The following is a 125,111-nucleotide window of genomic DNA, read 5'->3' on the forward strand; positions in this document are numbered from 1 at the left end:
GCATGGTCCCTGCTCGCAGGACAGAAGCCATCCCTGTTACAGGCACGCTACTGTCTTTTATCCCGCTTTAGACAGCGAGGTGGCCTCCATCCTGAATCATCTTCATTGGGCCAAGGAGCCTAGGGGATGAGGTGTTACAGCGCTCACACATCAGGGAGTCACTGGCCTCCCCTCCACAGCGACTTGGAGTCACAGAGTGACAGTCTGGTGTCTCTGAGAGGCACTGTCGGGGGTCCTGCCCTGCGCACACGGCCTGTTTCATTCTATATTGAGACACATTTGCAGGGCCCTCCAGCTCACTCCTGGGGCCCCTGTTTTCTCCGCTTTCAGCCCTGAAGGATTGGCTCAGCCTAGAAGTGGGACCCACACATGCTGAGACTCTGAGGACCTCTGCTGAACACACACCTGGGCCATACTCATCAGACCCTGGCTGCCAGGAATTTGGGGGCAAGTAGAGGATCACCAAGAAAGAACCTTGGGCCCCCACTACGGAGCCCCTAAAAAGAGGAGGGCAGAGTGTGCCGAGGGCCATCTGGCTGGCTGGTGGTGGGTCAGAGCTGGGGGAAATGCCGGCCTGGCTGGGTGGGGATGATGGTGAAGGCTGCAGCCTGGTTGAGGAGACCAGTCCCTGTTTAATCTGAAAGCAGCTAGCAGAAAGGAGGCTGGTACCTGACAATGGGAAGCCTTTCTGTGGCAAACTCACTGCAGGGCTGGAGAGATGGCTCAGCAGTTAAGGCACTTGCCTCCAGGGCCTAATGATCCAGGTTCAGTTCCTCAGGACCTATGTAAGCCGGATGTACAAAGTGGTGCATGCATCTGAAGTTCATTTGCAGTGGCTAGAGGCCCTGGTGCACCCATACTCACTCTCTCTCTGTGTATGTGTGTGTGTCTGCTTGCAAATAAATTACAAATAAATTATAAATACATAAAACTCACCAGAGGACAATAGGGCAGTGGGGAGGCCCAGGACACCCTGGCTTATCTCCAGTCATCCTGAAGGACCCACCTGCTTAGCCTCCCTGTACAGCTGGCATTGCCCTTGCAGGTGGGGCAAGGGGAAACACGCAATTCCTCCAGTTTCTCAAAGGCCACTGCTAACCTCTTCAAAACCTCCATGCGCTTCAGAAAACGACACAGCCGCCTCTCTGGCTAGCTCAGGTTGGTGGTGAACGGAGCTGAGTGGAAGCTCAACTCCTTCTACCTGTACCCCGTCTTGTTCAGGGCCCAGCCTCCCTACACTTCCAAGACAAGCCTTTCAGTTTCCTGCACAGAAAGCAAGCCAACAGGGGAGAAGAACAGGGTGTTTCCTTGGACTCCAACTCTTCCTTTCAAGGGCTCCTTTAAATGACAAGGAAGAAAAGGTCAGGGTGGGTGGGGTGGGTAGGGAAGGGGTTGGGGAGGCTGCAGTTGCGGGGGACAGAGGGCAGGTCTGGAATCATGTCAAGTCCTTCTGTGCAAACACTGTGTTTACCTGGCAGCGCCACAGCCCGCTCTGCCACTAAGTCTCCACCCTGGCCTGTGCCCACAGCCTGCTGCTCAGGTGGCCCCACCCGGGGAAAGCCCCACCAGCCCCCCAGCCCTCCCCCCACATCCACGTCCCCAGCACCTCTGCATGTGCCACGTTAAGGTAGTCCCTGCCAGCTCCTTAGGCCCAGTGCCCGGTAGCAGCTTTCCCAAGAAGCAGTGGAACTTGCTTCCAAGCAGCCTCCTGTTTGTACAGCCTTGGTTACAGGTGGGAAGGAAGGTAGGGAGGAGGCAGGTGCTGGGATCGGGGCACCTGTGGCATGAGGGGCTGATGGGGGGGGGGAACAGCAGGGTGATGGCCAAGTCGGGGTGCAATAAGCCCTTGACACATCTACTGAGTGAGTTCCATGGCCCTGGCACCTCCCCTCCCTGGGAAAGAGGCACCCTCTGCTGTATTCTCACAGTTTTGCTGATGGGGAACTTGAGGTGCAGAGAGCCCCTGGTCCAGGACACCCTCATCAGCGGAGAACCCTGCTCCCCTCTGACCCACACTCCAGCCCCTCTCGCCCTTCTCCACGATGCCAAGGAGCTCTCCACTGAGCCCAGTTGCCGGTGCCCAGCAACTCGCTTTGCCAGTGTGGGCTGAGGCTGTGACCCTGGCTTCCCTTCCAGGACAGAGCTGGGCTGGGAGAAGAGGTCACTGCACAGGGAATGTAGGCTCTGGGCTCTGCTCTCTCATCTCACTGCCCCTCCCACCCACAGCCTGAGGACATGGACTCATGCCTCCTCTCAGAGAGGCAGAGGGCCAGGTTCAGGGAGGTTGCCCAGCCTCACCCAAGCTCCCACCTGGCCACATGTGAGCTCCGCTTCTTGGACCACAGTTCTCTGAGACCCCTGCTCTGGCTGATCCTCTCTTCCCAGAGGTTCTGCCTACCTCCTGCTTGAGACCCCTTCATTCTCCAAAGTCCACCTCCTGGTTGTTCACCCTACCTCATTGTCAAGTTCAGCACTCTTTCATTGGACACTCCTGTGCTCAAGAACTTGGCATGGGGTTGGAGGGATGGCTTAGTGTTTAAGGCGTTTGCTGGCAAAGCCAAAGGATGTAGGTTTGATTCCCCAGGACACATGTAAGCCTGGGTACACAAGGTGGCACGTGTGTCTGGAGTTCGTTTGCAGAAGCTAGAGGCCCTGACATGCCCATTCTCTCCCTCTCAAATACATAAATAATTTTTTAAAAATCTAGCATGAGGGCTGGGGAAATGGCTTAACAGTTAAGGCGTTTACCTGTGAAACCTAAGGACCCCAGTTCAATTCCCCAGGGCCCACGTAAGCCAGATGCACAAGGGGGCGCATGTGTCTGGAGTTCATTTACAGCACCTGGAGGCCCTGGTGTACCCATCCCCTCTTTCTCTCTCTCTCTGTTAAATAAATAAATAAAACATTTTTTTTAAATCTAGCATGGCACCCACTGCCCGCCTTCCCCCATCTTGATGGGCAGAGGTCATCATTGAACCCACCTCCTACACAGCCCACACAGAACTGGAGGAGATAATATGTCATGTGATCATTTTATAGGAGGCGGGAAGAAAGCTTAGCGTGGGGGAGGGAACCCGGTGCTGATTGGTGGTGTGTTTGGATCAAATCACAGGTTGGCATAGTGGCCACATACACATCCAAGCTTTAGTGGGGCTGGCTGGCATTTCTTGCCTGGTCCCTTGCAATGGGCACAAGCATGGTCATTTTCCTTCTGTGTTGCTGTCCTCTTGCCCAAGATGTTTCTACTTTCTCATCTCCAAGCTCTCCTTCCCCAGCGAGCCTCCCCACCAGCTCTACCTCACTTCTCACTGCTGCTGGGCAATTCAGCCCATGATTCAATGGCTTCCATCTTCAGGTGAGGGGCCGGGCGTGGTGACGCACGCCTTTAACCCCAGCTCTGGGGAGGCAGAGGTGGGAGGATCGCTCTGAGTTTGAGGCCAGCTGAGAATTCCAGGTCAGCCTGGACTAGAGTGAAACCCTACCTTGAAAACCCAAATACATGTGTGTGTGTGTGTGTGTGTGTATATATGTGTGTGTATGTATGTGTATGTGCATATATGTATATGTGTATATATGTATTTATATATGTATGTGTATATATGTATATGTATTATGCATATATATGTATCTATCTCCAGGTGATATGTATGGGGAGCTGAGAACATAGGAAAGGTGAGGCTCACGTAGCAGAACCGGACCCTGGCATTTAGGTCCCTATTCCCCATAGGCAGAGGGGTCAGGGACGCGAGGGGCTCTGCCAGGCCCGGATGCCTTGCACAGCAGGTCGCCCATGCGCAGCTCTCAGCTGCCCAGGTCTGTGGTCTCCAGAGCGATGCCTTCAGCCCCCAAACCTCGAGCTGGTGTCAAGGATTAAGGCTCAGCAAGTCTGGCTTCCTCCTGCCCCACAGCCCCGGCAGCCTGTCTGGACAAAGGAAGCTTGGCGACAGCTGGTGGAGGGGCAGGGCCGCACCGAGGGTCGGTGGGCGGGAATGCACAGCTCCGAGCCCCCCCCCCCTGCTCTGCCTCTGTCTCTCTCTCGGTGCTTCTTGATCCCCAGGAAAGCAGAGAAGAGGAGGGGACGGGGACCAGCGGTGAAGGCTGAGCTCAGCTGTTCCCTGCCCACCCCCCTTAGGCCATCCCTGTCCCTGTGTCCCAGCTCCCACACCGCACCTGGCACCTCAGCTCGGGAGAAGTGGTTGCCTGGGAGGCCCTTAGAAAAGGCCCAGCAGTCCTAGGGTGGGAGCCTCTGTGTTCCACAATCCACCTGATCCTGGTTTTCAAACCCCACTTCTTGGTTACTGTGCAGTGGCATAAAAGTGGCCCAGAGTCCAGAGCCCAGCTTCAGGCCCTGGGAGAAGAGTGCCATGGAGCCACTCTGTACCCCTGCTCAGTGCCACCCGCCGCCACAGCTCATTGCTGGAGGGGGAGCTGCAGGTCTGGCCCTGGCTGTTGCCCGCTTCCCTGTTCTGTCCACTCGGGGCCCCTTTAATGGGATGGAAGGGTGTGGTGATGAGCCTCTCACCTAGCCAAGAGCCACAGAGTGGGCAGGACCCCATAACCTGCCCCTGGTACCCCCGAAGGTCAGCACCTTGCCTAGGCACAACCTGCGGGCAGCAGCTGTAGCCTCCTCGGCAGCTCTCTAGCCTTCCCTGGCCTGCCGCTCCCCTGCCCATTTCTGCCCCTCTGGGCCTGCCTATCCCAGAAGCCTCAACCTTCAAAACAGGGTTTTTTTGTTTTTTTAGGTAGGGTTTCACTCTAGCTCAGGCTAACCTGCAATTTACTCTGTAGTCTCAGGGTGGCCTCGAACTCACGGCAATCCTCCTACCTCTGCCTCCTGAGTGCTGGGACTAAAGGCGTGTGCCACCACGCCTGGCAAGACAGCTCTTCAAATGAACTGGATTCAAGGCAGGCCTGTTGCTTACTGCTGCCTTGTCCTGCCCAGAGTTCTGGCCACCAACTCATATACCCAGGAGGCAGAAGCAAGACAACCAGGAGTTCAAGGCTATCCTTAGCTACATAGAGAGTTTGAGGCCAGCCTGGGCTATATGAGACCACCACACAGAATTGCTTGGAAAGGGTCCCAGCCTGGGTGATGCAGGATGCACAGCTCTGAGCCTCTCTCAGGCACCCCAAAGTGGCTGCCCCCAACCTCTGGGGCCCTAGGTGTCCAAGGGCAGGACGGAAGGAAACAGTAAAAGAAGAGACAGGCTCCTAGACCCCTGGCCACCCCTGAGCCCAGGCTCCACATCTGCCCAGACCTCCGCTCTGCCTTGCTCTCTGGTGTTCCCCTGTAGCATCAACCAGCAGCCTAGCAGCTGGGTTGGAGGGCCGCAGGGAGAAAAGGGGCGGAGCTCTGCAGGGGCAGGATGGTGAGCAAGCGGAGCTGGGGACCAGGAAGCAGAGCTGTGGGGTCACCAAGAAAGCCTGGTCCCATCTGCTCCTCTCACTTCTCCCCTGGGCAGCCGGAGGTCAGATGGGATACTGGGGCCAGCTGAGTGTCCCCTCTGCAGCTTGCTTCATGGTGCCTGGCATCCACCTCCCTTTACTGACACAGATCCCAATTCTTTCTGGGACAAGGCAAAGGCCAAACCAAATAAACTGTTCTGCTGGGCCCTCCCAGGCATCGGAGGGAGCCAGTGTTGTTTCCACCTGACAGGCAAGGGCACTGTGACCTGCTCTAGCATATGTCCATATGTGGGACTCGAATTCAAGATCCATCTTTCTTTTGTTTTGTTTTTCGATTGTTTTCAAGGTTGGATCCAGGCTGACCTGGAATTCACTATGTAGTCTGAGGGTGGCCTCAAACTCAACGGCAATCCTCCTACCTCTGCCTCCCAAGTGCTGGGATTAAAGGGGTGCGCCACCACGCCTGGCTTCAAGGTCCATCCTCACCTCTCTTCAGAAGTGGCACCTGTAGATTCCCAGGACCACTGCTCTGCACCTGCGCAGGTCACCTCCTCCCCTGGCCCCTGCACACCCCAGCCCCACCACAGCTGCAGTAGCAGAGCCTGGGTGGCACAAAGACTCACAGTCTCGGGCGTGCGGGGACCCACCTTGGTCCAAACATCTTGGAACTTGAGTTTGTGCCTAAGGCCCGGGAGGAGCTCAGGCCCTTCAGTTCTCTCCTCACGTGAGGTCTGGATTAGCCTGGCCCTCTTGGACAGTTGTCTCTTCTGTTTCCCACAAATCAAGTAGGCTCCAGAACCTTTGGAGGGTTTTATTTATTTATTATTATTACTACCACTATTTTTGTTGTTTTTTCGTGGTAGGGTCTCACTCTAGCCCAGACTGACCTGGAATTCACTATGTAATCTCAGGGTGGCCTCGAGCTCACAGTGATCCTCCTATTTCTGCCTCCCTAGTGCTGGGATTAAAGTGTGCGCCACCACGTCCAGCTTATTTATTTATTTTTATTTATTTATTTATTTATTTGAGAGAGACAGACACAGGGAGAAAGACAGATAGAGGGAGAGAGACAGAATGGGCACGCCAGGGCTTCCAGCCTCTGCAAACGAACTCCAGACGCGTGCGCCCCCTTGTGCATCTGGCTAACGTGGGACCTGGGGAACCGAGCCTCGAACCGGGGTCCTTAGGCTTCACAGGCAAGCGCTTAACTGCTAAGCCATCTCTCTCCAGCCCTATTTATTTATTTTTTTGACGTAGGGTTTCACTCTAGCCCAGGCTGACCCGGAATTCACTATATGGTCTCAGGGTGGCCTCCTGAGATCTCACTGTGATCCCCCTACCTCTGCCTTAATTTGTTTGCTTTTGGAGATAGGGTCTTTTGTAGTTGAGGCCGGCCAGGCTCTTCTTATCCTCTCCCGCCTACCATGTGCTAGAAGTATGCCACACCTGAGCCCCAGAACTTCCTGAGCCACGAAGCAGCTCATGAGCCACCACTGCCCCACAACCTGACTTTGCGATTTGGAAGGAAGATGGTAGAGGGGTAGGATTGGAGACCCAGATGTGGAGGCACACGCTGGTCATCCCAGCACCTGGAAGGCTCTGAGACAAGAGGATCAGGAGTTCAAGTCCAGTCTCAGCTATATAGCAAGTTTGAGGCCACCCTAGGTTGCATGAAACCTTGTTGCAAAAATAAATAAATAAAACGGGCTGGGCGTGGAGGTGCATGCTTTTAATCCCAGCACTTGGGAGGCAGAGGTAGGAGGATTGCCAAGAGTTTGAGGCCACCCTGAGACTACATGGTGGATTCCAGGTCAACCTGAGCTAGAGTGAAACCTTACCTTGAAAACCAAAAACAAACAAACCAAAAAAAAAAAAAAAAGCCTCCCCAAACAAAACAAAACAAAAAACAATAAGAAATAAATAAAAATAAACTAAAGAGAGGGGATGCAGTGATTGCTCAGTGGTTAAGAGGAATTAAGCATGATGGCCTTTTGGAATGGAGACTGCACACCCTTTTATTTTTGTTTTTTCTTTCTTTTTTTTTTAAATTTATTTTATTTGAGACAGAGTGAGAGAGGGGGGGAAGGGAGAGAGAGAATGGGGGCTCCAAGGGCCTCCAGCCACTGCAAACGAACTCCAGACGCATGTACCACCTTGTGTATCAGGCTAATGTGGGACTTGGAGAATCAAACCTGGGTCCTTAGGCTTCGCAGGCAAGTGCCTTAACCGTTAAGCCATCTCTCCAACCCATTATTTTTGGTTTTTCAAGGTAGGGTCTCAGTCTAGTCCAGTCTGACCTGAAATTCATTATGTAGTCTCAGGTTGGCCTTGAACTCATGGCGATCCTCCTACCTGTGCCTCCTGAGTGCCGGAATTAAAGGCATGTGCCACCACACTGGGCGGAGACTGCCATCTTTAATCCCCCAGAAACCATGTAAAAAGATGGGTGTGGCCAAACACATCTGCAACCCCAGTCTGCGGGGACAGGGACTGGAGAATTGCTGGGGCTGGCTGACTGACAGCAGTTCCAGGTTGAGGGAGAAATCTCATTTCAAGGATAAATGTGGATGAGCACTAAGAGGGTACTGGATGTTTTCCTTTAGCTTCTGCATGCGTGCAGATGAGGCACACATCTGCACACACACACACACACACACACACACACACACACACACACGGCTACAGAGACGGCTCAGCAGTTGTTAAAGGCACTTACTTGCAAAGCCTGATGGTCCAGGTTTGATTCCCCAGTACTCACATAAAGCCAGACACAAAAAGTGGTGCATGTATCTGGAGTTCGTTTGCAGTGGCAGGAGGCCCAGGCACACCTATTTTCTCCTCTCTCTCTCCTTGTGAACATAAACAATTTAAAAAATATATATATATATTAAAAATACTTAGTAGCAGAGGCCAGTAAGTTAAAAAGGAGACGTAAAGGGAAGAGAAAGGAAGGGAGGAGGGTACTTAATAGGTTGATATTGTATATATGTAAGTACAATTTATTTATTTATTTATTTATTAGACAAAGAAAGAAGGAGAGAGAGAGGGAGAATGGGCACATCAGGGCCTCCAGCCACTGCAAATGAACTAGACACATGTGCCATCTTGTTCATCTGGCTAACATGGATCCTGGGGAATCGAACCTGGGTCCTTTGGCTTGGCAGGCAAATGCCTTAAATACTAAGCCATCTCTCCAATCCGAATATAAATAAAAAAACATTTTAAGTGGGCACAAAACAGACTTTGTTAGGAGCTCTTGATTTCACATGCCCATTCTCTATTTCTATCTGAAATAATAAACAAATACTTTTTAAGAAAATGAGCCGGGTGTGGTGGCACACACCTTTAATCCCAGCACTTGGGAGGCAGAGCTAGGAGGATCACCATGAGTTCGAGGCTCCCCTGAGATTACATAGTAAATTCCAGGTCAGCCTGAGCTAGAGTGAAATCCTACCTCGAAAAACCAAAAAAAAAAAAAAAAAAAGGAAAGGAAAGAAAGAAGGAAAGAAAATGAAAGAGAAAGTCAGTCCAAACTTTTGCCATCAGAGGTAGAAGAGGGTGTGTCTGGGCATTCCTGATTGTCTCTGGACTTTGTGTCCAGAGGTTCTAAATGACTCCTTTCTGACCCAGCAGGTCACTGCGTGCCGGTCCCCACCCACTCCCCACCTCTGGGAATCTACTTCCCGTGTATCAGGCACAGCTCCACTTAGCTTTCAGGATTTTCCAGAAACTGCAATTCAGGCTTCGCTGGGCCCTTGCTGAACTGTGTGTGTGACCATTTCACTTCTCCATGAAGTCCCTTAGGGAGGAAGACCCTGAGACCCATGTGTGTCCCCTCTCTCTGCCAGCCTCAGGCCCCCGTCTCGGAGCCCACCAACCTGCTCCCCACTCCCCAACATTGTCTCTCCCTCACCCACAGCCTTGCTACCCATAGGGTAAGGTTTGAGGCTTCTGAGGTCTGGTGTCTTGTTCCCCCTTCTCCGCCCCCATCCAGGCCACCTCATGCACATGTCAGGACAGTACAGGGTGACAGCCAATTAATATCCAGAATAAACTGCCCTGGGAGACTAGAAAGGGGTCCCAGGGATCGATCTTCTAGCCAGGAAGTACCTGAGGAGCCACATCCTCTTTTGGCCTGGGGAGGGACTGTGCTCATGGGGGACGGGCTGGGAGAGGGGGCTGGACCCCGCTGCTGACCTGCGGTCTAGGAGAGGTCTGGGCCTGACCCCAGCCCTGCCACCGTTCTCTGAGCCTGAACCCTAGCAGGGGTAGCCACTGCTTCCTCCTCTCTCCAATTCCAGCACTGGGGAGGAGGGGTGTTTCCAATCTGGGGGGTGTCCCTTTCCACTGCCCATTGGTCCCATTGGCTCCTTCAGAGTGACAGAGTGGCAGGCCTCCCACGGGCAGAGCAGAGAGCCGGGGAAGGATCCTTTGCATTAAATGTCAGGAAGGGCCCAGGGCGATGGGCTGCGGAGGTTTGCTTTGAAAAGAGCTGCTGCACCTGCCCAGCCACTCTGCTGCCCTGAGGAGGGTGTGAGGGAGGGAGGGTCCATGCTGGGGCTGAACCCTGCCTCCTGCTCTCCAGCCGCGGGTCTGGGGCCAGGGACTCCTCTCCTTTGGGTCTCCTTTGTGCTGTCTGTCAGATGGGCTGAAGGTGGCCTGGCTCTGGGGGATTGAGAAGAAGGGATCTTGTGGAGTATGATGGCTGAACATGCTTGAAGCTGGCACCTGGGACAGAGGAGGGATGAACTGAAAATGAGGGAGGAGAAAAGATAACGCAGAGGAAAACCACGAACCAACAAACAGAGGTGGGAGGATCTCCATGAGTTTGAGACCAGCCTGGGCTACAGAGTGAGCTCCAGGTCAGGTCAGTTTAGGTGAGACCATGTTTCAAAAAGAAACCTCCAAAACAATAGCCTTTAATCCCAGCACTCAGGAGGCTGAGGAGGGAGGATTGCCATGAATTCAAGGCCAGTCTGGGCCTACAGGGTGAATTCCCATTAAGCCTGAGCTAGAGTGAGACCCTGCCTTTAAAAACCAAAGAAAAACAACAACAAAAACCCAAAACAAAAAACAAACAGCCGCATGCCTTTAGTCCCAGCATTTAGGAGGCAGAGGTAGGAGGATCGCTATGAGTTCGAAAGGCCACCCTGAGACTACATAGTGAATTCCAGGTCAGCCTGGGCTACAGTGAGGCCCTAGCTGGAAAGAAACCAAAACAACAACAATAACAAAAACCCAAAGGTTCAATTCCCCAGGACCCACATAAAGCCAGATGCACAAGGTGGTGCATGCGTATGGAGTTCATCTGCAGTGGCTAGAGGCCCTGGTGTGCCCATGCTCTCTGTCTAATAAATAAATAAAAACAAAGAGAACAAAGGAACAATATGCTGGTGACACTAGCTGAGGGACTGGGCTGCCCCCCCTGCCCCACCCCTGGCTCTAGCTCCATCAGGGACAGTGGCTGGACTTATCCCCCCTCTGGTCTCCAGAGGGAACGAGGGCCGGTAAGTCCTCCCCCCAAACCCCAGCCTGGGAGAACCTGCCAAACTGCCTCTGAGCAACTCCACAGCCTTCCAAGTCCCGCTCCAGCGTGTCGTCCTGGGGAAGCGCCTCACCTAACCCTCATGACACAGAGCAGCGGCCCTGCGGTCCCTAGCGCATCCCTTCTTGCCCTCAGAGTAGAGGGCCTTGGTCCCCTGGTCAGCTCCAGCTGAACTCTCCAGGTGACACTGGCCACACCAAGCCACTCAGCACAAAGCTGCCCTGTACTGACCTATATTCTCCCACCACTGCTTCCGGCCAGGCCCACTACCTGAGCAGCAGCTGAGGACCCACTGGGTGCAGCCTTACTCCCTTGGGTGGGTGGCAGAGAAACCAGGAAAAGCTACCGATTCCCCTCCCAGTCCGCCGAGCTCCCAAGTTGCGTGGCCGCTCTGGCCTCCGCCTGGGCCCCAGGGCCACTCCAAGGCCTGTTTGCTTTGTTGCTCGGCCAGCAGCTGGTGTGGGGGCCGTGGCTTTATTAGGGGTGTCGTGAAGCTGTTTACTGGGGAGGTGGGGGCAGGAACTAAGGCTGAGTTCCAGCTCTGGCCAGGAGGACAGGGACAGGTGTTGGACTTGCTCGGTGACGGTTGAGAGCGTGAACTGAGGAGGATGGGGGACCCCTGAAGTGGGCCTGCACACGTGCATGGGTATTCACACCCATACAGTCATGCCTCAGCCAGCCTCGGGGGGCCCAGCTGAGGCCGTCAGCTTTCTATCCTGTCATCGCCGCTGCTCACTTCCCTCTTACTGTGGGGATCTGGGAAATCTTAGAAAGGAAATCTTCAGGTTGAGGCAGGAGGATTGCTACTAGCTCAAGGCCAGTCTGGGCTACATTGTGACTGCCTAGGCTACAGAGAAAGGGAAGGAGAAAGAGAGAGAGAGAGAGAGAGAGAGAGAGAGAGATGAATGAAAGAATCCTTTTGAAGCCAGGCATGGTGGCGCACGCCTTCAATCCCAGCACTCTGAGACAGAGGGGGAAGGATCACCATGAATTCGAGGCCACCCTGAGACTACATAGTGAGTTCCAGGTCTGCCTGGGTGAGAGTGATAAGACCCTGCCTCAACCCCCCCCCAAAAAAAAAAGCCATTCTTTTGAGACCCTGTACAGGTGTGTAACACACACACACACACACACACACACACACCATGCTGTTGCCTCCCCAGGAACTGTGTCCAGGTGACTTGCTCCGCAGCAACCTCTAGACCTCCTGGTCTCTGTGCCGCTCTGCCCAGCCCATCTCCTGAGCTCGGGGTGGTGTCTCCGGAACCCTGACTCTAAGCCTGCAGATCTATAAGCCCCTGCCTCACCCACCATAGCCAGGAAGACCCCTGTCCCGGGCACGGCAGCCAAGCTGGCAGCAGCAGGAAGGCCGCTCGAGCCTCGCTGGCGGGGGACCACGCACACGCACACGCACACGCACACGCACAGCTGCCCGCCCTCGGCCGTGAGCTGGGCCCTAAGTCGAGACCACAGACGCAGGCCCGAGCCGCCCCGGGCTGAGGGAGGTCTCCCGGGACCTGGACTGGCCCAGCAAGGCCGGTGGAGGGAAGGGGGCTCTGAAGGAGGGCGGGCCACAGGGACCCTGCCGTTTGGAATATGAGCTCTGAACTCACTACACAGGTCCTGCCGGGCACCAGCCCTCCCCCATGGCGATCAAGAAACAGCCCCCGTGGTGAGGCGCCCCGTCTCCTACCACACTCACCTGTTAGCTGCCGGGTGTCCAACAGTTCTTCCACGACAGCACACACTTCGGGGGGCTGGGGGGAGACGTTGACAGCTTGGGCCACAGCAGTGTCTCAGCCAGACATCGGTGGGGCCAGCGGGACGAGAGACCAGCAGAACTGGGGACAGTGATGGCCCTTGGGTGGGCCACCGGGGAGCCTGTCTACTTTTTGTGGCTATAGAAAGGCCCCTGCCCAAGGCCCAAGGCCACCTGCTGGTATCATGAAAAGGCCCAGTGTGGGGCACTCCCAAGGGACAGAGACAGGCTGGAAGGTGCTGAGTGTGGGGGGCAGAGTGGACAGCAGCTGGAGTGCAGGAATGTGCTGGAAGGAAGTCGGTGGCCGGGAGATGGAGAGTTGGCTGAGCCTGGTTTCCCATTATAAGTAATCCTTCCTTATTTACCTGAACAAATACACTCTCTGCTTACCTCAGACCACAGGCAGACTCCTGGTTAACCCCTTCAGGCCTCACCTCCTGCGAGGGATCTGAGGCCTCCCTGGTGACCTTGCCCACACGCTCCCTTGCTCTGAAGACGGCACGCAGCCATTGTGTTTGCTGGGCATGCATACCCCAGGAGCAAAGGACGAATCAAGTGGGACCAAGGTTTGTCCCAGGCTCTGAGAGTGACCAGGGCAGGGCTGTGGACAATGGGCAAGAGCCATGAACATCCAGAGCCAGTCGCCCCTGCAGAGAGCCACCAGGACACCAGGTAGGACAGTTCCAGTGAGGGCAGTGAAGGCTTTCTGGAGGAGGTGACTTCTCCTTTCCCAGACAAAAAGTAGAGGGAGGCCGGGCGTGGTCGCGCACACCTTTAATCTCAGCAACTCAGGAGGCAGAGGTAGGAGGATCGCCATGAGTTGGAGGCTAGCCTGAGACCATATAGTGAATTCCAGGTCAGCCTGGGCTGGAGCCAGACTCTACCTTGAAAAATCAAAAATAAAATAAAAAGAAAGAAAGTGAGGGAGCTTCAGTGAACCCAGGCAAAGGTCTAGGGCCTGTGGGCCACCTGCTGATTGGAGTCCCTTCTTTGTGCCCTGCAGGTCTCAAGAGGACCTGCCACCAGGGACTTGAAGAACCCAGGGGTCACTTCTCCAGGCACACAGCAGGGTCAGCCAGCAGAAACTTGGTCTCCCTCAGCCCCTGAAGGGTGGCAGAAGCAGGCTACACAGGATGAGGGTCTCCAGCTCAGGCGCCCGCTGGCCTAGGCCAGTCTCAACCTACAGGCTCAGTGTCCCCCTCAGGGCTCGGGGGGCTGAGCAGAGGGGGCACCTCATGTCTTGCTCATCTTGGAATGCATCCTCCATTCTGTCAGGTGTGTATTTAAGTATTTTCATTTATTTATTTATTTGAGAGAGAGGCAGATAGACAATGGGCACACCAGGGCCTCCAGCCACTGTAAATGAACTCCAGGCACATGCACCACCTTGTGTATCTGGCTTATGTGGGTCCTGGGGAATCAAACCTAGGTCCTTTGGCTTTGAGGCATCCCTTCAGCCCTATTTCATTTATTTCAGATATATATATATATATATAAAGAGAGCAAGCCGCAAATGAGTTCCAGATGCATGTGCCACCTTGTGCATCCAGTTTACATGGATCCTGTGGAATCAAACCTGGGTCCTTTGGCTTTGTAGGCAAGCATCTTAACCACTAAGTCATCTCTCCAGCCCCACTTTTTTTGTTGTTTGTTTGTTTGTTTTGAGGTAGGGTTTCAGTCTAGCTCAGGCTGACCTGGAATTCACTATGTAGTCTCAGGGTGGCCTTGAACTCACGGCCATCCTCCTATCTCTGCCATTCCAGTGCTGGGATTAAAGGCATATACCACCATGCCAGCATTTTCTGGTTTTTTTTTTTAAGTTTATTTTATTTATTTGAGAGAGATTGAGAGGCAGATAGAGAACATGGGCATGCCAGGGCCTTCAGCCACTGCAAACAACTCCAGATTCATGTACAACCTTGTGCATCTGGTTTATGTGGGTCCTGGGGAATTGAACCTGAGTCCTATGACTTTGCAGGCAAATGCCTTAAACACTAAGCCATCTCTTCAGCTCCAAAAAAGTCATCCCTTCAGCCCTAAATCTGTGTTTTTTAAAAAATAGTTTATTTGAGCCGGGTGTGGTGGTGCACACCTTTAATCCCAGTACTGGGGAGGTACAGGTAGGACTGCCATGAGTTTGAGGCCACCCTGAGACTACAGAGTGAATTCCAGTCAGCTTGAGCTAGGGTGAGACCCTACCTCAAAAAAACAAAACAAAACAAAACAAAACATATATATATATATATTTATATATATATATATATAAATATATATATATATATATAAATACATATATATATATTATACATATATATATATATTACATATATATATATATTTGTAAGCAGAGAGAGAAAGAGAAAGGGGGGGAGCATGCGCAAATGGGTGCTCCAGGACACCTTGCCACTGCCAATCAATTCCAAACACATGCACCACTATGTGCATCTGGCTTTATGTGGGTACTGGAGACTTGAATCCTGGCTGTCAGGCTCTACAAGCGAGTGCCTTCAACCACTGAGCCACCTCTCCAGCCCAAATCAGTGATTTTTTTTTGAAAAATATTTTGGCTGGAGATTGTTCAGTGGTTAAGGAACTTGCCTGCAAAGCCTGACAACCTGGGTTTGATTCCCCAATACCCATGTAAAGCCAATTGCACAAAGTGGCATGTGCATCTAGAGTTTGTTTGCAGTGGCTGGAAGCCTTGGAGTGCCCATTCTAACCTGTCTGCTCTCTATCTGCTTGCAAATAAATAAATAAACACACACACACACACACACACACACACACATATGTTTGTTTTTTCAAGGTAGGGTCTCACTTTAGCTCGGGCTGACCTGGAACTCACTATTTAGTCTCAGGGTGGCCTTGAAGTCATGGCAGTCCTCCTACCTCTGCTTCCCCAGTGCTGGGATTAAAGGCATGCACCACTACTTCTGGCTTCTAAAAAAATATTCAGCCGACGGGCTGGAGAGATGGCTTAACGGTTAAGCGCTTGCCTGTGAAGCCTAAGGACCCCGGTTCGAGGCTCGGTTCCCCAGGTCCCACGTTAGCCAGATGCACAAGGGGGCGCACGCGTCTGGAGTTCGTTTGCAGAGGCTGGAAGCCCTGGCGCGCCCATTCTCTCTCTCTCCCTCTATCTGTCTTTCTCTCTGTGTCTGTCGCTCTCAAATAAATAAATAAATAATTAAAAAAATAAAATAAAATCAAAAAAAAAAAAAATATTCAGCCGAGCATAGTTGCTCATGCCTTCAATCCCAGCACTGGGGAGCAAAGGTAGGAGGACTGGTCACCATGAGTTCAAAGTTAGCCTTAGACTACATAGCGAATTCTAGGCCAGCCTGGACTAGAGTGAGACTATACCTCAAAAAACAACAAAAACAAGTTATTTACTTACAAGTTATTTACTTATTTTTGTTTTATTCAAGGTAGGGTTCATTCTAATCCAAGCTAACCTGGAATTCACTATGTAGTCTCAGGGTGGCCTTGAACTCACAGAGGTCCTCCTACCTCTGCCTCCTGAGTGCTGGGACTAACGGCGTGTGCCACCATGCCTGGCAATAAATAAAAATATTTTTAAAAAATATTTATTTATTGGATTTAGAGATAGCTTAGTGGTTAAGGCACTTGCCTGCAAAGCCAAAGGACCCAGGTTTGATTCTCCAGGACCCACATAAGCACAAAGTGACTCATGTGTCTGGAGTTTTGTTTGCAGTGGCTGAAGGCCCTGGTGCACCCATTCTCGTTCTTTCTCTATCAAATAAATAAATTAAAATTTAAAAATTGTTTAAAAATATTTATTCAAAAAACCAAAATAAAAATATTTATTTATTTGACAGAGAAAGAAAGAGAGAGAATGGGCACCCCAGGGGCACCTGCTGTTGCCAACGAACTCCAGACACATGTGCCACTTTGTGCATTTGGCTGTATGTGAGTATTGTGGAGTTGAATCAGGGCTGTCAGACTTTGCACGTGCCTTTAACCACTGAGCCATCCCTGTAGCCACTTCTCAGTGGGAGGGCCAGAAGCCTGGGCACTGCCAATGTCATATCTAGGGTCACAGCTGGGAGGCAGATTCAAACTTAAACCCATGCTCAGGATCAAGGCCCTGGCCCCTGGTGAGGCCGTAGGACCATGAGGCTTCCATGCCCTGGGCTGGCCCTGTCTAGTCCGCTTGGGCTAGTGACCAGCAGGCGGATGTGCCTGAGCCTTCTTACTCATCCAGACCCCACCGTCTGCTGCTGGGGACGCCTGCCCCTTCCACCTCTCCACACTTGGATCCCACGTGGGTCTGACACATGTCTGTCCTGAAACTTCCCTCCAGCCAGGCGAGGCAGAACACTCTGTCTCCACCCCAGGGTTTGTGAGCCTTGAAGGTGTAAGTCAGGGACTGCCACTCCCCAGGAAGGGCACAGACAGTCCAGGGGAGTCACCTGGAGGTGGACCCCCTTACTGACATTGCCTGGGAACATAGAAATTTCCTGTGTGCTCACATGGATTTGATTCTCCCTCTTTTTTTGTTTATTCTTAGTTTTGTTTGTTTTTTGGTGGGGGAAACAATTAAAAATACTTTTGGAGATGGAGGCTCACTCTGCAGCGCTCACTGGCCTGGTTCACACCGCATAGCCTAGGCTAGCCTTGAACTCACAGCAATTTTCCTGTCTGTCTCCCAAATATTGGCTTTCCTTCCACTTTTTATTTTTTGTTTTTTCAAAGTAGGGTCTCACTCTAGCTCAGGCTGACCTGAAATTCACTATGTAGTCTCAGGGTGGCCTCGAACTCACAGAAATCCTCCTACCTCTGCCTCCTGAGTTCTGGGATTAAAGATGTGCGCCACCATGCCCGGCGCCCGCTCCCTCCCCTATCTATCTATCTATCTATCTATCTATCTATCTATCTATCTGATCTATCTATTTTTTTTTTTTGCATGAGGGGGGGAGAAAGAGAGAGAGGGAAATTGAGTGTAAGCATGCCGGGTACTTTTGTTGCTGTAAATGAACTCCAGAAGCATGCACCACTTTGTGACTCTGGCTTTACATAGGTACTAGGGAATCAAACCAGGATCGGCAGGCTTTGCAAGCAAGTGCTTTTAACCACTGGGTCTTCCACCCCAGGCTTCCTAACACTTTAAAAAATTATTTTATTTTTATTTATTCATTTGAGAGAGAGAGATATACAGAAATAGGCAGGTAGACAGAGAGAATGGGAGCGCCAGGGCCTCCAGCCACTGCAAACGAACTCCAGATGTATGCGCCCCCTTGTGCATCTGGCTAACGTGGGACCTGGGGAATCGAGCCTCAAACCAGGGCCCTTAGGCTTCGCAGGCAAGTGCTTAACCGCTAAGCCATCTGTCCAGCCCCTAACACTTTTTTTTAAAGATTTTATTTTTATTTACTTAGTAGAGACAGACAGAGGGAGAGAGAGTGAGAATGGGCATGCCAGGGCCTCTGGCCACTACAAAAAAATTCCATATGCATGTGCTACCATGTACATCTGGCTTACATGGGACCTGGAAAATCAAACCTGGGTTCTTAGGCTTCACAGGCATGCACCTTAACTGCTAAGCCATCTCTCCAGCCCACACATTTTTTGTTTGTTTGTTTGTTTTTGTTTTGAGGTAGGGTCTTGCTCTAGCCCAAGCTGGCCTCCAACTCATGGCAATCCTCCCACCTTACCTCCTGAGTGCTGGGATTTAAAGGCGAGTGCCACCATGCCCACCCAGCTTGTTTTATTTATTTTTTAAATTTAAATTTATTTGAAGAGAGAGAAAGAAGCAGATAGAGAATGGGCATGCCAGGGCCTCTAGCCACTGTAAACTCCAGATTCATGTGCTACCTTATGCATCTGGTTTATGTGGGTCCTGGGAAATTGAACCTGGGTCCTTTGGCTTTGCAGGCAAGTACCTTAACAACTAAGCCATCTCTCCAGCCCTTGTTTCATTTATTTATTTATTTTGGTTTTCCAAGGTAGGGTTTCACTCTAGCTCAGGCTCTCCTGGATTTCACTATGTAGTCACAAGGTGGCCTCGAACTCACAACAGTCCTCCTACCTCTGCCTCCTGAGTGCTGGGATTAAAGGTGTGTGCCACCACGCCCAGCACTTGTTTTATTTATTAATTTTTTTTTTCGAAGTAGGGTCTCACTCTGGTCCAGGCTGACCTGGAATTAACTCTGTAGTCTCAGGGTGGCCTTGAACTCATGGTGATCCTCCTACCTCTGCCTCCCGAGTGCTGGGATTAAAGGCGTGCGCCACCACGCCTGGCTTTGTTTTATTTTTTTAAAGCAAAGATACATTTATATTTGCAAGCAGAGGGGAGAGAGAGAGAGAGAGAGAGAGAGAGAGAGAGAGAGAGAGAGAGAGAGAATGGGCATGCCAGGACTTCTAGCTGCTGCAAACAAACTCTAGACACATGTGCCACCAGCTTCATGTGGGTACTGGGGAATCAAACCCGGTCCTTGTTCATTTTTATTTTATTTGAGAGTGACAGAGAAAGAGAGAAAGAGGCAGATAGAGAGACAGAGAGAATAGGCATGCCAGGGCCTCCAGCCACTGCAAACGAACTCCAGATGTGTGCGCCCCCTTGTGTATCTGGCTAATGTGGGTTCTGGGGAATCGAGCCTCGAACCGGGGTCCTTAGGCTTCACAGGCAAGCACTTAACCACTAAGCCATCTCTCCAGCCCTCCCCACTCTTATAGAAGTAGGGTCTCCCTCTAGCTGAAGCTGAACTGGAATTTACTATGTCATCTCAGTCTGGTCTTGAACTCACAGTGATTGGTTCTGGGAAGGCATGCACCACCAAGCCTGGCAGGGTCTCACTCTGTAGCCAGCCTGGTCTTTAATCTTGTGGGCAATCTTCCTACCTCTGACTCCGAGTGTTGGAAACAAGGTTGTGCTCCATCATGCCTGACTCTTCCCATAGCTTTCCTTCCTCCTATAAGTGACAAGGCCCCCAACAAAAGGGACTTTAGAGCCACAGCATTTCAGGACACAGCTGACAATTTCTAGGGTGAGGGGTGACTGGGGCCCTCTCCCCTCTCTGGTGCCCAGCCCATCCTTCCTGTGTGTGGAAAAGGAGGGCTGGACTTGAGGCTCGGGGCTGGGTTTTGAGGCCACCATGCTCGAGGGGTGTAGTGGAAGTGACTCTCAGCACTGTGGGTCCCTTACCCCTCTGTGGGTGGAGACAACGTTTTCCCTGCTGACCTCGAGTGACCCACCTCACGAGAGGCAGCCTGTCTGTCTGTGCCCCTGTCTATCGGTTGGCAGGTCAGATCGTAGCTCCTAGTTTGCTTTCTGCCCCACCTCCTGCACTTTCACCCTCCCTGGGGTTCATCTTTTCAGGAGCTTTAGTCTGGGGTGACAGCTGAGATGAAGGAGAAACGCCTCAGCAGTTGAGGTGCTTGCTGGCAAAGCCAAAGGACCCAGGTTAGATTCCCAAGTACCCATGTAAAACCAGATGCACAAGGTGGCACATGTGTCTGGAGTTCATATGCAGTGGCCAGAGGCTCTGGTGCACCTATTCTCTCTCTCTCTCTGACTCTCTCCCCACCCTCTGCCAAATAAATAAAATAAAAAATTTTAAAAGGGCTGGAGAGATGGCTTAGTGGTTAATCCACATGACCTCGAAGCCTAAGGATCCAGGTTTGATTCTCCAGGTCCCATGGAAGCCAGATGCACAAGGTGGCGCATGCGTCTGGAGTTCATTTGCAGTGGCTGGAGGCCCTGGTGTGCTCTTTCTCTCCCTCTCTCTCTCTCTCTCTCTCTCTCTCTCTCTCTCTCTCTGTCTTAAATAAATAAATAAAGGCAGGACAGCTGAGGAGAGAGCTCTCCCTGTTGAGCCATGGGGCACCTGGGGTTGTTCAACTTAATGGCACCATAGGGAACATACAGCAGAAACCTGGGTGCAGAGTGATGGTGCTCACTGGAGGGTGTCTTGGGAGTCTGTATGCGAGCAAGAGAAGGTGTGGGTGAGAAGACCTTGCTGATACCCTTCTGCAGCCTCTCCCACCCACCCACCCATCCAATGCCACTGCTGGGCCACACCTGCGATGCCATCTGAGTCGGCCTCCTTTAGCCCTGGGCCCCAGCCAGGCTCCTACCTGACAAGAAGCCTGCAGGCGTGTCAAAGGACAGACAAGACCCTGCAAGCACACAGATACATTCCCACTTGTCCTCGCTCCGAAGCAGGGTGTCCTGAGGCACGGTTACGCCTGGCCTGGTCTCAGCGCACGTGAATTTGTTCACCCCATACAGACATGGTAGAGTTCTCTGCGGCCATGTCACTGGAGCAGAGGGGGCTCCAGGATGGTTGTCCCAGAGGAGGGTGACCCGCAGAGTTATGTATGCGCCGGAAGGCAGATCAGGGAACCGCGGGTGCCGGGCTGCAGTGGGTGGCGAGAGTAGCTTGAGGGTGGGCATCGGGCACAGACCTGGAGGCGTGCTGCGCAGGTGTCTCTGAGCACTGGGGTGTGGAAGGTGGGTTGGGGGGTACACTGTGTAGCCTTGAAGACAAGGCCTCCCCTGCTCCTTGCGGTCTCAGCCAACCTTGCCACAGGTGGCTTGCTGGGATCAGGCACTATGCCAGTGTTTCCAAACACTTAGAGTAGCATATTTAATTGTCTTAGAAGCCCTCTGAGGTGACACCACTTTCACTTGCTTCCTACTTCAACCTCAGTGAGGAAACTGAGGCACGGATGTTTTGTGGCTTGCGCTGCTGGCTTGGAGCCCAGGTGGCTGTTGGCTATCACCCGCCACCTTGCTTGGGGTGTGGCATCAGCACCCTTTCCGCCCTACCCCTGCACCAGGTGGACCCCAGACCTCCGGGGGGGGGGGTGGAGGGCCTACGTCACGCCCACACCCAGTGAGCTGGTGACTGGCTGCCGCCTTTATTGGACTGACGCAGAGCCAGCCAGCCAGCCAGGCCTTACAAAACCACAGGACCGATAAGAACACAATCAGGCCTGTTTTGCTCCATTGGAGGGGCTGGGCCCCACGAGGCCACTGCAAGGTTGTGTGTGGGGGGGTGGGGGGACCTCTGGCAGCTCTGATGCTGCTATCATGGGCCCTGCCCCCGCCCCCTGCAGCCCCTTTGAAATTTACTCACCTTATCGGAGCCTCCGCTTCCCAAGCTGCTTGACGGCGGCTCGGTCTCTGTGTGACAAGCCTCCGCGAGGGCCTAGGGACTAGCTGGTGGGGTACAGAGAGAGAGGGGGAGAGACTCCTGGGGAAGGGACACCCGGCTCGGGGTACAGAGAGAGAGGGGGAGAGAGACTCCTGGGGAAGGGACACCCGGCTCTCCTGCCCATATCGCGACCCGGGGACCTGGCCTCTCACTGGCGGGTAGGTACCTCCCTGCCTGAACAGCCACCTTCCCCCTAAATCTCTAGCGCTCGGCTCACCCTCCTCTGGGCAGCATGCCCTCCCAGGTGCCAGGTGGGGAGGATAGTTTCCTTCCTTCTTCAACCACACAGGCCGGCTACCTGCCTGCCCCCTCACCCAGCCACACCTTCAGCAAATGTTTATTGAACACCTACTACACGCCAAGTCCCCCAGGGCACGGGGCACGGTGGTGATGTAGGGCCCACCAGCCCGGCTCTCCTGCAGAGACGGGTGAAAGCCACACAGGGAAGCAGGACTGACTGTCAACAGGTGGCTGGTGCTGTCATGGGACAGAAATAAATAGGGAGGAAAGACAGGGAGCAGGAAGGACAATCTTCCTTCTGTAAGATGGAGTCAGGGGTTGGTTTTGCAGGTGACATTTTGTCTTTTTTTCTTTCTTTCTTTTTAAGGTAGGGTTTCACACACCTTCAATCCCAGCACTCAGAAGGCAGAAGAGGATCATAGTGAGTTCAAGGCCACCCTGAGACTACAGTGTGAATTCTAGGTCAGCCTGGACTTACAGCAAGACCCAACCTTGAAAAACTAAATCAAAACAAGCAAACATGTGTGGGCTGGAGAGATGGCTCAGCGATTAGAGGCACGTCCTTGCAAAGCCTAACAGCCTGGGGTTTGATTCCCCAGTGCCCACAGAAAGCTAGGTTGACAAAGTGCTGCATATGTCTGGAGTTGATTTGCAGTGGCAGGAGGCTAACAGGACTCAAGTGTTCCACAGGGCCTGGAGGGCAGGTAGGTTGTCCCTGCCAGCAAAGGCACCCGGAAGAGGCGCCTAATCCTAGGAATGGCCAGTTCCCATGTAAAGTGGGCAAGGGTCCGTGTGGTGCTTGATCTAAGTGTCTCCCATAAGCTCACGTATTCTGAATATTGGGTCCTCAGATGATGGCAATTTGGGAATTGGATTCTTGCTGGAGGAGGTGTGGTGTTGGGGGCAGGCTTATGGGTGTTGTAGCCAGCGTCCCCTTGCCGGTGTTTGGTACACGACACTACTGCTGCTGTTGTCCACCTAATGCTGGCCACGAGATGACATCCGGCCTCTGCTCATGGCATCCTTTCCCTGCCATCATGGAGCTTCTCCTCAAGTCTGTAAGCCAAAATGAACCCTTTCCTCCCATAAGCAGCTGTTGTCAGGTGCTTTGTCCCAGCAACGAAGAGATAGTCGCCACAGCCAGGGTCCACACAGGATGCCACGTGGGCCATGACCTATACAGAGTGCTGGCCACTCCTGTATTTCTTTTCTTTTTCCTTGGTTTTCTGAGGTAGAGGGTCTTGCTCCAGTCCAGGGTGACCTGGCTATGTATTCTCAGGGTGGCCTTGAACTCACAGCCATCCTCCTACTTCCACCTGCCAAGTGCTGGGGCTAAAGGCATGCGCCACCGCCACCCGGCTTGTTTCTCTCTCTCTCTCTCTCTCTTTTTAATTTTTTTGTATATTTTTATTTATTTGAGTGATGGACAGTCTGGAGTTTGCTGTGGCTAGAAGCTGTGGCATGCCCATTCTCTTTCTCTCTCTCTCCCTCTGACAGTAATAAATAAAAATAAAATCTAGCAGGGCATGGTGACACACACCTTTAATCCCAGCCCTTGGGAGGCAAAGGTAGGAGGATTACTGTGAGTTCGAGGCCACCCTAGGACTAATGTACTGAATTCCAGGTCAGCCTGAGGTAGCCATACCTGGAAAAACCAAAATAAATAAATAAAAATAAATATTTTAAAAATTAATTAAATAAAATCAGCCTGGGCTAGAGTGAGACCCTATCTCAAACAAAGCAAAACAAACAAACAAAAAATGCCGGGCGTGGTGGCGCACGCCTTTAATCCTAGCACTTGGGAGGCAGAGGTAGGAGGATCACCGTGAGTTCGAGACCACCCTGAGACTACACAGTGAATTCCAGGTCAGCTTGAGCTAGAGTGATACCCTACCTTGAAAAATTAAAAACAAACCAACAACAACAAAAAAAAAAACAGCCTGAGTCATGAGGCAGTGGGACAGGAAGGGGGCCGAGGGTCCTGTCCCTCCACTCACAGTCCTCCGTTCCTCAGGGACCATGAGGAAGCTCAAGGGGTTCCCGGGACAAAGAAGGCCCTGGGCTGTCCTTCCCTAGCACTGCGCTCCTTCATTTCATAGCCACGTGTTTGACTCTCCCTAGAGCCCTCAGAAGCTCTCTTGAGCATTGACTTTTTTTTTTTTTTTTTTAAGGGAAAGAGGGGTCTCACTCTAGCTCAGGCTGACCTGGAATCCTCCTGGTCATCCTCCTGCCTCGGCTGCCGCAGTGCTGGCGTTCTAGGCGTGAGCCACCATGCCTGGCTTGACACGGACTCACAGGGCCATGTTGCAACACGGACTAGATGCTGGGATCCAAATGTGAGCAAACAGGCCCTGCCTTTGCAGGGCTCGGTCTTCCTGCTTCCCATGTGCCCTCTGGCCTGTCTGGGAAACTGGACACAGGCATGATCTCCACAGGGCCTTCCCAATCCTGCTGCTCCAGAGCCTGCTGCAGTCAGGTTTGCATTGCGGGCAGAAATCACCCAAGAGCAGCTTTTTTTTTTTTTTTTTTTTTTGGTGGGGGGAAAGAGTTTATTTTGGCTTACACACTCAAGGGGAAGTTCCATAATGGCAGGGGAAAAAGATGGCATGAGCAGAGGGTGAACATCACCCTCTGGCCAACATCAGGTGGACAACAGGAACAGGAGAGTGTGCCAAACACTGGCAAGGGGATGCTGGCTATAACACCCATAATCCTGCCCCCAGCAATACACTTCCTTCAGGAGGTGTTAATTCTCAAATCTCCATCAGCTGGGAACCTGGCATTCAGAGCACCTGAGTTTATGGGGGACACCCGAATCAAACCAGCACAGAGCCCATCATCACACACAGCTCTTTTGGCCGGTCTACCTCGGGCCAGAGCCCATGGAGAGCTGTGTCTTGCCTGGCAAGCATCCGTGAGGGAGTCAAGGATGAGCGGGTGGGACAGCAGACAAATGGGTAAGCGGAAGGGTGGATGAAAACGTGGATGAACAGGTGGATAGATATCAGGTGGATAGATGGAGTACATGGTGGATAGTAGCGTGGACGGCTGGGTGAATGTGTAGATAGATGGACAGATGGGTGGATGTGGACCGATCTAGACAAGGAGTCACAGGGTCAGGGACCTTGGGAAAGCTGTTCTGTCTCACCCTTTTCTTTTTAAAATATATTTACTTATTTATTTAGAGAGAGGCAGATAGAGAGAACGGGCAAACCAGGGCCTCCAGCTGCTGCAAACTCTAGACACATATGCCACCTTGTGCATCTGGCTTAAGTGGATACTGGGGAACTGAACCTGGGTCCTGTGGCTTTGAAGGCAAGCTCCTTAACTGCTAAACCATCTCTCCAGGCCTGGCTCACCCTTTTCACTACCTCTGTCTCCTATGCCCTTTTCTGGACCAGCAGCCTGAGGTGGCCACTGAGGGCATCCCACCCCACTGGTGACCCTCACACTCTTTTGCCCCTGATGCAGCTCCTGCGCATGTCCGAGAAGCCAGGATCCTGCTCCCAGTCTGTGACGCCACTGGCAGCCGCTGAAGGAAGTGGGATCCACCCAGAATCTCCTGCGTCGCTCACGTACCTTCCAGGTGTCACGGCCTAGCATGGGAGGAGACCCACAACTGCCAGCCTCCTTCCTGCTTGCCCACTTCCTGCTTGCCCACCTGGCCCTTGAAAGGTCACAGGAGAAAAGACCAGCGCCTGGAACTGGTTACCAGGCTATGCAGATGAGCAGGACTCCAGGACTAAGAGAGACAGTGGGGGCTGTGCCTGGCCACCTCTCTCCTGTGAACATGTATGGATCCAGTGGTGGACAGACTACTCACCAGGTCTCTGGTGTGGTGGTGACAGTGCCCACCACTTGGGTAGAGGCAGGGCCAACATTTTTACTCACATGTGTGTGGTGGAGATGGATCTGAGGTGGGGGGGTCCCGATTCACCCACAGAGTTTTTTTTTTTTCCTCAATCTTTATTAACATTTAGCATGATTATAAACAATATCCCATGGTAATACCCTCCTGCCTCCCACTTTCCCCTTTGAAACTCCATTCTCCATCATATCCCCTCCCTCTCTCAATCAGTCTCTCTTTTATTTTGATGTCATGATCTTTTCCTCCTGTTATGATGGTCTTGTGTAGGTAGTGTCAGGCGCTGTGAGGTCATGGATATCCAGGCCATTTTGTGTCTGGAGGAGCACTTTGTAAGGAGCCCTACCCTTCCTTTGGCTCTTACATTCTTTTTGCCACCTCTTCCACAATGGACCCTGAGCCTTGGAGGGTGTGATCGAGACGTTACTCAGTACTCCAGTCACTTCTTTATAGCACTATGATACCTTCTAAGTCATCCCAAGGTCACTGACATCTGAAAAGATTCTCTACCCAAAGTGAGAGTAGCGTTAATATAAGGGTATGAATATTAAGAGAAGTGCTTACTGGGCAGTTTGATAAGCATAGTATATACATTTTTCCAGACATCAGCAGATGTTATACTCCTAGGGCTCATGACTACCCCTATTTTAAGTTTTCAGTATCAGGGATATATTCCCCCCCATGGAGCGGGCCTCCAGTCCAATTGGAGGGCAGTTGGTTTCCACCATGACAGACCCCGGTTCGAGGCTCAGTTCCCCAGGTCCCACGTTAGCCAGATGCACAAGGGGGCGCACGCGTCTGGAGTTCGTTTGCAGAGGCTGGAAGCCCTGGCGTGCCCATTCTCTCTCTCTGCCTCTATCTGTCTTTCTCTCTGTGTCTGTCTCTCTCAAACAAATAAATTTAAAAAAAAAGAAGAAAAATTTATTTTTATTTTATTTTTTTTTAAAATTTTTATTTATTTATTTGAGAGTGACAGGCAGAGAGAGAAAGGCAGATAGAGAGAGAATGGGTGTGTCAGGACTTCCAGCCACTGCAAACGAACTCCAGATGCGTGCGGCCCCTTGTGCATCTGGCTAACATGGGTCCTGGGGAATACAGCCTTGAACCCCAGGGTCCTTCAGCTTCACAGGCAAGAGCTTAACTGCTAAGCCATCCCTTCAGTCTGAGAAAGGTCATTCTTGATTACACAGATAGTTCAAAGACAGCCTGGGATACGCAAGACTATCTAAAATAACATTAAAAAAAAAAAAAAGGCTGGAGGGATGGCTTAGCAGTTAAGGCATTTGCCTGCAAAGCCAAAGGACCCAGATTCGATTCCCCAGAACCCACATTAGCCAGATGCAAAAGAGGGTGCACACGTCTGGAGATTGTTTGCAGTGGCTGGAGGCCCTGGTGTGCCCATTCTCTCTCTCCCCCCCTTTTTCTCTGCCAAATAAATAATCATTCTCAGCGAACTTATCCAATCACAGAAAAAAAAAATCGACACATAGTCTCACTCATCTGCAACACCTAAACTGAATCTGCCCAAGATGCCTTACATACCCAGCAAGCACCTCATGGACTAGACAATAAGATGGATGGGAGGGCGGGGAGGGAATCAAAGGGTGGAAAACAGTAATCCAGACCCAAACGGCAATGGTACCATAAAATTCTACTTCCTAAAAGACAGACCAAATGGCTGAACCTTCACTAGACCCTTACAGGAAACACCTGAACCACAAGACACTGGAGAGGGTAGGATCAAGACTGACCTAAATCTCCTACATCTTCCCTCTCTCCCTCTCCCCCTCTCCCCTCTATCTCTCTCCTCTCTAACTCTTGTATATTAGTTATCTTTTTCCTCAATTTCTTAGTGGACACTGACCTGTAACCCCCACTTCCAGCTTGGGCCTACCATCCACAATGAGCTTCTGATCAGAGAAACCTACAAGGTTTCCCAAAACAATGACAGACTTCTGTCAGAGTACTTGATGACCCACCAAAGGCCAGTGATAAGACCCTATTGCTGAAGACTCCATACACAGCTGACGCGTAAAATGGAATGACATGGCTGGAAGCCAGGAGAGAGTCAGTCCCCAGACAGTCAGCGTGTCTAGTGCCAGAAGGCGCTACATAGGCGACTGGGGGAAATGACCAAGATCTGTCCAAGCAACACATTGCTTAACCTAATTAGCAACAAATAACCGGATGTGATGCCCACACAAGTGCAATAGTGGTACACAGCCATGGTGAGAAATCAATTGCTCTTGATGTGGCTAACTGATCCACTCAGTGGTACTAGACCCTTAGCTGGAGCTGGGAAACAAGTCAGAACCATACCCAAACACAAGCCCACTCTACAATATCAAGCTACCATCAATCACGGGGTATAAGAGGGCCTACACCTATCAAACTGTCTATCAAAAAAGTAAGTGTTATCTCAATTTTCCGGGTGCTAACTTACTCTCCGTTGGAGAATCTGCTTCTCTTTTCCAGATAGATGCAGATCCTAAGAAGAGAGCTGCCCCAACATACCTCAAAAGGGGCCCAACTGAAACTAAGGACAACTGGCGAAATAAGCAAGGGTGATGTTTTCCTGTGAACCGGATACCAGCACAAAGGGGAAGGAGATCAACACAGAGAAAAATCAACTCCTACCAAATCAGAGAGCCAAAGCCTCAGAGGCCCCCAACACCTCAGCACTGAAGCAGACAAAAAATGAACCCAACATGGCTCAGGGAAATCTTGCGGAAGAGGGGGCGGAAAGAATGTCAGAGTTACATGTTGGGTCATGATTTGCAGAGACATTTATCATACCAATAACTGGGGGCTAACTCCACAATGCACGACCCATTTTCATTAACAAGGAGGGTCTAATGGGAGGGGGTAGATCACAGATGAGCCTAAATAATGGTACCAAACTGCCTGTATTCACTGAAATGAAAACTAATAAATTAAATTTAAAAAAATAATAAAATAAAATATTAAAAAAATAAATAAAATATTGCTGGGCGTGGTGGCGCACACCTTTAATCCCAGCACTCAGAGGAGGATGACTGTGAGTTCAAGGCCCCCCTGAGACTACACAGTGAATTCCAGGTCAGCCTGGGCTAGAGTGAGACCAACCCCACCTTGAACAACAAAAAAGCTGACAGGCTGGGTTAGACAGTGTCATCTGGTCAGTGCTGGTACTTCTGGAACAAGCCCAAGGATTCTGTCCTCTGCCCCATCCCGGTGACGCTGTCACGTTGACTGCACGTCTTCTCACACACATGCTCTTGTTCTGTCCCCACACTGCCTGTGAGAGCCTGTATTCCAGGCCGGTCTGGAATTTACCCCGTAGCTGAAACGGAGACCCAGAGCTGACAAACGGTGGCCGTGACCCCGCAGAGGGCAGATGAGCAGCAGAATGGGAAACTCAGGTCACCATATTCTGGCCTGTCCTCCTGGCTGGCCGTCACCTGGCCAGGGGAGATGCACTAGCTGGACTGTCCTCCAGCCCCTCCCGGTAGGCTCGGAGGAGGAAGCCTTCACTGCCCCTGGTGCCCACGTGCCCCTTGGGGAGACGGGGGGGGGGTGTTGGCTAGCCCACAGCTGGCAGGTATCCAGAGAGCTTCCCAGCACCGTCTCCCATTGCCTACCTCTTTCCTTCCCCCAGAGTGGTGTCCCGAGTCCTAGCCGGCTTTTCCTCAGTCGGGACCATCCTCACTGGGTGGCCATTATGTGGCACTGCCTCACTTTACAGGTAAGGAAACTCAGGCTTAGCAGCATCTTGAAGAGGCTTAGGCTTAGGGTGAGGCCCTAAGCTGGCATCTTGAGTTCCTAACCCCACCCATGAACAGGGAGGCAGGGGACAGGGGCATCGAGCATGTATGTAGCTACCCTCTCAGTGCTGGGACACTGCCAAAAATCTGTTTGGGAGCTAGGCCTTGTGGTGCACGCCTTTAATCCCAGCAGAGGTAGGAGGATGGCCATGAGTCTGAGGCTAGCCTGAGACTATATAGTGAATTCCGGGTCAGGCTGGGCCAGAGGGAGACCCTACCTTGATAAAGACAAAAGCAACCAGTTTGAAGGAGGAAGGGCTTATTTCATCTTACAATTCTGCACTATAGCCCGTCATGGCGGAGAAGGCAAGGAGCGGGAGCTTAAAGCAGAGCTGGTCACGTTCAGCCTACAGTGAGGAGGCAGAGTGAGGAACGCTGGTGCTCAGCGGGCTCTCTTCTTTTTATACAGTGCAGAACCCAAGCCCATGGAATGGTGCCACCCACAGTCAAGAAGGATCTTCCCACCTCGATTAATCTCTTCAAGATAATCTCTCACACCACCATGCCCGGAGGCTAACCTAATCTACATAATCCCTCACAGATGGTTCTCAGTCATGACACCATTACAGGTAAAAGCAGGGCAGGGTGTCTGTGCCGAGGGCAGTGGATCCCTGGGAGATGGAACCTTCCCAGAGGAGACACACCCCAGTGTGTGGGGGAGGCGGGGCAGTCACCTTACATCACCAGCCTCCCTCACTGCTCACTCTCCTGCAGGACCCTCATGGAGGCGTCCAGCTGAGGGGGTTCCTCAGGGGAGCCCTCTCAGAGGGTGCGTCTTTCCTCACTCACATCTTAGAGAGGATGCGGAGGACAGGCCAGAGGGGCCTGGTAGCTGTGACCTCCCCAAGGGGGCTTTCAGCCATTTCACAGTGGGCAAAGCTGAAGGGAGAGCTGAACTGGCCCAGGGTCCCCTACTGATGGGAGCAGGTGATCAGCTTTCTGCTTCGGAGGACTAGGGACCTGAGAGGAGGGGAAGGGAATGAGAAAGGGATGGATGTCAGGACTCAGGAGTGTCCCCTGCCTTAGCCTGCAGTGGGTGGGCCCTCCTGGGAGGGTTATTTACTCCTGAGGCCCAGGTCCCAAGATGGCTTTATGGTGCCATCTGGAAGATGTGGCATGGGCGGGCCTGACTGGCATGAAGCCAGGGTGGAGAAGGGGACCCTGTGACACAGCAAGGAGCTGTCCCCCAGCTGTTGCCTGCCCCTCACCAAGGGAAGGTGGGGCCTCAGGTGACGTGAATCCAGAAGGCTAACAGTTACTCTGGGGGCCAGTGACTGATCCCAGGCTACACTTGACCAGGTGTAAGTGACACTGGAGTCCATGTCCTTTCTGCACTGCCATACTGGAGCCAGGCCCAGGGCAAGGCTGGGGCAGAGGACCTGGCCCAGTCACCTCAAAACCCAAACAAACCCTCAACCTCCCTGGGACTCAGTTTCCAGTACTGTAAAGTGAGAATGATCTTTCTGTGTTGTGTTGACGGGAGGAAAGTTTTGAGGATAAAAGGATGGTAGTGTGGGGGTGAGTTTTATCCTGGGGTGCTATGGTGATTCCCCACGGTGACCAATCACACTGCCACAGAACAAAATCCTTCCCTGATGCCCAAGTCTTCAGCTGCTGAAGGACTCCTTGGGCTGCCACTAGGAATTTGTGGTTTTTTTAATTAATTAATTAATTTTTTAATTAATTAATTTGACAGTAACAGACAGAGCGAGAAAGAGGCAGGTAGAGAGAGAGAGAGAGAGAGAATGGGTGCGCCAGGGACTCCAGCCTCTGCAAACTCCTTGTGCATCTGGCTAACGTGGGTCTTGGAGAATTGAGCCTCGAACCGGGTTCCTTAGGCTTCACAGGCAAGCGCTTAACCACTAAGCCATCTCTCCAGCCCAGGAATTTGTGTTTATATTATTATTATTTTGTTGTTTTTTGAGGTAGAGTCTCACTAGTCCAGGCTGACCTGGAATTCACTATGTAGTCTCAGGGTGGCTTCGAACTCACAGCGGCCCTCCTACCTCTGCCAAGTGCTGAGATTAAAGGTGTGTGCCACCATGCCTGGCTTGGAACTTGAACTAAAAAAATATATATATATATATATGTGTGTGTGTGTGTGTGTGTGTGTGTGTGTGTGTGTGTGTGTGTGTGTATATACACCTACACACACACACACACATATATATATGTAGTTTATGAATTTGAGAGAGACAGGTGGAGAGTGAGAGAAAATGGGCACATCAGGGGTTTCAGTCACTGCAAAGAAACTACAGATGTGCCACCTTGTGCATCTGGCTTATGTAGGTCCTGGAGAATTGAACCTAGTCCTTTGGATTTATAGGCAAATGCCTTAACCACTAAGCCATCTCTCCAGGCTTACTTTATTTAAAAAGATTGTTTTTAGCTGGGCATGGTGGTGCTCACCCTTAATCTCAGCACTCGGGAGGCTGAAGCACGCAGATCTCAGGCCAGCCTGAGACTACATAGTAAATTCCAGGTTAGCCAGGGCTAGAGCAAGACCCTACCTCAAAAAAACAAACAAAAATTGTTTATTTATTTCCAAGCAGAGAGACAGAGACACACAGAGAGTATGGTATGGGTGCACCAAGGCCTCTAGCCACTGAAAATGAACTCCAGATGCATGCAGCACTTTGTACATTTGGCTTTACGTGGGTCCTTGGGAATCAAACCAGGGTTGTTAGACTTTGCAGGCAAGTGACTTAACCACTGAGGTATCTCTCCAGCCTATTTATTTATTTATTTGAGGTAGGGTCTCGCTCTAGCCCAGGCTGACCAGGCATTCACTGTGCAGTCTCAGGGTGGCCTGAGACTCATGGTGACCCTCCTACCTCTGCCTTCCAAGTGGGATTGAAGACGTGCACCACTACACCCAGCCACAAGTGAGTTCTTAAAAGCCAAGATACAGGTCTGGAGAGATGGCTTAATAGTTAGGGCGCATGCCTGCAAAGCCAAAGGACCCAAATTTGATTCCCCAGTACCCACATAAAAGCCGATCACAAGGTGGCATGTGCCTAGAGTTCATTAGCAGTGGCTAGAGGCCCTGGTGTGCCCATTCTCTCTCAAAAAAAAAATTGTGTGTTTGTGTGTGTGTGTATAAAGACCAGAGCACAGGGCATATGGGGGGAGGAATGTGCTAGCTGCCTCCCCCAATTCTGCTTTCTATTTCTTTCTTACAGGGGAACCAAGATCTTCTTGGATACAGTATGCAGCCTTTAAAAAAATTTGTTTTGAAGCCGGGCGTGGTGGCACATGCCTTTAATCCCAGCACTCGGGAGGCAGAGGTAGGAGGATCACTGAGAGTTCAAGGCCACCCTGAGACTCCATGGCAAATTCCAGGTCAGCCTGAGCCAGAGTGAGACCCTACCTCGAAAAAGAAAAAAAAAAAAAATTTTGTTTTGAGAGAGAGAATGGGTGCATCAGGGCTTCTTGCCACTCTGCAAACAAACTCCAGATGCATGCACCACTTAGTGCATCTGGCTTTGCAAAGGTGCTGGGGAGTTGAACCCAGACCATCAGGCTTTGCAAGCAAGTGCCTTTAACCACTGAGCCACTTCTCCAGCCCCTATGCAGCCTTTTCTTTCAAAATTAACAACTTCCATGATTATAAAAAATATACCATGATAATACCCTCCCCCCCACTTTCCCCACTTGAAACTTCACCCTCCATCATATCCCCTCCTCCTCTCAATCAATCTCTCTTTTATTTTGATGTCATGATCTTTCCTCCTCTTAGGATGGTCTTGTGTAGGTAGTGTCAGGCACTGTGAGGTCATGGATATCCGGGCCATTTGTGTCTGGGGCTATGCAGCCTTCTTTACAGACTGAAAGGAAAAGGTTGTGGCCAGCATAACGAAGGGGACTTGACTTATATAGGTGGACTTAAGCTTTGTGGTGTGGCCAGGGATGTAGCTGGGTTGCATGCAGGGAGGTCTGGGTTTGATCTCCAACACTGCATAGACCAGGTGGGTGGGCACACATCTTTACACCCAGCAGGAGAATCAGAAGTTCAAGGTTATCCTCAGCTACATAGCAAATTCAAGGCCGTGAGATAGTCTCATTCCCCCTGGTGCATCTTGCTTATGTGAGTCCTGGGGAGTAGAACCTGGGTTCTTTGGCTTTGAAGGCAAGCACCTTAACTGCTGAGCCATCTGTCCAGCCCAGGTTTTTAAAAATACTTCTTTTTTTTTTTTTTTCTCGATGTGGGGCCTCACTCTAGCTCAGATTGACCTGGAATTCACTCTGCATTCTCAGGGTGGCCTCAAACTCATGGCGATCCTCCTACCTCTGCCTCCCAAGTGCTGGGATTAAAGGCGTGCACCACCATGCCCGGCTAAAACTTTTATTTATTTGCAGGCAGAGAGACAGAATGGAAACATCAGGACCTCCTGTCACTACAAATAAACCCCAGATGTGTGCATTACTTTGTGCATCTGGCTTTATGTGGGTACCGGGGAACTGAACCCAGGCCATCAGGCTTTGCAAGGAAACACCTTTAACTGCTGAGGTATCTCTCCAGAACCCCTGCTTCCTTTTTTTTTTTTTTAAAGAATATTTTTTGTTCATTTTTGTTTATTCATTTGAGAGTTAACAGGCAGAGAGAGAAAGAAGCAGATAGAGAATGGGCGCGCCAGGGCCTCCAGCCACTGAAACGAACTCCAGACGCGTGCGCCCCCTTGTGCATCTGGCTAACGTGGGTCCTGGGGAATCGAGCCTCGAACTGGGGTCCTTAGGCTTCATAGGCAAGTGCTTAATGGCTAAGCCATCTCTCCAGCCCTCCCTGCTTTTTTTTTTTTTTTTTTTGAGAGAGGGAAGGAGAGAGAGAGAGAGAGAATAAGGGTGCACCCGGACCACGAGCCACTGCAAACGAATCCCAGACGTGTGCACTGCCAGGTCCTGACCTGTGTGGCGGCGTCAGCAGAGGAAAGAGCACTGCAAAGCTGAGCAAGCAGCTTCCTGCATCTTGCCACATGTAAGTTAAACATAAATCACAAAGAAAATGAGCACTTGCTTCAGAAGGCTGTTCTCTAGGAGTGAACAGAATTCAAATATGCCTGGCTTAGGAGACCCAACGATTATGAAGCGGACATGGTTGTGTGCATGGGTGTGGGATTTTTATTTATTTTTGAGGTAGGTAGGGTCTTGCTCCAGCCCAGGCTGACCTGGAATTCACTCTTTAGTCCCAAGCTGCCAAACTCATAGCGATCCTCCTACCTCTGCTTCCCAAGGGCTGGGATTAAAGGTGTGTGCCACCACTCCTGGCTATTTATTTTTGAGGTAGCTAAGGATGGCCTTGAACTTTTGATCTTTTTGCCTCTAGCTCTTGAAAGCCTGCATTGCAGACATGTGCCAGCCACCACACCTAGTCCTTACTGCATTTGGATCGTTAATACAGGTGTGTGCTGTTATGAGATTCTTACCAGCCTTGCTGTTTGTGTGAAAACCAAGGGGTTAAGTGTGCCCTCTACTCCTGAAAGAACATGATACAGGACCACACAGGTGTGATCATGAGTGATCATCTAAGTACGTGATCACTCAAAACCTGAACCTTGAGCCAAGGCCTTGGGACTGGGCAGGTCTCACTGAGTTACACAAGGCCTTGCCAACCCGCTGCCCCTTATCCAGGGGCCCTTCCCACAGCAGCAATTTCTCAAAGATGCAAATCCCCTCCTCTCCATGTAAGCCAGTCCTGACAGCCAAGGCTGCCTCTCCTCGGGATCCCACCACTGCCACCGATGACCCACCCTCAAATCCCCACAGCAGGCCTGCAGCTGGCATGTAGATCTGAGTCAGCTGGAATTGGTTCCCGTTTCCCAATCAACCACCAGTGCTCTCTTCTCTGGGTAGTGAGGCTGGCGGTTTGGCTCTTCTGGCTGGCTCAGGTGTCATGGAGGGAGTCTGGGCTGGAGCCCACAGTGACTGGCACTTTGGGGAAGGTAGAAACCTCTTGTGTTGCCAGGCATGATGGTGCACACCTTTAATCCCAGCACTCGGAAGGCATTGGTAGGAGGACTGCTGTGAGTTCGAGGCCAGCCTGGGACTAGAGTGAGACCCTACCTAGAAAAACAAAAACAACAAACTCTTGTGTTCAGGAGCATTCTGGTGGTGGGCCCCTCGCACAGCTGTGGAGGCCAGGCTCCGCAGACTCTCCCGTATGGCATATCGTGGGCTCCACTCACAGGAAGGCCCCTTAGCCTACAGGAGTCCCAGCAGGCGCTCTCCTTCCCGTCTGCTAGGTCCTGTCTCCCTACCAGGGACATGTGTCTCCGCCCCTGGTTGACCCACTTCCCTCCCAACCACTCAACTTCGCAATAACTGCATTAAAACCACCAGGTCTTGGCAGGTGCCCCAGCCCCAAGCCTTCAGCAGTGGGAGAAAGCTGGTGAGGAGAGTGACATGGGGAGCCCGGGGGTAGTGCCCACCTGGCCCTGGCCCCTAGCCCTGGGCCTGGCTCTGATTTGGTTCCTTGTGGGCACCTGGTTGCAGGCGTGTTACCACTGCACTCCACCCTCGGAAGTGGTAAGCCACCCTGGCCAAACCTGCTCCCGAGACAGAGGTTTCTGGACTGTCACCCTCAACCACAGGTACATTTGGGTCCCCCAGCTCTCTTCAGGAGGCAACGTCTGCCTCAAGAAATCAGGCCATGGGGCTGGAGAGATGACTTAGCCGTTAAGATGCTTGCCTGTGAAGTCTAAGGACCTAGGTTCGATTTCCAGAACCCACATAAACCAGACGCACAAGGTGGCGGGCGTGTGCATCGGGAGTTCGGCTGCAGTGGCTGGAGGCCCTGGCGTGCCCATTCTCTATCTGGCGCACATGCTCTCTAAAACAAATCAGACCAAGCCCACAGAGGAAGGTTCCCTCCCATGTCTCCTACACATTACTTCAGGCAGCACACACACATGCTGGGGCTACTGAATGAGCTGCTGGGTACCGGCCACTCTCCTGAAGGCGTTCAGACCTCAGAGGCCCTTTCCAGGGTGCTCGTGCCCACACCCCCTATCATTCAACAAGAAATACTAAGAAGAGCCGGTGTAGGGTGCAGTGTACGCCTTTAACCCCAGCACTTGAGAGGCAGAGGCAGAGGAGGATTGCCCTGAGTTTGAGGCCATCCTGAGCTAGAGTGAGACCCTACCTCGAAAAACCAAAAACAGAAACAGAAATACCAGGAAGACAAGGTTTTGCTGGAAATAAACAATGTGCCCTGAGGAGGGCTCTGAGCAAGGTTTTGGAACTCTACCTTCCAAATGACCCATATGCCAATTTCCTCTCCTGAGGGACCCAGGCCTCATGACAGCAAATGGCCTGTCACAGGCCAGGTACATGGCGCCAGTCATCTTATTTTTTTCTGAATCTCACTCTATCCCAGGCTGACCTGGAACTCACTCTGTAGTCCCAGATCAAACTCAAAGAGATCCTCTTACCTCTGCCTCCCCAGTGTATTTTTATTGATTTGAGAGAGGGAGGAAGAAAATGGGTGTGCCAAGGCTTCTTCCCACCATAAACGAACTCCAAATGCATGCACCACATTGTGCATCTGGTTTTATATGGGTACTGGGGAATCGAACCCCACTGGCAGGCTTTGCAAGCAAGTACCTTTAATCACTGAGCCATGTCTTTGGCCCAATGCTAATCATTTCTAGGATAAATTTATTCTTAGGACACCTCTGGAGTAGGAACTGTCCTTTCACAGGTCAGACATGGAGGCTTTGAGCTTCGCCACCTCACCCCTCACTCTGTAGCCACTCAGCTGACAAGCAGCAAGAGCCTAGATGCCCAATCACGTTGCTTGCTTGCTGAGAGCAGAGACAGTACCTGCTTTGTGAGGGGCACGGTTGCAGGCGGGGCCTCTCTAGAGCAGCATCCACCTTTCCAGAGGTGGGTCATGTGGTGCCCCCTGCTGGCTTCAAGCACATTCTGCACTAGCAGAGATGGATGTCCTCCCAGAACCCTAGGGACTGAGCCCCAACCCTGGCTCTCCTCTGATACGGTGGGAGTGGGATTGCTGGCTGTCACCCACACCAATCAGTAACAGCCCAAAGGGTCAGGGATCTTGATTAACCACCAGGACTTCGAGCTGCAGGTGAGAGGAGGGGGGAAAACAAAAATTAGCCCCATGGGCTTTTTAGGACACAGGTCAGACACAGTGCCCTCATCTGCTGGACTGCCACACACTGTCCTTGAAGGACAAGACCCCTGGAATTAAGCTACAACCTCTTGAGACTTTGGCCCCATTCCTCTACCTTTGCTGCAGGCTCCTAGGCGATGGCACCAGAGGCTGGGCAGCATCAACTCTCCTCCCCTAACCTGCGGAGAGGCAGGGAGAGCAAGTGGGAGAGCTGGGGCACAATGTCTGGAGACGAAGGAGGAGCTGTCGGGACAGGAAAGGAGCTAGCTGCGACCATCGGCTTCGAGTTTTGCAGGGAGCTGGGGCAGAGGCTGGGCTGTGAGGGAGCTTGGGACAGTCAAGGGCCACTGTTGACTCCTGTAATAACCTCAGGCCCGTTCTGAGACACTAAACTCAACTCCCATCAACCTGCTGGCCTAGCATCTCCCCAGGAGGCCTGGTAGGCATCCAACACAGTAGGTTCAAAGTGCATTCATTCCTAATCCATCTCAGGCCTGCTCACTTAGAGTAGTATCTCATCCAGCTAGCAGAGTTTTAAAATTCACTGGGGGAGGGAGGAACAGAAGGAGAAAGAATGGGAGCACCAGGGCCTCTACAGCCACCGCAAATGTGTATGCCCCTCATACAACTGGCTTACCTGGGTCTTGGACTTTGTGGCAAGTACCTTAACTACTAAACCATTTCTCCAGCTCCATCTAGTAGATTCACAGGCTCCCAGCCTCAGGGGTTCCTCTTTCTTCTCACTGGATACACACTTTTCTTGGGGGGGGGGGGTTTCAAGGTAGGGGCTCACTCTAGCCCAGGCTGACCTGGAATTCACTATGTAGTCTCAGGGTGGCCTCGAACTCACAGCCATCCTCCTACCTCTGCCTCCTAAATGCTGGGATTAAAAGTGTGTGCCACCATGACCGGTGATTGACTGAGACAAACCTAACAGACTGGCCTTTTATATTTAATTTATTTATTGGTTTTCCGAGGTATGGTCTCACTGTAGCTCGGGCTGACCTGGAATTCACTATGTAGTCTCAGGGTGGCATTGAACTCATGGAGATCCTCCTATCTCTGCCTCCCAAGTGCTGGGATTAAAGGCATGCACTACCAAGCCCTGCCCTTTTAAATTTTTTTTTTTTTTTAGAGCCACAGAAGGAGGCAGATAGATAAAGAATGGGCATGCCAGGGCCTCTGGCAACTGCAAAGGACCTCCAGACGTGTGCGCCCCTTGTGCATCTGGCTAATGTGGGTCCTGGGGAATCAAGGCTCGAACAGGGGTCCTTAGGCTTGACAGGCAAGCGCTTAACCGCTAAGCCATCTCTCCAGCCCCCCTTTTAAATTTTAAATGAGATATTGAAAGAAAGAGAATTGGTGCACCAGGGCCTCCAGCCACTGCAGTTGAACTCCAGACATATGTGTGTGTGTGTGTGTGTGTGTGTATGCGCCCCCTTATGTGCATGTGTGATCTTGTGTGCTTGTGTAACCGTGTGTGGCTTACATGAGACCTGGAGAATCAAACATGACTCTCAGGAAAGCACCTTAACCGTTAAGCAATCTCACCCAAAATCTCTCTTTTATTGGAGAGAGCTAGAAAGAGGTAGAGACAGAACGGGTGGTCCAGGGCCTCTAGCCATTGCAAACGAATTCCAGATCCATGTGCCACTTTGTACACCTGTCTTATGTGGGTCCCGGGGAATTGAACCTGGATCCTTAGACTTTGCAGTCAAGCAACTTAACCACTCAGCCATCTCTCCAGCCCTGTTTTGTTTTGAGACAGGGTATCGTCTAGCCCAGGCTCTCCTGATTCTTGACCCCACCTCCCGAGTACCAGGATTACAGGTGAGAGCTGTCACTGCTGGCTTTGACTCGCCTCTCTCGCCTCCACCACCGCTACCCACATACTCAACATGGACGGTACCTACTGTCTGCGGTGGGCCGGCAACATCCACCCACTCGTTCCTACAGGAGCTTGAGAGAAACACAATCTTGCCCCTCCAACACTTGTTAAACCAGACCCTGCAGCTTCTTTGTTTTGGTTTGGCTTTTCGAGGTAGGGTTTCATACTAGCTCAGGCTGACCTGGAATTCACTATGTAGTCTCAGGCGGTCTCAAGCTCACAGCGATCCTCCTGACTCTGCCTCCCGAGTGCTGGGATTAAAGGCGTGTGCCACCACACCTGGCTCAGACCCAACATCTTTTTAAATTTTTTGAGAGAGAAAGAGTGCACCAGAGCCTTCAGCCTCTGCAAACTCCAGACGCATCTGACTTATGTGGGTCCTTGGGAATTGAACCTGAGCCCTTTTGCTTTGCAGGCAAGTGCCTTAACTACTAACCCATCTCTCCAACCCTCAGAACCTTCATCTTAGTGTATCCACACTCATTAAGAATTGCACCAGCTCTGGGCTGGAGAGATGGGTTAGCATTTAAGCACTTGCCTGTGAAGCCTAAGGATCCCGGTTCGAGGCTCAATTCCCCAGGACCCAGATGCACAAGGGGGCGCACGTGTCTGGAGTCCCTTTGCAGTGGCTGGAGGCCCTGACACGCCCAGTCTCTTGCTCCCTTTCTCTATTGCTCTCAAATTAAAAAAAAAAAAAAGAAGAATTGAGCTAGCTCACAGCATCTGAGACTAAGCACTACAGAGGCAGGAAAACTATTTGGTCCTACTTTCTTTCTTTTTTTTTTTTTAATTTTTATTAACATTTTCCATGATTATAAAATATATCCCATGGTAATTCCCTCCCTCCCCACCCCCACACTTTCCCATTTGAAATTCCATTCTCCATCATATTACCTCCCCATTACAATCATTGTAATTACATATATACAATATCAACCTATTCTACTTTCTTTTTTTGAGATAGGGCTTCACTCTAGCCAAGGCAGACCGAGAACTTGCTGTAGCCCCAGGCTGGTGGTCCTCCATCAGCCTCCTGCTGGGATTAAAGGTGTATGCCACCACGTGCCTACCTTGGGCTCATGTGGTCCTGGATTCCATATTTTATTTGAGAAAGGGGGAAGGGGGCAGACAGAGAGAATGGGCACACCAGGGCCTCTAGCCACTACAAATGAACTCCAGATGCATGTAGCACCTTGTGCAGCTGGCTTATATGGGTCCTGAAGAATCGAACCTGGGTTCTTTGGCTTTGCAGGAAAGCGCTTTAATCACTAAGCCATCTCTCCAGCCCAGTCTAGATTTCTAAACCAGTATATCTCATCTTGGACACACGTCAGTGGGCCAGAAAGCACCCTTGACAGCCCACCCCCAGGCCCACACACTGTCCTTTCATGAGGCAGCTTGGTCCCCCCTTCCTATTTCTGGTCTCAGGGCGGCCCTGAGTGCTCTGTACTCTCTTGGTCAGGGCTGGACTCTAGTGGAGTGTGGAAAACCGGTCACAGGAGCCAGGTGAGGGAGGGGCCTTCTCAGGAACAGGGTGGGAGGCCCAGGTATAACCCGAGCTGGGCAGGGAGGTGGCTGGAGAACACCTGTTTGTTCTCTCAGGAGGGCTGGGTCCCCACCACTGCAACTACCCCCCATCCTCGACTCAGCTGAGTGCCCCTCCCTGTCACCCAGCCCTCGTGGGAATGGTCCGGGCCAGCAGCTACCACTGCACTTGCTCCTCTCCCCCAGGGCCCACTGACTTGACAGGTCACAGCCCCAAAGACAAACAGATTTTGCCAAGCAAATAACTGTAGAAGTAGGGGTGTTGGGGAAGACTTGGGGGTGGGTCCGAGTTGCTGGAAACCCCAGGTGGGACAGGGTGGAGTCCCTCCCCTGCAGAGAACAAACAGCTGTGGTACCTGGAAGGAAGTAGGGTGCAGGCTCCTTCCCTGTCAGAGGGGAGGGCGCTGGCCGGGGTCTCTCTGGGTGCTTCCTTCATGAGTCTTGCTTTCCTTTCACCAAGTCTGTGGCCAGAGGTTCCCTGAGCTGACTGTGGGGATGTGGCCAGGCACACCCCTCCCTGCACCCTGGACACTGCCTGCTCCCAACTGTCAGGACACACTGCTGTGGTGATGTGACTGGCTCTTCAGTTAGCACCTGGAAGGCTGCGGGCCCAGCCCACCACGTCCAGAGCTAAGGGATTCTCTTCCAAGTGCTGGGATTACAAGCACAGTCAAGAGTTGAGTCCTGAGCAAGGAAGAGCCCTACAGAGAGGAAGGCTGGAAGCATACACCAATTTGCCTCCACAGAAATCACTGACGCCATCAAGACCGACCCCCATGTAACTCTCCTGCAAGGTCACAGGCCGTCTCTCATGGGCACATTCGGAGCACCATTTGCCAATGGCCTGCAGTGTGGTCTTGACTTGAACTCTCGGGTTTCTATGGCAGCCCACAACAATCATGTCCATGAGGAGTACGCTGCAAGCACCCAGGGACCTATATCCAACCACTGTGGGAAGCTCTTCAGAGTGAAGTGAGGTGCAAGGTGACGAAAAGCCCTCCCCAGGCCCTCGTCTGCTTTGCCAAGAGAAGACACGGCGCTGCCCTCCTCCACGCCACGTCAGTCCTCACTGTGACGCACTGGACACACCAGCAGACAACGCCTTGCTGGCCCATCAACATGATCTTTCTTGGCTGGCACTTCTGTGCTGGGACAGAGTGGTGACCAACAGAGGTATGGCACCCTGATGGCACACAGGACATTTGGAGGCCGTTTCTTTACCTTTTAGGCCATTGGGCAACAGAATGCCAGATGGTCCAGGGCTGACTTCCTGTTGGGGGAAGGGGTGAATCTGAAATGTCCCTTACAAGTTCCCGTTGTGAAGAGCTTGTTCCCCAGCTGAGGGTGTCATCTGAGGAGGCAGGGGTGGGATGTGGCTCTCACTGGGGGAGGCCTTTAGTTATAGCCCTGGCCCTCGTTCTATTCCTTGTCCCATTAGGATGGCCCGACACCCCCTGCACCCATCGGCCCAAACACATTCCTTCGCTGTTTGTCAGTACTGTGGTCACAGCAATGTACAGCGACATTTCCCAAAGACACTCTGCACTCTCAGTTCTCCCACCTGCAAAAGGGAAGACCGACCAAGAAACAAGAATATGTATGGCAGAGAACGCTTGTGAGGCCACACAGGTGATATGAGGCTTGAGGGCTCAATAAAACACACGTGCACACACACATGAAAATCATTCTTTTGTGTGTGTTAATTTAATCATACAAATATTCATTTACACAGTAAGGAAAACCTCCTCATCTTCATCTCCTCTTAGGCACCATGAGGCCCCACCAGACACCCACCATGGTCCAGGTGGGAGGGGCAGCAGATTGCCCCCACATTCACCCAGGGAAACGAGGGAAACAGATCGGGGACACAGCACTGGTCTGCGCTTCTGAGCCCTGGCAGCCCTACCTTCCTCTCTCACTCGCAACTTTGGGGTCTTCACACTCACGTCCACTGGCTGTCTCGGTGAGGGTGAGGGTCTCTCCAGGCTGAAAGCCCCTTTGGTGGGCTTCCGGTTAGTCATTCCTTACTGGGGCAAGAAGGCTGTTTCTTGTAGAAAAATGCCCCAAATTCAACTGTCCCCATGGCAAAAAAAGAAAAGGCATGCATACGTGCACACACACCTACACACACACACACACACACACACACACACACACACACACACACACGCCTCACTCCACACACACGGACAGGACAGGGTCTCCCCATGCCTGCCCACTTCCAGCTCCCCAACAGAGCTCAGGCTCTATCACCTGAAGTTTGGTGCCTGTCTTGCCTCTTGGGTGCCAGAGCCACTGGTACTCCTGGGGCCAAGGGGTACTTCCGCCACCCCACTAGGCAGGGGAGAGAGGACTCTAACAATTCTCAGAGCCACGCAGGGCGGGTGCGTGAGCAGAAGAGCGCAGTCCTCTGGTCTGGGAAGCCGCAAGCCATGCGCCTGCTTGGGTCTTCTGCAAGGAGCTCACCACTCCAATGATGTGCCCACCCTGCTTGTTCTTGGAGAGGAAGCCAGTGTGCCACGGGCATCTAACTTGCCAGGTAAGGTTGCCCACAAGTGTGTGTGTGTGTGTGTGTTGAGGGGTCAGGATGACAAGCAGAACCAGGTTCACTGACCTCCTGATGAACGAGCCCCTGCTGGGAAACTGAAAAAGGGCACCTAGTGGGGAGGACAGATGGAGAAGGCCAGCAAGCAGAAGGAACTGCTGGGCACACATGCACTCCAGGGTGGCAGTATACTAGGAGAATGGCACCAAGGGCAGCAGCAATCTGAGCCACAGGGCCCTTAGACAAAAAGTCCTCTGAGCCCCAGGGTGTGAGTACCCATCAGAGACCGCCCTTGGCTCTGAGAGGGAACAGGGAAGAGGGGCTCCCGTGAAGCCTGTCTAACTCCAGACCCAGTGGCACAGCCTGTCACGGCTAGTCCCATTTGCTCTTTATTCTGGGAAGTGGAGAGGTGAGGGGATTTCATTCAAGCTTGTCTCCCACAATCAAGGGTTTAAAATCAACAGTCTCAGAAGAGGATGAGGAGGAAGAAACACCACACGATTTTTGGAACTCAGACACCCAACAAGAGGCAGGCAGACCCTGACCCACACCCAGGCTACAGGACCTCTTGCAGCCACTCATGCCCTGGTCTCCCTGCTTTGCTCACACTGCCCCAAGCAGAGCAGATGGGGGCTGTGGGAGCAGGCAGGAGACCATGCACACCCCAGCTCTCAAGCCAACTGTGACTCAGGGAAGGAGGGATTGAGAGGAGAGAGGGACTTTGCATATTCTTGTATCTTTGGCAGACAGCTGTTCTAGCCTGGTTCAAGCTTCCCATGGAGACATCCACATTTCAACCCGCTTGGAGTCCATGGGATACCAGTGGGCACCTGCCCAGGGAGCCAAGAGCTGAAGCTCCTCTGGGCTACAACTTGCTCGCCCCCACACTGAGCACCCCACTGGGGGAGGTCTTTCCCCTCCATCTGAATGTGGCCTCCCAAGTCAAGCAGTCAGATGGCCCCACCCTACGATAAATCTCCCACCTGGGGCTGTATTTTCTTTTCTTAATAAGCTCAGCCTCTGCTGACAGGCTGCGGGAACACCACCAAGAGCAAGTGGAGGGGACACAAGGAGGGGAGCTGCGTGACGAGAGAGAGAGGCCTGGGACGTGCTTGCAGTGAGCTGTGCTCCCCTGTGTGTGCACGTGGAGCCCAGCCCACAGAAACTGTTCCCAGCACAAGTGGGAGCCACTGCACACACAGTCCAAGAGCATGCAGGCGTGACGGCCGTCCCTCTGCCAAGAACACAGGAGAAAGAGATCCCAACTGCTATAATGTGCGCAGGACACCTCTTGGCCTCACAAACTGCCACGTCACCCAAGATCTGTCCTCAAAGGCTTCCTCTGCTAGCCACACAGGGAAGGTTGGTCTTCAGAGAAGTTCTGATGCAAAGAAGCCAGAGCTGACAAGTACAAAGGACAGAGGTGTAAATCAACACAAGATTAGAGAGGAGAGAAGGAAGGGTACAACGCACTGGCAGGTGCCATTAAAAACAAATGGGACCAGACGCTGGAGTCACATGGTACCGCCACGTGCTTCAGCAGCACTGACCCACAGTCTCCAAACGTGCCACACCAGCCTTCAACCTGAATCGTCTCCAGAGCAAGCACTACTCTATAGAGTATGTTATCCCTTATTAAAAAAATAAAAGCGGGGACAGAGGAGAGAAAATTAACATGTGCTCAAAACTACAACCTCTCTGTAGGCAAAATAATTTTTGTTTAAAAAGATGGCTTATTTTCCCCAATTTTAAACTTCTTTCCCTTCCCGAGTGACCTAATAACTTGTTAGGCTGACGAAAGAATGGAAACTCAAGGTGGCTGCGTGGATTTCTTCTCGGTAGCCTCAACACCACTCCTGCGACTCCGCACTCACACACGCACACTGAGGTGACTCAAAACTAGTCTGCTCTGCTGCTGCTGCTGCTGCTGGGCGGGGGTCCGAGCCAGGGGTCCGGGCGATGTGGTTTGCAATGCAGAGGACCCCGTGCCCTCCCCCATAGTCAAGCCTTCTGTCGCCTGTTAATGTTTCTTCTTGCGGACACCCGTTTAAGACTGGCCGAAGGGGTACGGCCCACGGAGCCCCTGGAAGAGAGGTGAAGACAGTCAGTGAGGAAGACACAGCGTCAGCTTGAAAAGCAAACCATGCGCCGCGAGCTACGAGCTACGGCTCGCAGCACAGACAGGCTGTCGCCCTGACACACAGAACCTCAGCAGGCCAAAGAGCGGGACATGGTGTGCCGTTGGGTTTCCCACCAGCCTCAGAGAGGGAAGACTCAGAAAGGCTGCCTTTCTCTTTTAAGACTTTAATCTTATTAAGATTTACTTTCTTTTAAAGAAGATACTGCTGTTTTGCATCCAGTAGTTCATCCTCCCTCCAGCAAGATTTCAAAGCTCTCCCATGTCCTTGACTACAGGTTTTTATACCTCTCCACTGAGCATGTTCACACATACTTCCTGCCACTGCTGGCTCAGGCATGTACAACAAAAATGTGGCAGAAACAGTGTCTACCAGCACCTTGACAGTGAGCACGGCACTGGAACCTGGCCCTCCACTGTCTTCTGCCCCCAGAGGAGGAGGACAGAGCAGCGCCGCCTGAGGGAAGCTGCTTTATGGCAGAGACAGAGGCCGTTTAAGGCCGTGTCTGCCGAGCAGCAGAGCAAGAACTCAAATCAAGTCTCTGTTGTCTTTGCTCCCTCCCTTGCCATGTGGTAAGATTTATTCCAAATTCCCAAAGGCACTCCTCCCACTTTTTAAAAAATTTTAATTAATGATGAGGGAGGGAGAGAGAGAATGGGTATGCCAGGGACTCTAGCCACTGCAAACGAACTGCAGACGTGTGCACCACCTTGTGCATCTGGCTTACATGGGTTCTGGAGAACTGAACCTGAGTTCTTAGACTTTGCAGACAAGCACCTTGACTGCTAAGTCATCCCTCCAGCCCCCCCGCTTTTTTTTTGGGAGGCTAGGGTCTTGATCTAGCCCAGGCTAACCTCAAATTCACTATGTAGTCTCAGGGTAGCTTTCAACTCTTGGTGGTCTTCCTACCTCAGCCTTCCAAGTGCTGGGATTAAAGGCATGTACCACCACGTTCAGTCCTTTAATTTTGTTTTAAGATAGAATTTCACTATAGCCCAGACTGGACCAGAATTCTTGAGCCCCCTGTCTCAGCCTCCCAGGTGCTGGGAAAACAGACATGTGTCATCAAACCTGGCTCCAGAGGTACTTTTCACAATCCTTGGCACAGGTGAAAAGGCTTCCTTCTATCTTGCTTTTCCCTTACACTAACAATGAGACATTAGGGCTAGAGAGATGGCTTAGTGGTTAAGGCACATGCCTGCAAAGCCTAAGGACCCAGGTTCAATTCTCCAGGTCCCATGTCAGCCAGATGCATATGATGGTACATATGTGTCTGGAGTTCATTTGCAGTGGTCAGAGGCCCTGGCGTGCCCATTCTCACACTTTCTCTCTTTCCCCCACCCCTCTCTGTCATAAATAAATAAATAAAAATCTTAAAAAAAAAAAAAAGAATGAGACATTAAGCTAGGCATGGTGGTGTACATCTTTAATTCCAGCACTTGGGAGGCAGAGGTAGGAGGATCATTGAGAGTTTGGGGCCACCCTGAGACTACATAGTAAATTCAGCCTGGGCTGCAGTGAGACCCTACCTCAAAAAAAAAAAAAAAAAAAAAAGAGAGAGAGAGACAGAAAGACAGAGACAGAGACATATCAGGGCTGGGGAGATGGTTAAGATGTTTGCCTGCAAAGCTTAAGGACCCAGGTTCAATTCCCCAATGCCCATGTAAGCCAGATGCACAAGGTGGCACATGCATCTGTCATTCGTTTGCAGTGGCAAGACTCAGTCCTGGCATACTCATTCTATAAATAAAGATAAATAAAATAAAGGAAAAAAGAAAAGAATGAGACACCAAGACAAGCCACACCAGAAGCCAGCCCATGACACACTGAAGCACACAGCATGCAGTGTTCCTGCTGTCCTCTTCTTCCCTTGGGAGGACCACGCAATGAAGATCTGAAAGGCCAAAGTATCAGGGTCCTACGCTGGGGTCTACAGTCCCCACATGCAGGGTGGCAGGTGTCACAGATGGGCCAGAAATCAGTCAATATGACATTGGCTGCACAGGAAGGCTGGGGAAGAGTCCAAGAACAGCTTGTCCGGGGCGTCCTGTGGCAAGAACCCAAGAGGAAAGGGCTTTTCCTTCCAGTGGGACGGAGATACATGAAAAAGACAAGGCCCATCCACATTTCAGGTTCTGCTGGAGCTCTACAACCCAGTGTAACAGGTTTTGTTGGCTGGCCCCAACTCCAGCCTCAAAGCAGAGCTGGCAACACAACGTCCACTCTCCTCTGGGGCTAGCAAATCAGCTCCCATCTGTAGGACAGCAGACGCCAGGCGCTGATGTGCGCCAGACTTACCTTCTAGAACAGCTGAGATACTGCTCACAGGGAAAACTGATCAAGGGACAGATACACGGTGCTGCCTGAGAGCTCTGAACTCAAGGCCCTGTCACTCAAGGATCCACAGGAAGACCAATGTCCATACCAGCAAGAAAAGCATTTCTCCACTGACTCCAGGGCTCCTAGCCAGTCCCCGGGCCCTTCCAATTTAACTCAGAGAAGGGCCCTGGGCACGAGGCCTAAGTGCAAATTGGCCAGAGAGGAGGAAAGTCCTCAGAGCGGAGCTCCACGCTGCCTAGCCAACATAGGACACAGACACCAGTAGGAGGAAGGATATTAGCAACTAATTTTCCAATTTTGATAAGGTTTACTTATTTTTATTTATTTATTTATTTGGTTTTTCAAGGTAGGGTCTCGCTCTAGCCCAGGCTGACCTGGAATTCCACTATGTAGTCTCAGGGTGGCCTCAAACTCCTACTTCTGCCTCCTGAGTGTTGGGATTAAAGGCGTGTGCCACCACATCCTGCTTAGATAAGGTTTATTTATGTCTGTATGGGTGTGCCAGGGTCTTTTGCTGCTACAAACACACAGTTGCCTGACATGGATGGCAGGGGAATTGAACCCAGACCAGAAGGCTTACAAGCAAGCACCTTTAACCACTGAGCCATATCCCCAGCCTCCATAATGTTATTTTAAAGAGAACACTTATAGATGCATGTTCACTCCAACCCATTTCTGTATTCTTATGTAAATGTTATCTTTGAGAGAGAGTGACAGAGACTCCATAGTGAATTCCAGGTCAGCCTGGGCTAGAGCGAGACCCTACCTTGAAAACAAATCAAAAACCAAAAACAAGAGAAAAACTGCCACCAAGAAACAAATATTAACTGTATGCTAACATACTTAAAAAAAAAAACAAAACACTAGGGGGCTGGGGAGATGGCTCAGCAGTTAAGACGTTTGCCTGTGAAGCCTAATGACCAGAGTTCAATTCCCCAGTAAAGCCAGATGTACAGTGGCACATGCATCTGGAGTTCATTTACAGTGGCTGGAGGCCCTGGCACACCCATTTTCTCTCTATCACTTTCAAGTAAATAAATAAACCATTAAAAGCCAACAACTATGCCGGGCATGCTGGCGCATGCCTTTAATCCCAGCACTCGGGAGGCAGAGGTAGGAGGATCTCCATGAGTTCGAGGCTGCTCTGAGACTCCATAGTGAATTCCAGGTCAGCCTGGGCTAGAGTGAGACCTGACCTTGAAAAACCAAAAAAAACTGGAGAAAAAAAAAAAAACCAAAAAAACCAAAAACCAAAAAACCCAACAACTAGGAATTAGTTTGTTCCAGTCAGAATTTTTTTTTTTTTAAATTTACTCCCCAACTTTCAAACTTTCACAGTACAGGACAGTGTATCAACAGCAGGTGCCCTGTGCAAGGGTAAAATGAACGAATGAACTATGGATTACACAATACCGGTGAGTCAGCTCTTCTGTCTTGGTCTACGGGGTGGGGGCGGGGGTTGGTGAGGACAAAATTCCGTGGAAACAAGATGTCTCAGCAAGAGCTAGTGGGATTAACTTTCTCTACATGAAAACCTGTTTAGATAAACCACCACAACACGGAAACTTTCACACACCTGTCTTTATTTTGCTTTTATTTATGACGTGGTTTAAATAGGTAGAAAGGCTCTCACAGGCTAGTAAACAGGAGCATCTGCGGCACAGCTGCAGTACCGCGCTCCCGTGTGCTGACGGCGGGACCGGAAAGCACGAAGGGCCCTTTCCCTGCCCGCGCGCCTCGTGGCCCGCTGGTGCACACGGACTGCGGGCACAGAGGAGCGAGGGTTGCCAGTGAGCTCTGTTTGGATCTTAATTACAAACGTGGCCTGAACAGATCCGCTTGTGACTCCACCACTTGGAAGTGGAGGGCGGCCTGCTGGAGACGCGCAGAGGACGACCAGTGCTGCCCTCAAGCCGGGCCTCGGCACAGGGCCTGCTGCGGGGGGTCGCGCCACTGTGCAGGCCACGTGCGTGTGAAAGTCCCCAAAATTCAAAGACAGATTTGATGTACTGCCCAAGGATGCACATAAGAAGCAGGAAAACCTACTCTTAGGCATGAGGATGGAGGGCGGGTTGGTTTACAGCAACAGCCTCAAGTCAGCTACAAATGTGTTCAGTATCTTTGAAACCATGGGTGTTTTTGTTTCTGGAGGTAGGGTCTCACTCTAGCCCAGGCTGACCTGGAATTCACTATGGAGTCTCAGGGTGGCCTCAAACTCACAGCAATCCTCCTACCTCTGCCTCCCAAGTACTGGGATTAAAGGCATGTGCCACCACGCCCAGCTAAATCACCTTTTACACTTACCTTTGTAACAGTGTTTCTGTTACTTGTAACTACTTCTGAAGTCCATCCCTCCATCCTCTCCCACTAGCCCCACATTTCTACCTGTCCTTGCTCGTTGTGAGCAAAGGCTCCCATCCTCCACCTTCCGCTGCTCTAATAAGAACAACAATGCCATGAAGAGCTGGGCGTGGTGATGCACAACTTCCACCCTAGCACTCAAAGCTGAGGTACGAGGATGGCTGTGAGTTCAAGGCCAGCCTGGGCCAGAGCGAGACCCTGCCTTGAAGGAAGAAAACCAAAGCAAATAAATAAGCAAAAAACTGCCATGAAGAATTAAATTTACGCCTAAATGATTGAGACACTGAAGCTCTACAAGGAGATGCAGGGCCCTCTCTGAGCCTGACTTGCTCTCAGGTTAAGACTTCAGAAAAACATTTCTATGTGTTATTTGGATATCCACTCAAAAGACCACACATAATGGCAAACGTGCTGGAACGCAGTGGCCAAAATTCTCTTGTGGCTGTCTCCTAGGGTAAGCAGAGTCATGAGAAGGAAGGAGATCACAGCTCCTCAAGGGAGGACACTCGCAAGCAAGTCACCCGTGGAGAGACTCACTGGTTGCTAGCCATGCGGCCGTGGGTGGTTCTGGGGAGGCTGCTAGCCTCACTTCTCACTCTACAGCTCCTATGCCCACTGTCAGCTACCCTTTCTATGAGACACCACCGCCTCCTCACAGTGGTTGTCCCAGACAATCACACAGGTTTAATCTTGTCATTCCCATACACAAACAGCCCACGAGCCCCGTGTTCCCTTTCACAGCATGGGTTCTCCAAGAGCTTTATTGGAGATCGGCATCCCTGAGATGGACACCTCCCTCACCACTACGCAGCCAGCAGGCCCAGCTGCCTCTGGGCCTTCTGCTGGGCTCTCCTCTCAATTCACCTAAATCCGCTGCCCATCAGATGCCACTTCACTCCAAATCAAACCATTCTGCCCAACACCTGTGAGCACTTAAAGTCAACAAGGACTCAGCATCCACTCTCTATCCCAGTACTTGGGAGGCTGAGACAGAAGTCAGGCTAGCATGAGCTATATAATACAAGACCCTATCTCAAAATATAAACGCAGGGCTGGAGAGACGGCTCAGTGGCTAAAGCACTTGCTTGCAAAGCCCAAGGACCCAGGCTCAATTCTCCAGGACCCACGTAAGCCAGATGCACAAGGTGGTGCATGCATTTGGAGTTCATTTGCAGTGGCTAGGGGCCATGGCATGTCCATTCTCTCTCTGCTTGTAAATGAATGAATGAATGAATGAATGAATAAGGCAGGAGAGATGGCTCAGCAGTTAAGGCTAAGGTTAGGCCTGCGAAGCCTAAGGACCCAGGTTCAACTCCCCAGGATCCATGTAAACCAGATGCACAAGGTGGCACATGTGTCTGGAGTTTGTTTGCAGTGGTTAGAGGTCCTGGCAGGCCCATTCCCCCCCACCCCCCCCGCCATCTGCCTCTTTCTCTCACTCTCTCTCAAATAAATAAATAAAAATAAACACAAAATCCACCTCAAAAGCTACACTCTCTGCACTCTCTTTACTGGCTCTCAGCACCCCCCCCTGTGGCTAGTCACACCCATGATTGGCTCCATTCTTGGGATAAGGGATTAGCACAGGCTGGGCACTCAGGAGTCTCAGAACTGACTGACAGCAAGGCCACCTCTGTGTGGAGCAGACAGCTGTCACTGGCCCTTAGGTTTTTCAGGGCAGCAAAAAGCCCAAGTGCCTCAAGGAAGCAGGGAAATGGCCACAACTCTGGAAAGGATTCAGTCTTAAGCTGCATTCTAAGGAAGCCTATTTCTTCTACCTGAGATGCAACAAACATGTTTACCAGCCCTGTTAGGGTGTACTGTAGTACAGTTAACCGAGAACAAGCACTCTGAACACTTGGTATCTGTATCCAAAGACTTTTCACCACTGCTACTTAGTGCTGGAGGGAGGAAGAGCCTCACCCTAACTCAGGATGACCTAGATCTCACTGGAGCCTAGGCCGGCCTTGATCTTACAGAGACCTCACCCACGTTCCTACCTCAGTCTCCTGGAGTGCTGGGATTAAGGGTGTGAGCCACCATGCCTGCCCTAAATTCTCACAGTCGAGCTTACAGCAATCCTCCTGCCTCGGCCTCCCAAGTGCTGGTGTGCACCACCATGCTTGGCTTGGAATGACATTTTTATCTGTTTGAATCTACTTCAAGAATTTTCATTAAAAATTAAAATGCTGAAAAGCCCAGTGTGGTGGCACAAGCCTTTAACCCCAGCACTTGGGAGGCAAAAGGTAGGAGGACTGCCATGAATTTGAAGCCACTCTGTGACTACCTAGTGGATTCCAGGACAGCCTCGGCTAGAGTGACACACTACCTCAAAAAAAAAAACAAAAAACAAAAAACAAAAAAAAAAAAAAAACGGAAAGTGAAATGAAAGAAATTAAAATGTTGAATTTACAGTGTAGAAGAATGAGTGCTTACAATCAAAACGAAATGTGTCAATAATCCTGAAGACCAATTTTGTTTCTGCTGCAGGTCTGCCCCACATCAGAAGAGTCTAAAACAATGCCCAGAGCCCCCCAGAAATAAAATGGCGCTGAACACCTCTAAAGCTGTTGAGGTTTTAAAAGGGAGAATTCCTGGACAGACACTTCTCATTCTCAGTACGACAGCAATGTTACAAACAACAAAAGGCACTTCTAAGATCTGTAGCGTTTGCTCACTTTATTTTTAAACTGCACACGTGGCCCATGCCAACGCAAACACCAGCAGAGCAGGGCGGGCTTTACCGGCTCCTCTGGGTCGCCAGAAGACAGGCTGGTTGGCCGAGCATCAAGCCCAGTCCCCTGGCGAGCCTCTTTTGGGACAGAGTGTGCTGAGCTCCCGGGCACGGGGCGGGCGGCCTCTGCGCTGCTTCCTCCTCGGTCACAAATCCGTCTGCAGCTCTGCAGGTGAGCGAGGTCGCTACAACCTGACACAAGTGCACAGACTACCTGCGGAAAACGGCCAGCCTGTTTTTCTTGCCAGTATACTTCATCACCATGTGATCTAGAACATTAGCCTCAAATTGGGTTCCAGCCCATGGTCTACCTTCAGTCAGTCTCCTGTGCAGCTATTTATAACTACTGTATTACTCTGTGTAACTGGGAGTGTCACCAATATCATGAGCTAAGGAAAAAGGCCAGGTGTAGCTGGGTGTGGTGGCGCACGCCTTTAATCCCAGCACTCGGGAGGCAGAGGTAGGAGGATGGCTGTGAGTTGGAGGCCACCCTGAGACTACATAGTGAATTCCAGGTCAGCCTGAGCTAGAGTGAGACCCTACCAAAAAAAACAAAAACTAGTAAGAATAAAAGCAATGGGAGCCAGGTGTGTGGCATGCTCCTTTAGCTCCTGCCTGGGAGGCAGAGATCAGCCTGGGCTACAGCAAGACTGTACCTCGAAAACAGAACAGAACAAAAAGCAACAATAAATACAGTGGGCTGAGGTTCAATAGAGGAGGGCGTCCACACCCTGGGTTCAGTGTCCAGCACCGCAAAGAAAACAAGGACAAGAAACGCAGCCAGGCCGGGTTGTGCAGAGCGCAAAGCGTATCTGGGAGGTAATGCTAAGCTTGGCCCCTGGGCCCTTCCTCTGTGTGCAGGGAGATTCCATCAGTCTGGGGCACTTGAGGTTGATATTCTGGGGAAGGGCATGAAGTGGGTGTAGAGCAGGAACACCACACAAGGCGTGGCATGCACACACAACCCTGGCCCTCCCCCCCCCCCCCGCATTCTGGTCCAAAATGTCAACAGCTGCAGTGAGTCAGCTGAGACATCCTGCTCTACCACACCCGTGTGATACACCCCGACTCACAGCTCCCCTCCACTTCCACTTCTATAACCACCTGAGTGCCTGCAGCCATCTCCAGCATGCCCCAATCGCTCCCTGCCCTGCCCTGCCCTGCCCTGCCCTGCCGTGGCCTTTCCCTCCACTGCAGCAGCGCCAGGCCTGACTCTTACATCACTGCCACGCTGCCGGCAGCCAGCTGCGAAGCAGACCCACAGGGAGATGCTGCTTCCCTCCTCCACTGGCTGCGCATCGGCTTCTCCTCCTGCTTGGCCCTACTTCATGCAGAAGCCAACACTAAATCAGAGCACCCACCCCACGCTCTGCTCAAAATCTTTTAGTTGTTTCCCCATCAGAACAAAAGCCCGGAGCTTCAGGGGGTCTCCAAAGCTTCCATAGCCTGTTTTCAGTCTTTGGCTTCAGCTTCAACTCCCCTCCTCGCCCTCCCACAGTCAAGGGCCATCTTGCTCTTCCTTGAAGCCACCAGGCGAGCTTCCACCTTGGAGCCAGTACTGGTTGTCCCTGTGCCTAAAATATTCTCTCTCCAGACAGCCTTTGGAGGAACAAAACCAGCTGCTAGTATGTTCTGACTTTAAAGTGGTATGCTGGGAGGATGACTTAACAGCCATTCTAGAAAAATAAAAATAAAAACAGGATTGGAGAGATGGCTTAGTGGTTGAGGCGCTTGCCTGCGAAGCTTAAGTGCCCTCCAGATCCCACTTAAGCCAAATGCACAACATGGCGCATGTGCCTGGAGTTCGTTTGCAGTGGCTGGAGGCCCTGGCGCATCTACTCTTTATCTCCCTCTCTCTGATAAATAAATAAAAATAAGCCTTAAAGGAGAAGAAAACCACCAAGATTATATCTTTTCATCACAACTGAAGAATACAGGCAGGCTTATTTTTAATTTTTAGTAATTGTTTTTTTCAAGGTAGGTTCTTGTTTTTGTCTCTGTCTCTCTCTCTCAAACACACACACACACACACACATGCCCATACCACAGTACTGATGTGTACGATGAATAAAGCAAGCAAAGCACTGAGTTGGCTGCTTCCAAGGAGCACACGCAGGGGGCATCGTCATGAGCCTCACAGAACTAGTTGGTTATGGAAGCTTCCTGTAACAGGAGGGAAATGATGGTATGCACCTCCAACATCTCACATAATCATTAGCCCAACTAAAGCCACCAGCAACTTTCTGGTCAAATCCAGAGCCCTGGGAACACATCAAAACCACCCTCCATCATGGTAAGTTTACTGTCCACTTTGAAGTACATGATAAGAGCCACAAGCCCTTACATCTTCAGCCCACAGGGTAAGATGTGCTTTTTCTTTTCTTTTCTTTTTTTTTTTTTTGAGGCAGGGTCTCACACTGGTCCAGGCTGACCTGGAATTAACTCTGTCATCTCAGGGTGGCCTTGAACTCATGGCAATCCTCCTACCTCTGCCTCCCGAGTGCTGGGATTAAAGGCGTACGCCACCACGCCTGGCTAAGATGTGCTTTTTCTAGGGCTCACTGGACTGAGGATATAGTAAGTACCGTGGTAGAAAACTTGCCTATCATGGACACACCCTGGATCTAATCCCAACGAACAGGAAAAGGTAGGAAAGGAGAAGAAAACAGAAAGTCTGGTATAGTGGCACAGGCTGTGCATTCAACATCTAGGATGTTGAGGCAGGAGGAGGGCAAGTCCAAACACAGCCTGGGTTACAGTGAGACCCTGTCTCAAAAACCTCAAATCTGGGTCCTTTCCAGACTGCTCTAGCATTCCTCGCAATTGAAATCAACTCCCTTTGGGTTTAGTCAGTAAGCTAGCCATAGGGCAGACAGACAGCTGACAGCTTCTGACCGACTCCCAACGGAGCGTGGGGTGGAGGTGGTGAGGCAGGGTGGAAGTCTGACAGGGCAGATGGCACTTAGCACAGGCTGGTGCTGCCGAGGAAGCTGGAGGAACAGGCTCAACGCCCCAAAAAGATAACAACCTGTTCCTCTTTCTGAACCAGTGCTCAGCAGAAGCAGTAACAGTGCCCCAGACTGCAATCCAATTTCAAGCAGACTGTAAGACAAATTCCAGCCTGAAACAGCTTTTACAGAACTGACACAAAGCAGTCACAGTCCAAATTGCAAATTAATCTAGGTTCCCTTCCAGCTTGCATGGTGTTAATTACTGCTCCTTAAGAAAGGCAGAAAGCATCTGTGGGTTGCTGGCCACACCCTTATTCCCACCTGTCCTGAATCACGCTATCTGGGGTCTTACTATATGGAAGGCCTTCTCAAAAAAACATTTAAGAGATACTGGCTCATAACAAAAAGAACTATCATCTAGTATTTTATTTTATTTGGTTTTTCGAGGTAGGGTCTCACTCTAGCCCAGGCTGACCTGGAATTCACCATGGAGTCTCAGGATGGCCTCAAACTCAGGGCAATCCTCCTACCTCTGCCTCCTGAGCGCTGGGATTAAAGGCGTGCACCACCACACCCAGCTTTCATCTAGTATTTTATTGATTTATTGGGGGGGGGGTAATGGGCACACCAGGCCTCTGGCCGCTGAAAATGAACTCTGGATGCATGCACTACCATGTGCCTGTGGCTTACATGGGACCTGGAGAATTGAACCTCGGTCCTTAGGCTTTGCAGGCAAGCACCATGATGCCATCTCTCCAGCCTCTATCACCTAATTTTAATAGGATTTCCCTCTTTGCATACATGTTGTTTGCATCACTCCCACACTGTCCAAATAGACCCCCCCACCCCGGTAGAGGTGAGTTGGTGCCATGATGCACTGGGTCAACCAAGTGCACCCCACTTTGCACTGACTGCTGGAACTTAAAGGCCTGTGTGCTAGCAGTCAGAGGGTTAACTAAAGCCGCTTAACCTCACCAGTGCTTGCCTCACTCCTCTCCTGGAGCACATCAAGCACAGCCAAGCTGACAACGAGGCTAGCCAATTTCTAACAAAGGCTAACAAAAGCAGGGTCCAGATATATGGCTCGAGCAGGTCAGCATGAACTGACTTGCTGACTCCCTCTGCCAGCTCTCCCAGGAAGGGGCCAAGCCTTCTGGGCTGTGGGATAGAGCTAGGCAGGTGTTCCCACCCAGAGCTTCCCTGCAGTGAAGGAAGCTTTCAGGGAAGGGTTTCTTGTTGCTCAGTTCCTGACACTGACAGATTTGCCATTCTATGGATATAATGCTCCCCTGAGTCCTCACGAAGCAGGGCTCAAACTGTCTTCTCAATTCATCCTACCAACTTCATTAGGTCAAACTCTTACTATGGAGGGAGGCAGGAGGACTCTGTAATAATGAAACTGAGGTCATGGGTTCTCAAGAGCATCCTATTCTTTCCCTGTCTTGATGGCACATGGAAAGTTTCTTTAGAGTAAACTAGTCATTGCCCAAGTCAAGGGTCCCTCGTGTAACAGCACATCAGGGACCCTCCCCACCATCCAGGGAATAAAGATGGAACCTGGGGTAAAGAGTCCCAAGATCTCTTTCTTTTTAGATATTTTATTTAGGAAAGAGAGGGAGGGAAGGAGGGAGGAAGAATGGGAACGCCAGGGCCTCCAGCCACTGCAAGTGAACTCCAGACGCATGCGCCACCTTGTGTATCTGGCTTACATGGGTCCTGAGTTAACAAACCTGTGTCCTTTGGCTTTGTAGACAAGCACCTTAACACTAAACCATCTCTCCAGCTCTTTCCACTCATTCTGCTGGTATCCCAGCACCTGGAAGGTTGAGATGGGGGAATCACAGTGAGTTCAAGGCCAGCCTGGGCCACAGAGTTTGGTTTTCCAGCCAATCTAGGTTAGGGTGAGGCCCTGCCGTGTAAAAAAAAAAAAAAAGAAAAGAAAAGAAAAGAAAAAGAAATAAAGTGTGTGCCTAGCATGCACAAGGCCCTAGGTTCATTCCCCAGCATGGCATAAAACGGGGTATGGTGGCACATGCCTGCAATCCCTGCACTGAGGAGGTAGAGGCAGGAGGACCAGAAGTTCAGTCATCCTCAGCTACATAGTAAGCTTGAGGCCCAACCTGGGCTACATGAGACGTCTCAAAAAACAAAACAAGGGCTGGAGAGATGGCTTAGCGGTTAAGCACCTGCCTGTGAAGCCTAAGGACCCCAGTTCAAGGCTCGGTTCCCCAGGTCCCACGTTAGCCAGATGCACAAGGGGGCACACACGTCTGGTGTTCATTTGCAGTGGCTGGAGGCCCTGACGTGCCCATTCTTTCTCTGTCTGTTGCTCTCAAATAGATAAATAAAAATAAACCAATAGTGTCCCAGAAAAAATGATTTACTGGCCCTTCTTTAAAAAAACAAAAAACAAAAGCTAGGCATGGTGGTGCACACCTTTAACCCCAGCACTTGGGAGGCAGAGGTAGGAGGACAGGACTGCTGTGAGGCCACCATAAAACTACATACAAAGGCTGTATTCTAATCAATCAGAAAAAGAAGGTTTTTTTTTTTTTTTTTTTTGAGGTAGTTTCACTCTAGTCCAGGCTGACCCGGAATTCACTGTGTGGTCTCAGGGTGGACACGAATTCATGGTGATCCTCCTACCTCCGCCTCCCGAGTGCTGGGATTGAAGGCGAGCGCCTCCATGCCTGGAAGAAGTCACTACTTTTAATCCTCAGCAAGTAGGAGAATGTGAAAAGGAGAGGCCTCAATGGATGCTCAGTTTGCATGAGAGTTGTCCCTTTCTGGCCCTGATGTACTGGTCAGCTCAGAGAGCCCATGGGTGGCCCATGCACTGACTAAGAGACAGGTCCCTTCAATAATGTGCCACCTGGATTAGAACTGAAGCCCTGCTCCCCCCAGTTCTGCGACACCGAGCCCCTCAGAGCTTCTGTCTCTTATCTGAGAGAGGAAACAAGGAGAGCAGTTGGCAACACGCTCTGTGGCATGAGGGCGGCATGACCGCTACGTGCTCACCACCTCGTTACCCGGTCAAGTGTGCACTTCAGACCCCCAAGCCTGCCTGCCTTCAAGAAGTCAAACAATCACGTATTCTCAAACAAAATAGGAACACTGATGATTACCTATGCTGTTTCAGACAGCAATGGTTCATGACAGAAGTCCATGCATACCCATTTTAGTATGGAACCTTTTTTTTTCTCCCCAAAACCACTTCTCTTTAGAGGAAAAACTAGAACCACCTGAGTCCGCCTCCATCACCCCAGCTGCTGAGGACCGGGTTCTTCCTAGTCACCCTGCCCTCGGCACGCAAGGTGCGGGAGACACGCTCGGTCCTTGCTGGACGCCCGCTCGTGTTTCCGCTGAGCACGGTTTTGAAAACCGCCTTCACTACTCACTCTCCACCTCACCTGTGCTTCTCTAACTCGTACCACACAGGCCCGCCCACTACTTACCCCCCACCCAACGAGTCAATCCACACTCCGTGCGGAGAACTTCACTGAGCAGTTTGTATTATAATGCTTGCTTGCTTTCCTTTTCTTTTTTGGTTTTTCAAGGTAGGGTTTTACTGTAGCCCAGGCTGACCTGGAATTCACTATGCAGTCTCAGGCTGGCTTCGAACTCATGGCGATCCTCTTACTTCTGCCTCCTGAGTGCTGGGATTAAAGGAGTGCAAAACCATACCTGGCTCTATAATGCTTTCTTAATAAGATTCTGTTTAGATTTAAAAAGGAGGAAACCCCAATTTCTCTTTGAGACCTGTTTCACATTATTAATACATTCTAGTTAAGTCTCCTTGGTCATTATCTCTAGTGGGAAGCTGTTTCTAAATGATCCTAGAGTCCAAAAAACAACAAACTAACGTGTCCTAAATTCATCAACTTAAAGACATTTCTCAATGGCTTCACCACTGTCCAGCCCTTCCAAAAGCAGTAGTGCCTGGCAAGACCTTAATTAAGGCTGGCAGCAAACAGCAGACCTACAGTGCCTTGTGATGAGCACTGAAAAGTGGCCCAGTTCATCAGGAGAGAACAGGATCCCCCAAGGCTGCCGGCCACCGCTCAGCCAAAGCCCAGATGGATAAAGGAGCACCCGGGTCCAGAAAGCCATGGAACTCTTGATTGCCTCATGTTTCCGTTTTCTTTTCTCTCTCTTTTTAAAAAATATTTTTTTAAATTTATATTTGCAAGACGGTGAAAAAGAAGCAGAGAAAGAGTGAGTGGGGATGGGTAGGACAGGGCCTCTAGCCCTGCACGCGCCCCTTATACATCTGGCTTACATGGGTCCTGGGGGATTGAACCTGGGTCCTTTGGCTTTGTAGGCAAGTGCCTTAACTGCTAAGGCATCCCTCCAGGCCTCTTTTTCTTTCTTTTTTGAGTCACAATCACTACATAGCTGAAGATTACCATCCTCCTGCCTCTACCTCCCAAGTGCTGGGATTCCAGGTGTGTATTCCATCAGGACAGCTCAAGCTTCCATTTCAACAAGGCTCACTCAGCCCAGGGCTGGCTGCTTTACCACCCAAAACAGCACAGACTTTGGAGGGTCAAATTTGAGAAAGAAAAAAATAGTAACATAAACAAAGGAACTTTGAAGAAAGTCTTTAAAGGGAAATCTTGGCTGGGTGTGGTGGTGTATACTTGTAACCCCAGGACTTGGAAGCTCAAGTCAGATGCTGGGCGTGGTGGCGCACACCTTTAATCCCAGCGCTCAGGAGGCAGAGGCAGGAGGATCACCATGAGCTCAAGGCCACCCTGAGACTACATAGTGAATTCCGGTCAGCCTGGGCTACAATGAGACCCTACCTTGAAAACTCCCCTCAAATAATAATAATAATAATAATAATGATGATGATGATGATGATGATGTCGGTAGGAGCCTGTCTCAACAAAACAGACAAAACCACCACCAATTAAAAAAGAGACGGAAGCCGATGATGTGTAGTCTCTCCTTGATACAGATAACTACTCCTCTTACATCCTGTGCAATGATGCATCCACAAAGAATCTCTGTAGAGACCACCCTACCCACCACCAAGCCAAGTTTTCATTCTACCACCACTACTGAGGAAGTCACTTTTATACCATTCTTATTACAACAGAGCACCTTGTCCTTCAACTTGAAAAACCAATGGTAGAACATGAAGCCGGCCACCTTCACAGAGCGCTATGCAGGCAGATGTGGGCGTAAGTACAGCATATTCACCAGAGAGCGCACAGGGGTGCTCACAGGACTCAGCTCAGCTCAGACCGGAACCAGTAGCCAGGAACCATTACCACCTTGGCAGCAGGCGCGAGATGCTGTTTAGTCAGCATGGAGAAACAAACCAAGAACTCAAACACCTAGAAGAGTGTGTCACACCAACCAGAATATTTGAAGTTACAGTTAAACAAACCCTCTCACTTATTTCTCACATGTACAGAACCAAAATACCACTTGTGCCACTCTGGGAGGTGGTGGAGGGGGCCACTGAGCCAGACCAAACAGATCTGCCCAAGAGAAGTGCAGACAGGGTAAGCGAAGTCAAAGTCCAACAACACCGTTTAGGGTAAAATAGTCACGTTCATCTTTTTACTCAGGGGGATATCTCTCCCCCATATCAAGAAAACAAAGCAGGAGCCCATTCAAAATGCACACTGGCGCTGTTCTGAGCCTGGTACACATTGACCCTGGAAGCACGGCTGGTGGTGTTTTGACTCTGTTTAAGTGCTAAGGAGAATGCATCTCGGTCTTTTAACACTGAGAGCAGAGACATGCTGTACAAGGACAGGCGGGGAGGGGAGAAGGGGGAGGCTTGGTGTCGCTGTAGGCAGCAGAGCTAGAAGTCTCAAAGAGCCACCTCTGCTCTGGGCAGTGGCAATCTAGGATTCTAGGTTTGCCATGAAGGAGTATCAGCATGAGTCCCAAGGCCCACCACCTGCCCCTTCTCCTCTTCTCCGAGGGCACCTACCTTACTGTAAGTCACTACTGATAAGTTGTTTGCGTGACTGCTGGGGGACAGATTTACAGAGTTCTGTGAGAGTCTATTCTGATCTTGCTCGGTTTGGTCAGGAGCAGGAGCCCATGTGTTTTTGCTGATCGAGTCGAACCCGGAACCCCCAGGGTCTTTTAGGTTGTTTTCATCTGATTGTCGGTTCTTTTGGGGAGAGGCAAACGGGTTGAAGTTTCCTTCTACCTTGCGGTGTGGCTGTGTGTTGAACTCCGTTTCAAAAGATGACAGCTGCTGCGTTACTCCTAAAAGTCCACCCACCTCCACACTGAGGATCACCCAGATGACATCTGCAACAGAAAAGAGCTTACATCAGTGCCAAGCATGCCACTGACTAGGGCAGCCCCCTCTGGAAACCCACACCACAAAAAAAAAAAACAATTTTTAGCCAGGTGCTGCATGACTTTAATCTCAGCACTCAGAATGCAGAGGTAGGAAGATCATCATGAGTTCGAGGCCAGCCTAAGACTGCACAGACTACATGAATTCCAGGTCAGCCTGGGTTAGAGTGAGACACTACCTTGAAAAACAAAAACAAAACAATTCTACAAGCTGCTGAGAGTATGTGCACGTCATGCATTTCTACAGCGTGACATCAAGTGCACACTCTGCCAGGGCTCTGTGGTAAGGCTTCCCGGCCGATTCTCATGCTGAACCCTGTGGAGAAGCTGTCACTCCAAAGAACAACCAGAGCCTACAAGCTACTGTTTCCAGAACCAACAGGTCTGTGGTTCTTGCTTCATTTTATATGTGCTTAACTCAGGAATTTCCAGGAAAGCGTCTTAATTCTTAGTTCAAAAAATTTTAAGTTATGACCAGAATTACAACCTATTACCCTTTCCCGCTTTGTGGGCAATTATAAAAAATAAATTAAAAAGTGCTTAGTATCTTTTTTTCTTTTTTTTTTTTTAATTTATTTATTTGAGAGCGACAGACACAGAGAGAAAGACAGATAGAGGGAGAGAGAGAATGGGCGCGCCAGAGCTTCCAGCCTCTGCAAGCGAACTCCACACGCGTACGCCCCCTTGTGCATCTGGCTAACGTGGGACCTGAGGAACCGAGCCTCGAACCGGGGTCCTTAGGCTTCACAGACAAGCACTTAACCGCTAAGCCATCTCTCCAGCCCTTTTTTTCTTTTTAAAGTTTATTATTTAAGAGACAGAGACAGAGAGAGAGAGCAAGCAAATGGGCGCACCAGGGCCTCCAGCCACTGCAAACAAACTCCAGATGCGTGTACCCCCTTGTGCATCTGGCTAACGTGGGTCCTGGCCAACAGAGCATCAAACTGGGGCCCTTAGGCTTCACAGGCAAGCGCTTAACCACTAAGCCATCTCTCCAGCCCCCCACTATTTTTTGAGGTAGGGTCTTGCTCTAGTCCAGGCTGACCTGGAATTCACAGTCTCAGGCTGGCCTCAGCTCACTGTGATCCTCCTACCTCTGCCTCCTAAATGCTGGGATTAATGGTGTGTGTCACCACGCCCAACATGACTCAGACCCAATTCATCACCAACTTTGCTCTTGTGAAACACAGGGAAATCCTACTATACAAAACCATCATTAAAAAAAGAGGTACCATAAGACATTTAGTCATAATTTCATTACTGATTTCTTTCTTGTGTGAATATGTTTGTGTGTCTGCAGAGGTGTGGAGTCTAGAGGTCAGAATAAGGCATCTTCCTCACCACTATCTAAAAATTATTATTACTAATTTGCGATAGGGTCTCTCACTGAACCTGGGATCTCAATAATTTGGGGAGACTACCCAGACAGTAAGCCCCAGGGACCTTTCTGTGTCTGCCTCCTCAGTGTTGGGATCATAGGTGTATGCCACTATACTCAGCTTTCACTTATTTTGGGGGGGGGGGGCAGGCAGAGACAATGGGTATAACAGGGCTCTAGTTACTACAAATGAATTCCAAACACATGTGCCACCTTGTGCATCAGGCTTATGTGGGTCCTGGAGAATCAAACCTGGGTCCTTGCTGGGCGTGCTAGTGCATGCCTTTAATGGAGGATCCAGGATCGCTGTGAGTTCAAGGCCACTCTGAGATTATAGAGTGAATTCCAGGTCAGCCTGGGGGCTAGAGTGAGACCCTACCTAGAAAAATAAACAACAACAACAACAACAAAAAACCTGGGTCCTTAGGCTTCACAGGCAGTGCCTTACCTGCTAAGCAATCTCTCAAGATCTACTTACTTAATTAAAATTTTTCTTATTTATTTGAGAGAGAGAGACAAAGAAAAAGATGCAGAGAAACAGAGTGTATGTGAATATGGGCGTGTCAGGGCCTCCTGCCACTGCAACTGAACTATAGACACATGTACCACTTTGTGCATCTGGCTTCATGTGGGTACTGGGGAATCAAACCTGGGCCTTCAGGCTTTGTAAGCAAGCGCCTTTAACCATTAAACCACCCCCCCCAGTCCACAAGCTTTTATTTTTCTTTTTTATGAGAGAGGGACAAGAAGAGAGAGAAAATATGGTGCATGAGGGTCTCCAACCATTGCAAATGAACTCCATATGCATGTACTACCTTGTGCTTCTGGCTTACGTGGGAACTAGGGAATTGAACTTGAGTCCTTAGACTTCACAGGCAAGCACCTAAACCACTAACCCATCTCTCCAGCCCCTCCAAGACCCTTCTGAAGGGTGAATCCTGGGGAGATGACTGAGAAAACTTGCATAGGCACCTGAATTCAAAGGTTGGCAGAGAAAAGTAAACAGGCTCATGCCATCAGTTAACTTACTGGAAATGCAGGTATCTACAACAGAAGTCACTAAAGACATAAATGGAAACAGGAATGCCCTCTTTGTGTGTGCTCTCAATTTTTAATTTAAGTTCTACACGACAAGCCAGGTTATCTTAAAATATCACACAGCCATAAACATGTAATATAAAGCTGTAGTCTAGTAAGGAGAGATGCAGCGACATCTGCTGTTCATGCCTGGAATTAGCAACTACCACCTCTGAGTTTAGAGCAGGCAGCTGCACTAGAAGACCTCTGTGTGTGTGTGTGTGTGTGTGTGTGTGTGTGCGCGCGCGCGTGTGTGCGTGTGTGTGTTCTCGTGCATGAGTACATGCGCAGGTCAGAGGATAGCATTTCGTTTGGGTGTTGGCCCTTGCCTTCGACTTCATTTGAGGCAGGGTCTCTTGTTCACTGCTGTTCTCCACACTGATCTGTGAGTTTCCAGGAACATTCTGTCTTCAAACTCCCATTCTGACATCAGCATGTGGGATTAAAGGCAAATCCCAGCTTTTGACTTTTTGTTTGTTTTTGTTTTGTTTTTCGAAGTAAGGTCTCACTGTAACCCAGGCCGACCTGGAATTCACTATGTATTCTCAGGGTGGCCATGAACTCAAGAATATCCTCCAACCTCTGCCTCCTGAGTGCTGGGATTAAAGGTGTGTGCCACCACACCTGGCTTCTGGCTTTTGACTTTTATATAGGGTTCAAATTCAGGTAGTCTTCCTTGCACAGTAAGCACTTTATCTGCTGAGTCATCTCCCCAGTTTAACAACAAGATCTTAAGACTAGGCATGGACATGCATTCCAGACATACATGACTAAAGAAACCATTAATCTTTGTGTGAACTAGTACCATACAGTTAAATGGATTTTTTTTTTCCCGAGGTAGGGACTCACTCTAGCCCAGGCTATGTAAATTCACTATGTAGTCTCAGGCTGGCCGCAAATGCATGGTGATCCTCCTACCTCTGCTTCCCAAGTTCTGGGATTAAAGGCATGCACCATCACGCCCAGCATTCCTTTTTTTTTTTTAATTAGTTTTATCTATTTATTTATTTTTTAGAGACAGAGACAGGGAGAGAATGAGCCCTCCAGGGCCTCTATACACTGCAAATGAACTCCAGATGCATGCACCCCCCTTGTGTATCTGGCTTATGTGGGTCCTGGAGATTCGAACCAGGGTCCTTAGGCTTCGCGAGCAAACGCCTTGAACGCCAAGCCATCTGCAGCCCAGTTAAATGCTTTTGAGACAGGGTCACATGCAGCTTGAGGTGGCAGGTATGTGCCTCTACCCCCAGTTAAAAGACCCTGCTGTACCACTGTACACGAGGCATGCCGCTTCACGTGGAGGTGCAGGACAGGTGGGAGGACTTGGGTTCCGGATCGTAAACCTCCCCTCCTTGAGTATGTGTGAACGTGTGCTTGCAAGTGCACGAGGCTAGTTGTTTGCACATGTGCCTGGGCAAGTGCAGTTTCTCAGGCCCCATCCACCTCAGATGGGGCTCACCGGCCTTGAATTTGTCAATTAGGCTAGATGGCTGGCCAACAAGCCCTGGGGATCTACTCATCTCCACCTCCCAGGTGCTGGGTTTGCATGTGTGCCACCTTGCCCATTTTTTGTGTGCACATATTTAGGTACATGTGGAGGCCAGAGGACAAACTCAGGTGTTGTTCTTTTCAGGTGCCAGTATGAGTTTTTTAATTTTTACTTTCTTGAAGCAGGGTCTCTCTTTCTAGCTAAGGCTGACTTAGAACTTGCTCTGTAGCCAAAGCTGCACCTGAACTCAAAGCAATCCTCCTACCTCAATGTTGGGATCAAAGGCATGAGCCACCACACATGGCCCTGTTTCTATGACAGAATTTCTCATGTGCTGGAGCTCACCAACTGTGCTAAACTGGCTGGCCAGTGAGCACTAGGTACAGGCCTCGCTCCCCTAGGACTGAGGTACAATTACGGGACAGCAAACCTGTTCGTTGTTTCTTTGTTTGCTTGCTTGCTGAGGTAGGGTCTGTGGCCCAGGCTGACCTGGAATTCACTATGGAGTCTCAGGGTGGCCTCAAACTCACAGCAATCCTCCTACCTCTGCCTCCCGAGTGCTGGGATTAAAGGCGTGTACCACCATGCCTGGCTCCAGCTTGTTTACTTTTTAATATAGTTTGACTTTATTTATTTCAGTGGGAGAGGGAGAATGGGCGTTCCAGGGTCTCCAGACACTGCAAATGAACTCCAGATGCATGTGCCACCTTGTGCATCTGGCTTACGTGGGTCCTGGGGAATCAAACTTGGGTCCTTAGGCTTTGCATGCAAGTTCCTTAACCACTAAGCCATCTCTCCAGCCTTGTTTGCTTTTTTTAAAATCTGATTTATTATTATTTACTTATTTGACAGAGAGAAAGAGGGAGGGAGGAAAGAAGGGAGAGAGAGAGAGAAGAAGAAGAAGAGAGAGAGAGAGTGGGTATGCCAGGGCCTCAAGCCACTGCAAACAAACTCCAGACGCATGTGCCCCTTTGTGCATCTGGCAAACTGTCTCCTGGGGAATTGAACCTGGGTCCTTTGGCTTTGCAGGCAAATGCATTAACCACTAAACCATCTCTCCAGCCACCCCCTCCCTTTGGCTTTTTTTAAACATGGGTTTTCAAATTCAGGCCCTTATGCTTGCAAGGAAAGCACCTTAAAACTGATTGAGCCAGGCTTGGTGGTACAAACTCAGCACGCTGAAGGCAGGGGTAGGAGGATCACTGAGTTTGAGACTAACCTGGAACTACTGAGTGAAGTTCTGAGCTAGAATAAGACCCTATTTAAAAAAACAAAAAAGTGAAACCGACTAAGCCATCATCTTAGCTCCATGCCTGGCTTCTTTACATGGGTTCTGGGAACTGAACTCTGGTTTGTGATTGTAAGGCAAGCACTTTACTGAATCAGCTATCCCTGCAGTTCCTCCTCACACTTTTTTTTTTCCTCTTTTTTTGTGGTAGGGTCTTGCCCTAGCCCAGGCTGACCTGGAGTTCACTATGTAGTCTCAAAGTGGACTCAAACTCAGTGATCCTCCTACCTCTGACTCCCAAGTGCTGGGATTAAAGGTGTGTACCACCACACCCAGACTAAAAAGATTTTTTTTTTTTTTTGAGGCAAGCCCAACAGACTGGTCCGCCTTTTTTATGAGAGAGCAAGAGTGAAAGCACAGGCAAAAGAACTGGAACGTCAGGGCCTCCAGCTGCTGTAACCAAACATCAGAAGTGTGCACCACCTGTGTGCATGTGCGACCTTGCACATACATCACCTTGTGCATCTGGCTTATATAGGATCAGGGAAGTCTAATATGGGTCCTTAGGCTTTGCAGGTATTCCCCCCCGCCCCGCCCAAGGTAGGGTCTTGCTTTAGCCTAGGCTGATCTGGAATTCACTATATAATCTCAGGGTGACCTCAAACTCAAGATGATCCTCCTACCTCTGCCTTCTGAATGCTGGGATTAAAGGTGTGCGCCACCATCCCTGGCTAAAACGGTATTCAAAAAAAAATATTTTATTTATTTATTTATTTATTTGAGAGAAAGAGGTAGAGAGAGAGAGAGAATGGGCATGTCAGGGCCTCCAGCCACTGCAAATAAATTCCAGGTGCATACACCCCTTTGTGTATCCGGCTTAAATGGATCCTGGAGAGTTGAACCAGGATCCCTTGGCTTTGTTAACAAACACTTTAACCACTAAACCATCTCTCCAGCCCAGTATTTTTTTTAAATTATTTTTACTTATTTGAGAGAAGGGAAGAGGGAGGAAGGGAGAGAGAAAGAGAGAGAATGGGACTGCCAGGGCTTTCAGCCACTGCCAACAAATTCCAGATGCATGTGCCCCCTTGTGCATCTGCCTTACTGGGGAATCAAACCGAGGTCCTTTGGCTTTGCAGGCAAGCGCCTTAACCACTAAGCCATCTCTCCAGCCCCTAAAATGATTCTTAAAAGCACCTGAGCCAGAACTTTGGAGCTAGAAGGTCCTGTGGATCTATTTTTGTCATTCAGTACATCCCTGCTACAGATGTCACAGTGTTACTATTAATTCAAAAGTTCCTTTTGTAAAAATATCTAATAAGTAAGGAAATAATATAACTGACCAGGCACAGATGTACATTTTTGGGAGGCCAGCATTCAAGAGGCTCAGGTAGGAGGACAAGTCCAAGGCCAGCTGGTCTACATACCTTGTTCCTTTCCCCCAAAAGAAGCTGGGTGTAGTGGCGCACGCCTTTAATCCCAGCACTCGTGAGGCAGAGGTAGGTGGATCCCTGTGAGTTCGAGGCCACCCTGAGACTAGATAGGGAGTTCCAGGTCAGCCTGGACTAGAGAGAGACCCTACCTCATAAAAAAAAAAAAGAAAGAAATGTAACTTCTATAAAAAGTACTCGGAGTACTGTACATAATAAATTAGTGACATAGTGACATACAAGGAAGGACAGCTTAGATTATTGTAAGAATGTTTACACTAAACAACCACACAACTGTTAAAATATCAATGAAACATTTTCAAGTGTAGATTTGTTTCTTCGTGAAGATTCAGATTAATTCTTGCAACCGTTGAACATGTATTCTGGGGTTGAACTATAAAAAGTAAATGATGGCAGATGGTGGGAGCAAGGGCAAGGTTTCCCACTGCTGAAGGATGTTGCTGATAAGCAGGAAAGGAATGTGATCCAGCATTCAAGTCAGAGACATCAATGCAAATCTCAGCTTAACAAAGGTACAAGAAAGAGATTAGAAACAATTATACACGTGTCTATATACAAAGGCGAGCAGGCATATGTATATTATTTAGCTCTGTTAGCTGAGGGGGGACCTTCACATAATCACAGCCTAGCAGCAATGAAAAAACCCAGTGACCAGAGTCTGGTTTCTAAATACCATTCCCCAATAAAAAGAATACAAGCCCCTGGAAGACATGGCTGGCTCCAGCGTGAGGGCTTGAACATACCAGATGAAGCGGAGAATGTTGTAGAGCCAGAAAGGAACTGGCTAAAGAACAAGATGAGAGACATGAACGTAGGAGCCAGTGTGGAGGGACGCCTGCGGCTAAGGCCGGAATCGTTATGAGCAACAGATAAACATCACAGTATGAGATCACTCAGAACAGGCAAAACACGCACCTGAGACTGCAGTGACACAAATAACCAACTGCACAAGGAGAAAGAGACACATTTTCTTACAGAGGAATTCCAAGTGACGAGTGATATGGTAGGTGTAGACACTCCCCCTTCCAGAAGGTATAGCCTCCCCTGGGCACCTTCCTCCCACTCTTTGAGGGAGAACTGACTCAACAACAATGCTCATTGAAAGAGTTGAGCAGAGAAAAGCCAAGAGTCATTTTACAGCAGAAAAGCCTGGCACACATACTACCTGCCTACAGTGCCAGGGTGAACAGCAGTGGTGATGTTTGGCGGACACAGGTACTTGATACAGGGCAGGTAGCTCATCTCCTCAAACACCAGTCTAACCATGAGAGTTCAGATTAGGGGCACTGTGTAAGGTACTTGATGGCATTCTTCAAGACAATCAAGGGCCATGAAAATTTAGACTGAGACAGTGTCCATAGATCAGAGAAGACTAAAGGCCATACCATTAAAGTAATGTAGTATCCAAAAATAGATTCTGGAATAAAAGAACTCATGAACTGACAAGTTCACATAAAGTCTGCTGCAGACGTATGCCAGGCCAGGTGACCAGCAAGCTTGAGGAGTACTGTCTCCGCCTCCCATCTTGCTGTCTTGATGTCAGCGCACTGGGATTACAGGCATTTGTTACTGAGCCCATCTTTACATGGGTTCTGGGATCCATAACCTCAGGTCGTCAGGCATGTACAGGAAGCACCTTTATCCACTGAACCATCTCTCCAGTCCGTGTGTGTGTGTGTGTGTGTGTGTGTGTGTGTGTAAGACAAAAGAGATTTACTGAGAAGAAGGTGGAAATTTTGCCTCAAAGAGCCAGGGCAAGCATGCTTCAGCTTTTATCTGGCATCCAAAGAAGGGAAGAAAGAAAAATAAATAAATAAAAAGATACTCTTCCCAAGTTAGAACTCAGAAAAGCCTGTAGACTCAGCAGTAAGATTCTCAATGCCTTGAGAAAAAAAGAAAAAAACCTGGGGACTAGAGAGATGACTCACTGGTTAAAGGCACTTGTTTGCAAGCCTGCTGGTCAGGGTTCAATTCCCCAGAACCTGATGATAATTTGTTGTGGTTTATGGGTTAGAAAAACTGACTTTAAGACTCTCAGTAAAGTAAATTAGGTTCCTCTATTTGCTAAGGTTTTAACTATTGGAGAAACTGAGTCATTAGATGAAGGTTCACGTATAAGTGTTAACTTTCCAAGGATGAGGTACTCCTAGCTGAAGACACTGACTTTAAAAACAACTACTGTTTTACTTATGCTAATTCTATCAAGTGGTCATCACTAGGTTTAATCACTTAAGTTTAAGTTATTTAATTTGAGTCACTATAATTTTCATCTTCCTGTTAGGTAAAATATGTTGGGATTGCTTGCCTAAGCTTTAACAAATTTTAAGACATGGCTAAGACATAAAAAAAAAAAAAATCTTCTTATACTTAAGTTCAATTGCTAGCCAAGATTCAACTAAAAACATTGGTTGTCAATTAATGCTTCCTCTTCCAAAACAGACTGGTCAAGGGTTGTATTACAGCTCCACTGTTTCAGCTTAACAATGACCAGATTCTGCTCTACTGTATGTAAAGTAACTGTCTCATTCTGACATCTCAAGTCCAGTGCTTATGACAAAATTAACTCTTAAGACATTCTCTGCTTTATAGCCTCAAGATCAAACAATGGTCCCCATCTAAGAGAGATAAATTCAAGCTGTGGGTCAGTTTCCAACATTTTCTGGGTAATTGGTACCCACACAGCCAAAGCCCAGCTGTGAGGACCCCTGCCCCTTACTCTCTCTCTACATGGGCTCCTTTATCCCCTCCATCTCCCCACATGGCAGGAGCTCCTTAAACTTTCTTCCCTTACTTTTTTTCCCAGGCCCTCCTCATGGGATCTCTAGCCACATGGGTGTCTTTCCTTGGCTCTTTGCTTCCTTCAATTAATATAGTTATTTTAAAAAGGGAGGGGCTGGAGGGATGGCTTAGCAGTTATGGCATTTGTCGGCAAAGCCAAAGGACCCAGGTTCGATTGCCCAGGGCTTATTTAAGCCAGATGCACAAGGGGGCGCGTGCATCTGGAGTTCGTTTGCAATGGCTGCAGCCCTGGTGTGCCCATATTCTTTCTCTCCCCCTCTTTCTGTCAAATAAATAAATATATAATTTAAAAAAACAAGCTGAGTGTGGTGGCGCACATCATTAATCCCAGCACTTGGCAGCAGAGGTAAGCAGATTGTTATGAGTTTGAGGCCAGCCTGAAACTACATAGTGATTTCCAGGTCAGCTTGGGCTAGAGTGAGACCCTACCTCTTAAAACAAAAAAAAAGAATGAGCTGAAATTCAAGGCAGTGAGTTACTGTTGATGAAGACATTAAGACAAGGGAACTTACCCTCCCCTCGCCCCCGGGTCCCCCACAGCTGACAGATTAATGAGACAATTGTGACCTCATGAAATAAATGGATCAAGTGATAACACAAAAGAAGCAGGTCAAAAGGCAGGCTAGGGGGCTGGAGAGATGGCTTAGCAGTTAAGTGCTTGCCTGTGAAGCCTAAGGACCCTGGTTCAAGGCTCAATTCCCCAGGACCCACATTAACCAGATGCACAAGGGGGCGCATGCATCTGGAGTTCATTTACAGTGGCTGGAGGCCATAGTGCACCTATTCTCTCTCTCTCTCTCTCTGCCTCCTTCTCTCTATCTGTCATTCTCAAATAAATAAATAAAAATAAACAAAAAATAAAAATAAGAGGCAGGGTAGGGGCTGGAGAGATGACTTGGTGGTTAAAGCGTTTGCCTGTAAAGCCAAAGGATCTTGGTTCGAGTCTTCATGACCCACATAAGCCAGATGCACAAGGGGCGCATGCACAAGGGGCGCATGCATCTGGAGTTCATTTGCAGTGGCTGGAGGCTCTGGCGTGCCCGTTCTCTCTCTCTCTGCCTCTTTCTCACTCTTAAATAAATAAATAAGGGCAGGCTATAACACTTATCAAAGCAGAGATCCAGAGGCTCCTAAGAGCTCATCACTAAAGTACACTTAAAACACACCCAGTAAGACTCAGGAAATTTCTCGGAGGGAGGGGGGGAGGGAGAAAGTTTGTAAGAACCACAAAGTTGTGACATCATGCCCAGAGGCACTGCCTCCCCACAATAACTGACTGCTGCTCCCTGAATGCATAACCAACAACCCCATGGGGATACCTGCATTCCCACTAAGAGGAGCCCAGCGGAATGGGGACAGGGACAAAGGAAAAGAGGGTACCAACATATGATGTATCCATACAAAATATGTTAATAAATTTTAGAGCTGGCTTAGCCATTAAGGCGCTTGCCTGCAAAGCCAAAGGCCCTTGGCTGGATTCCCCGGGACCCACGTAAGCCAGATGTACAAGGGGGAACATGTATCTGCAGTTTGCAGTGGCTGGAGGGCCTGGCGTGCCCATTCTCTCCCTTCCCTCCCCCATCTCTGTCTCTGTTTCTCTATTTCTATATCAAATAAATTAAAAATAATAATTTTTTTAAAGGCAGGCTATTAACAACTGAACCAGTTAACTTAGCATCATTTATCATTCACAGCTACATAATTTTGAGTAAAGAATTGTAAAAACGTTAAGAACATTCCTGATGTTAAACTTATTACAAATAAACAATGAAGTAAAGATTATACACATGGTGGGACTTTGGTAAGGTCTCAAGATGATTCAATGGCTAGAAGACAGTCTCTTCAATAATGATACTCAGGACTAGGGGAAATGGCTTAGCAGTTAAGACATTTGCCTGCAAAACCAAAGGAACCAGGTTTGATTCCCCAGAACCCACATTAGCCAGATGCACAAGGGGGCACACATTTTGGAGCTCCTTTGCAGTGGCTGAAGGCCCTGGCACATCCAGGCCCTCCCCACCCCAACTCCCTCTCCCTTTTTCTCTGTCAAATAAATAAAATATTTTTTAAAAATGATACACCGGTGGGGAGGTAATATGATGGAGAATGGAATTTCAAAGCGGAAAGTGTGGGGGGGGGGAGGGAATTACCATGGGATATTTTTTTATAATCATGGAAAATGCTAATAAAAATTTAAAAAAAATAAATTAAAAAAATGAAAATAAAATAAAAGATAATTGAGTTGCAAAAAAAAATGATACACCGGGCATGGCAGTGTACACCTTTAATGCCAGCACTCAGGAGGCAGAGGTAGGAGGATCGCCGTGAGTTCGAGGCTACCCTGAGAATACATAGGGAAATCTAGGTCAGCCTGGGTCAGAGTGAAACCCTGCCTTGAACCCCCCACCAAAAAAAGGGCAAACTGGGCTACAGAGATGGTTTAGTGGTTAAGGTGCTTGCCTATGAAGCCTAAGGACCCAGATTTGATTCTCCAGTACCCATGTAAACCAGATGCACAAGGTGGCACATTTGTCTGTCTGGAATTCACTTGCATTATCTACAGGCCCTGATGTACCCATTTTCTTATCTGCCTCTTTCTTGTTCTCTCCCTCAAATAAATAATTTTTTTTTAAATTTTTTATTTATTTATTTTGAGAGCGACGGACATAGAGAGAAAGACAGATAGCGGGAGAGAGAGAATGGGCGCGCCAGGGCTTCCAGCCTCTGCAAACGAACTCCAGACGCGTGCGCCCCCTTGTGCATCTGGCTAACGTGGGACCTGGAGAACCGAGCCTCGAACTGGGGTCCTTAGGCTTCACAGGCAAGCGCTTAACCGCTAAGCCATCTCTCCAGCTCTCAAATAAATAATTTTTAAAAATATTTTTTGTCCATTTTTTATTTATTTATTTGAGAGTGACAGACACAGAGAGAAAGACAGATAGAGGGAGAGAGAGAGAATGGGCGTGCCAGGGCTTCCAGCCACTGCAAACAAACTCCAGACACGTGCGCCCCCTTGTGCATCTGGCTAACATGGGACCTGGGGAACCAAGCCTTGAACCGGGGTCCTTCGGCTTCACAGGCAAGTGCTTAACCACTAAGCCATCTCTCCAGTCCAAATAAATATTAAAAAAAAAAATCATAAAGACAAACTATACAAATAAAAAAACATGAGCACATCTTTAATTCCAGTGCTAGGGAGGGTGATGTAGGAGGATCAACATGATTTTGAAGCCACTCTGAGATTACATAGTGAATTCCAAGTCAGCCTCAGCTAGGCCTTACCTTGAAAAATCAAAATAAAAAGCAAGAAAGAAAAGACCGACTCTGAAGTACCTATTAGGCCAAAGCCTAACTCATGCTGTCTAGACACGTCAAAACAAAGAACAAGCAAAGCTCCAAGAACAGCCCACGAGATAGTAGCAGGCACAGGCTTCCTTCTAGAGACCCAAAGCTCAAGACTGACATTCCCTTTATACAGAAAGGAAGGCAGAAGCTCTTCCAAGATAAAAGAAGAAAACCGGAGCTAGAGAAAGGTATTTTTCCCAAGGTAAGTATAGAATGAACTAATTTCTAACTGAAAAAGATCATTAGTCCAAGAAAAATCCATTAGAGCTCTATGTGGTTAGTATCAAGTAATCATTATAGGAACAGAACACAACCTGCTTTTCAATAAGTCTTCTCTCAAAGATCTCTACCTTCTCTAAAAGGTTAATGATGGGTTCCATAACTAAGGTTCTGCTCACATTCTAAGAAGTAATTCCAGAATATAAACTGTATAAAAGATTTAGGTGTCAGATAATGCTGAAAAGCCCTATGTAATAATTTACACACTAATCATTCAATTAAAGAAGTTATTCAGGCGTGGTGGTGCACACCTTTAATCCCAGCATTCAGGAGGCAGAGGTAGGAGGATCGCTGTGAATTTGAGGCCACCCTAAGACTACATAGTGAATTCCAGGGCAACCTGGGCTAGAGCGAGACCCTTCCTTGAAAGACAAAACAAAACAAACAAGAAGCCAGAAAAGGGCCATGAAGGGAGGGAGGAGACCGCAGACCTGTAGGTGGAAGGGTAGAATTCTAAGAGTGGGACTAGGAGAGGGGATGGGAGGAAGGTAAGTCAAAATTAAAGATGCTACTGGGCTTGCCGGTTAGGGTGCTTGCTCACAAAGCTTGAGGACACAGGTCCAATTCCCCAGTACTCACAAAAGCCAGATGCACAAGATGGTGTATCGTCTAGAGTTCATTCGCAATGGCTGGAGGCCCTCGAGCGCCCATTCTCTCTATCTGCTTCTTTCTCAATCTCTCTCTCAAATTAATTTTTTTTTTTAAATTAAAGATGTTGGAGCTAGAGAGATGGCTTAGCGGTTAAGCACTTGCCTGTGAAGCCTAAGGACTCTGGTTCAAAGCTCAATTCCCCATGACCCACGTAAGCAAGATGCACAAGGGTACGCATGCATCTGGAGTTCATTTGCAGTGGCTGGAGGCCCTGGTGTGACCATTCTCCCCACCTCCTCTCTGTCACTCTCAAATAAAATGGTATGAATATGCCATATATAAACCTATTTTTTTGCTGGCTAAAATACACACACACACACACACACACACACACACTCACACACACATTAAAAAGGAGAGATAGGCCGGGCGTGGTGGCACATGCCTTTAATCCCAGCACTTGGGAGACAGAGGTAGGAAGATCGCTGTGAGTTCAAGGCCACCCTGAGACACCATAGTGAATTCCAGGTCAGCCTGGGCTAGACTGAGACCCTACCTCGAAAAAGCAAAAAAAAAAAAAAAAGGAGAGATAGGCTGGGTATGGTGGCGCACACCTTTAATCCCAACACTCAGGAGGCAGACGCAGGAGTGCCACCATGAGTTCAAGGCCACCCTGAGACTATACAGTGACTATATATTCCAGGTCAGCCAGAGGTAGAGCAAACCAATACCTAAAAAAAAAAAAAAAAGGACAGAGGGAGCTGGGGAGATGTCTCAGCAGAATAGGCTCATGGTTCAAGTTGGATTCCCTGTTACCTACATCAAGTCAGACGCACAAAGTGGCACATACATCTAGAGTGCGTTTGTAGTGGCTAGAGGACCTGTTGTACCTGTATGGTTTGTTTTGGTTTTCCAAGGTAGGGTCTCACTGTAGCCCATGCTGACTCTAGACGTGTGTGCCCCTTCTGCCTCTGGCTTTACGTGGGTACTGGAGAGTCAAACCTGGGTCATCAGGCTTTGCAAGCAAGTGAGTGACTGCTGAGTCTTATTTCTTTAGCATAAAATATCTTTTCTAACATAGCCAAGTGTGGTGATGCATGCCTTTTTTTGGTAGTATCTCACTGTAGCCCAGGACAACCTAGAATTCCCTCTGTAGTCTCATGGTGGACCCGACCCGAACTCATGAAAATCCTCTTATTTTGCCTTCCAAGTGCTGAGACAGAAGGCAGGCACCACCATGCCACCATTTTTTGTGGGGGGGGGGGGGCTTTATTTTTTAATGTTTTATTTATTATTTATTTGCAAGCTGAGAGAGACAAAAGAGAGGTTGGTGTGCCAGAGCCTCCTGCTGTTGCAAACGAATTCCAGAAACATGCATCACTCTGTGCATGTGGAGTAAATGTTATATAGGAATTATAGAAGTGAATAAAGCAGACTTTTTTTTTTTTTTTGAGGTAGGGTCTCACTCTAGCCCAGGCTGACCTGGAATTCACTATATAGTCTCAGGGTGGCCTTGAACTCACAGTGATCCTCCTACCTCTGCCTCCCGAGTGCTGGGATTAAAAAGGTGTGTACTACCATGCCCAGCTGAAGCAGCTTTTTTATTTTTGTTTATTTGCAAGCAGGAGATGGGGGGGCGGGTGGAGAGGGAAAGAATTGGCATACCAGGGCCTCTTGCCACTGCAAACAAACTAGCCACTTTGTTCATGTGGCTTTATATGGGTACTGGGTATTCAAACCCAGGTTGTGAAGCTTTGCAGTCAAGCACCTTAGACATGAGCCAGCTCTCCAGTTCCTGAAGCAGTTTTTCTTAAGTTAAAAAAAAATTAAGCCGGGCATGGTAGCGCACGCCTTTAATCCCAGCACTCGGGAGGCAGAGGTAGGAGGATCGCCGTGAGTTCACGGCCACCCTGAGACTACAGAGTTAATTCCAGGTCAGCCTAGACCAGATTGAGACCCTACCTTGAAAAACAAAAAACAAAACAAAACAAAACAAAAAATATATATATATATATTTGAGGCTGGGTGTGGTGGCACACACCTTTAATCCCAGCACTTGGGAGGCAGAGGTAGGAGGATCACTGTGAGTTTGAAGCCACCCTGAGACTACACAGTGAATTCCAGGCTAGCCTGAGCTAGAATGAGACCGTACCTCAAAAAAACAAAAAACAAAAAAAATCATTTGAAGGACTAAAGAGATGGCTTAGTGGTTAAGGCACTTGCCTTTGAAGCCTAAAGACCCATGTTCAACTCTCCAGATCCCATGTTAGCCAGATGCACAAAGGTGAGCCAATCACAAGGTCACACATGCCCACTAGGTGGCACAAGTGCCTGGAGTTTGAGTTCAGTGGCTGAGGCCCTGGCCGTCCAATTTCCTATCTCTACTTGATGTCTCTCTTAAAAAAATAAAAAATAAATTATATATACATACACACCCACACATACATATATATACATACATACACACACACATATACACACACACATATATATATATATATACACACACACATACATACCTACACACACACACACACACACACATATGTGCATATATATAATTTGCAGTTGGGTGTGTGGCACACATCTTTAATCCCAGCACTTGGGAGGCCAAGGTAGAAGGAGCACTGTGAGTTTGAGGCCACCTTGAGAATACATAGTGAATTCCAGGGCAGCCTGGGCTGGAGCGAGACCCTACCTCAAAACAAATTAAAAATTGCAAACAGTAACAGACTAAGAGAAGAGAGCCATACAGAGAATGGGTGCATTAGGGCCACTAAGTGCTTCAAACAAATGCCAGATTCATGTGCCAGTTTCTGCATCAGGCTTTATGTGGGTACTGTGAAACTGAACCAAGGTTGTTAGGCTTTGCAGGCAAGCACCTTAACCACTGAGCCATCTCTCCAACCTCTAAAGCAGCTTTTTGAGAGTAACATGAGAGAGGAATGCTCTCAAGGAAGGTTAATTTTTTTTTTTCTTTTTCAAGGTAGGGTCTCACTCTAGCCCAGGCTGACCTGGAATTCACTATGTAGTCTCAGGATGGCCTCGAACTCACGGCGATCCTCCTACCTCTGCCTCCCGAGTGCTGGGATTAAAGGTGTGCGCCACCATGCCTGGCTAATACTTATTTATTTAAGTGGGGAGAGAGAGAGGAAATGGGCATGCCAAGACCTCTAATCACTACAAACAAACTCCAGACACATGCACCACCTTGTGTATCTGACTTACATAGGTACTGGGGAATCAAATCTGGGTCCTTAGGCTTTGCAGGCAAGTGCCTAATCACAAAGCCATCTCTCCAGCCCTCAAGGAAGCTTAACAAGTAAAATGGAACCTGGCATTGTGGCCTACACCTGTTAATTCCAGCACTCAGCAAGAAAATAAAGAGTCCCAGGCTAGCCTGGGATATATAGTGAGTAAAAGAACGAGAGAGCGGGAAGGAATACCAGGCACAATAACATCTAAGTAGAAGACACTGTGGATTGTACTGACACTAAGTCTGTGTGAAAGCCAGTTTCCTTTATATAACAAGATCAGTCTAAAATGAAGATGAGCTGTCCTGTGTGGTGGCTCACACCTTCAACCCCAGCACCTGGAAGGCAGAGGTAGGAGGACTGCCATGAGTCCAAGGTCACCCTGAGACTGTGCAGTGAGACCCGGGGGGGGGGGGTTAAGTTCCATGCTGACTGGCTAAGAAAGACATGCCATGAAATGGAGGAGTGAAAGTCATTTTTAGGAAATAAACAATCTGTGGCTAACAGCCAGAAGTTTCCCAACATGTGAGACACATTGTGTTTTGGAAGCCTGGAAAGGGAAGGTTCACTTATAACCTCTGACATAATGAATAATGCATAAATGTTTAATCCACACGTGAAAAACTAGGGACCCATGTGTTGTGGCTTAAAAGTGAAATGACTCCCACAGGCTTATTCTGAGCACCTGGTCCCCACCTGGTGGCACTGTTCTGGGAGGCTGTGAAACCTTTGGGACATAGCCTAGTTATAAGACTTCTGCCATTGTGAAGTGACCAAAGGCATCCTGCTCCTGATTCTAGGGACAGGAGCTGGCTCTGCCCTGCCTTTTCACCACGATGGCCTCTATGAGTGAAATCAATCTTTCTTCCACTTACTTGTGTCCCCATCACAGAGGAAACACAGTTACCCGTGGGGTGCTGAAGAACATGAGCAATGGCCAGAGAAGTAAAAGCACATGTCACCTTCAGAGAGTCCTGTGAGGTTCTGAAGTGACTGAGATTAAAGTGAAGGGCTGGGGGAGATGGCTCAGTGGTTAAAGTTCTTGCCACACAAGCAGCAGAACCAGAATTGGGATCACCAGAATCCATGTAGAAAGTCAGCTGTGGTAGTATGCACCTGTAATCCCAGAGCTGGAGAGGTAGAGGCAGGCTGATCCCTAAGGCTCACTGGCCAGCTAGTCTAGCTGAATCAGTAAGCCTCAGGCTCAATGACAGACCCTGCCTCAAAGAGTAAGGTGGATTCCAGGTCACCCTGAGCTAGAGTGAGACCCTGCCTCGAAAAACCAAAAAAAATATATATATAAATAAAAAGAAAACAGAGTAAGGTGGAGAGCAACTAAGGACAGCACCTGACGCCCACACTCACGTTGATGAGCACACGCACGCATGCACACACACGCACACACACACACACACGTATCCAGGAGCATAGGGGGTTGATTAAGTGAGAATGATGCCAGGCAAGATTGTTATGTGCCTTAATCATACAGCACGGAATTTGGATTCATTACAGCCAGCACAAAGAAGGCGAGTGACAATGTCCCACAAGCATGGTGAAACACTCTACTGTTAAAACCTTACTGAGATTACAAACATATTGCAAGCCTCCACTGGCTAATATGAGAACGTTAATTCCAGGATGAATGAAATAATTCCAAAGGCTATGAAGCCAGTGGAGAGTTCTCAGAGGGCAAGAACTATTTCTCTTTGGATCACCAGGGCATAGGAGTTAATGGAACCAACAGGAATTGAGTGGTGATTAGGGAAGATGGATGAACAAGTGTGAATCCAAGGCTTCTGGCCCAATTACCCCAGAAGGCCGATGAGGTGAGTAACAGCAGCTTTTTTCTGGGAGATGTTAAAACTCAAACATCTACAGAACATCCAAATGTTCTGCCCAATATGCAGTTAAAACAAAGACTGGAAGTTCTGAAAACAGGTCATGGCCAGAGATCGAGCAGTGCATCACCTGTGCTCAGCACACAAGCAGCAGCTGAAGCCGCAAGGGTGGCACAAGCGAAACTCAGCTCGGAACACAGCGATTCCAGGACCAAGACTAAAGCACACAGAGAGGAGGAGGAGGAAAAATAGAGGACAGGTAAGGAGTCATCACAGCCAAGAAACATCTGCACTACAGGACCGAATGACAACAAGTGGGCCAGCTAGAATAAAGGCTGTGTGAAGACTACAGGACATGACAACTGGAATGGGAAATGGGCAAAAGATGGACTGGATTGCACAGTGAACAGAAAATGTAGCAAATTAAGTCACTGTTCAAGATGTGGGGCAATAGGCTGGGCGTGGTGGTGCACGCCTTTAATCCCAGCGCTTGGGAGGCAGAGGTAGGAGGATCACTGTGAGTCTGAGGCCAGCCTGGGACTACAGAGTGAATTCCAAGTCAGCCTGGGCTATAGTGAGACCCTATCTCAAAAAAAAACAAACAAACAAGCAAACAAACAAAAAATGTGTGGCAATAAAGGGAAGGAGTAAGAGATATAAGCAGTTGGACATATCATCAAGCTGGAAGGACACACACATCTTGTGTACTCTGATTTCTAAATTCTGAGGACAAAAGGACAGGACTAAACCAATTCGTCATTAAAGTCACGTGATTTAGCCGCATGGGTAAAACGCATACTCCTTTACGAATTCAACAAGTTCTGTGAGCAACTCGAGGGAGATTATGAGGCGTGGCTCTAATTCCTCTACCCTGGGCTGCACAAAGACATACTCACCTCCATAGTAGAGTCCTGTAGCAGTGCACATCCGCCACTGTCCCTGATACATTCCTGCTCTGCTGGGGCTGCACATCTGGACGCTGACATCTGCAATCTCTTGGGGCTCTAGCGATCTCACCATCACCATGTTCACATGTCCAAACTGGTCTCCCCCGACATATTTAAGACAAACCCCTGGAGGCCAGGCCTCTGCCCCTGAGTTCAAGCAAAAGAAAACAATGTTAGGCAACTGGCAGTCCTATACTGTACAGAGTATGTGATAACCGCTCTGCAACCTCATGCATTTCTCCCTACACGTCCCAAGCTACACAGTCCCTAACACCACTCAGCAGAAGCCCTGAGAACCACTGTCTCTGGCCAGCAGCCTGTCTCCATGAGAATGTACAAAGGGAAAAGGTAAGGCGTTCAAGAGCCGTGCTTCCTGGACTCTCAGCACGCCACACCACGTGTCGAATCCACAGCTCCGAAGAATAATGCCCACGAGGAGCCACGGAGATGTCTCCAAAAGCCACACCTCTGGGAAACTGCTTTTTAAATTTAAGAAAAAATATGGCCAAATCTGGTAGCACATGACTGTAATCCCAGCATTCAGGAGGCTAAGGCAAGAGAACTGTGAGTAGAGACCGGCTTGAGCTACCATAGCAAGTTTTAGGCTGCCCTTAGCTATACATACTGAGAAACTGTTTCAAAGCAAACAAACAAAACAGAGAAGCCGGCCAGTGGCGCACGCCTTTAATCCCAGCACTGGAGAGGTAGAGGTAGAAGGATCACTGTGAGTTCAAGACCACCCTGAGACTACAGAGTGAATTCCAGGTCAGCCTGAGCTAGAGTGAAACCCTACCTTGAAAATCCAAAATAAATAAATAGGTAAATTACTTAGTAGCAGAGGCCAGTAAGTTACAAAGGAGACATAAAGGGTAGAGAAAGGAAGGGAGGAGGATACTTAATAGGTTGATATTGTACATATGTAATTACAATGAAGGTAATGGGGAGGTAATATGATGGAGAATGGAATTTCAAATGGGAAAGTGTGGGGGTGGGGAGGGAGGGAGGGAATTACCATGGGATATATTTTATAATCATGGAAAATGTTAATAAAAATAAAAATTAAAATTAAAAAAAAAGGTAAATAAATAAATAAAACAGAGAAGCAAAAATATATCTTACTGTTCACAGTTTTCCCAAAGAGTTAAGAGGATGAAATATACAAAAGTAGTATCTAAATTATTTCATTTAAAATTGCTTTTTAAAAAAACTTTTTATTAGCTGAGCGTGGTGGCACACACCTTTAATCCAAGCACTCAGGAGACAGAGGTAGGAAGATTGCCGTGAGTTCAAGGCCACCCTGACACTACATAGTGAATCCCAGGTCAGGCTGGGTTAGAGACCCTACCTCGAAAAACCAAAAATTTGAAAGAGAAAAACAAAGAGGCAGAGAGAGAGTGAATGGACACACCAGGGTCTCTAAGCTACTGCAAACAAACTCGAGACACATGTGCCACCTTGTGTATTTGGCTTATGGGAGTCTCGGGGAATTGAACATGGGTCCTGAGGCTTTGCAGACAGGTGCCTTCACTATTCAGCCATCTCTCCAACCCTAAAAACTGCTTTTTTAGGGCCTAAGGAGGTGGCTCAGTGGTAAAGCACTTGTCATGGAAGCATGAGAACCAGAGTTCAGATCTCTACCACCCCCACAATGCCAGGCAGGTGGAGACAGGATTCCTACAGCCTGCAGGCTAACCAGTCAAGCGAAACCAGTAAGCTCTGGGCTCACAAGGACCCTGTCTCAGTAAGTAAGGCCCATGGAGAGTAGCCTACAAAGAAATCCAATGCTGACCTCTAGCCTCTATGTGGATACATGTGCACACATGCACATACATGTAAAAAGTAAATAAATTTTTAAAGGGGACTGGAGAGATGGCTCAGTGGTTAAGCTGCTTGCCTGCAAAGCCTGATGGACCCAAGTTCAATTCCCCAGTACCCATAGAAAGCCAGATGCACAAAATGGCACATGCATCTGGAGTTCATTTGCAGTGGTAGGAAGCCCTGGCACAACCATTCTCTCCCACTCTACCTATCAAGAGGCTGAGGTAGGAGGACTACTGTGAGTCAGAGGCCAGCCTGAGACTACATAGTGAATTCCAGGTAAGCTTGAGCTAGAGAGAGACCATACCTCAATAAATAAACAAATAAATTTTAAGAGCTGGGGAGATGGCTCAGCAGTTAAAGGTGCTTCCTAACAAAGCCTGAAGGACTCGGTCCCATTCCCTAGTACCCACGTAAAGCCAGACACACAAAGTAGAACACGTATCTAGAATTCATTTGCTGTGGCAAGAGGCCCTGATATGCCCATTTATATTTTTTCTCTCTCCCAAATAAATAAAAATAAAATACTAGGGATGGAGGGATGGCTCCGCAGTTAAGGCATTTGCCAGCAGAGCTAAAAGACCCTGGTTTGATTCTCCAGGACCCACATTAGCCAGATACACAAGGGGGCACACGTGTCTGGAGTTTGTTTGCAATGGCTGGAGGCCCTGGTACACTCATCCCCCCCCCTTTCTCTGTCAAATTAAATAATAATAATAAATAAAATACTAAAGAAAATTTTTTAGAGCTAGACATGGTGGCTTAAACCTTTAATCCCAGCACTTGGGAGGCTAACGTAGGAGGACTGCTGTGAGTTCAAGGCCAGCTAGGTTACAAATTGACTTCCAAGTCAGCCTTCGATAGACTGACAAACTGCCACAAAGAAACAAAACCCACACAATATTTTTTAAAGTTTGTCCAGGGGTAGTGGCACACACCTTTCATCTCAGCACTTAGGAGGCCAAGGTAGGAGGATTGCTGTTAGTTTGAGGCCAGCCTGAAGACTACATAGTGAATTCCAGGTCAGCCTGGACTAGAGCAAGACCACACCTCAAAAAATAAAGACAATAAAGCACACACAATTACCTTTTTAAAAACATTTTATTTATTTGAGACAGAGAGAGGGACACAGAGCGAGAGAGAAAAAGGAAGGAGGGAGGGAGGGAGGGAGGGAGGGAGGGAATGGGCATGCCAGGGCATCCAGCCACTGCAAATGAACTCCAGTTGCATATGCCCCTTTGTGCATCTGACTTACGTGGGTCCTGTGGAATCGAAATGAGGTCCTTTGGCTTTGCAGGCAAACACCTTAACCGCTGAGCCACCTCTCCAGCCTTTCATATAGTGTTAAAACATTTTATTTATTTTATTTATTTTATTTGAGACAGAGAAAGGGACAGATAGAGATAGAATTATCTTTTTTTTTTTTTTTATTTGAGAGTGACAGACACAGAGAGAAAGACAGATAGAGGGAGAGAGAAAGAATGGGCGCGCCAGGGCTTCCAGCCTCTGCAAACGAACTCCAGACGTGTGCGCCCCCTTGTGCATCTGGCTAACGTGGGACCTGGGGAACCGAGCCTCGAACCAGGGTCCTTAGGCTTCACAGGCAAGCGCTTAACCGCTAAGCCATCTCTCCAGCCCAGAATTATCTTTTTGTAAACAGACCACTTAGGGTTAGAGAAATGGCTCAGCAGTTAAGGTGCTTGCCTGCAAAGCCTAATGACCCTGGTTCAGTTCCCCAGTACCCACGTAAAGCCAGATGTACAAAGTGGCACATTCATCTAGAGTTCAATTCAAATGGCTGGAGGCCTTGATGTGCACATGTTTGTGTGTGTCTGTCTCTACTTGCAAATAAATAAACTAAAAAAAAAAAAGAGAGAGAGAGAGACCACTTAAATTTCAGGTCCCAACAGTAATAAGAAAAATAACAACTGGGTAATCTCCCCTTTAAAGTGAACTGTGGTTGCTGAGCATGGTGGTACACACCTTTAATCACCCCCTCCCCAAAACAAAAAGTTAAAAAAAAAAAAAGGAGTAGATGGAGAGATGACTTAGAGGTTAAGATACTTGCTTGTGAAGCCTAAAGACCCAGGTTCAATTCCCCAGTACCCACGTAGGCCAGATGCACAAGGTGGCATACATGTCTGGAGTTCATTTTCAGTGACTAGAGGCCATGGTACAACCATTTTCTCTCTATATCTGCCTCTTCCTCTCTCTTAAATAAAATAAATAAATTATTATTTTTTTAATAGCTGAGTGTGCACCTTTAATCCCAGCACTTGTTAGGCAAAGGTAGGAGGACTGATATAAGTTCAAGGTCAGCCTTGGACTAGAGTGAGTTCCAGGGCAACCTGGACTAAATGAGATCCTACCTCAAAAGGACAGGAGCTACAGGCCTGGCACATCCATTCTCCCTCTCTCTCAAATAAAAACACATACACACACACACACTTTAAAAAACCAAATGAAAATACTCAGGTTAGAGAGATGGCTTAGTGGATAAAGTCCCTTGCTTGCAAACCTGGTGGCCTGAGTTTGATTCCCTAGTACCTTTGTAAAGAAAGATGCACATACAGGGTGATGCCTGTGTCTGTAACTTGTAGTGGCAGGAGGCCCTGACACTCCCATAGTATGTTGCGTGTATGTGTCTCTCTCTTACAAATAAATAAATAAATACACACACACATACTTTTTTTTTTTTTTTTTTTTTTTGAGGTAGGGTCTTACTCTGGCTCAGGCTGATCTGGAATTCACTCTATATTCTCAGGGTGGCCTTTAACTCATGGCCATCCTCCTACCTCTACCTGCCCAGTACTGGAATTAAAAGTGTGTGCTACCACACCCGGCTTCTTTTTTTTTTCTTTTTGAGATAGGGTCTCTCACTCTAGCCCAGGCTGACCTGGAATTCACTGTGTAGTCTCAGGGCGGCCTTGAACTCATGGTGATCCTCCTACCTCAGCCTCCTGAGTGCTGGGATTAAAGGTGTGTGCCATCATGCCCAGCTTTAAAGAAATATTTTTAAGGGGCTGGAGAGATGGCTCAGTGGTTAAGACGCTTGCCTGCGAAGCCTAAGGACCCAGGTTCAACTCTCCAGAATCCATGCAACCCAGATGCACATGGTGGCACATGCATCTGGAGTTCACTGGCTAGAGGCCTGGTTTGCCCATTCTCTCTCCCTCTAATAAATAAAATGTTTTTAAAATACAAACTTTTTAAAAAGAAAGGGAAGCTAGGCATGGTGGCACACGCCTTTAATCCCAGCATTCAGAAGACTGAGATAGGAGTAGCACTGTGAGCTTAAGGCCAGCCTGAGACTACATAGCAAATTCCAGGTCGGCCTGGGCTAGAGTGAGACACCCTACCTCGAAAAAAAAAGGGGGGGATACTGGTTCATCTGTTAAGCATATCTAAAATCTAGATTTAAGAATAGTAGAACTTCAAATGAAGTCTCCATAACTAGCAGGCTTAGTTGGAAAGATAAATCTTTCTATACCATAGGAAAAGACTCATTTGAGAGAGAGAGAGAGAGACAGACAGACAGACAGACACACACACACACACACACACACAAACACACACGGACAAAGAATGGGCTGGGCATGGTGATGCGCATCTTTAATTCCAGCACTCCAGAGGCAGAGGTAGGAGGAACACCAAAAGTATGAGGCTACCCTGAGATTACATAGTGAGTTCCAGGTCAGCCTGAGCTAGAGCTAGATTGAGACCCTACTTTGAAAAACCAAAAAAAAAAACAAAAAACAAAAAACAAAAAATGGGCACACTAGGGCATCCAGCCACTGCAAACGGTCTCCAGACACATGTGCCACCTTGTGCATCTGGCTTATGTGGGTTCTAGGGAATCAAACCAGGGTCCTTGGCTTCACAGGCAAACAAACGCCTTAACAGCTTAAAAAAAAAAAAAAAAAAAAAAGTCTAAGCCAGGCATGGTAGCACACGCCTTAGCTTAGACGTAGGAGGACTGCTGTGAGTTCAAGGCCATCCTGAGACTGTATAGTGAATTCCAGGTCAGCCTGGGCTAGAGTGAGACCCTACCTGGAAAAACAAAAACAAGCAAGCACCCCTAAAGAAAACTCCACACAAGCACAGCCATCGCTCTCTCGCGTGCTAGTTGGTCAAACCGTTCTTCACATGCTGGTCACGAAGACTTAACCATGAGAAACATGTGACATGTACCGATAATACAGTACTGTAGTAACCACGACGCTACGGAGTGGTTGGTGACAAAGAGAATTCTGTCTACTCCATGTTTAATATTTAGTGGTGCTGCAGATCAAACTCAGCATCTCATGCACGCAAGACACTCTACCAACTGAACTATAACCCGAGCCCTACTTTAGGAAAACAGTTTCAAATTTTAACATGAACTTCTAATTTTAAGGTTTCCCAAGCTTAAATAACGACCTAAGTTTCAACCACGGAATTTTGCATGTATGTAGTAAATATTAAAGGCTTCATTCTGAAGCGTATTACAAGCCGGGCATAGTGGTAATGTGCCTTTAATCCTAGCACTCAGGAGGCAGAGGTAGGAGTACTGTTATGCGTTCAAGGCCAGACTTAAACTACATAGTGAATTCCAGGCCAATCTGGGCTAGAGCGAGACCTACCTAAAAAAGGATCACGAAAGTGTATGACATTTCTCTTCTTTGGGGAAGCTGTTAGGGCATCCATCTGCAGTTCCTACAAGTCTCACCTGGCGTGTACTGAATGTCTGACACACCTAAAGTTTTGCAGGCAAGAGGTGTGAAAAACTTACTAAGTATTGAACTCTCTCAGTAAGCGCTCTTCTCTTAAGGCAGGCTAAAAGAGCCGGCAAGAGCCGGGATGGGCCCATTCTATGCTGCTACTTTATTTCCAGAGAAGACACAGGCCAGAGCAGCAGGATGCTGAAGAGCCTCCCTCCCCCCACAGCCACACCTTCCCTCTAATAATTCACCTCCTACTCAGTGATGAGAGGCCATTTCCTCTCTGGCCAAATGGAAACCATCAGGGCTTCATTTCACCTGCTCAAACAACTTCCAGAAAGGTGAGAAAACAGAAGTTACTTGTGTAAAGTACCTCGAAAGTTAAATCTCAACAACTGCCGTCCAACTTTCAAGAGAAAATCAGACATAAGCAAATACTTTCACACGTAGGATGAAGGGCTACAAAGTCACAGGCTGCTTTAAACTGAAGTAACAGGAACCAAGAGCCAACTCAAGAGATTCTACCCTGTCCCAAGTCAAGGCGAAGGCAGGCTCTTCAGTGTGCTACTTGACTTTCTAGCCGTTATACATGGGCTCTTTCCTAGCTTACAATCCCACTGAGGAACTGTCTAGAGAGCAAATCATAAAGCAAGAGGCCCAAGCCAGGTGTGGTGGCCCACACCTTTAACCTTAGTGTTTGGGAGGCAGACGTAGGAGGATCACCATGAGACTATATACTGAATCCAGGTCAACCTTAAAAAAAAGGGTGGGGGGATGGAGAGATGGCTTGGTGGTTAGCTTGCCTACAAAGCCAAAGGACCCGGGTTTGATTCCCCAGTAACCATGTAAGCCAAATGTACACATGCATCTGGAGTTCCTCTTTGCAGTGGCTAGAGGCCCTGTGCACCCATTCTCTCTCTCTCTTTCTCTCTCAAATGAATACATGGGCATGGTGGCACACACCTTCAATCCTAGCACTTGGGAGGCAAAGGTAGGCGCCATGAGTTGAAGGCCACCTGAGACTGCATAGTGAATTCCAGGTCAGCCTGGGCCAGAGCAAAACCCTATCTGGAAAAACCAAACCAAACCAAACCAAAAAGGGCTAGACAGATGGCTTCAAGGTTAGGGCACTTGCATGCAAAGCCAAAGGACCCAGGTTCAATTCCCCAGGACCACATAAGCCAGATACACAAGGTGGCACATGCATCTGGAGTTTATTTGCAGTGGCTGAAAGCCCTGGTACGCCCTTTCTCTCCTTCTCTCTGCTTCTTATTCTTTCTCTCTCTCTTTTTGTTTTTTGTGTTTTTTTTTTGTTGTTGTTGTTTGTTTGTTTGTTTTTCCAGTTAGGGTTTCACCCTAGTCTAGGCTGACCTGGAATTCATTCTGTATTCTCAGGGTGGCCTCGAACTCACGGTGATCCTCTTACTTCTGCCTCCCAAGTGCAGGGATTAAAGGCGTGTGCCACCACGCCTGGCTACTTTTTTTCTCTTTTTGAGTAAATAAATATAAGAATAATTTTTTTTTAACAAGAAAAGGCTTTTAGAAATGTAAAATAGCTATTCTGTAACGAGACACATATTTTTCTTATTTGAGACAGGGTCTCTCTGTAAGTAGCTTAGACTGGCCTGAACTTACTAATATCCCAAAGTGGCCTGGTAGTCACCAGGCCCAGCTTCCTCAGCCACTCACATTGCCTTGTAGCTGGATGTGGTAGTGTGCGCCTACAATCCCGCACCTGGAGGCTGAGGCAGGACTAGGTGTTACAGGAAGACCCTACGGGTACACCAGGGCTCTTACCCTGTGCCACTTTGTGCATCTGCTTTACAGGGATACTGAGGAGTTCCGCCAGGGCTAGCAAGTTTGCTAGGCAAGCACCTTTAACCACTGAGAGATGTCTCCAGCTCTGAGTTTTATTTTTTAAGTAAACAAAGCAGGGCTTAAATTTAAAATACACTGTTGAGAGCCGGGCATGGTGGTGCACGCCTTTAATTGCAGCACTCGGGAGGCAGAGGTAGTAGTCTTGCCATGAGTTCGAGGACACCCTGAGAGTACATAGTGAATTCCAAGTCAGCCTGGGCTAGAGTGAAACCCTACTGCAGAAAAAAAAAAAAAAATACACTGTTGAATAAATCATACTTTCCAAACAAATTTCACAAGCCATCATGGTGGCACACACTTGTGCTTCCAGGATGTGGTGATATGAAAGCAAGAGAATCAGGAGACTGAGGCCAGCCTAGGGTACATGAGACTCTGACTCAAATCACAGAACGGGAGAGATGGCTTAGCGGTTAAAGAGCTTGCCTGTGAAGCCCAAGGACCCAGTTTGATTCCCCAGTACTCATATAAGACAGATGCACAATGTGGTGCATGTGTCTGGAGACCCTGGTGCACCCATTCTCTTTATCTGCCTCTCCCAATCAATCAATCAATAAATGAATAACTTTAAAAAACAGCAACAAGCTAGACATGGTGGTGCATGCCTTTAATCCCAGCACTCAGGAGGCAGAGGTAGGAGGATCGCCATGAGTTCAAGACCACTGAGACTACACGGTGAATTCCAGGTCAGCCTGAGCTAGAGTGAGGCCCTACCTCAAAAAAAGCAAAAAAAAGCAAAAAAAAAAAAAAAAAGGGCTGGAGAGATGGCGTAGCAGTTAAGCGCTTGCCTGTGAAGCCTAAGGACCCCAGTTCAAGGCTCAATTCCCCAGGTCCCACGTTAGCCAGATGCACAAGGGGGCGCACGCGTCTGGAGTTCGTTTGCAGTGGCTGGAAGCCCTGGCGCGCCCATTCTCTCTCTCACTCTCTATCAGCCTCTTTCTCTCTCTGTCACTCTCAAATAAATACATAAAAATCTTAAAAAAGAAAAAAAAGCCACAACAAAAACCGCACGAAGCTTGCTTGGTACAGCAGTGCATACCTTTAACCCGAGCACTCAGGAGGCAGACATAGGGAGGCAGGAGGAGGAGGAGGATGGCTGTGAGTTTGAAGCTAGCCTGGGACTACAGTTAGTTTACCTTCCCACCCGCAAAGACTGACTGAGCCACAATCTGGGCAGGAGCAATGGCTTAGCAGTTAAGGCGTTTGCCTGCGAAGCCTGAGGACCCAGGTTTGATTCCCCAGTACCCATGCAAGCCAGATGCACTAGGTGGCACATGCATTTGGTGTTCTCTCTATCTGCCTCCTTTCCTCTCTCTGTCTCTTTCTCTCTCAAAATGGATAAATAAGAGTATAATCTTTTTTAAACTTTTAAATTTATTTACTTGATAGAGAGAAGGGGGGTGGAATATGGGTATATCAGGACCTCTAGCCAATGCAAATGAACTCCAGACACATGTGCCACCTCGTTCATCTGGCTTACACAGGTACTGGGAAATAGAACCTGGATCCTTAGGTTTTGCAGACAAGCACTACTATAGCCAGGCATGGTGGCGCACACACCTCTAATCTTAGTACTCAGGAGGCAGAGGTAGGAGGATCACTGTCTCCTGAGAGTACATACTGAATTCCAGGTCAGCCTGGGCTAGAGAGAGACCCTGCTTCAAAAAATAAAATAAAAAGCTAGAAAAAAATTCATTTAGCTAATGTTTCCTCATCACAATGAACTAAGTTACAAAGTATTGAAAAGGAAACTGAGTCAATTACAGGTAGGCTTGGATCCCTTGAGTTTTATCACACCCAATAAAATTTTTTAAAAAATCACCTTGTGGCTGAAAATCTTTGAGCTTTCAAAAGAGCAGATGCTCACAGCTCTTCCCAATTACTCTGCTCTATTCCTCCTCTAGTCTGCTGGAAATGATGGGAAGGTTAATTAGAGCAGAAATAAGTGACAGAGTAGAACTGTACAGGTGGAGACAATACCTCTGCCACATCCAAGCCTAGCACCTAGTACCAAATGAGTATCAGATTGTGTTTGAATGCCATGCTGGACCTACATGGTGCCAGGGATGTAGTTCATCCTAGCATACATAAGGTCCTGGGTTTGACCACTGACACTGCATAACTAAGTGTAGTGAGGCACACCAGCTCTTGGGAGATGGGGACAGGAGGATCCAAAGTCCAAAGTCATCCTCAGCTACATATATTAAGAGAAAACAAAAACCAAACAGAGAAATATCCATTATATACTTACCAGAATTCTGGATCCGCCATGTTTTTATAAACTGAGTATCAGGAGGTATTGACTCCCCTTCTCCTATGGTGACATCTTCAACAAAGGACATAGAGGGCACACTGATGTTTGGACTTTCAAAGTCGTAATAGGCGCCAATTGCTGCTTGTAAGTTCCTATAATAAAAAGGCAAAAGACTTCAGTCCTGTCCACAGACTACTATCCTAAGTGTCAAATCAAACGAAAAGTCTGTTTCTCAGGGTCTGTCATAGAACCTAAAGCTCCTACCACACAAGTCTTAAAACCCATGGATTCTGCCTCAGAAACAACTGGAAAAACACAAGGGCCAACAAACCTGGGTATCACTTTTCTCCCAGAGCATTCATACAGAAAGTAACAAACTAGGGCTGGAGAGATGGCTTAGTGGTTAAGGTGCTTGCCGGCAAAGCCAAAGGACCTAATTTCGACTCCCCAGTACCCATGTAAAGCCAGATGTACAAGGTGGCAAATGCATCTGGAGTTTGTTCATCTGCAGTGGCTAGAGGCCCTGGCGTACCTATGTTCTCTCTCTCTCTCTTAAATAAATTAATTAAATATTAAAAGGAAGGAAGGAAGGAAGAGGGCGGGCTGGAAAGATGGCTTAGCAGTTAAGTCACTTGCCAGCAAAGCCAAAGGACAAAGGTTCAATTCTCAAGGACTCACATAAGCCAGCTGCACAAGGGGGCACATGTGTCTATAGTTCATTTGCAGCAGCTAGAGGATCTGGTGTGCCCATGTTCTCTCTCTCTTAAAATAAATACATACATATATAAAATAACTACCTTCAGCAACAACTTGGAAAACTTGTTAATTATCAAGATACCAAAAATGAGAGAATCAATTAAGAGCACATCCAGGGCTGGAGAGATGGCTTAGTGGTTAAGGTGCTTGCCTGTAACCTAACAAACCAGGTTCAATTCCCCATTACCCACATAAACTCAGATGCACAAAGTGATGCATGCATCTGGAGTTCATCTATAGAGGCTGGATGCCCTAGTGTGCCCTTTCTCTCTGCCTCTCTACTCTATCTCTCTGACTGCAAATAGTTAAAAAAAAAAAAAAAAAAAGAGCCAGGCGTGGTGGCACATGCCTTTAATCCCAGCACTCGGAGGCAGAGGTAGGAGGATTGCCATGATGAGTTCAAGGCCATCCTGAGACTACATAATAAATTCCAGGTCAGCTGAGCTACAGTGAGACCTACCTCAGGGAAAAATAGAAAGGAAGGGAGGGAGGGAGGGAAAAAAAAGAAAAAGAAAAACTTCATGGGCTGGAAAAATGGCTTAGCAGTTAAGGTGTTTGCCTACAAAGAGTAAGGACCCAGGTTCAATTCCCCAGAACCCACATAAGCCAGATGCACATGGTGGCACACCTGTCCAGAGTTCGTTTGCAGTGGCTAGAGACCCTGGCACGACCATTTTTTCTCTCTCTCTTTCTCTGTCTCTAAAAAATAAATAAAAATAAAATCTTTTTAAAAATTTTATATATATATATATATATATATATATATATGAGAGAGAGCCACGGGCTGGAGAGATGGCTTAGCAGTTAAGGTATTTGCCTGCAAAGACAAAGGATCATGGTTCAATTCTCCAGGACCCACGTAAGCCAGATACACAAGGGGGAGCATGTATCTGGAGTTCGTTTGGCATGCCCATTCTCTTTCTCTCTCAAATTAAGACAGCCGGGCATGGTAGCATACACCTTTAACCCCAGCACTGAAGAGGCAGAGGTAGGAGGATCGCCATGAGTTCAAGGCCACCCTGAGACTACATGGTGAATTCCAGGTCAGCCTGAGCTAGAATGAGACCCTACCTTAAAAAAAAAAAAAAAAAAAAAAAGAGTTCATTCAGCCAAGTGTGGTGGTGCATGCCTTTAAATCCCAGCTCACAGGAGGCAGAAGCAGGAGGATCACTGTGAGTTCAAAACCAGCCTGAGACTATAGAATGAATTCTAGGTCAACTTGGACCTACCCTGGAAAATAAAAAATAAATTTTAAAAAAGATCCTTCTCTCAGCAGGGATTAAGGAGATAAGGAGATGGCTTAGCAGACAAAGTGCTTGCAATACAAGTGTGGGACTTGAGTATGGATCTCCAAGATCCATGTAGCCAGATGTGGTAGCAAGCATCTGTAATTCAACTGGCGGCATTCACAGAAGTGATCAGGTCAAGATAAGACTCCCCTCAAACAAGCTAGAAGGTGAAGACCAAATCCAAGGTTGTCCTCTGATGTCCACACAAGTACACTGGCATATGATTCCCACACGCACACACACAGCCATCCTATTTCCTCCTTTTACACAATCAGCCTATGTTATACACTGCCCTTGACTTTATCACCTTAACAATGGATCTTGAAGATATTTCTTCAAGGGTACTCTCATTGCTTTTTACATTTGTATTCATTATATAGACGTACTATTATTTAACCAGCCAATTTGAATGTTTCCAATGGTCAAATTTTCCATAAACAACTTTAAGCACCTATCATTTTGTATATGTGTGTGGGTATCTGTGGGATAAGTGATACTGCCTGGTTAAAGAATATGTATTTGTAATGGAGTTCTACTCAGTGGTAAAGAAAAATGAAGTTATGAAATTTGCAGAAAAATGGATGGACCTGGAAAGGATTATACTAAGTGAGGCAACCCAGGCCCAAAAAGCCAAGCACCGCATGTTCTCCCTCATATGTGGATCCTAGCTACAGATGACTGGGCTTCTGCGTGAGAATGAAAATACTTAGTAGCAGAGGCCAGTAAGTTAAAAAGGAGACATAAAGGGAAGAGAAAGGAAGGGAGGAGGGTACTTAATAGGTTGATATTGTATATATGTAAGTACAATGATTGTGAATGGGAGGTAATATGATTGAGAATGGAATTTCAAAGGAGAAAGTGAGGGGGGAGGGGGAATTAACATGGGATTTTTTTTATAATCATGGAAAATGCTAATAAAAAATTTTAAAAAAGAATATCTATTTGTGATATTAATAGATAGATCCAAACCTCCCTCAACAAAAAGCTGTAAAAGGGCTGAGAGATGGCTTAGCAATTAAGGCACTTGCCTGCAAAATCTAAGGACCTAAGTTCAATGATTCCCCAGTACCCATGTAAACCAAATGCACAAGGTGGCACATGCATCTGGAGTCTACTTGCAGTGCCTAGAGAGGCCCTGGGGCACCCATTTGCGAGCATATTCTCTTTCTCAATATACACATATATGGTCTACCTTTTTCCCTACCAAATAAATAAATAAATAAATAAATAAATAAATAAATAACTATTTTTTTAAAAAGCAAAACATAAAACCAAATGCATAAAATAAAGTTTTCAACACTGTTTATACAAAAAAAAAAAAGTGTGAAACAATGCCAGGCGCACAGCTTTAATCCCAGCACTTGGGAGGCAGAGGTAGGATTGCCATGAGTTTGAGGCCACCCTGAGACTACATAGTGAATTCCAGGTCAGCCTGAGCTAGAGTGAAACCCTACCTCGGAGGGGAAAAAAAAATAAAAGCTGTTAAATACTGTTCCCACCAAGAATGCATGATTACTTACTTTCTCACATGCTCATGTTCAGTGTTTCTTCAACACTCTGGATTTCTGCCATCTGCCAGCCTGATAGATAAAATATTTCACTAAGATTTTAAATTGCCTTTCTCAGCTGGGCATGGTGATGCACGCCTTTAATCCCAGCATTTGAGAGGCAGAGGTAGGAGGATCGCTGTGACTTCGAGGCTACCTTGAGACTACATAGTGAATTCCAAGTCAGCCTGAGCTAGAGTAAGACCCTTTCTCAAAAAAAAAAAAAAAAAAAAAAAGCAAAACGAAACAAAAATAGGGCTGGAGAGATGGCTTGGCGGTTAAGCGCTTGACTGTGAAGCCTAAGAACCCCAGTTCGAGGCTCAGTTCCCCAGGTCCCACATTAGCCAGATACACAAGGGGGTGCATGTGTCTGGAGTTCATTTGCAGTGGCTGGAAGCCCTGGCATGTCCATTCTCTCTCTATCTCTCTGCCTCTTTCTCTCTCTGTCTGTCACTCTCAAATAAATAAAAATAAACAAAAAATTTTAAAATAAAATAAAATGCCTTTTTCGCTGGATGTGGTGGTGCACACTTTTAATCCCAGCACTTGGGAGGCAGAGATAGGAGGACTGCTATGAGCTCGAGGCCAGCCTGGGACAACAGAGTGAGCTCCAGGTCAACCTGGGCTAGAGTGAGACCCTATCTTGAAAAAAAAAAAAAGAAACATAAGGAAAAAAAGGACAAAAAAGATATTTGTTGTTTCTTTCTTCAAAGACCATTTAGTCAATATTGGGTTTTGTTTTTTACTTTTTCTTTTCTTCCCCAAGATAGGGTCTGCCTCTAGACCAAGCTGACCTGGAATTCACTGTGTAGTCTCAGGCTGGCCTCAAACTGGCAGGGATTTACCTACCTCAGCCTCCAGAGTGCTGGGATTAAAGGTGTGCGCCACCACACCCAGCTTTGGTGTTCTTTTTTAATCGCTCATAAACTCCCGTTGTCAGCAGGAACAACCAAGCACATAAAGCCGAGTCCTCCTCCGGGGGAGAACCCTAACACTGACAGCTCAGTTTCCTAGTGCCAGAAACCAAAGGCCACAAGGCCGTTTAAGTGAGCATGTTCATCACAGAGATCAAAGACAGTCTCAGTAATTACATGGGTGCTTCCCTTCTGGTCTTACTCAGTAGTGATTTCATCACCAGTTCCCATAGTAGAGAGCTAGCCAAACTATGTTTCTAAACATGATCCAACCATGCATACAGTGGGCTGTGAATTATGCACCAACACAGCGCTAAGCAAGCTGACAGCGCAAGTATGACATGCCTCCGTGACTGCACACCCACTCGGGCTGGGGCCGCCTGCTCTGCATGCTGTGCGGCTGCCAGGAGGAAGGCGATCCATCCTTAGCTACCCCGGATCTAGCCGCATGCCATGGTGGCCTGTCACAGTGGTCAGTAAGGACAGGAATCAAGACACTACCAACTGTGTGCCTGTCCTGTGTGCGCCTGGTGAGACTTACAGAGCTGGGCCAGAGGCCAGCCTGCACCTGTTCTCTTAATGTTCAACACCAAGACCTGGACTTTAGTCTTCCCCGAAGCTTTCTATCAAGCTGACGTGACTTAAAGCCAAGATACGGAAGGGATCAAACTTGAGGCATCGCAGCCCTACCATCCATGGACAGAGGCATCTGCATCCAGTCCTACTCTTATGGGTTGGGAAGAGATGGGATGAAACTAAGCAGAGTTTTCAGTTTCTTCACTGAAAATATTGTATAAAAGCTGTGTATACCTCTTCACAAAGACAACTTTCTTCTGCTTCAGGTCTGTAAGTGGCCTGCACTGTTTTCTGTTCACTTGGCTGTAAAATGCCCAAGTGAGGAAGAAACTGCATTCAGGACAAATGCCAGTTCTCATCCCCAGCTGTGCCGCATCTCACCCTGTGTCTGCCACCAGGACAGGACTTCCAGACCACTGGAGCAGAAACACTAGTAAGTGAAAAAGTCAAGCGACCCTAGTATGCTTTCACCTGTCCCAGTGCATCCCACAGCCAAAATAAACAAAACTGCTTATAGTTACACAGACTCGATTACACAGGTAGAAGATCAAGAGACATTTTGGAAGTCCAAACTGAAAATGAAAGTAGGGAACTGGAATCCTGGCAGGAAGCTGGAGTGGAAGATGACAGAGCAAATTCATTTTCGACACACAAGATAGAAAGCTGACCTCAGCCCAGTAGTGCATGCGTGCACACTCAGCACACACTCATATGCACACTCCGGCCTGATGCACAGCTCCTCAGAGTTCATCATTTATACTACTGAACTCCTGGGCAGAGCAGGAGCTGAGCAGCTCCAACTCAGTGTCATCCTCCAGCTCAAAACATAACACTCAGCTATTATTAGCTAAAAAGAAACTCTGCATGAAAGAGTTGGCTGAGGTTATGGGAAAGGAAAAATACTCAATATTTAGCCTTGCTTTGAAGCTTAAGCTCCTTCAGTATTTTTGCCCAAAAAAAAAAAAAAAAGTTTTCAATGTGATTTCAGGCTATTAGAAACACCTTAAACCAGATGTGGTGGTGCACACCTTTAATCCCGGCACTCTGGAGACAGAGGTAGGAGGGTCTCTGTGGGTTCAAGGCCAGCCTGAGACAACAGTGAATTCCAGGTCAACCTGGGTTACAGTGAGACCCTACCTGGAAAAACCAAAAAGAAGGAAAAAAAAGGAAATCATTTCACAGACCAAAGAACAGAGTACACAATGGGAGGATAACACCCTCTATTACTACGGCTCCTCCTGCCCATGGCCAGGCGACTCTGCTCAGATTACTAACCCTCTACATAGTTTTACTCATTTGCAACACTGCTCACACCATGCCCACTCGGCAGGATTGACAATCACCTAGGAAGCAAATCTCTGGCCAAGTCTATGAAGAAGTTTCTACTTTAGGTTAATTGAGGTGGGAAGACCCCCCCCCCCAGCTGTGGGAGGTGTGGCTGGGGTCCTAGACTAAATAAAAAGAAGAACATGAGTTGAGCACTCCGCTGATGAGCATCACGGTCTCTTAACTGCAACTGAATGTGACCAGCTGCTTCGTGCTCCTGTTGCCGTGCCTTCCCCACAAGCTACCAAATGAAATTAACCCTTCATTTATTTATTTGCAAGCAAAGAGAGGGAGGGAAGGAGTGAGAGAATGAGAACGGACTTCTTGCCACTGCAAATGAACTCAGCATGTGTGTGACACTTTGTGCATCTGGCTTTGCGGAGGTCAAACTCAGGCAGTCAGACTTTGCAAGCAAGCACCTCTAACCTCTGAACCGTATCTCCAGCTCTCTAAACCCTTCTTCCCATTGCTTCTGACAAAACACCTGACCTCCGACTGCGGGCCGTGACAGTGTGTGTCGGGACTAGTCAAGACCAGCAGGGAAAGCATGGCTGTCACTCAAGGACCTACCTGCAGCTGGCAGTACACATGGGCCACCAAGCAAGTCAGCATCATGCCTAGACATGACCAGGACAGGCAGTGGTAAAACACTAGAGCTGGCACTTGTTTAGGCTGCCCTCACTCCCCGACTGCTCTCAGGAGCGACAGCAAAGCACACAGGAGTCGGGGCAGCCAGGAACCTGCAACTGGAACAGTCAGGTTTCTCTCATAGTATCTGGTCTATAAATTATACATTTAGAGCGGGGCATGGTGGCGCACGCCTTTAATCCCAAGCACTCAGGAGGCACAGGTAGGAGGATCACTGTGAGTTCAAGGCCACCTTGAAACTACATAGTGAATTCAAGGTCAGCCTGGGCTAAAGTGAAACCCTACCTCAAAAAAGAAACAAAAATAAATAAATAATACATTTAGGAGCTTTGAGGCAGTCAAACTTCTCAGCAAACAAAGAACACTGCAAACCTCCTAAAACAAATAGACCAAGTGTGGTGGTCACATTTGTAGTTCTGGGACTTGAGAGGATGAGGTAGGACCCCAAGTTTAAGGCCAGCCTGGGCTACGGAGTGCCTTATCTCAGAAACAACAAAACTAACATAGATAGGAAAAAAAATAGTCTAGGGGCTGCAGATATGGCTTAATGGCTAAGGTGTTTGCTTGCAAAGCCAAAGGATCCCGGTTCAATTCTCCAGGACCCATGTAAGCCAGATGTGCAAGTTCAAGTGCAGCAGCTGGAGGTCTTGGCACATCCATTATCTCTCTCATTCTATGTGCCTCTTTAGTGCTCTCAGATAAACAAATAAAAATAAAGGTTTTTGTTTGTTTTTCAAAGTAGGGTTTCACTCTAGCTCAGACTGACCTGGAATTCACTAAGTAGTCTCAGGGTGGCCTTGAAGTCACAGCAATCCTCCTACCTCTGCCTCCCAAATTCTGGGATTAAAGGACAGAGAGAGAATGAGCATACCAGGGCCTCTAGCCTACATACACGAACTCCAGATGCAAGTGCCCTCTTGTGCATATGGCGTACGTGAGTCCTATACAGTCAAACCAGGATCCTTTAGTTTAGCAGGCAAACACCTTAACTGCTAAGCCATCTCTCCAACCCAATAAACTACCTTTTTTTTTTTTTTTTTTTTTTTTTGGCTTTTCTAGGTAGGGTTTCACTCTAGTCCAGGCCTGGAATTCACTATGTAGTCTCAGGGTTGCCCTGAACTCCTGGCGATCCTCCAACCTCTGCCTCCAGAGTGCTGGGATTAAAGGCATGTGCCAACACGCCCAACTTAATAAAGTATTTTTTAAAAAATTAAAAAAAAATACAGCCATGAGTTTGAAGCCACCCTGAGACTACACAGTGAATCCAGGTCAGCCTCTCATGTTTTGCAGTGGCGTGGCAAGAGGCCCTGGCACATCCCCTTCCCCTGCTGCCAACACCCTCCCTGCAACGCACACACACAAATAAGAAAAAAAAAATTAGAAATCAGGTGTGGTGGCGCCTTCCTTTAATCTCAGCACTCAGGAGGCAGAGGTAGGAGGATCGCCAGGAGTTCAAGGCCACCCTGAGTCTACATAGTGAATTCCAGGTCAGCCTGAGCTAAAGTGAGACCCTACCTCGAAAAACAAACAAACTACCCTACCTCAAAAAAAGTAAAAAATTAAAGCTTAATTTTTTTACTTGAAAACTCAGTGAAAGGATGGAGAGATGACTTAAGGGCTAAGGCAATTGACCACAAAGCCTAAGAACCCAGGTTCAATTCCCCAGAACCCAGACGCTTGCATCGTCACCATGCGTACCTGGTTTATGTGGGACCAAGATCAAACATGGATCTGTAGGTTTCGCAGGTAAGCACCTTAACTGCTAAGCCCTGTTTTGGTTGCCTTTTTTCTAAACATATTAACTAATTTATTTATTTGAGACAGAAAAGAGAAAAAGAATGGGTATGCCAGGGCCTCCAGCCCCTGCAAATGAGCTCCAGATGCCTGTACTACCTTGTGCATCTGGCTTACATGGGTCCTGGGGAATTGAACCAGGGTCCTTTGGCTTTGCAGGCAAGTGCCTTAAATGTTAAGCCATCTCTCCAGCAGCCCCTCCCCCCACTTTTTTTTGTGTTTTTTGAGGTAGGGCAAGCGTCTAGTATTCAATTGCAGTGGCTAGAGGCTTGCCCCTCCCTCCTTCCATCACAGAAAAAAAGGATAAAGGGAAAAGGTGAGACAAGACCAAAATTTTTAAAAAGAAAGAAAACAAGTCAAGCAACTGAGTTTGAGGCTATCCTAACCCTGAAATTACATAGTGAATACCAGGTCAGCCTGGGCTACACCAAGACCATGCCTCATAAATAAATAAATAAATAAATAAAAATAAAAACATAGGCTGGGTGTGGTGGTGCACACCTTTAATCCTAGTACGTGGGAAGCAGAGATAGGAGGATTGCCATGAATTCGAAGCCAGCCTGAGACTACATAGTGAATTCCAGGTCAGCTTGAGCTAGAGTGAGACCCTACCTCGGGGAAAACAACAACAACAACAAAAACACTAAAAGATCCAAAAGGATGTTTTAAGGACATATGGGAAATTGGAATATCTGGCACATATTACAGACAATATTATTTCCATGTTGAACCCCTTGGTAGCGACAATGATACTGTAGTTACACAGGGTGATGGTCCTGTTCTTTTTGGAGAGCTTAAGGATGAATATGATGCATGCCATTTATCATAAACGATTCAGGAAAACTGTATGAAATTCATAAGGAACTCTCACATAATGCTCATGGAATATAAACAGGAGTTAGTTTGGAAAACAGGCAGATTCTCAAAAAAAAAAAAATGTAATTTTACCATACAAACTAGAATTCTATTACTAGCTATCTACCCAAAAGAAAAAAATAATAATTCTGTTTTAGAGTGCTGGAGAGATGGCTTAGTGGTTAAGATATTTACCTACAAAGCCAAAGGACCACAGTTCAATTCTCCAGTACCCACATAAGCCAGATGCACAAGGGAGCACATGCATCTGGAGTTAGTTTACAGTGGCTGAAGGTCCTGGCGCACCCATTTTCTCCCTCTCTGCCTCTTTCTCGCAAATAAATAATTAATTAAAAAGATTTTAATTCTATGTTAGGACTGGAGAGTCAGTTTAGCAGTTAAGGTGCTTGCCTGCAAAGCCAAAGGTTCCCAGTTCAATTCTCCAACACCCACGTAAGCCAGATGCACAAAGTGATGCGTGTGTCTGGAGTTCCTTTGCAGTGCCTGGAAACCCTAGCACTCCCATTCTCTATCTGCCTTTCTCTCTTGCAAATAAATAAATAAAAATAAAAAATAAAATATTTAAAATTCTATTTTGTGGGCTGAAGAGATGGCTTAGTGCTTGTTAAGGCACTTGCTTGCAAAGCCAAAGGACCCAGGTTTGATTCCCCAGGACCCACGTGAGCCAGATGCACAAGGGGCACATGTGTCTGGAGTTCGTTTGCAGTGGCTGGAGGCCCTGGCACACCCATTCTCTCCCTCTCTTTCTCTCTCTCAAATAAATACATAAATTTAAAAAATATATGTTAGAATTGCATTTGTATAAAAGATATCACTTTATAATTTCATTTGTACGAAAGGTAAAGAAAAATAATTTGGAAGAAGAAAGATGATTAGCAGTTGCCTAAGACTGGGAACAGAAACGGGTTAGCCATAAAGCTTTTTTTATTAACAAAAAAAGAAGAAAAAGAAGAAATCTTATTGGAGTGATAAAAATGTTCCAAAACTAGGTAACTTGAATACATCTGTAAACATATGGCGGAAAAAAAATCACTGATAGGGGTTGGAGAAATGGCTTAGCAGTTAGCCCTGGCCCACCTATTCTCTCTCTCTCCATCTGCCTCTTCTTCTCTGTCTCTCAAATAAATGAATAAATAAATATTTTTAAATGATCAAACACTAAAGTTTAAAAAACAAGAAAAAGTGAAAAAAAAAAAGAAAATTTGGAACTCAGATAAAAGCTCAAAGAGCATTAAAATCAGGGCTGGAGAGATGGCTTAGCATTTAAGGTAGCTTGCCTGTGAAGCCTAAGGACCCAGGTTCCATTCCCCAGGATTCACATAAGCCAGATGCACCTGATGGTGCATGCATCTGGAGTTACTTTGAGCTGGCTTAGATGCCCTAGTATGCCCATTCTCTCTCTTTCTCTAATAAAGAAATAAAAATCAAAAAGATAAAATCATGGGGCTGGAGAGATGGCTTAGTGGTTAAGGCGTTTGCCTGTAAAGCCACAGGACCCAGGTTCAATTCCTCAGGACCCATGGAAGCCAGATGCACAAGGGGGCGCATGCGTCTGGAGTTCATTTGCAATGGCTACAGGCCCTAGCGCGCTCATTCTTTCTCTCCCTTTCTCTGCCTCTTTCTCTCTTTCTCTCAAATAAATAAATAAAAATAAAGTTTAAAAACAATAAAATCAGCCAGGTGTGGTGGCGCACACCTTTAATCTCAGCACTAGGAAGACAAAGGTAGGAGGATCACCATGAGTTGAGTTCAAGGCTACCCTGAGACTACATAGTGAGTTCCAGGTCAGCCTGGACTAGAGTGAGCCTCTATCTCGAACCCCCCCCCCCCAAAAAAAAATAAAATCAGCCAGGTGTGGTGGTTCATGTCTTTAATCCCAACACTCAGAAGTAAGAGGCACAGATTGAGAGGGGGAGGAGATATGATGGAGAGGTTCAAGGGGAAAGTGGGGGAAAGGAAGGAATGACCATGGGATATTGTTTACAATCATGGAAGTTGTTAATTATAAAAAAGAAAAGAGAGCTGGAGAGATGGCTTAGTGGTTAAGCACTTGCCTGTGAAGCCTAAGGACCCAGGTTCAAGGCTCAATTCCCCAGGACCCACGTAAGGCAGATGTACAAGGTGGCACATGTATCTGGAGTTTGTTTGCAGTGGCTGGAGGCCCTGGTGTGCCCATTCTCTCTCTCTCTGCCTTTTTCTCAGTCTGTCACTCTCAAATAAATAAATAAAATAATCTTTCTTAAAAAAAAAAAAAAAAAAAGAACTAAGAGGTAGAAGGATCACTATGAGTTCCAGACCAGCCTGGGACTACAAAGAGGGTTCAAGGTGAGCCTGGTCTAGAGTGAGACCCTACCATGAAAAACCAAAAAAAAAAAAAAAAAAAAGAAAAAGAAAAAGAAAAAGAAAAAGAAAAAAAAAACAACTATAACCCTATTGAGCTGACAAGTACTTACACTTAATTTGGGCTTGGCAGACATGGGTGCATACACCTGTAATCCCAGCTCCCAAGAGGCAGAGGCAGGAGGATCATAAATTCCAGGAAGCATTGCAAGGCCTGCTCAAGCCAATTCCTTACCAGCCAAAAAATGAATGAAAAGGCAAAATAAAAATGTTTAGAGTCAGGTATAGTGGTGCACGCCTTTAATCCCAGCACTCTCAGGAGGCAGAGGTAGGAGGATTGCTGTGAGTTCGAGGCCACCCTGAGACTCCATAGTGAATTCCAGGACAGCCTGGGCCAGAGGGAGACCCTGCCTAAAAAAAAAAAAAAAAAAAAAAGAAAAGAAAAGAAAAAGGGGCTGGAGGAATAGCTTAGTGGTTAAGGCATTTGCTTGCAAAGCCAAAGGACCCAGGTTCGATTCCCCAGGACTCACATAAGAAAGATGCACAAGGGGGCGCATGCATCTGAAATTTGTCTGCAGTGGCTGGAGGCCCTGGCAGCACATTCTCTCTCTCTCTCTCTCTCTCCCTCTGTCGAATAAATAAATAAATATTTTTAAAAAACAGAAAAAGCCGGGCATGGTGACGCACGCCTTTAATCCTAGCACTTGGGAGGCAGAGGTAGGAGGATCGCCATGAGTTCAAGGCCACCCTGAGACTACAGAGTTAATTCCAGGTCAGCCTGGACCAGAGGGAGACCCTACCTCGAAAAAAAAAAAAAAAAAAAAAGTTTAGATGCAAATTCAGTCTTTCTTTTCAGCTTCCAATTAAAACCTGGAGGTTGGATGTGACTGGAATCAACTCCCTCCTTAACCCTCACTAAAACTCAGGGATGTTGAGGAGACATAAATTTACAAAGGCAAAATGAACAAGTTAGGTAGCATTTCAGGTACACAAAGCAGACACAGCTGAATGTGACCTGGAATCCCAAGTAGTACTCAGGAGACTAAAGCAAGCAATCAGCAGTTTGAAGACCTGCGGGCTATTTAACAGAACAAAACTCCACAAGCAAAAAACAAAGTAAATGTAACTGCCCACCTAGGCAGATGGAAAGGCCACACCTCCCAAGACACCACAAGCTTCAGTTGCAGGACAGAGAAATCCTGCTGGAGGCTGGAAAAAAGGCTAATGGTTGAAAGCCCTTACTTGCAAAGCTTGCAGCCTGGGTTCAATCCAAAGCCACCCACATAAACCAGAAAGAAAAAGTGGCATATGAGTGCTTACTGGTTAAGGCGTTTGCCTGCAAAGCCAAAGGACCCAAGTTAGATTCCCCAGGACCCACGTTAACCAGATGCACAAGGTAGCACATGTCTTTGGAGTTCATTTATAGTGGCTAGAGGCCCTGGTGCACCCATTCTCTCCTTCAACTTCCCTCTCTCTCCCTCTTTCTCTCTGTCAAATAAATAAATAAAAATATATTTTAGGGATGGAAAGATGGCTTAATGGTTAAGGTGCTGGCCCCAGTAAGCCAGATGCACAATATGGTACCTATATCTGGAGTTCATTTGAAACTAGAGGCCCTATGTGCCCATTCTATCTGCCTCTCTCTCAAATAAATAAATATTTTAAATATACATACACACACACACACACACTTTTAGCCAGGCATCATGGTGTATGCCTTTAATCCCAGCACTCGGGAAGCAGAAAAAGGACAATTGCTCTAAGTTCGAGGCCACCCTGAGTCTAATTCCAAGTCAGCCTGGGCTAGAGTGAGACTGCGGTGGTTTGATTCAGGTGTCCCCCATAAACTTAAGTATTTTGAATGCTAAGTTCTCCAGCTGATGGCAATTGTTAGTTAACGCCTTCTGGAGGCAGTGTATTGTTGGGGGTGGGCTTATGGGTATTATAGCCAGTGTCTCCTTGCTAGTATTTGGCACACTCTTCTGTTCCTGTTGTCTACCTGATGTTGGTCAGAAGGTGGTATCTACCCTCTGTTCATGCTATCATTTTCCCTGCCATTGTGGAGCTTTCCCTTGAGTCTGTGAGCCAAAATAAATCCATTTTTCCTACAAGCTGCTCTTAGTTGGGTGATTTCTACCAGCAATGCAAACCTGACTGCAACAATAAAGTGGTACCAAGGAGTGGGATTGCTGCTAGACACCTGACTATGGCTTTTGCCTTTTGAAGCTGATTTTCAAGAGTAATGTGGAAGGATTTGAAACCTTGGCCTAAGAGACACCTTGCAGTGCTGTACGTGCAGCTTGATGGACTATTCTGGTCAGAGTTGAAAGACCTGAATGCAGTAAGAACGATGGACTGTGAGGCTTGGCTTATGAGGGTGAGAAAGAACTTTGCTTGGACAGGGCTAGCAACTTGTGTGAGAGCTTGCTGTTATGCCCGTGTCCTGAGAAGTTGTGCATGGTTGCTTTGCGCAGAAATGGACTGATGTGAGCAGAGGGATATGGCACAGAAAGAAATGTTAAGGCCAAAAATGCTGCCTGTTTAGCAGCAGTTGAGAGATTACAACCATTGAGATTGGGCTAGCTGACTTGCACATTGGGGCAACAGGAAAAATGTAGACTCTTTTGAAGGGGCCTGAGTGCTCAAGGAGTGTCCTGTTCTTCCAAATTTGCTTTATTCCCACTGGATTAACAAATTGGCACCCTACCTGGTATTGGGGAGTATAAGAAGTGCAGAAAAGAGAGGGTCATTGAGTTTGCAATGCAGTCTTATGTTTTGGAAATTTGTAAACGGCCATGGGCAGTGTGAAGCAGTTTTGTTGGATGCAAACATGGAGACCGGCTGGAGCTGTGAGGGTGGACCGTGGGTTGCAATGGAGACCCAGTGGAGATGCTGGGACCATGAGATGGCTGCCAAGGACAGCTGCCCACCCCAGATGAAGTTTTCCAGGGCTGTGAGTAGCCTAGCTAGAGGGGCAGAATTGGAACTCCAGAGACTTGTTGCTGGTTAGAATCATCAGTCTTAGATTTGTCACTGACTAGAGTTGTTGGACTTGGAACTATAGAGTTTGATGTTTGTCCTGTTTTAAATCTTGTATTGGTTGAGTATTTCTTTGCTATGCCCACTGACATCTTTTGCAGTGTGAATGTGTATTCTGTGCCATTGTGGGTTTTGGGGGGATTTTTTGGTATTATGGCTCAGTTAAAAGATTTTGGACTATGGAATGTTTGAACATCATTAGGGTTGATGAAAACTATGGGGACTTTTGTTGTTGTTTGTTTTATTTGAGAGCGACAGACAGAGAAAAAGAGGCAGAGAGAGAATGGGCACACCAGGGCCTCCAGCCACTGCAAACTAACTCCAAACATGTGTGCCCCCCTCTTGTATATCTGGCTAATGTGGGTCCTGGGGAAGTGAGCCTCAAAGCGGGGTCCTTAGGCTTCACAGACAAATGCTTAACCGCTAAGCCATCTCTCCAAACCAGCTATGGGGACTTTTAAAGATGGACTTAACTATTGTATATATGTAATTACAATGATTGTAATGGGGAGGTAATATGATGGAGAATGGAATTTCAAATAAAGTGTAGGGGTGGGGAGGGAGGGAATTACCATGGGATATATTTTATAATCATGGAAAATGTTAATAAAAAATAAAAAATAAATTTAAAAATATATATAAAAAATAAAAATAATAAAAAAAATTAAATAAAAAAAAAGATGGACTTAACCATGCCTGATATAAAATGCAATGCATTATCAGTTTATGGAGGCCAAGGGCAGAATGGGGTGGTTTCAGTCAGGTGTTCCCCATAAACTTAAGTATTCTGAATGCTGGTTCTCCAGTTGATGACAATTGGAAATTAAAGCCTCCTGGAGACTGTGTATTGTTGGGGTGCGCATATGGGCATTACAGCCAGTGTTCCCTTGCCAGTGTTTGGCACACTCTCCTGTTCCTGTTGTCCACCTGATGTTGGTCAGGAGGTGGTGTCCACCCTCTTGCTCATGCTATTGTTTTCCCTGCCATTGTGGCGCTGCCCCCTCAAGCCTGTAGACCAAAATAAAGCTGCTGTTGGTTGGGTGATTTCTACCAGCAATGTGAACCTGGCTGCAACAGAGACCCTACCTTGAAAAACAAATATGTATGTATGTGTGTATGTATATGCATACATACATATATATATATATATATATATATATATATATATATATATATATATATATATGTATGTATGTATATATTCCTCTTAAGAGCAACAATTTCTGAATTTATTGTAAATCCACAATGTAATCTTTGAAAGATTTTCTCAAAAGGTATATTTTACTGTAATATTTCACCAATTTAACAGCATTTTGGTAAGCTAAGTATTTTTTGTTTGAAGTTGACTTCATAAAGCCTATAAATAGTCCTCAATGATATCGACTCTCAGACGACTATTAGGTTATGGCATCTAGAATTAGAGCACCTTATATTCCTTTTTTTTTTTTTTTTTTTTGAGGTAGAGTCTCACTCTAGTCCAGGATAACCTGGAATTCACTCTGTAGTTTCAGGGTGGCCTCGAACTTACGGTGATCCTCTTACCTCTGCCTCCCGAGTGCTGGGATTAAAGACGTGGGCCACCATGCCCAGCTATTCCCTGCTTTTATTTATTTATTTTTCAAGGTAGGGTTTCACTCTAGCCCAGGCTGACCTGGAATTCACCATGGAGTCTCAGGGTGGCCTCGAACTCTCCAAGATCCTCCTACCTCTGCCTCCCGAGTGCTGGGATTAAAGGCGTGCACCACCATGTCCGGCTATTCCCTGCTTTTAAATGCCCTGGAGTCTTAAACTTAAGTAACATATTATCTTGTAGAAGTGACCTCCCTCTGTCAGTGTGCGCGCATGCCTGGTCTATAGGAATTCCAGTGACATCCTTCAGATCAGTTCTATGCACAACTACTGACCAACTACTGAGGCTCCCCTGGGCTGCTCTGCTGTGCTGGACGTGTCCTCATGCTGACAAGATAGGCCACAAGGACAGAACTAACTGTTCAGAGAGCCTCTGCCACCAGATGTAAAGCAGAGGTGACTGCGAGAATCTGTGTGTGTTGTAAAACTGCTCAGAACTACAAAGCTTCTGTGGTTGTGTGTTTAACTCTCAAACTTACAGAATACAGTAATGTCAAAACAAAAATAAGTGAGTTAGCTGGGTGTGGTGGCAGACGCCTTTAATCCCAGCACTCAGGAAGCAGAGGTAGAGGAAGGAGGATCACAGTGAGTTCAAGGCCACCCTGAGACTACATACATAGTGAATTCCAGGTCAGCCTGGACCAGAGTAAGACCCTACCTCAAAATAACAAACAAATAAATAAATAAATAAAATAAAAGAGTAAATTGGGCTGGAGAGATGGCTTAGCAGTTAAGGTGCTTGCCTGTGAAGCCTAAGGACCCAGGCTGGATTTCCCAGTACCCATGTAAACCATGTGCACAAGTTGTTTGCAGTGGCTAGAGGCCCTTGCATGCCCATTCTCTCTATCTGCCTTTTCCTGTCACTTTCTCTCTCAAATAACTAAATAAAATAAATGGGGGGGGGGGTGACTGGAGATAGCTTAGCAGCTAAGACATTTGCCTGCAAAGCCGAAGGACTGAAATTTGATTCCCCAGGACTCACGTTAAGTCAGAGGCACAAGGTGGCACATGCAACTGGAGTTCGTTTGCAGTGGCTGGAGGCCCTGGCGTGCCCATTCTTTCCCTGTCTCTCTCTCTCTCTCTGCTTGCAAATAAAAATTTTAAATAAATATTTTTTTTTCTTAAAAAGAAAGGAGTGTGTGAAGATTGGAGAAACTGGCACAGGCTCCATACAGTGCCTATAGAGATGTAGAATCATACAGCTGTTGAAGTTGGTAGGTCATCACTCCAAGTTTACACACTAACTAAAGATCAGAGAACAGACTCACAGATGCAAGACTCCATCTCCAAAGCAGCGCTGTTCACAACAGCAAGGAGATGCAAGCTGCCCAAATGCCTTCCAGTAGGTGAATGGAGCATGCTGTGATGTGCACACGTGGAATGTTTGCGACAAAAAAGAATGCTGAGTGTGGTGGCGCAGGCCTTTAATCCCAGCACTCAGGAGTAGGAGGATCACCATGTGGTTGAGGTCAGCCTGAGACCAAATAGTGAATTCTAGGTCAGTCTGGGCTAGAGTGAGACCCTACCTCAAAAAAGAAAGAAAGGAAAAGAAAGAAAGGGAATGCAGGGCCTGGGTTTGATTCCCCAATACCCACATAAAGCTGGGACTGGGATGTGCTCAGTGATGAGAGTGATTGCTCTAGATTTCACCCCCAGCAGAAGGAGGGAAGGAGAGAGGGTGAGAAGAGAAGAAAGAAAAAGGACAGACAAGGAAGGATGAAAGAAAATGAAGAAAGAAGCCAGATTCAAAAGGTCAAATGTGTATGATTCTATTTACAGGAGAAAGCTGGTCCAGGTCCATCCACAGTGACAGAACGCGGAGTACTGGTTACAAGCAACTGCTTAATGACTGAAGAGATAGTTGCACAACACTGAAGAGATGGCTCAGCAGTTAAGGAACCTGCCTACAATGCCTAACAACCCAAGTTCAGTTCCCCAGTACCCACGTAAAGCCAGATGCACAAAGTGGTACATGTGTCTGGAGTTCATATGTAGTGGCTGGAAGTCCCAGCATGCTCATTCTCCCCCTATCCCCCTCATTAAAAAAATATTTTTCAAAAAGCAGCAATAAATAAAAATAAATTTCTTTAAAAAAGGGGGGGGGCTAGAGAGATGACTTAGCAGTTAAGGTGCTTGCCTGCAAAGCCAAAGGACCTCTGTTCAATTCCCCAGTCCCCACAAAAGCCAGATACACACAAGGTGGCAAGTATATCTGGAATTTTTTTGCAGTGGCTGGAAGCCTTGGTGCACCCATTTCCGCCCCCCCCCCCTCATTCATTCTACCTCTTTCCCTCTCAAATAAATAAAAATAAAAATAAAAAAATTTTAAAAAGCAGGGCTGGAGAGATGGCTTAGCAGTTTAGGCACTTGCCTGAGAAGCCAAAGGACCTGTGTTCGATTCCCCAGTACTCAGGTAAACCAGAGTCATAAACCTGTGCATGCATCTTGAGTTCACTTGCAGTGGCTAGAGGCCCTAGTGTATGCATTCTCTCTCCCCTTTCTCTCCTTGGAAACAAGTAAATGAAATATATTTTTTTAAAAAAATAGGCAAGCATGACACACACCTTTAATCCTAGCACTCAGGAAGCAGAAGAAGAGGATCACCATGAGTTCAAGGCCACCTTGAGACTACATTGTGAATTCAAGATCAGCCTGGACTGGAGTGAAAACTACCTCAAAGAAAAAAACAAAAATAATAAAATGGTAACATACACATTTTAATCCCAGCACTTGGGAAGCAAAGATAAGCGATTTGCTATAAGTTTGAGGCCAGCCTAGAATGACAGAGTAAGTTCTAGATCAGTTTGGGCTACAGTGAGATCTTACCTCAAAAAAGAAAAGAGGGTTGGAGAGATGGCTTAGCTGTTAAGCGCTTGCCTGTGAAGCCTAAGGACCCCGGTTCGAGGCTCGGTTCCCCAGGTCCCACGTTAGCCAGATACACAAGGGGGCGCACGCCTCTGGAGTTCGTTTGCAGAGGCTGGAAGCCCTGGCGCGCCCATTCTTTCTCTCTCCCTCTATCTGTCTTTCTCTCTGTGTCTGTCGCTCTCAAATAAATAAATAAAAATTAAAAAAGAAAACAAAACAAAACATCCAGGCATAGTGGTACACGCCTTTAATCCCAGCACTCTGGAGGCAGAGGTTCGAGGCCACCCTGAGACTACATAGTGAATTCCAGGTCAGCCTGGGCCAGAGTGAGAGCCTACCTCAAAAAACCAAAAACAGAAAAACAAACACAAATTTTTGCTGCACTGGATGGCAGCATATACCTTTAATCTCAGCACTTGGAAGGCAAAGGTAGGAGGATCGCTGGGAGGAGTTCAAGGCTACCTGAGACCACATTGTGAATTCCAGGTCAGCCTGGGCTAGGGCAAGACCCGACCTTGAAAAGCCACTGCTGAGCATGCTGATGTGCCTACAGTCCCAGTGCTGGGGACACAGAAACAGGGCAGAGGTAGGGCTTTCTGGCTATCGAGCTTTGTTGAACCAGGGAGCTCCAGGTCTGCCAGAGATTCTGCCTCAAAGAATTAAGTAGAGAACAATTACCTCTGGCCTCCACACACATGCACCCACACACACGCACATCAAAAAAAAAAAAAAAAAAAAGTGTTGTCCTGAGTTTCTTTTCTAAAACTTCTGTTCCACCCGCAGCAGATGCACATAGTGCACCAAAGCATATGCGATGCTCTGTGGCGACACCAGAGGCAGATTCAGGTGCTGCGACACCAAACTGCACAACACCAGCCCAGGGACAGCCAACACTACCCTTCGGTCAGAGGGTGTTTATCTACAGCCACACTGACAAGTCAGTCCAATGCTAACTCCTAAGTCAAGGTCTTCTAAAATGCTGCAAATGTCATTCCCCTCATCACAAATGGTAAGAACTCCACGTGAACACAAACAAGAGACAATACTTCAAGAATGAAAATTTAAATCTTGTAATGCTGAACTATACAATGGCTAATTTTATTATGTGTAGTTTATGACTCCTATTTATTTTTGAAGATAGGCTCTGTGAACTTGTGATCCTCCTGCTCCAGCTGTCAGGTGTTGGGATTACAGGTGTGAGCCTCCACACTAGGCTGTTTTTTTATCTTTTTCTTTTTTAAGCTAGGGTCTCACTCTAGCCCAGGCTGACCTGGAATTCACTATGTAGACTCAGGGTAGCCTCAAACTCACAGCGATTCGCCTACTTCTGCCTCCCAAGTGATGGGATTAAAGGCGTGCACCACGTGGCCTGGCTTAGGCCATTATTTTTTAAACCATATATAAGCACTGTTGTAAATACTGCTGGTATCCCCTGGGAAAAAAATGTAAAACAACAATTAGACTGCATTAAAGAACACAGACCCATTAACCATGCTTAAGTTCAGAGTCACTGGGAACTTCTAGTGATCTGAATTAATAGCAGTCTTCTGACCTTTTAGGAAGGTGTTTAGGAGATGTTCTCAATCCCCAAGGATACAGGAAACAAACAAACAAAAAACCCCAAAACCTTAATTTGCAGCAAGGGAAGTTTAGCTTTGATTTAATTCTAAGGAGAAAAGTCACTGAACCCGGTAATAAGGTATTGTGCAAATCTCTGCCCTTAGGGAGAAAGGACAGACAGCTGTCTTGTATTAGATACAAGGCTGCAGGAAAAGCTGGAAACAACTAGATCTCTAAAGCCACTTTCATTCTGGAATTCCACACATGAGGTATACTTCCTTCCAGCTTCTTTATTAGCTGGGATTACAAGCTTGCACCATCATGCTCATCTATAAAAAGTGGAGCAAACATCTGGTGCTTGTTTTCTGCCACAAGAGGTCCTGGCGGGCACATACACACGTACAAATAAATAAAATTTTAAAAACAACAGGGCTGGAAAGATGGCTTAGCGGTAAAGGCATTTGCCTGTGAAGCCTAAGGACACAGGTCCCATTCCCCAGGACCCATGTAAACCAGATGCACAAGGTAGCACATACATCTGGAGTTCATTTGCAGTGGCTGGAGGCCCTGGTGTGCCCATTCTCTCCCTCCCTCTCATATAAATAAATACAGTTAATTTAATTAAAACCCCGCAATATTCAGATAGCCCGTGGGGGAGGGGCATCAGGAAGAGTGTGCCACATCCCGACTGGCATACCAGTCACACACTCACAGGGGGAAGCCTGACTGGGAGCCCGAGGCTCCCCTATGGCCTCAGTTTACCCATTTGAAGAAGGTAAGTAGGGCTGGAGAGATGGCTTAGCAGCTAAGCACTTGCCTGTGAAGCCTAAGGAGCCGGGTTCGAGGCTTGATTCCCCAGGACCCATGTGAGCCAAATACACAAGGGGGCACATGCATCTGGAGTTTGTTTGCAGTGGCTGGAGGCACTGGATGGCCCATTCTCTCTATCTGTCTCTCTCTCTGTCTGTTGCTCTCAAATAAATAAATAAAAATAAACAAAACGATTTTAAAATAAAAGTTAAAAATATGAACTCCAGATGTATGTGCCACCTTGTACATCTGACTTACGTGGGTCCTGGAGAATTTAACCTAGGTCCTTTGGTTTTGCAGGCAAGTGCCTTAACTGCTAAGCCATCTGTCCATCCCTAATTTTTTTGCTTATTTTTATTTATTTATTTGAGAGTGACAGACAGACAGAGAAAAAGGCAGATAGAGAGAGTGAATGGGCGTACCAGGGCCTCCAGCCACTGCCATCAAACTCCAGACCCGTGCACCCCCTTGTGATCTGGCTAACGTGGGTCCTGGGGAATCGAGCCTTGAACCAGGGTCCTTAGGCTTCACAAGCAAGCGCTTAACCACTAAGCCATCTCTCTAGCCCCTAATTTTTTTTTTTTTTAATTATTTTAGAGAGGGACAGAGGAGAAAGAGGGAGGGAGAGAATTAGCATACAGTGGCGTCAGCCATTGAAATCAAACTCCAGGTACTTGCGCCACCTAGTGGGTATGAACGGCCTGCGCTTGTCTCACTTTTGTGCCTACATGTGCACGTGTGGAGCCCAGAGGTGGATGCTGGGTATCTTCCTCAGTCACTTTCCACATAATTTTTTTGTTTGTTTTTAAGGTTTTTGTTTATTTTTTGAAGTAGAATCTCACTCTTGACCAGGCTGACCTGGAATTCACTCTGTAGTCCCAGGTTGGTCTCAACTCTCAGTGATCCTACCTCAGTCTCCAGAATACTGAGTGAGATTAAAGGCGTGTACCACTACAACTGTCTAATTTGTTTTTTGTTTGTTTGTTTTTAATATAGAAAGCTCCACAAATTTCTGTGCCGTTCTTGTGTAGGGGCCAGGCTAATCTTACAATCTTAGTATAGGTGCTGCTGAAGCCGGCACTCTACATGATTATTTGAGCCACGGTCTCTTGCTGAACCTAAAGCCTAACAACTTTGCTGGGTTAGCTGGCCAGCAAGCCTTAGGGAGCCTCCTGTCTCCCCCTACCCAGTGCAGGGGTTATTGGTGTGTATGTACTGCCACACCTGGCTTTTTTGTGGGTGATGGGGAGCCGAACTCAGGCCATAATGATCACACAACTAGTACATACCCAATGGGTAACCTCAGTGGCCTCTCAAATACTTTTTAACATATTTTATTCAGTTTTATTTTTATTTATCTATTAGAGAAAAAGAATGGGCACACAAGGCTTCTAGCCACTTTAACCGAACTCCAGATGCATGAGTCACCATGTGCATTTGGTTTACATGGGTCCTGGGAAATTGAACCTGGTTCTTTTGGCTTTGTAGGCAAACACCTTAACCACTAAGCCATCTCCTCAGCCCTCAAATAGGCAGATAGAAAGAGAGAATGGGTGCATCAGGGCTGTTAGCCACTGTAAACAAACTCCAGGCACCTGCGCCCCCTTGTGCATCTGGCTTATGTGGGTCCTGAAGAATCGAACCAGGGTCCGTAGGCTTCACAGTCAAATGCCTTAACTGGCAAGCCACTTCACCAGCCCCTTCAAATAATTTTTAAAGTAAGTACATTTTTTTGTTTCTAATGTTTTCAAGGTAGGGCCACTTTCTACCCAGGCTCACCTAGAACTCCCTCTGTAGCCAAAGACTGGCCTCAACTCACTGTGATCTCCCTACCTCAGCCTCAAAGGTGTATATTTTTCTTTTTGTCTTAAAAAAGTTACTTTTTAAATATTTCTGTATTTATTTGCAAACAGAGTGAGACAAAAACAGAGAGAAACAGAGAGAGGGCATGCACCAAGGCCTCTGGCTGTTGCAAAGGAACTCCAAATGTATGTACACTTTGTGCATCTCACTCTACATGGGTACTGGGGAATCAATCCCAGGTCATTAGGTTTTGCAGGCAAGTGCCTTAAGTGCTGAGCCATCTCTCCAGCCCCATTATTTATTTCAGAGAGAAATAGAGGGAGCAAATGAGTGCACCAGGCTCTCCACTGCCACTGCATCATAGTAACTACAGACACATGTGTCATCTTATGTATTGCATCTGGCTTTATGTGGGTCCTGGGGAATGGAACCTGGGTCCTTGGGCTTTGCAGGCAAATGTCTTAACAGCTAAGCCATCTCTCCAACCTTTCTCTCTCTCTCTCTGTTTTGTTTTTGTTTTTTGGGTTTTTTTTTTTTTTTTTTTTTGGTGTTTTGAGGTAGGATCTCACTCTACCCCAGTAAGGCTGACCTGACCTAACCTGGAATTCACTATGTAGTCTCAGGGTGGCCTTGAACTCATGGTGATCCTATTTCTGCCTCCCAAGTGCTGGGATTAAAGGCATGCACCATCATGTCCAGCTTCTTCTTTCTCTTTTTAAAATAAGTGTATTTTTGTTATTTTCCTTGTCCCTACTGTACCTTACCTATTTTCCTCACTTTTCACAACACCTAAAAACAATCCTAGGGGCTGGAGGGATGGCTTAGTGGTTAAGGTGTTTGCCTGCAAAGCCAAAGGACTCAGGTTCAATTCCCCAGGACCCATGTAAGCCAGATGCACAAGGGGGCACATGTGTCTAGAGTTCATTTGCAATGGCTGGAGGTCCTGCCATGCCCATTCTCTCCCTCTCCCTTCCTCCCTCCCTCACTCGTTCTCTCCATCCCTTCTCTGTCAAATAAATTAATTAAAATAAATTATTTTTAAAAATGCATAAAACCATGTTTGTATTTTAAAAATCCTATATAATACATACACACCTCATAAGCATATAAAATGTGTGACATTAGATCAGTAGCTATAATTGTACTAATAAACACTGACTTTAAAGACCTACAAAGTGGGCTGGAAAGATGGTTCAGGAAGTAAGAGCACTTGCCACAAAGTTGAACTTGAGTTCGATCCCTATCACCCACATAAAAAGCCAGGTGTGACCCGGGGCATAGTGGCACACGCCTTTAATTCCAGCACTTGGGAGGCAGAGGTAAGAGGATCACCGTAAGTTCGAGGCCACCCTGAGGCTACATAGTGAATTCCAGGTCAGCCTGGGCTAGAGTGAGACCCTACCTCAAAAAACAAACAAACAAAAAAATCCAGATGTGGCAACACATGCCTGCAACCCCAGTCCTAAGACGGGCAAAGACAGGAGGAGACTCACTAGAGCTAGTCAGCCAATATGACAGGAAAAACAAACAAACAAACAAACAAACAGTAGCTCCAGGTTCTACGCAGGAGAGAGAATACCGATGCTCTACTCATGTGCACACCCACCAGGCGCGTATATCCACACACATAGAGACACTGTACACATGCACAATGGCTCACTCAGGAGAGTGAAGCAGGATGACCACTTAGGGCCGTTCAGAGCTACAGTGTGTGGCCCTAACTAAAAATAATAAATATATAAAAACTTACTTGAGGACCATCTATATGGCCCAGTTCACAAAATTCACAAGAAGTTGAGGAGAAATAATGATCTTCCCCATCTCCCCCTACCAAACTGGCAACAATGCCGTGTCCTATGCTGAAGTTGTGTAAACAAGGGAGAAAGAACGGGAGGCCGGGCAGAAAGGCCAAAGAACAACTCACCAGGACAGACAACTTTATCTAGATGTGATTCCAAACTACACCAGAGCAACAGCTCTTCTCAGTGCCTAAACCACCCCTGGCTCAGTGACTGTTTCAGCGTCATAGGTTGGTACTCAGAAACAAGCAGAGCTCACAAATGTATATTTAATTCTAAACTGAAAGCCTTACAATTGGGCCAAGAGTGGTGGTGCAAGCCTTTAATACCAGCACCCAGGAGGCAGAGGCAGGAGAATCACCTTGAGTTAGAGGCCACCCTGAGACTACATAGTAAGTTCCAGGTCAGCCTGGGCTAGAGTGAGACCCCTACCTGGAAAAACCAAAAAATATATCAAAGCTTTACAACCTAAGCCCTAAAACTTCAGTACCACTCTTGCTTGTCTTTAAAGGGTAAATAACAGGGCCCATCAAAGATGCTTTACGGAGGGGGGGACTTCCACACCACCTACAATTCCACAGCAGCCAGAAGGCTCCCATCTACAGATAAGCATCATGTGGGACACGGCTAGGCGAGGAGAGGGATAAAAATCTAGGGTTACTGCTTCTTTTCTGGCAATGCCTGAGGCGTTCGGTGGACATGGAAGTAAAGGGGAGTTTGATTGTGCAAGTGATGCCAAGAGAAACAAGATTCCACATGTCAGGGGACTGAATGCCCAACCAGGAGCAAAGGCCACTCACCCCACTGCTTTTCATCCAAATCCAGATTAGCTGCTGCACCTGAAAGCCTTTCAGAGGAAGTCTACTGGTCTTTAGTCCCTCCCTCACAGACCGAACTCAGCAAGCCCTACTCGGAGAGCACACGCTAAACCCGGCGTGGGGGGGTGCATGCCTTTAATCCCAGCACTCGGGAGTGCAAAGGTAGGAGGACTGCCATGAGTTCGAAGCCACCCTGAGACTACATAGTGAGTTCCAGGTCAGCCTGAGCTACAGTGAGATGCTACCTGGGGTGGGGGGGGGGGAATGGATGCACAGACTAGTCTTGTTTATCAAAAGCACCAATTCCTGCTTCTAAAGACAAGAAACACTCCTGGACATCCCAACTGTCTTCTGCCCCACTGGAGTCTGTACAAACTCACAAGCCAAAAATACTTGGTTCTCGGTCTGAGCAGCTCCATTTCCCCCATCGGTTTTCTTTGTCAAGTAAGTTTCTCTCCATTCCCTGGATTCTAAAGACCTTTCTCAAAGTTCCCAAGTTGAACCCTGAGCTCAGCACTCGAGTCCCTTCAGAAAGTTCCCGCCTTCAAAGATAGCTCCCTCCCAGCAGACTTTTCCCAGGTCTGACACTGGCCGGCTCCCATCAGCAGATCCCTCTTTTCCCCTCCCACGACCTAACTTTTCGGAGAGTCCATGTGTCCTCACCATAATCATGTCTCCCTCCTCGCAAATTTTTTTTTTTTTTTTTTTTTTGCTTATCTCTCCTCAGGTGGAGACAGACATGCACGAGTCATGTGTTCTTCTCAAACCCCTATCCCCCAAGTGTCAGTCGGGTTCCCCAGGATCGTGCACAGCACCTAACAATCCTCCCTTAAGAGTATACGCCCCAATTCTGCCACCCCAGCCCCCTAACTCAAAGACCGCTTTAGTTTCTGGACATTCCCTCTCACCCCAAAGGCAGGTGTCCTGGGGCTTTTATTTACCGCTCGCGATTGTCACTCTCCGATCGCCACCCCACGCGGGTCCCCTTCTCTCCTCCCTGACACGCTCCTCGAGACCTCGGCGGCCCCTCACTCACTCTCTCTGGTCGGTCCCCCCGTCTTCCCCGCCCGTCCCCTGGTCCGGGCCGGCCCTGCCCGGCGGGCTCGGGCGTCGCGTCCCGTCCAGTCCCGTCCCGTCCCGTCGCGGGGCGGCGAGGCCCTCCCTCGCGGCCACGGCCGCCGGCTCACCAGTTGGTCATGTCCAGGAAGAAGGCGCAGCCGGCTGGGTTGAGCTGGAAGCCGAGCAGCCGCTGGAACTCGGAGATGAGAACGTCCTTGTCGGTGGTGCCCAAGCAGCTGAACTTCTGCATCAGCTCCGGGTCCAGGTCCACGTCCATGCCCTCCATGGCGGGGAGGGAGGAGGACGCGGAGGAGGGGAGCCGGACGAGCCCGCCGCTGGCCCCGCCGCCTCACCGCCGAGCGGCCGGGCCCGCGGTGCGTGTGTGTTGTAAGGGGGGGGGTGTCGGAGAAGATGGGGGGGCCGCGCTGCACGGCTGACGTAGGCCACGGGGCCCCCCACTCACCGCCTCATGCGGGTCAACTCACACGGCCGCTCGCGCAACCCCCCCTCCCACCCCCCCAACGCCGCCTGCGCCGCCGCCGCCGCCGCTCGCGGGTCCACCGCCTCCGCCTCCCTCCCTCCCTCCCTCCCTCCCGCGCCGCGCCCACTGCGCACGCGCCACCCCCGAGGCCCCGCCCCTTCCTCTCCCGAAGGCCCTCTTTCAGTGACGTCACAGCCCCGTGACGTCTCTCGCGTGACCTCACCGCGGGGAGCAAGAAGGGGCAAGGAGCGGGGAGGAGGGAGCGAGGCTGCCCTGGGCGGCCTTGGGCGGCGTGGGTTTCCTTCTCCGCTGCGCTCCAGACTCTTCGGGCGGTGACGAGAGGAGGCGATGTGCCGGCGGGGTGTGACCGCGGCCAGGTCAAGGAGCAAAGGGCGCGGCAACCAGGGACGCGGCCCCCAAATGCTTGGTCCCAGGCCTCGATTCCCTGGGGATCTGCTGGTCTTGCCTGTGGTGTCATGCGACAGTTCCATCGTGAGTCTCCAGAGAGACAACGAAGGCCTCGCCACCGGTCGGGCTGAACACCCACCCACAGGCAGCACCACCCCTCTCAAAATGAAGGTTAATTCAAGAGAATTCGGTAAAACTTTTCTGTCTTGAAAATCCAAAGCAAAGTCTCACTCGCCAGGTTCAATTCCCAAGCCACCCATGTGGAAGCAGGCTGCAAGTGACACGAGCATGTGCCTCTCTTGCTCTCTCAAATAAAAGTTATATATACATATATATATTCAGATCCTGCCCAGTGTGGTGGCACACGCCTTTAATCCCAGCAATCGGGAAGCAGAAGTAGGAGGATTATTATGAGTTCGAGGCCACCCTGAGACTATATAGTGAATTCCAGGTCAGCCTGAGCCAGAGTAAGACCCTACTTCGAAAAGCAAAAAAAAAAAATCTGAAGAGCGTAGAACATGGTGGTACAGGCATATAGTCTCACCATTCAAGGAGGAAATGGGCCAGGATCAGGAGTTCAAGGCCAGCCTGGGCTACCTAGTAAGTTCCAGCACATCCTAGACTACAGAGGGATATGCTCTCTCAGAGAGCCAAATAAAGAAAACTGAAAAGAATTGAGACTGCGTAGCCCAACTTCTCTTTTTCACAGAGGAAGAAACTGAAACCAAGAAGGGAATTGACTGGTCCAGCGTCCAAACCCTGTTCTCCTTTATGTGCACATGGAATTCAGTTTCCATCTTACAGGACCAGGGATGTGGCCCAGTTTTTAGAGTGCTTGCCCAGCATATATGAAATGCTAGGTTCTGCCCTAAGTCCTAACACAACATAGCATAAACTGGTTATAGTAATCCCAGTACTTAGAAAGTAGACTCTGGAGGATCAGTAGTACGATTGTCATCCTGGCATCTTCAGCTACATACTGAATTTTGTTGTTTGTTTTCAGATAGGGTCTCACTCTAGCCCAGGCTGACCAGGAATTCATTACATAGTCTCAGGCTAGCCTCAAACTCACGGAGCACCTGCTAGCTCTGCCTCCAGGGTGCACCACCACACCTGGCAACTGCATAGTGAATTTGAAGCTACATGAGACTCTGTCTCAAAAATAATAATAGTCCTGGAAGGATGACTTAGCAATTAAGGCACTTGCCTCCAAAGCCAAAGAACCCAGGTTCAATTTCCCAGGACCTACATAAGCCACAAGTTGGTGCATATATTTGGAGTTCATTTGCAGAGACTGGAGGCCCTACCAGCCCATTCTTTCTCTTTAACTACCTCTATCTCTCTCAAATAAATAAATAAAATTTAAAATAATATCTGGGAGCGGTGGCACATGTCTTTAATCCTAGTACTCTAGAGGCAGAGGTAGGAGAATCACTGTGAATTCCAGGTCAGTCTGGATTAGATTGAGACCCTACCTCAAAAGAAAAAAACAAAAAAAAACACATGGGCTGGAGAGATGGCTTAGCGGTTAAGTGCTTGCCTGTGATGCCTAAGGACCCCGGTTCGAGGCTCGGTTCCCCAGGTCCCACGTTAGCCAGATGCACAAGGGGGCGCACGCATCTGGAGTTCATTTGCAGTGGCTGGAGGCCCTGGCACGCCCATTCTCTCTCTCTCCCTCTATCTGCCTTTCTCTCTATGTCTGTCGCTCTCAAATAAATAAATAAAAAATGAACAAAATTTATTAAAAAAAAACACAAAACAGAGGGCTGGAGAGATGGCTTAGTGGTTAAGGTGCTTGCTTGAGAAGCCTTAGGACCCATGTTTGACTCTCCAGGTCCCACATAAGCCAGATGCACAAAAGTGAGGCAAGGGCAAGGTTGCACATGCCCACTAAGTGGCACAAGCATCTGGAGTTCATTTACAGTGGCTTAGGCCCTAGGCCAGTTCTCTCTGTGTGTCTGTCTCTGTCTCTTTTTCTCTCTAAAAATAAAAAACAAGGTTAGAGCAACTTCTGGCTCAGAGTTCACAGGTCTGCGCCACTAGCCACTGAGCATCTTCCCGTCTGTGAGCAGACATCAGCCTGGAAAATAAAACATCTTCAGAAATGAACCTGTGCATCACTGGAAACAACACTACTCAGTCTTCCTTGCAGGGTGTGCTCCAGCAGAATGGAGATGGATTCCCCAGTTCCTTTCCTATAGGGGCAGAGAAGTGCTTGAGGGGCACCCCTGTGGCCTCCAGAGTGAAGGGAAGGAGGACTGTGCAGGCACGTGTGGCACGTTCCAGAAGAAACCGACCGTGGCCAAGCAGTGTGACATGAGCTCTTCTGAGGATCCACCTCTTGACAGGATGTGAGCCTCTGATCTGATCTGGAGTCTGATGTGGACCCTGAGTTGTACCCAGGGGAGGATGATTCAGACTTATGGAGCAAATCGGAACTGTCACATGCTAAAGGCCCCCATAGATCACTTGAATGGTGCCCCCTACCCCTGAAGAGTTGACTAAGGCATTTTCTTTCTAAAGTAACAACTCCCCTATACAACAAGCAAGGGAAGAACAACTTAACAACAGGTGTGCACAATGGCGCATGCCTGTAAGCCAAGCTACCAGGAAGACTGAGGTGGAAATCTCGCTTGAGTCCAGGAGTTTGACATCAAATCTATGTTGAAGAACTAACCCTGTTTTATATAAGAAAAGAGCAATAAATTCTTAAAAGTAAAAGTTCTTTTATGTAACTCATTGGTACATAGTAACATTGAAAAGGATTCTAATGCCATAATAAAACAGAAATGAGAAAAAAAAATTTAAAAATTAAAAGCTAAAACAAAAAATAAGAGCCAGGCATGGTGGTGCATGCCTTTAATCCCAGCCCTTGGGAGGCAGAGGTAGAAGAATCACCACAAGTTAGAGGCCACCCTGAGATTACATAGTGAATTCTAGGTCAGCCTGGGCTAGAGCAAGACCCTACCTCGAAAAACCAAAAATAAAAAGCAGGACTGGAAAGATGGCTTAGCAGTTAGGAGATTGCCTGTAAAGCCTAAGGACCCAGATTCAATTCCACAGGACCTGCATAAGCCAAATGCACAAAGAGGTGCATGGGTGAGTTTGTAGTGGCTAGAGGCCCTAGCATGCCCATTCTCACTATATGTCTGCCTCTCTCTCGAACCCTCAAACTAAAGAGTGAGTTCCAGGTCAGCCTGAGCTAGAGTGAGACCCTACCTCTTAAAAATGGAAAAAAGAAACACAAAATAATAAAATTAATAACTCACAGGGCTGGAGATACGGCTCAGTGGTGAAGATACTTACTTGCAAAGCCTGATGGCCAGGGTTTGAATCCCTGTACCCAGGTAAAGCCAGATGCACAAAGTGGTGCATGAAACTGGAGAGTGCGGTGACGGGGGCTCCTGGTGGTGGTGGTGGTGGTGTGTGTGTGTGTGTGTGTGTGTGTGTGTGTGCCCCTCCTTAGCTCTCTTTTCTGAGCTAGGGTTTCACTCTAGTCCAGGCTGACCTGGAATTCACTATGTAGTATCAGGCTGGCCTCGAACTCATAGCATTCCTACCTCTGCCTCCAACTGCTAGGATTAAAGAGGTGTGCCTACACACCTAGCTAAAAGTGAATTTTTTTTTTTTTTTGAGGCAGGATCTCACTCTAGCCTCTCATACTAATCCAGGCTAACCTAGAACTCACTCTGTA

The 125,111-nt window shown here is 48.2% G+C and overlaps 1 protein-coding gene across 3 annotated transcripts; it reads right to left on the bottom strand.

Moving 5' to 3' along the window:
• Positions 1-43,043: 43,043 nt before the first annotated feature.
• On the bottom strand, positions 43,044-120,993 carry Ilrun (inflammation and lipid regulator with UBA-like and NBR1-like domains). 3 transcript variants are annotated; one of them, XM_045156248.1, is made up of 5 exons: positions 120,657-120,993; positions 93,078-93,232; positions 82,383-82,580; positions 62,603-62,706; positions 43,044-45,986 (listed from the first exon to the last, which is right to left on the bottom strand). In XM_045156248.1, the coding sequence occupies exons 1-5, from the start codon at positions 120,812-120,814 to the stop codon at positions 45,951-45,953; spliced, it is 651 nt and encodes a 216-aa protein (XP_045012183.1). In that variant the 5' UTR covers positions 120,815-120,993; the 3' UTR covers positions 43,044-45,950. The 3 variants fall into 3 exon arrangements, with proteins under 3 accessions (XP_045012183.1, XP_045012182.1, XP_045012181.1); XM_045156247.1 differs by having other exon boundaries at positions 62,378-62,706; positions 120,657-120,991; XM_045156246.1 differs by lacking the exon at positions 43,044-45,986 and having other exon boundaries at positions 61,970-62,706.
• Positions 120,994-125,111: the final 4,118 nt, after the last annotated feature.

The sequence above is a fragment of the Jaculus jaculus genome, chromosome 8 (genome assembly GCF_020740685.1).
Source record: "Jaculus jaculus isolate mJacJac1 chromosome 8, mJacJac1.mat.Y.cur, whole genome shotgun sequence".
NCBI lineage: Eukaryota > Metazoa > Chordata > Mammalia > Rodentia > Dipodidae > Jaculus > Jaculus jaculus.

Bases quoted from the DNA above. Each gene is read 5' to 3' on its own strand.
- Ilrun (XM_045156246.1), bottom strand. From the start codon at position 120,814: ATGGAGGGCATGGACGTGGACCTGGACCCGGAGCTGATGCAGAAGTTC. The intron at 82,581-93,077 runs GTAAGTATATAA...GCTTGAACTCAG, and splicing joins ATGGCGGATCCAGAATTCTG to GGGCAGAGGCCTGGCCTCCA. The intron at 62,707-82,382 runs GTGAGTATGTCT...TTTCTGTTGCAG, and splicing joins TACAGGACTCTACTATGGAG to ATGTCATCTGGGTGATCCTC.